The 143,285-nt window shown below is 48.0% G+C and overlaps 5 protein-coding genes across 8 annotated transcripts in view; 2 read left to right on the forward strand and 3 right to left on the reverse strand.

The window, feature by feature from the left end:
* Positions 1-309: 309 nt before the first annotated feature.
* JPH2 (junctophilin 2) lies at positions 310-57,728 on the reverse strand (the record flags this gene model as incomplete). The annotated part of the gene is made up of 5 exons (XM_082857648.1): positions 310-390; positions 1,042-1,748; positions 2,791-2,909; positions 33,118-33,907; positions 57,350-57,728. The coding sequence occupies 5 exons, from the start codon at positions 57,726-57,728 to the stop codon at positions 310-312; spliced, it is 2,076 nt and encodes a 691-aa protein (XP_082713774.1).
* Positions 57,729-64,942: 7,214 nt separating this feature from the next.
* OSER1 (oxidative stress responsive serine rich 1) lies at positions 64,943-75,367 on the reverse strand. The gene is made up of 4 exons (XM_082856896.1): positions 75,297-75,367; positions 71,544-71,659; positions 68,483-68,596; positions 64,943-66,201 (listed from the first exon to the last, which is right to left on the reverse strand). Exons 2-4 carry the CDS (start codon positions 71,618-71,620, stop codon positions 65,514-65,516), a joined length of 879 nt encoding a protein of 292 aa, XP_082713022.1. The 5' UTR covers positions 71,621-71,659; positions 75,297-75,367; the 3' UTR covers positions 64,943-65,513.
* Positions 75,368-91,236: 15,869 nt separating this feature from the next.
* GDAP1L1 (ganglioside induced differentiation associated protein 1 like 1) lies at positions 91,237-111,817 on the forward strand (the record flags this gene model as incomplete). Of its 4 annotated transcripts, none has more annotated exons than XM_082856597.1 (6): positions 91,237-91,416; positions 96,863-97,055; positions 98,049-98,264; positions 101,081-101,178; positions 101,957-102,071; positions 111,474-111,817. In XM_082856597.1, the coding sequence occupies 6 exons, from the start codon at positions 91,237-91,239 to the stop codon at positions 111,815-111,817; spliced, it is 1,146 nt and encodes a 381-aa protein (XP_082712723.1). The 4 variants fall into 4 exon arrangements, with proteins under 4 accessions (XP_082712723.1, XP_082712724.1, XP_082712725.1 ...); XM_082856598.1 differs by having other exon boundaries at positions 98,091-98,264; XM_082856599.1 differs by lacking the exon at positions 98,049-98,264.
* Positions 111,818-119,210: 7,393 nt separating this feature from the next.
* On the reverse strand, positions 119,211-124,736 carry FITM2 (fat storage inducing transmembrane protein 2). The gene is made up of 2 exons (XM_082858244.1): positions 124,527-124,736; positions 119,211-122,520 (listed from the first exon to the last, which is right to left on the reverse strand). Exons 1-2 carry the CDS (start codon positions 124,697-124,699, stop codon positions 121,905-121,907), a joined length of 789 nt encoding a protein of 262 aa, XP_082714370.1. The 5' UTR covers positions 124,700-124,736; the 3' UTR covers positions 119,211-121,904.
* Positions 124,737-141,932: 17,196 nt separating this feature from the next.
* Positions 141,933-143,285, forward strand: part of R3HDML (R3H domain containing like) — a gene marked incomplete at its 5' end in the record, with an annotated part of 8,949 nt that continues 7,596 nt past the window's right edge. The window contains one exon of the mRNA XM_082857080.1: positions 141,933-142,190. Within this exon, the coding sequence (XP_082713206.1) occupies positions 141,933-142,190 (258 nt within the window). The remainder of the gene's footprint in view (positions 142,191-143,285) is intronic.

Here is a 143,285-nt window from a genome sequence, read left to right on the forward strand (position 1 = left end):
AATTAATGATGTGTTGGTGAATGACTGAATGAATGAAGGCCCCAGTGCTCACCTGACAGAGATCCGGTGCTCTGCGAATGTTGAGCTAATGAGGGGGTGTATGTGTGTGTGTGTCTGTGTGAGGGTGTGTGTGTGTGTATTGTGTACTGGGAAGAGATGATCTCTCAAATCCACACTCTAGGTCCCTGCCTCTGCTGGGGGACGGGCCTCAGTTAACCACAGGATGGTCCGCTCGGCAGGCAGCTGGCCCTTACTCTCCTCCCCCAGGGGCTCCCATCCCCTCCTCCCAGCCGCACCTGGTGGATGAGGTCAGGTCAGGAGGTGAACGAAGAGGATGGCCAGGCCAATGTTAAGCAGAATCACCATGCAGATGAGGACGGTGTTGGGGACCTGGGAACAGTGGAGAGAGGCTGCCTGAGTCCCCGGGAGAGCACACCCCCACCCTCTTGCTCACTGCTGTGCCCAGCACCGGGACACACCATCAGCGCTGGAAGGATTCTTGGAAATAACCTAACTGCTCAGGGTCCTGAGAGGGGCAAGAACGTATCCCAGATCACACAGTGGGCAGAGCTGGGCCTGGAACCCAAGAACACGGCCTTCCCCACTGCTAATTCCTCTGGGGCCACAGCTGTCAGTCCCCCAGAGCCCAGCTTCAGTCTTTGGCGCTGCAGTTCCTAGCTCCCAGCCTCCTATAGCAAGCCCAGAGGTCCAGGACCCAGGACCCCCACTGGGCCCCTTGCTGCTACACCTTGCAGCTGAGGCTGGGAGCCTGATGGACAGGGGCATCCCACCCCAGCCGCTTAGGACTCCCAGCCACCTCCTTCTCCAAAGAACTGCCCAGACAGCAGGCACAAAGGCCAGCCCCCTGCCCCAAGGTGGGGGGCTGTGTTGCATAACCGTGGATCAGGCTGCACTTAACTAAGGCCACATCCCGCCTGCCCTGTCCTGCGCCATCACCCTCGCCACCCGGCCATCTGCCCCCGAATCCCACCCCCAGCTCCCCCACGCCTGGGGAACCCGACTTCCCACCGACAGCCTCACCTCCTCCACCTCCACCTCCGCCGCCGTCGCCGCCTCCTTCCGAGCCTTCTTCTTGGCCCCGGCCTTGGTCAGCCGGGCCTCCGTCTTGCGGGCCTTGGCCTTGGGCTCGGCCTTGGGGACGATGGGCTTGGGTTCCAGCTTGGCGGGGCTCTCGGGCGCGGAGCCTCGGGGCGGGGCCGCCGTGCCGGGGGCGGCCGGAGACGGGGGCGCCGAGTCGGCCGCGGGGACCTCGGGCTCGGGCTCGTCCTCGAAGGGCGGCGGCGCGGGCGGCGCGGTGCGCACGGCGTAGCTGTGGTAGCCCTGGTAGAGCGCCACCTCGGGCTCCTGCGACCGCACGGACGGCGCCTGCAGCGCCTCGATGGCTATGCGCTCGCTGGCGGGACGCGCGGGGCTGCGACGGCCAGCGGCCTCGGACGGCGTGACCGGCCGGCTGCCCTCGCCGCCGGGCTCGCCGTTCCAGGCGCCCGAGCTCAGCAGGCCGTCCTTGGACGCCGCGGCCGGCCGGGGCCGCTTGGGCTGAGGGGGCGTCCCGGCCGGCGACGGGGGGCCACCCTCGGGCGCAGGGGTCTCGCGCTCGTGCAGCTCCGGGCTCTCGCGGGGCCGCTCCGAGAGGCCTGCGGCGCCAGGGCCCCGGTGGGGGGAATCCAGCAGGCTCTCCGAGTTCTCCAGGATCTCCTGGAGCAGCCGGCGCTTCTGATACTCCGGACCTGCCGGGACCACACGGGGAGGCTGCATTCGAACCCCGGTCCCAGCACTGGATGACCCAGGGCAAGCCGCTCTGAGTCTCATTTATGTACTCAGCCAGCCTTAACCTACGGCCACCAAGTGCCAAGTACTGTTTTAAGCAATTCCCCAATACTAACTCATTTAATCATTTTAATAACCCTATGCGGTGTATGCTATTAGCCTCCATTGTTCAGATGAAGAAAAGGAGGCTCAAGAGAGGTAAAAATCACTTGCCCAGAGTCACTCCGCTGACCAAGGGCAGAGCCAGGACTGGCACTCAGGCTAGTCTGGCTCCAGAGTTTATGCTCTGTATGGTCACACTGGTCTCTTTCCATTCTCTTATCTGAAAAACGGGCCCAATCATACCTATTTCATAAATACTAACGGAAGGATTAATCGGGTGAAAAAAAAAATGCCTGTAATATGCTGAGCTCAGTGCCTGGCACGTGGTGACAGCTGTTGCTATGACCACCCAAGGGCGGAGGCAGCCAGCCAGGGTCGCTCTTCCTTGGACCAGCAGGGGGCGCACTGTGATGGGAAGCGGCTTAGCCTCCCAGGCACAGATCTGCGCTCCGCGGTCTTCCATCTAGTCTCCCTTTGGTCTTCCGGCCGCAGCCAGAATGTTTAGAAAATACAAATCTAATCGTGCCACTCACCTTACAACCCTCAGTGCAGGCAGCACCAGTCTCCCACCCTGATGGGCTCCCACCGCTCTACCCAAATGCAAAGTCTGTATCAGAGCCAGGGGGTCCTCCTTACTCTGCAGCCCCATTTCCCAGAGAGAAGAGACGGGCTGGAGTGGGGGGAGCCTCTGATACCCCGCCACAATCTCAGCATGAGTCCCCTTGTGCCATGCTTGCACCCATCCCATGCTTGCACCACGCTCCACAGATTCTGGAACTCAAAGGCATGCGTGGACCCACTTGAGCATCTCAGCTTTCCAACAAGCAAAGAAAAGGTGTCCACCCCCCCCAGGACCTCCCCCTACCCCGTCCTGCCCCTCCCCTCCCTGGTTGGCCCTACCTGGCTGGTAGAAGTCTGGAGCCAGTTCCCTGGCCAAAGTGCGGGCAATGTTGGACTCTTGGTTGGCAGCCAGGGCAGCCTGTTCTGCTGCCTCAGCTTTGGCCTTGGCGTGACTTGTCCTAAGGAGACAACATGGTGGAGACTCAGGATCCCTCCAGAGAACTAGTCCTCTGCCCTTCCTCCCCAACCCACAAAGAGACACTCTGGACAGAATTTTCATTCACTCCAGTTGTCAATGAATATTTATTGAGCCCTGTGGTCCAGACTGCTGTGCATTCCCCAGACCACTTCCTCTTCATTCTGGACACACAGATGGACTACATTTCCCAGCCTCCCCTGCAGTTAGGTGTGGTCAGGTGACTGGCCAAAGCATTGTGGGAAGACAGGATTATGCCATTTCCAGACCTGGCCCACAGAAACCCCCCCTGTAATCCTCTTCATCCTCTCTTTTCCCCCTGTTGCTGGTAAAATGCAGAGGCCAAGGCCCAGAACAGGGAATTTAACCTCATTTGTGTCACAGATCTTCCTGTCATCTGGTGACACCGCTGGACCCCTTCTTGGAATGTTTTTAAATGCACAAATTACACAGGATTACAAAGGGATGCAATTATATTGACACACTGTTACCAAAATATTTAAAGGGACAAATTTGTAATATAATAATGTATATTCTTCTTTATTAACACTTTAAACAAAATATCTAGCAGGTCTATTAACTACCATAATTTAAAAGTATAGATTAACATAAAGAATATTTCAAGGATACGTGCAACAACAGTAATGTGACATGAAAATATATGTGATTTCCATTAGTGACAAAGTCAGAGATACTGCTAATACTACTGTTGATTTATTGCCAACTTCCATAATTGAAGAAAATACTAAATTTCAGTTAGAGGTTAGTAAAAATAAAGATGTATGGGATCAGGCTGAAGCTGGACTCCAGGTAAGACCACATCCCTGCTTGGCTACTTCCCTGTCTGATTCTGTGTCTCTCACTCCCCCTGGAGCTGCTGTGAAAACTACTGAGAGGCAACACATAAAAGTGTTTAGCCCGGGATGGGGCTTAGTGATGATGATGATGGTGACGATGGTGGTGATGGGGGTGGTGGAGAAGGAGAAGGAGGAAGATGACATTTGTGACGTCAAAATCCAGTGTGGAGCCAACAAGGAACCTACTGTAGAGCACAGGGAACTATACTCAGTATTTTGTAATAACCTATAAGGGAAAAGAATCTGGAAAAGAATCTATATATATATAATATGTATATACATACCTAGATATATGAATATATATACACATACATATATATACGTATAACTGAATCGCTGTGCTGTACACCTGAAACTTACATGATATTGTAAATCAACTATACTTTAAAAAATTTTAAAACCGAGTGTGGTACATGCATATCCCCAGACTCTTATTTGCCTGTACATGGGTATGTGTGATTCAAAGATCTAAATTTTCAGAGACACTTCCCTGGAAACCTGAAACCCCAGGTTGGGGGAGGAGGGAAAGGGCTGGGCAAACCCTCAAACTGCAAAAATGTCCTTTTTTGGTAACGTGAGCTGGATGAGGCTTGTTTCCCGGTGCCCTGGGAAGCTGTGTTGCAGGACTCCTCAGGCCAGAATGGCAGCCTCCACACTGAGCCCTGGAAGACTCTGGGGGATCAACGGTGGACCCTCCAGGGCAGCCAGAACAGGGGTCAGAGGGGAGTGGCCACACAGCCCAAGGCAATAAGGGCTGCTGGGTTTAAAGGAAGCACGCTCCTCTGTCCACATCCATCAATCTGACCAGCTGAATACCTTATTAGCTCCCCACGCAAAATGCTTCTGATTTCAGGAATAGCTCCCCAGCTCCCCAGCCTTCAAGCCAGGAATCCCAGCGTCTCCCACACCCCCCTTCCTCATCTTTCAATATTCACAGACAACAACCACCAACTCCTGTCTCTCCTGCTCCCCCTATAGCTCTTGAATCTGCCCATTCTCCTTCCTTCTATCACTCCTCCTGCAAGGTCCCCCACTCCCATCTGTAGCCTCCCTGCCTCCAGGCTCGCTTCCTACAACCAATTACATGCAGCTTGCTTAACCCATACATCTCCTGGCCTCACCTCTTGCTGAAAATCTTTGCAAGCCTTCCTATTGTGCTGAAAATAAAGTCCAAACTACTTAGGGTGGCCTTCAAGGCTCTCCAAATTCTCGGCCCGAGGAAGCCTTGATGGGGTATATCTGGCAGCTTACCAGGGCAGGCTGAACTGCTGTGGTCCAAAGGCTATCTTCTGGTCCAGTGGCACTCACAGTGTGGTCCATTCACCAACCCCCCAGCCCCTCATCATCCAGGCACTTGTTGAAAATGCAGCTTTGGGGGCTCCACCCCAGATCTATTGAATTAGAATTTCTTAGGAGGAGCCCAGGAATCTGTATTTTATAAACCTCCAGCTGCTTCCACTGCTCATTAAAATTTGAGAAGCATGCACTAGTCAGACAGAGAGAAAATCCAGTCTTCTCTTGGGCAGTTCCCGGCCTGCTCAACCCCCCAGGAGCCTTGAGTGGCTCTCTTCAAGCACCAGGATCCCTCCCTGAGTCCAGGTCCTGCTAGGGAAGCGCAGGAACCATTTCTTTTCCTATGACCACTTTGATGTTTCTTGGGGAGGGTCTCGTAGGATGGCTCTGCCCCTAATGGGGAGAAGGGAAGGAGAGTAACTGGGGCACAGGGTGGGGCAGGGATCAGTCACCCTTCTTGATTTCAACAGATTTTCTTTCGTCAGCAGGGTTAAAAATAGGGCTGGTGGTGGTTCAGGGATGGGGCAGGGCAATAACCCAGTGGAAGCACGTCTGAGAGTATCCAGCCCCACCCCTGACTCCTTTGCCCACCCCAGACCCCTAACCGCCCCATTAGATCTGGCCTTGTTGCCCAGGTGTCTCCATCAGGCCACCGATGGCTTCATTGGGCCAAAGGGAGACACCCACAGGATGTACCCCTGACTCCTTTGCTCCGGTTGTTCTCCCCTCTGGAATGTTCCTTCTCAGTCCTTCCACCTCCCAGCCTTAAAGGGCCAGCTCAAGACCCACTTCAACAACCAGATTCATTCATTTCATACAACTTAATGGCGTGCCTACAATGTGCTGGGCACTATTCTGGGCACTGTGACTACAACAGCAAACCCAGTATCCGAAAATCCCTTGTAGAGCTCACATTCTACTGCAGGGGTCAGCAAGTCAGGGCAACAGGCCAGATTTAGCCCGCTGCCTCTGTCCCACCTGTGAGCTAATGACGCTCTTTATATTTTTACAGGTGTGGGAAAAAACCCAAAAGAGTAATTTTAGGACATGAAAATTATATGGCATTGAGATTTGCGTCCATATCAAGTTTTATTGGAACAGAGCCACACCCATTTGTTTACTATTATCTAGGGTTAAGTAGTTGCCACCGAAGGCCGTGACCTGCAAGGCCAAAAGTATTTACCGTCTGGTGCTTTACAGGAAAAGTTTGCCCACCTCTGTTCTAATGCATCCACTCAACAACGGTCTCTTCTACTACTCTGATTAATAATATTCATCTGTTATTGGTTGAGCACTTTGTGCCCAGCTCTGTGCTATGGCCACAATTACACATGTGACTTCAGTGAGGTGAAGACACTTTCTCAAGGTCACACAGCTAGAAAGTACACCTGTCCAAGCTCTTCCCCATTACACTGAGCCGCGGCCTTCCTGGCACTAACTAACTGGGCCAGGTGTTCCACGTGCTGGGACCAGGGATGGGGCAAAATCAGACCCAGCAGCCGCCTGAGGAGCTCACAGCTTAATGCAGCCCTGCCAGGTCAACTACGCCACATCTCTGAAAATCAGTGGATGGACAGGGGCGCAGAGCAAAGCCTTCAACTGCATGGGGGTGTGGCTAAGAGGGGGCAGCTCTGGCTAGGTTGTCTGGGGTCAGGTCTTGGCTCTGCTCCTTATACCCTTGGGCAAGTCTGAGCCCCCTGAGCCTCAGTCTCCTCATCTGTAAAATGGGGATAATAACAGCACTTGCCTCAGAGAAACAGTATAAGGAGTAAATGAATAAACAGTCATATGGCCCTTAGAACAGTAGCCAGGACACAGAAAGTGCTATCTAGGTGCTTGTTAATAAAATATATAAGAAGCACAGTTGTTTTTAGACGACTGAAACAAAAAACCTGAATGTACTTAATGTCACTGATTTGTTCACTTAAAAATTTTTCAGAAATCCATCAGAACAAGGAGCCCATGGTAGGTTTGGAGGACAGAGGCAGATAATCAGAGCCTCCAACTCAGGCCGCTGCCAGCCTCTCTGAAGCTGCAGAGGTGGTTGATAAGGGCAGTGCAGCCAAGTCTTCCTGAGGGGATGCTTCAGATGCCACCGCCCTGTCTTCTCCCAAAACAGCCCCTCGCCCCTAGCTCTGGCTGGCTGTAGCCGTTTCCCCCCAGAACAATCATGGTCAGAGTAAACTCGAGGAGGAACCACAGGTGGGATGTCCAGCCACCTGCCCAGATAGCTCCCTGGGAGAAAGTTCCCCTGCCCTCCAACAAGGATGTAGACAAGGGTCCAGTCTTGCCTGGACTGCATTCATTTGGCAAACATGTGCTAAGCCCTGCTGGGAAACTCTTCACCAGAGGGATTAAGGGTACAAGTTCACGTCCATCATATTCTGGGTACCTGACCTTTGCTCTCTGGCCTCAGTTTCCTCAACTGCGAAATGGGGTTAATAACATTTAACTCACAAAATTACTGGGAGCCTGAAATAAGATTGCACAAAAGTGCTTAGCATAAACTGAGCACTTAACAAATATTAGCTATCATTCTTGTTACCGTTTTTGTGATTATTATAATGATGTTTACCAGCAATTCCCTTCCAAAATGCTAAGGACTGCCAAAAAATTGGGATTTAAATATGCATTTGCAGAAGGATATGTCATGAAAACATTGCTTCAAGGTTCACCCACGTTGTAGCATAAATAATACTTCATTCCTTTCTATTGCCAAATAATGGTCCACTGGGTGGATAAACCATATTTAGTTTATCTGTTCAACAGCTGATGGACATTTGGGTTGTTTCCACCTTTTGGTTACTATGAATAATGCTTCTATGGATATTCATGTAGAAGTTTTTGGGTGGATGTATGTTTGCATTTCTCTTGGGTATATGCCTAGGAGTGGAATTGCTGGGTCATGTGATAAGTCTTTTTAACCTTTTGAGGAACTGCCAGACTGGTTCTGAATTGAGTGCAACATTTTACCTTCTTCCAATAACATATGAGGATTCCAATTTCTCCACTCCTTGTCAACACTTACTATTATCCATTTTTAAATTTTAGTCACACTAGTGGTTTGTGAGGTGCATTTCATCGTGGTTTTGATTTGCATTTCCCTGATGGCTAATGATGTTGAGTGTGTTTTTATGTGCTTAATGACCATTTATGAATCTTCTTAGGAGAAATGTTTATTTAGATTCTTTGCCTGTTTTCAATTTTTTTGTCTTATTATTGAATTGTAAAAGTTCTTTATATATTCTAGATACAAGTCCCTTATCAAATATATGATTTGAAAATATTTTTCCCATTCTGTTGTCTTTTCACTTTCTTGATGGTGTCCTTTGAAGCACAGAAGTCTTTAAGTTTAATGATGTCCAATTTATCTATTTTTCTTTTGTTGCCTGTGCTTTTGGTGTCATATCTAAGAAAGCTTTGCCTAGCTCAACGTCCGAAGATTTACTACTATATTTTATCCCCAGGGTTTTATAGTTTATTTCTTACATTTAGATCTAGAAACATTACTTCTAATAAGAAAAAATGGGAAATAAACTAAGGGTTCGTACCTCCCTAGGAGATAGGCACCACAACCATTTTACAGATGAAGAAACTGAGGCACAGAGAGGTTAAGTCACTTGCCCATTATTATTATAATGAACATTAAGCCAGACATGGCCCCTGCTCTGGAAGGATGTAGAGTCTGGTCAGAGATAAGACAAGGTGAAAAGTTTTGAGAACAAACAGAAGGCTACAGGGCAGGAGAAAGCCCATGTGGTGGGTTACATGTTCATAATTTGTATTTTGTTATTTTTATATTATATATTATAAATATATAAAATATGTAGTAAAAATAATATGGTTTCATCATCAAAAAAATTGGAAAATAAGCAGATGTTTTTGAAAAAAGAAAAATTGCTGTTAATATTTTGGTATTTTGAGGTGGTTAAGAACACTGTTTTTGACTGTGGGTGGCTTACATAGTTCTCTGTACTTTGATTTTTTTCCATCTGTAAAATGGGGCTATGAATAGCCCCTGCCTCATAGAGTTGTTGGGATTTTAGAGTGAATATACATAAGGCATTTAGAACAGGACGTGGCACATAGAAAGCGCTATGCAAGTGTTTGAAAATTTTAGAAAGTGAATTTGTTTTAGCTGAAGTGGAGGGGCATGGGTTTTGAGTCTAGGGGGCTGTGCCCCCCTTCAGGCCCTAGGTAGGACCTCCTGACCTTGGTAGCCCAGCCTGAAATCCCCAGGCCATGGCGGTGACCTGTTCCAGATCATGTTTTACAGAAACCTTCCTCCCCTTCTTGAAAAAGAGCCGCCAGCCCAGCTGGGGAGGGGGCTCACACTCACCACGTGTGGGTGGGTGACACCCCTTCCCCGCCTCAGCCTCTAAGGGGGAGGCAAAGTAATGAGCTGCTGTTTACTAACTATGTGCCAGACACCTGATCTTTGTGGTCGGCTGAATAATGGCCCCAGAGATATCCAGGTTCTAATCCCTGGAACCAATGAATGTTACCTTATATGGCAAAAGGGGCTTTGCAGATGTGATTAAATTGAGGATCTTGAGGTGCAGGAATTATCCTGGATTATACAAGCAGGTTCTAAATGTAACCACAAGTGTCCTTATAGGAGGGAGGCAGGGGCAGATGGGACCACAGGAGAGGAGATGATGTGATGTTGGAGCAGAGACTGGAGTGATGCCCTTTGAAGATGCAGATAGGGCCCCAAACCAAGGAGTGGGGGCAGCCACCAGGAAGTTGAAAAGTCAAGGAACTGGATTCTCCTGTCAGCCTCCAGAAGGAACCAGCCCTGTCAACACCCCGACTTTATTAGCCCACGGAGACTGATTTCAGACTTCGGACCTCCAGAACTGTAAGAGAATAAATCTGTGTTGTAAGCCCCCAAGTTTGTGGTAATTTGTTACAGCAGCAACAGGAAATTACAACAACCTCTGTGATCTCATGTCATCCTCAAGACAACCCACTGTACAGGAGAAGAAAGGCAGGCTCAGGAAATTATTTGCCCACGGCTCATAGCTAGTGAGATCCAGAGCCGGCTGGAACATGATTCCAGATCTGTCTGGCATCAGAGCCTTTGCTGACCCACGCATCTGCTGCACACTTCAGTTAAGCCAGAAGAGCCCAGCAGCTGGGACTGGCCACAACCACGCCTCTTCTCCCCGGGGCGTGGGCATCCCTAGCGTTCATCCTGCCTATCATAGAGCCCAGGGCTAGTAGTTACCAGCAGTGATACCCTCAACTTCTCCAAAGAAAGGTTAGTCAGTTGGAACCTGGGAATTGCCTGGCTGTGTGACTAAAGTCTGGCTGTATTTCGGCAGCCAGTGAAGTGACAGGGAGGGGACCTTAGGCCTTGCTCCCGCCGCCGCCCACATAGGACTGGGCCCTGCAGTCCAATCTGGAACCCAGGTCTCAACAGTGAGGCCTTTTCTGGATGAGTTGGCTGCACAGGGAAACTTCCTTTTTAAAAAGTCTACACCAGGGACTTCCCTGGTGGGCCAGTGGTTAAAAATCCTCCTTTCAATGAAGGGGACGCGGTTCGACCCCTGGTCGGGGAGCTAAGATCCCACATGCTGCGGGACAACTAAGCCCATGCAACGCAACTACTGAGCCTGTGCGCACTAGAGAGAAGCCCGTGCGCCACAACTAGAGAGAAGCCCGCGCACTGCAACAAAAGACCCTGCATGCAGCAACGAAGATCCCATGTGCCACAACTAAGACCCGATGCAGCCAAATAAATAAATAAATATTTAAAAGTCTGCGCCAGATTTTAAAATCACATTTTATGAATTATGAAAAGAGTAACAGTAAAGCAACAGCACTGGGAACCCACTGTGCTAAAACGACAGCTATGTTAGCTTTTGAGCCTTCTTTTCTAGCCTTTCCACGTGTACATCTATTTTTTAACAGAGCTGTGAACACAATAAAGAGTCAATTTTGAGGGCCAGTTTTTAAGAGCATGGAATCTGAAGTTATGCTACCCAGGTCTGAAAACCCTGACTCAGACATTAGCTGTGTGACCTGGGAAAATCACTTAACCTCTCTGTGCATCCATTTCTTCTTCTGAAAAGTGAGTGTGGCAGGAAGATTTTTCAGATGCCTCCTGGTATTCATACCCTTATGGGATCCCCTCCCCTTGAGTATGGGCTGAACTCAGTGACAGGCTTCTAACAAAAAGACTATGGCAGCGGTGATAGGATATCCCTTCCATGACTAGTTTACAAAAGATGGTGACTTTGCTCTTGCTAGCAGACTCCTGCTGGCTTTGACGAAGCAAGCTCCCATGTTGGGGAGGCTCACGTGGCAAGGAACTGAAGGCAGCCTCCCGCCAACGTCAGCAAGGAGCTCAGGGCCTCAGTCCAATGGCCCACGAGAAACTGGATCCTGCCAACAGCCATGTGCGTGAGTGTGGAGTGCATCCTTCCCCAGGGGAGCCTTCAGATGGGACCGAAGCCCCGGCCGACACCTTGACTGCAGCCTCATGGGAGACCCTGAGCCAGAGGACACAGCTCAGCCACGTCCTGACACCTGACCCACAGCAACTGCGAGATAAGAAAAATGTGTTGTTTCGTGCTGCTATGTTTGGGGATAATTTTTTAGGCGGTGATAGACAACTATTACAAATTTGGATAATAATAATGCCTACCTCATAGGGTTGTTATGAAATTTAAAGGAATTAATATACAGAAAGGGCTTAGAACAGTGCCTTTTGCACTGAGTGTGCACTAGAGAAGTTTAGCTTTCACTATTATACATTTTTCACTCACATAATTTTTCACGTTTCCATAGTGATGTTTATCACTTCAGATTGCTCAACCATTTTTTCTTTAGAAATTTAACATCTACATATTTTTGTGCTATAGTGCTTCCCCTCCTGGAAATCTGGCCAACTGACATACTCAAATTGTGCAAAATGACACACGTACAAGGGTATTTACTGCAATCCTGTTTGTAATAGCAAAAGATTGGAAATGAAGCCAAGGCAAGAAGTGGGGAAGTAGTTAAGTTATGGTGTAGTCATTTGAAGAACAATTCTTGTTGAGTGCCTACTGTGTGCCAGCACTGTGCTCAGATATTGGCATGTATTATTTCATTGAATCCTCACAGTATTCTCTAAGGTAGACATCACTACCAATTCCCATTTTACAGGTGAGAAAACTAAGGATGAGAAGGTTAGATAAGCCACCCAGCTCACACAGTCAATAAACGGGGAAAGCCAGGAATTCCAGTGTGGTGAACACCAAAATAAGATTAATATTAAATAATTTTTAATATGAATGTTGGAGTTTTCATTAATATTGGTGTCAGACGACCTGGCTTCAAACCTCAGCTCCTCCATGTCCAAGTTGTGTGACCTTTGCCAAGTCATGGAACCTCTCCAAGTCTCAGTTTCACCATCTGTAACTTGGGTTAATAATAGCACTTAGCTGCCCCTAGAATTATTGTGAGGATGAAGTGAACTGTGGCACGTGAAGGGTACACTCATTTGATCGTGACAAGTATTTACCAAGCACCTACCGTGTGCCGGGTCCTGGGCTAGATCTAGGGGTACAGCAGTGAACAGAAGAAACTCACCTCCTAGAACTTACAGACTAGCCTAGCATGCCTCCCTGTGCATAGCGGGAACCCCATCAATGGTAGCTGCTACTTTTGTTACTATTACTTAGAGAGTGATTCTTCGCCCCAAGGGTTGGACTTCCCACCTGGGTCTACTGGGATCGCCCGCAGAGAGCCCACTGACCTGGCTCTGGGTGTGCTCTGCTCCCCGCCTCAGCCCACCCCGCCCACCCGGTGAGCCAGCCGGCCGTGGTATCCCACAAGGCCCAAGTCAGCAGACATCTCCTGTCTAAATAAGGACAAGGCGCACAGGAGAGCTTTCTGTGAGCTGGAGGAATGCTGACAGCTGAGCCCTCCCGGCCCAGCACCCTCCCCAGCCTCCGGCCCCTCCCCAGGTGGTACTCCGCTGGCTGCGGCATTCCAGTTTTTCCCAGAGCAGCCCCCAAGGTCCCTGACACCCCCCTTCACCCCCCAGGCTGCTCTGAAAACCGATAAGGAGCCTTAGGAAGGAATTCCAGGCAGCTCCATCTGCTCCTGGGGGCTGGCACCCCTGCTGCCACACGGGGAGGAAGAAACCGCGGGGAGGGGCCAAGCCCGGCCCCAGCCCTGGAAAATCACATCCCTTGCTTCGAAAAGCATTTCCAGAGATTTTATTTGGCCTCAGGCACTGTGTCAGGTGTGAGGGCCCCAGAGGAGATTCCGACCACGTTGCTGTCTTCCTCTATCCCCAAACCATGTCACAGCAGTCACGACTGAGACAAGTCCATGGCTCCTGGTGGGGTGGGAAGGGGGAGACACATCTAGCCCAGAGCACGGGCTCAGGGGAGACCTCTTAGAGAAGTTCTTGCTGAGGCAGTGGCTGAACGGGGCAGCTCTGGCACCAGATGACTGGGGTTCCCATCCTAGCCCTGCTTCTTCCTAGCTGTGTGACCTTGAGCAAGTTACTTTACAGTTCTGTGCCTCCGTTTCCCCATCTGTGAAATGGGAGAATAACAGCACCAACCTCACAGAGTTGGGAGAACTAAATGCGTGGGCATTTGCAAAGTGCTTAGAGCAGTAAGGGCAGGGGGTGGGGGGTCACGTCCTCAGGATTTGTTTAGGGTGACCGGAGAGCTTATCATTCAAACCAGGGCACCTGAGGGTGAAAGGGGGTCTGTTTATAATTATACCCAGCATGATCCAGGGCGATCTCAGGCACACGAGGCAACGTGGTCATCCCAGCTTTGACCACAACTAAGGTGCCAGCTGTCACCGACAGCGACTGTCTGTCACCTTTGTGAGCCAGCCCTGCAAGAGATGAACACCATACTCAACACACAGCAGGTGCACACGAGAGCTGCTGAGGTTCTGTTTCCAACAGATCTGACTTTCAGATTTCCCAGGAAGAAAAAATTACCCTTACGATGAAGACATGTAAAAACGAGACATGAGCTAGAGTCCAAGGAAAAAATTAAGGATTTCAATGCATTAGTTAAGAGATACTTATTGAGCTCTTTATGTGGGTCCATGCCTAGGCCCCAGGGTGGTGGGGTGAAGGGGGAGGGGAAAGAGGTGTCATAAGGAAGCAAAATAAAGAAGTAAAGGATTCCATGCCTGGTGACCAACCATGGTCGGTCGGGTAACAAGGAAGCATTTGGAGACAAGATTCAAGATAGAACAGACACCATCAGGGAGGGGTCAGGTCTTGGGTGGGCCTGAGGGATGTGACAAAGGGAACCGACCAAACGCAGAGCAAAGGCAGAGAGGTGGGCAGGAAGGGGGCCTGGGGCTTGGGAAGGGCCTGTCCTGATGGCTAAGAACCAGGTCTTGGACCAGAATCAAGGGTCCAAGTCCCATCTCCACCCCTCATGCACTGGCTTACCCGTGGCAACTCACACGATCTACTTCGCCTCACTTTCTGCAGCAATAAAATAGAGCAAAGGATACCTTCGCGCTTCAGGGCTGCCCGGAGACCAAATGAGATGCCTGTGAAATTCCGTTCAGTTAATGGCACATTGCAAATGTAGAACGCTACATTTAGAACGCTACATGTAGGACGTACTACAAACGTAGTACGCTCCACAAGGAACAGATTCTTGTCTGTTTTGTTCATTGATGAATTCCCAGCACCAAGAACAGGGCCTGGCCCACAGCAAGTGCTTATTAAAAATTTGCTGAATGAATAAGTGGCAGCCATTATGACTATTATTATCATAATTATTATTCTGAGATAGGCCTGGCTGAGCTGGAGCAGAGGAAAATAAAGGAGCTTTTTACAGATGTGGAAGCAGGCCGAGACAGGTGAAGGGATTTGCCTGAGGTCACACTGCCAACAAGTCACAGAGTGGGATCTGCCTCCGTGGCCTGGCTCTTCAACTCTCCCTCCTCCCATCTTCCCTGCCTGCCTGCCTTCTATAGGCATTCCCTGGGTGCCTACTAAGTGCAGGCATCTGACAACATAACAGGGATATGAAGAAACTTAAAATCAGAGTTCTGGCCATAAGGCGCTTATAGACCAGTAGAGAAAACCTATAGGAAAATAATCTAGTTGGGAAAGTTCAGGCTTTTTAAAATGGGAAACCCAGAAGAAGAACAGACATGGTAAACTTGCCTGCAGAGGAGACCTCTGAGCTACAGCCTGCAGCAAAGCAGGGATGGAGAAATCAAGGCTGATACTAAACATGACTGGAGATGGCCCAGGCGAGCTCTTGACAGGACACGGGTAGCTTGAGATCGGCCACTGTGGCAGTGTCTACACCATGGAAACTGGCAAACTCAAGGAAGCAGGGTTCTTCATCTCCACCCGCCACCCACCAGACCCTCCAAGAGCTGTTGAATCAGCACATCACTTCACAGAACAGACATGAGCTAGAAAAAAGCTAATTGTCTCAGCAGATTCAGATCCTTATGTTTTATCTCCTACCTGGGCAATTTCTCTCCCCTCCCCCTTTGAAACACAGATTACTAGCTTTTTTGACAAAAAGCACTTGAAGTCTGCCATCTCTGATCTCAGGATCTCCCCTCCCTATTTACCACAGGACAATTCTCGGAGTGGGTCTCAGGCGGCATCTGTGGAAACCTGCGCTTTGCTCTGTGAAGGAGTTAGGGGAGCTGAAGGGGACCCCCTCCACGCTGTGCACAGGCATCCTCTCTTCTTCCTGCATGTAGTCCTGGGAAAATGCCAAGTCTTATTTTAAATTCTGAGGCTGTGGGCTTATTTCCATGTCTGTGTGAGCTAGTCAGATGGAGAAGAGAAGAAAGAAGTGAGGAAAGGGTGGTCTGAATAGAGGGAACTGCAGGAACCAAGGCACAAAAAGGTGTTAAAACACACACAGACACACAGACAGATACACACCAAGTGTTTACGAAGCTGAGAAAAGTTTAGCCTGACAATGTCGTGAGTGAATGAAGAATTAGGACGGAGGCAAATGATAAAGAGCCTCGAAGGCCACGCTCACTAAACATTGCTGAGACTAGATAGCAGTTCACCAAACCCCTTTCCTCTGCTTCCTGGGCACACACCCGGACTGTTTCCCAGCCTCCTTTGCAGGAAGGTGTGGCCACGTGACTAGATTCTGGCCAATGGAATGTGAGAAGACATGATGTGCCCTACTTCCTGGCCAATAAGAACCTTCCACTGCCTCTTTGCGGGTGTTTTTCCTTTTCGTTGGCTTGATGCAGAGAGCACTATGATCTTGGAAGCCGTATGTTGAAGATGGCAGAGCCACAAGGTGGAAGGAGCCTGGGTCTCTGAATCATAGCTTGGAGGAGAGCTGCCCGCTGAGAAGGGTACCCATTTTGGATTTTACGTGCGTGAGAAATAAACCTGTGCCTGATCTGTTCTGTGTCTGTGTGTTTAAATGAAGGGATGGACGAGGATGAGGAGAGTAGCAACGGTACTCCTGTGCTCTTCCTCTCCAGTATGGGGGACTCCTGTTCCAATGTTCCACCAGCAAGCTTCAGGCCTGAGGTAAACCGTCTGCCACAGGAGGGGAGAGTGAGAGCAGGACATCTGCTTTCCTTGGACAAGATTCAGGAAGGCACTGTTAGTCTCAATGTCCATCCCGCTTTCGTAAGAGCCCCTCAGGCCCACTAATGAATCAGTCACTGCCGAGCATTTAGTGAGTGCCTACTGTGTATAAGGTCTAAGCTTGGGCTCCTCCCATGCAGAACTCCAAAGTCTAGTTGCCCTTCTAAAGACTGGCTTTCCCTCCCTTTCAGGCTCTGGAAAGAGGGAGAGGAGAAATCTGTCCTTCAGGCCAATGACTCAAAAGCTTACTACTGACAGGACGGAAAATGAAAGGTGGTACCAGGACATTCATCAGATAACATTGTTCCTTTAAGATTCAAAGTCAACCATCCTGATTTCTTCAATGAGAAAGTCTCATTTAATGTTTATATACCTTTAGTGAGTCTTATATTCCATTTTTTTCTAACAGAGAGAGAGCAGAGCAGCAATCAGCCTTGATCTGAGCTTTTAGTAGGCAGCCGCACTGGGGATGGTTTAACGATGTTTTGCTTCACTGTATTTTTCTCTTTTTCTTGTGCGTATGTTTTTCTGGTTTTCGTTTGGTATTGTCTGGTTGTGTTTTTGTTTTTTCCACTAACTTCTCTTTACGTAACACTGCATTTCTATCTATGGTAATGACCTAAAGACGCTTTATAAAAATAAATTTAGGGAATTCCCTGGTGGTCCAGTGGTTAAGACTCGGCGCTTTCACTGCTGTGGGCCCAGGTTCGATCCCTGGTCGGGGAACTAAGATTTTGCAAGCCGCGAGGTGCAGCCAATAAATAAATAAATTTAGGCTTAAGAAAGTTAAGGTTTTTTAAAATAGTAAGGAAATAATAATCCAGAGGGTACATGGCTGTGGCACAGCTCGGGAAGGTACATCAGTGACTGGCATTTGGGAAACGCTGCCTTACCCCACGTGGTCACGCATCTGTGCCTTTGCCCATGCTGGTCCCTCTGCCTGCTCTTCTGTGCTGACCGCACTAGGCTGCCCTGGCCTTGGTCCGGGCTGAAATCATCTCCCAAAGAAGCCGTGGTAACAATGTGCATGTGGCTGGGGTGTGGGAAAGGCCAAGCAAAAAGCCAATTCTGGGTCTCTGTTTTTCCCCAAAACAAGGCAAGGACGGTTCAGTGTCCCAGGACACGGAGACCAACAGAGGGCAGGGACTTGCACAGGATCATTCAGCACGTCGGGGCAGCCTTCTCACCCTCCTACAATGTGGATGGGAAGATAAGAAGGGACAACCACTACAGAGAGACTTTGACCACTAATTGCACTTGGGGGAATTTATTCTACAGATATACTGATCCATGGGTGAAATAATGAATGTACAGCTTTATCTCACATGGCAAAGTTCTGGAAACTACCTAAACAATCATGTGCAACAACAGGGGCCTGATTAAATAAATGATGATTCAGCTATACAATGGAATACTATGTGGGAGTTAAAACGGATAAAGTTCTTTGGGCTTCCCTGGTGGCGCAGTGGTTGAGAGTCCGCCTGCCAATGCAGGGGCCGCGGGTTCGTGCCCCGGTCCGGGAAGATCCCACATGCCACGGAGCAGCTGGGCCCATGAGCCATGGCCGCTGAGCCTGCGCGTCTGGAGCCTGTGCTCCGCAACGGGAGAGGCCACAACAGTGAGAGGCCTGCGTACTGCCAAAAAAAAAAAAAACGGATAAAGTTCTTTATTTGGAAAGATCTGGAAAACTCTCTGATATATACACACAGCAAAGAGAAAAAAGCAAGGTTCAGGTGAATATGTATAATATGCTACCTTTGGTGGCAGATAGAGGAAAACAGGAATCTCTGCATTTGCTTACATTAGGTGGAACCACGCGAAATTGCTGTTTTGTAGGTCAAATATTAAGTTTCACCTTAATATAAGCATAAAGTAACTCTGGAAGGAAAAGAAAAAACTGCAGGTAACAGTTGACCAGGGGTGGAGGTGGCAACCAGAGGGCAACAGGGAAAGAAGATAAACTTCACATTTTTGTCTAACTGTGAGGACCTTTTAAAAATGTAAAGGAAGAACTAATGAGGGCTGCTGGTCCCTATTTCCACCCCAGCTGGGGTGCCCAGGGAAAAACTATCTATGCCTGGGCCCTACAGGCGTGGGGGGCTGCCCGGGTGAACCTCTGACCAATTCTCACCGAAAGGACCCACCTGTGGCATTTCTGACCCTACCTGGTGGGTCAGAGCTCAGAGGACCCTGTCCTTGGCCAGGCTTCTGGCAAGCTACCTCAAGTCCTGTGGGGTTACGGGGCTGGCAGTGGGCTGCCGTGACCTTGGGGTAATACCCCCTTCCCAGATAGGGTGGCGCGGAGCCGGGGCTGATGGGGCGAGCGCATGGGCGGTAATGTGATAGCCCTCACGAGGGATGTGCTTGGCCAAAGGTGGCTTTAGAGACGGATCCTCACTGCAGCCCCTCCCTCCTCTCTGTGGTCCCACTCTACACCCCTCTGGAGACGAGAGGAGACAGGCTCTCCCTGGGGTGACTGCTGGGACAATGGAAACACCTAGGGGACCCGGCAGAGAGCTCCCACCGTCTGCGGTCTCTGGTTCCTCATTCATCAACACTGGAAGGAATCACTGAAGCAAGAGGAAGCATAGTTATAATAATAAAAATGACAACTGCCACTACTGAGTGATGGCTGTGTGCCAGGCACTGTGGCTAGTACTTGACGGGACTATCTCATCTTACCCTCACAACACCCTCACCAGTAAGTACTCTATTAATTTCCACCATATTCCACAGTTGGGGAAACTGAGGCTCAGGGAAGTGACCTGTTGAAAGAAACAGTGTTATATGACCCTAAAACCCATGCTCTCGATCACTAAATGATGTCTGTGCCTCTGTTTCTCCACCTGGAAAATGGAGAAAGTGATGAGATTTGAAAACAGGGGCTGAGGAAAGGGGCTGGAGACGTTTAGGCCAGTGAAGACTCTCAGAGGCACTAAGATCACAATCTTTACATCTCCGCAGGGACGTCCAGGGCAGGCATTGCTAACCGCTCACGAAATATCCATTCTCTCCTTCTTTCCTCCTAACAGAAGCCTACTCTTGTTCAGGGAAGGCCATGTGACCCACTGTGGAGAAGGAGATGTCGCATTCCGACCTCTGCCCTGGATGTGGAGGTGAAGCTAGGGGCGCTGTGACCACCTTTGAGGACAAGGACAGAAACTACATTCTAAGCAGAGCAGGAGGGAAAGACAGAGGGGGGCGTCCTCCGGGGCATCTCAGAGCTGCCACGTCAGCCTGGCACTGCCTCTCTGATCTTCTGTGAGAAGATATAAGCCTAGTGCTTAAGACAGGTTCTGTGACCTGCAGCTGAACACGTTTCTAACCCACAGAGTCCCCGAGGGCAGAACTGGGACCAACGAATCAAGAGACAGAGCAGCAGAGCATTCTCCTAGTTTGAGCAAATCTAAAAGCCAAAGCTGTCCAAAGTGGGCCTGGACTGGCTCAAGAGGTGGTGAGTTTCTTACACCTGGAGACACAGAAGCAGTGACCGAAGGGCCGTTCGGCAAGGATGATGGGGAAGGCATTCTGACCTTGGCCGGCGCTGAACCAGATGGCCTTGCGTACTTTTATCATACCCACTTTGAGAGGTGAGGAAAGGACCCCAGGATGTGTGCCCAGTTATGTATGGCAAGGTTGATGCCCTACAGTGACCCGCAAGGCCCCAGCGAGGCAGGGTTTACAACACTTTCAACAAGGAGGGAAACGGTCTACCTCTGTGCCGTCCGACACGGTAGCCATGGGGCCCTTGCCATGTGGCTACTGTGACTGAAGAAGAGCACTTTTAATTTATTTAATTTCAATTCATTTCCATTTAAATTGCCACATGTGTCGGGACTTCCCTGGTGGCGCAGTGGGTAAGACTCCGTGCTCCCAATGCAGGGGGCCTGGGTTCGATCCCTGGTCAGGGAACTAGATCCCACATGCATGCTGCAACTAAGAGTTCGTGTGCCACAACTAAGAAGCTGGTGAGCCGCAACTAAGTTACCTGCCTGCTGCAACTAAGACCCAGCGCAACCAAATAAATAAATATTAAAAAAATAATAATAATAAAAAAATAAATTGCCACATGTAGCTAGTGGCTCCCACATTGGCAGCGACCTGTCCCCTTCCCACCTCTGCACTCTCTCCGGCCTCTTATACTACCGTCTTATCTCAGTCCACGTCAGCCACGCTGGTCTCCTTGCTGCTTCTAGAACATTCCAGGCACATGCCAACCTTGGAGATTTTTCCTGACTCTGCCCTCTACTGGGCTGCTCTTCCCCGAGGTACCCAGTTGGCTAACTGATTCAACTCCTTCATGTCACATATTTAGAAAGGCAATCTGCCCCCTCCCATGTGCTCTAAAATTTATTTATTATGTCTGCTGTGCTGTCTCCCCAGATAGAATGTAAACTCCATGCAGGCCAGGATCTTGAAGTTTTCCTCCCTAAGTGCCTAGAACACTCCCTGGCACACAGTAGGTGCTCAGTACATATTTGTTGAATGTGATTGAAAGCTTAACTGAGTCAAATGGAGGGTGCCTCCCCTTACGAGATGTTGGAGACCTAACATCAGTCATTCAGCAATGCTTCCTGAGCCCCACATACGTGCTGGGTGCCGTGCTGGGTGCTGCCACCTGGCAGTGAACGCAGCCGACAGGGTTGCCATCCTCTGGGAGTATACAAAGTAGTCGGGAAGACAGAATGAGTAGGGACAATTGTCGGGGTGGCAGGTGAGGCCAGGGCACACAGGAAACATATAACCGGGAGCCCAGACTAGGAAAGAGCTCAGAGCTTCCCTGAGGAAGAAACATTTGAGCGGGGTGAGGCCTGATAAACGAGGTGCTAGCAAGATCAAGAGTAAGGGAAAAGCATTTTAGGCACATGGAATAGCACGTGCAAAGGACCATGGGCAGGAAAGAGAACGGCCCTTTGGAGGAACTGAGGCTGGAGGTGAGTGATAGGGAGACTGGCGTGAGATGGGGCTGTTGTGGTAAGCTTGAGCCAGACAGGAAGGGTCTTGGGGGCCAAGGCAGGGGAATCTGAAATTTCTCCTAAGGGCAGACACCCCTGCTGCCCACATCACAGCCCCTCAGTCTACCCCCACTTTCACCCATTGCTTTGCAGGACAGTTCCACGTACAGGAAGATGCCCTGGTACTGCCAGGGTCCCACCCAAGCTTCCCGAGTTCTACCCAGAGCCTGCTCTCAATGCTGCAAGAGGCCCCTTCACCCCGACCCCAAGTGCAAGCACACCCGGAAGTGCAGTGGATTTATGCCCCTGGGGGAAATCTTCAGTGAACAGGGGACTGGAGCCAGTGGATAATGCTTTGCCCACCTACCACCCCCGCCCCTGCCCCATCCTCCAGGTTCACAATCTCGGGTGTGTTCTGTACTGAGGTCCCAGCCCAGCCCAGTCCCTGTGGCTGCCGCGATGCCTCGATAACACACATTTATATTGGCTTTTCCTTCTTCCCTGTCTCACTCTACCCATCCACTTCCTCTCACCTCCTCCTTCCTGGAGTCACTTCCCAAATCAACTTCCTGCACCCAAATCCTTGTCTCAGGCTCTGCTTTCAGGGGAAACCAAACTGAAGACGCCATGAAGGTTTTGCTTACTAGAGTGGCGTGGTCACGCTTAACATTTTAAAATCTCACTCCAGCTGTTGCATGGAGAGTTTAGGGCAGAAAGAGCTGATAAGGGGCGCTTACAGCGGGGCAGTGAGAGGCACTGGTGGCCAGCTCTGGGCTGGAGAGAAGAGGCTGGAGATTCTAAGGGATCCTTGGTTGCCCCTCAAGCCCAGACGCTCGGCAGCAAGGCGGGGTGATGTAGAGGCTTGGCCCCCGCCAACCTGTCAGCAAGAACCAGCCTCGCCAATTTCCATCCCGCAATCCCCACCTGGCTCCAGAGACCAGTTACAAAGGCGCTATTTTTAGAGAGCTGGGTGTTTACTTGAAGGATTTAAAGACTGGGCTTTATTTTTAACTCCTCTCCCAATGGCAGGGACTCACTGGTGTGGATTTAGGAAGTCAAGTGGAAGTTGGACTGGGCTGTGGAAACCCAGGGGAGGGAAACAGCCTGCAGTTGGGGAAGGACGAAGCTTGGAGGAAATGCCTGCTCTTCTCTCCGAGTTCCACCCACCTGACTCTCCGGGTAAGAAGAATGATGATAAAACTGGCCTCTCCTTACCGAGCACCGAGACCACATAAAATCCTCTGCACACATCATCTCATTTAGTCCTCATCACGACAGTGAGCCAGGCTGTTACTGTCCCCATTCTACAGACGAGGAAAGTGAGGCTCAGGAAAGACCAAGGACACGAGGCTGGCAAGAAACAGCGGGATTCGAACTTCAATTTCTCCACCTCCCCATGCTTTCAAAAGCATGGCCAGGCACCAAGGTCAAGGCACAGAATATCAGACTGGCAGGATAGTAACCTAAAATGTTGGAGCTCAAAGACTTTCTCTTCCAGCAGTGGTTAAGGGGGTAGAGTCCAGATCAGAGAATTTGAAGCCCTGCTGTGTCAGTTACTTGGGGACTTTGGGCTAGTTTCCTCATCTGTGAAATGGGTTAATATAATAGGTAGCACCTCCCTCATGAGGACTAAATGAGATGATGCATATAAAGGGAATCAGCACAGAGCCCGGTACCCAGCAGTGAGAACAGGGCCCTGACCTGTGCCCGGCCCCCCAAGTGCTTGATCCTCTCATATGCCCAAGACTGGACCTCTCATGATCCCCATCTTAGAGATGAAGAAATGGAGGGACAGGAAGTTTGCGGGGAAGTCACTTGCCTGCAAGGCTAGCAAGTGTCCAGGACCAGAACGCAGGCAGCCTGACCCTGAGTCTGAGGCCTCAAGCGCTTACCCTATGGTCCCCACCATTATTCTCTCTGTTACCGTTATCCCAACACCCTGTGTCCAGGCCCTTCTGGTGATGACCCCCGAGTCCCTGGCACTGCTGGGGCTCAGCTCAGGTGCCACGGTCAGGGCCAAGCACTGGCTTCACATGGTCAGACCTTCCATTGGGACATGGGGAAACCCTGGCATTGGAGGAAAGGGGAATTTTTCTCGCAAAGGTGCAGGCTGTTTGCCTGTCTGTTCTCTGACTGCTGTTTAGGCTGAAATATCAAGCTGGAAAGGTTCCAGAGTCAGACTGAAAGCACAGTTTACAGGGCTGGGGCTGGTGGAGATAAAATGCTCCTTTCTACCTCCCAGAGGCCTGTCCTCTTCCTGGATGACCTATTAAATGTGACCCCGAAACCAACTGAGGTTTCAGAAGAGCCTCCCACACTCTGCCCCCCGGCCACGCTCCTCTCTCTGGGTCGCTTTCCCTTTCTAGGCCTCAGTTTCTCCATCTATAAAATGAGCACATTGGGCCATGTCCTTTGACTGGCTTTTTCTGAGGACTGATGGGAGTGATGCTGTCTTTTCTCTGCTTCTCCCCTCTCCAAGCTTGGAAGGCCTGCCTCCCCCAAAAACACTGCCTCACAGTTTGAATATCTCCCGCTTTCAGGGACCCAGGCAAGATCTTCTCTCTCCATAGACCACTCGGCTCAGAGTCACAGCCTTAGAGTCACAGCTGCCTCATGTATATCATGAGAATCCAGCTCTGACAACTCAGGAAATTCCATTCATCCCAGTCTTCGGTCTCTGGGAGCAAAGGGATTTTGTCCATCTGGCAGGTCTTGAAGGACAGATGTGATGGGCGGCAGGAATCCGGGGCTGGGGGCCTTCCCAACGTTTTGAGGCCACCCCCTGAGAGTTTAATCCACCCGGTGGAACCGCATATTCAAGCACCTCTGGAGGTGAGCCAGAAACAGAACAAGGGAAAACTTTTGCCTCTGTGGGCCTGGGCAGTGGACGGTGATCACTGGGTTCACGGAACACCTGACTGTCCTCAAACAATTTGGCAAAGATGCAAAAGAATGATAATCATGGTGTCGGTGATGGTGTGAGGAAAACCGCCCTCGCACAACTGTACATGGTTGATGGGGGTTATGAATCTGGTACAGCCCTTTTGGAGATTAACTGGGGTTCTGCTAATAATTAAAATGCACATTCTTTTTGACTCAGCAATTCCACTTCTAGGAATTTAATCCCTAAAAGTACCTCTGTGCAAGCAGGGACAGGCAGAGACATGGGGACACCGCAGCAGGCTAATGACTTGACACGCCTTGCAACGATTATTCTTAAATATCTATTTAAAAAACTATGGAGGGGCGGTGGGACCTCTGACAGGGGTGATTTGGAGTTTTGCTTGTTTGTGTTAATCCACTCAAGGGTACCATAGACCTCGTCAGGGGAGAACACAGAATTTACATTTTGACCGTGAACGTCAAGAGTCAGTCCCTTGCCAAGACCTGGGCTAACGGCATTATATTTCCAATGCATTCTGCTGCTGCTCAAATATCCCTGATAGGATAAGGTACCTGGCTGAGCCATCCCTTTAACCAGCTTCACGAGCAAGAATATGGGCCAAGGATGTTCACTGCAGCCTCGTTTGTAATTGTAAACACATGAGATGGTTTCAGTCTCCATCAAGAGAGATCTGGCTAAATAAATCATGGTACATCCGAACTGGGGAATATAATGCAGTCGTTAAAAAGATTAAGGCAGTACGTGCATAAGATGAAAAGATCTCAAAACATATTAAGTTTAAAAGCAAGCTGAAAGGCTTCCCTGGTGGCACAGTGGTTGAGAGTCCGCCTGCCGATGCAGGGGACACGGGTTCGTGCCCCGGTTCGGGAAGATCCCACATGCCGCGGAGCAGCTGGGCCCGCGAGCCATGGCCGCTAAGTCTGCACGTCCGGAGCCTGTGCTCCGCAACGGGAGAGGCCACAACAGTGAGAGGCCCGCGTACCGCAAAAAAAAAAAAAAAAAAAAGAAAAACACAAACCAGAATAGGTAAATGGAAGGATGCTATAAGTGAACTGTTAACAATGGTTACTTCAGAGGTGCAACAGAGGTAGAAGTAGAAAAGGGGTTTTATTGCTTTTTATCTTCTATTATTCTGAATTTCCTTAAATTTTAGCAAGTATGTTTTTCTGAACAATGTAAAAAAAGAAAAAAAAGAGGAAAGAGAGAAGTTCACTGTATCTCAAGTGGCAGAAACTATCCTGGATAAGATCAGACTCTGGGGCCAGAATTATAGTTCTATCACTTACTAGCTATGTGACTTGGAGCATGTTTTAACAATCTCTGTGTGCCACAGTTAGAATTAGATGAGTGAATTTAGCTAAGCATTTAGAACAATGCCTGCTGCATAGTAAGTTCGAAACTCCTTAACCTGGCATTCAAAGCCATCCTCACCTGGTGCTAGGCTGCCTTCCCGGGCTCATCTCTAATCTCTTTCCCCACCCACACCAGCCCTGCCAATGACTCATGGCTCCCAAAACAAACCACACACATTCCTACCTCTGTGGCTTCACCTGGAATGACCTTTCTCTCCCTCGTCTCCATCTGCAAACTCCTAAGCAGAGTCACCCATCACCTGCAGGGAATCTCCCAGACCACCTCTGGGGCAGTTAGTAACTCTTTGCTCACTTGTCCCTCTAACCCACCACTGACTGTGTCAAATCCCATTCTGTCTTGGCCACTAGGCTGTGAGTCCCCAGAGGATGCTGGCCATGCGGATCCACTGGGTGACCAATGCCCCAGCACAAGCCTGGCCCAGGGTAAGTGCTAATCAATGTTTGTGAAAGAAATCCAGCCAAAGGTCAGATCACGGTTAAGACCATTCTAGAACCAGGTCTCCTGGCTCTGGGGTCTCAACTTCCAGTTCTGCCATTACTCAAAGGAATGACCTTGTTTGAGATACTTAACCTGTCTGTGCCTCAGTTTCCTCATCTGTAAAATGGGAATAATAGTACCTTCCTCATAGGGTTGTTTTGAGGATTAAGTGAGTTAATATATGTAAGGTACTTAGAATCCTTCTGGCTCCTAGAAATAAGGACTACCTGGATTGTTGTTAAATAAAAATTAAACAGGCTCGAACATGGGCAGTTACCTAGACCTACCTTGACCTAGCCTAGGGCCAGACCCTCTTCCCCAGGATGGTCTGCACACCCTGTAGGTGCTGGAAATGGGCAGATGTGAAGTCGCAGCTTGAAATAGCATCAGACCATTCTTCTTGTTGGTCAAGGACAAACCTCAGTCAGGTGCCTACAGGTTTCTCAGACCCGTCCATCTCTTGTCAATGTCTCTTTTTAGCAAAAAGAAAGCAGTCTTCAGGATTAGGATCTTTGGAATTAATAGTTTGACCTTAGACTTGAATAACATCATTCTGCTTTCAGAACTTCCCATGCTATGGGTCTCTCACTTTCAACAGGGAGTCGAAAGTCTTCCTTTTCAATAATTGTACATATTTTGAAGTAAATTGATTTAAAGATAGAGATTAAATTGGAAAGCAGAGGTGATACATGGATATAGCAAAAATTGGGACTCTGGCATGCACAAGATGCAAGTTTGGGAAACAGTTGTAGGCACTGTGAGAGAAGACAGAGGCTTCCCTTGGGGTGATATCATTCTCAGGGAGACTCAGATCAGTACAAAATGATTCATCGTAACCGGATTCATTGTAACAGCGTATATCTCCTTGCATGCCTTCAAAGCAAAATCCATTTACATGGGCTATCTCTTTTACTCTCTGCAACAGTACTTTGAAAGAGAATTAACATAATTCCCATTTGACTGAAAGGGAAAGTGAGACACAGGAAGGTGAGGTAACTTGCTTAAGGTCACACAGCTTGTAAGTAGCTGAACCCAGATTCAAACCTGGGTCAGTTCAATGCCATAACCCAAGCTCTTAGCTACTTACCCAAGAAATTCACCTCCCAGCAACTCACAAAGCCAACTCTAACCCCTGCATTCAACTTGGGAATTTCCAGGGTCAATCTGGGTGTGTGTCTGTGGGTGGGGGGGTAGTTTGAAATGGGGGTGGGGAGGTGTTGGAGCAGAGGACAGACCAATGCAGGGGGTCCTGTTTTCAGGGCCACACTGATGCCACCCTGGTCAAAAACCTGAGATGTTCCAAGCCTCACACCCTGGGGCAGCTGAGATCTCCTGCAGGCCAGCCCCTGCCTCTGCTGCAGGGGCACAATGACAACAATAACAACAAGAATCCTAGACAATGACAAGAGAAGCTAACATTCATTGAGTCCTGCCTCCAGCCCTGTGCTGAGTGCTGCATATGCAGTCTCTGATTTAACCCTTGTGAAAACGTTTTGAGGTAGATACCATTATTCTCCTTTTAGACATGAAAGAATTAAAGTCTGGAGAGAAGATGAAATTGAGCCAGCAAGAGGCAGAGCCAAAGCCCCACTCTGAACCACTCCCTGTGCTCCTTCCAGAAGGGAGCCATTTATCAGGGTGTTGTCATGACAACCAGAAAAGTTTAGCCACCTCCCCAAATATCCCAGCTTCCCTCCACAGCCCAGTATCCACGACCTTAAAGGCATTACAAAAACAGTCCGTAGTCACAAAATCAGGAACCATGAAGCTAGCTCCCCCCTTGATCACTCAGTGACTATGGGTATCTCTTTGTCCTTTTCTGTACCTCAGTTTCCCCATCTGGTCAGTGAAGGAGTTGGACTATCTCCTTAGGGCCCTGAATGGGTCTAGAGCAACACTGTCCGAGAAAAATATAACGTGAGACACACATGTAATTTCTTTTACTTTTCTAGTAGCCACATACAAAAAATTTAAAAGAAATAAGTGAAATTAATTACAATGATACATTTTCTCTAACCCACTATATCTATTTATTATTATTATTATTTTTTTTTGCGGTACGCGGGACTCTCACTGTTGCGGCCTCTCCCGTTGCGGAGCACAGGCTCCGATGCACAGGCTCAGCGGCCATGGCTCACGGGCCCAGCCGCTCTGCAGCATGTGGGATCTTCCCGGACTGGGGCACGAACCTGTGTCCCCTGCATCGGCAGGCGGACTCTCAACCACTGCGCCACCAGGGAAGCCCATAAGCCACTATATCTAAAATATAATCATTTCAACCTGTAATCAATATAAAAAATTATTACTAGGTTACTTTACATTCTTTTCTTACTAAGCCTTTTTTTTTTTTGGCTGTGTTGGGTCTTTGTTGCTGCGCACGGGCTTTCTCTAGTTGCGGCAAGCGGGGACTGCTCTTCATTCTGGTGTGCAGGCTTCTCTTGTTGCAGAGCATGGGCTCTAGGCATGCTGGCTTCAGTAGTTGTGGCGCACGGGCTTAGCTGCTCTGCGGCATGTGGGATCTTCCTGGACCAGGGCTCGAACCCTTGTCCCCTGTATTGGCAGGCAGATTCTTAACCACCGCACCGCCAGGGAAGCCCCTCTTACTAAGTCTTTGAAAGCCAGTGTGTGTTTCACATTTGCAGCACATTTCAATTCACATGAGCCACATTTCAAGAGCTCGACACACACATACGGCTAGTGGCTACCATATTGGACAGCACAGATCTAGAATCATTTTCAATCCATCGCCCACTTCAGGGGATGAGACTTCTCAGCTTTCCCCTCCTCCCTGGGAAAGCTGTCCTGATCCTAGACTTTGAGCTGATAGCTTCCATGTAAGCCCAGGACAAGGAGCCTGAGGCCACAATAGACAGAAACCCTAGGCCTGCCTGGGCCTGAAGGCTGCTGGGAAGGCTTTCTGTTCTCTGCAGCCCGAATACTCACCAAAGCCCCCAGGAGAAAGACAGCCCTGCTTTTCCTCCTAACCCAAAGATGACCTGAATTGGAAATTCAATCTGAGTTTAAAACCGAGTCAGGCAGCTGCCCCCCACATGCCACCAGCCCCGTGGGCATCCAGGATGAGGAATCCAAATCTCCCCTACACTCCCCTCCCAGTGGCACCGCGCGGAGGAAGCTGGTACCACCTTCTCACTCCAGAGACTCAGTGCCCAGCTGTGGGCCTGGCAGCCTTCTCGGAGGCAGCTCAACACCTTCATGTTCAAGGGCATAGCCTTGGCAGGAAGGACCGGGAAAGCAAAGGGGCAGAGAGAGTCAAGAGTTTGCCCCCAGCAGGGGAGAGCTTGGGGGAATCCCTCCTTCTCTCCAAGCTTCCACTTCCTCACTTTTAAAAGCGAACATGTTAAATGATGGCAATGACTGCTTTTATTGCTGGCTGCTCTGTGCCAGGCATTAGCTCATCTACTCCCCCAAAAAACCCTAGGAAGAAAGAAGATCCAGGGTTCAGAGTGGTGAGGCAACTTGGGCAAGGTCACATAGCAATTCAGTAGAAGAGCCAGAATGCTACCTCTTGGTCTTCCAAATCAAGAGCTTCAGCTCTTACGTAATCTAAGCTCTGCTGTGTCCCAGGGTGGCCCCAGACAGTCCTGGCTTACACCTGTCGTAACTACATACACTTGGCATAATAATTTTAAATGTTCCATTTGGAAGAAGAGACAAATCTTCCGTACAGAAGGATTCCAAATAATGTACGTGGATACTTCCCCCTCCAAAAGGTAGAGCTTAATTCCAGACCCTTCTCCGCCCTGAATGTGGGCTGAACTTGATGTCTGTGTTCCAAAGATTAAATTAGGGAAAGGGGAAAATGGTGACTTTATAGTAGAAGCACCTGGCAGACACCACCTTAAAGTCTGGAGTTTAGGTAACAGTGAGGTATGAATGTTGGCTTTGATGAATGTATTACTGTAATGAAAGAAGTTAACATTAGAGGAATCTGGGCGGAGAGTATATGGGAGCTCTCTGTACTATCTTTGCAACTTTTCTGTAAATCTAAAATCAGTACAACATAAAAGTGTTATTTTTAAAAAGTGCCCCCTTTTACTCATAAAAGTGTCCAAGTTTGGACAATAAATTATATGATCGCCTGGTCACAAGCCTGGCTCTGCCCCTAACCAAGAAGTCTTAAGAAAATTACCCACACCTTCTTTCTGCCTTAATACTAACTACGCATACGTTCATGACAATTTAAAGTTTACAACGTTTAGAGTGGGAAAATGTGCTGGTTAAAGCTTTGGAATCAGAAAGCCAGGGGCTGAAGCCCTGCTTCTCTCACTCGCTTGTCAGGTGGGCTAAAACATATCGTCTTCCTTTTCTGAGCCTCAGTTTCCACATCTGTAGAATGAATTCATCGAAGGATGACAATGACTAGTAATATCGATGAAGTCCTTGCTAGGTGGCCAGCACTGTAGTAGACAATGGGATCTGCTACCCAGTCTCCCCTTCAGAACCAAGGATTTATTTCTCCCCTCCCCCTGCCCCCAACCCAGCTGCTCAGACTGCTGCCCGCTGTCAATCCTGTCCAGGGATTGCCCGTGGCTGAAGAGAGCCATCCAGCCCCAGGTCACGCCCCTTTCTGGACGTTAGCCTGCATCCAGTGCAGAGGGTGTAAAGGTCCAGCTCCCTCACTTCAACTTGGGATAACTTTGAAGGTCATCTGCACTGCAGGCTGCCCCTTGCGGCCGGCTGATGCGTTGTGGAGGCTGCACAGCAGCCCGGCATCTCCCTCCGCCCAATCCTGCCACCTTCCCTTCGCCACAGGTGTTGATCCTGAGAGGGATCCTGTAAACTTCCTGCACACTAATCTCCATCTCAAAGTTGGCTTCCAAGGGACCTCATGCCATGACAGGGCTGTGAACCACTGGACTTGCACTATGTTTCTTAACTCTCAGACCAACCCCATTTTTATAAATGAGACAACTGAGGTTGACTTAGCCAAGAACGTACAACTAAGCAATGGCGGCACCACAGACGGGGAAACGGAAGTTCAGACGGGCAAACTGATTTGCCCAGGTCTGAGCTAAAAGATGGTAGGGCCAAGATTTGGCCCTCGGTCTGCTTAATCCTGAAGACCACAGTGCGAAAGCCTCCAGCCCGCTTCATTCTGAGCCGCCAGCAGGATGGCTACAGTCACTGGGACAGGCTAGTACCTGTCACCACTGTCCTGCCTCACCCTCTGCTGTCCCCGCAGCTCAGCCACATTTGCAAAATGGGAATATTAATAGTACCTACCCCCTCACGATCTTGTAAAGATTAAATGAGTTAATGAATGTAAAGACCTCAGAGTGGTGACTGGCTCATAGGAAGCTCGTTATAAGTATCAGGTTAAAAGAAAATCACATAAACAGCATAAAGTTGCAACTGTGAGATGTTCTAAGAAGACATCCACGCAGCTGAGTGAGAGGTGGCCTGTGATGGGGGGTTGGGCCTCATCAGCTCTCTATGGGGGTCAAGCTTGACCTGAGCTCTGAAGGAGGAATAGACACTAAGGGGGCAGCAAGAGAAAGGAAGAGCAGTCCAGGCAAAGGAACCAGGAGGAAAAAAAGCCTTCTGACAGGAAGAACCAGAGAAGGATAATAAAAGGCCAGTGTAAAAAAAAAAAAAAAAAAAAAAAGGCCAGTGTGACTGGTACAGAGAAAAAAATCCAGGTCCAAGGAAAGGGTGGTAGAAAATGAGGCTGGATAGGAGGGGAGGAACCACCTACGACCTGGCCGCTAGCTACCTGGGTGATTTGGGACAAGTCACCTTATCTCTCAATGCTTCATTTAGCTCATCTGTAAAATGGAAATAAAAATAGTACCAATATTATAAAACTGTTAAGGAGACTGAATGAGTCAATACCTGTAACCACTTAAAATAGTGCCGTGCACACAGTAGGTGTTATAAAGCTTTGAAGGCAACATTGGAACTTTTTCTGAAGTACAATAAAAAGACATAGAGGGGCTTGAATATGGATGAAAGGGTAGGTACTGAATGGATGGAGGGCGGATGGATGCAGGGCTGGCGGATGGGTGGGTGGAGGTGGTTTAGTGAATGGAAGGTGGATGGATTGTGGGATCTAAGCATGGTTGGGTGATGAAGGCGGTTGGATGCATGCATAATGGATGGAGAGTTGGACGGCTGGCTAGGTGGGTGGGAGTGGATGTTGTTTCGGTGAATGGAAACATGACTGGGTAATGCAGTGATTGGATAAATGGAGGTAACTGGGTGAATGAAGGTGGCTGGGTGAATGGATGTATGGTTGAATAGGATGGCTGGTGGTTCAGTGGATGGGAGAAGTTGAGTGAAAGTGGGTGCTGGGGATGAGGGGATGGATGGGTGGTTGAATGGGTGCCTGGGTGGTTGGATGAATGGCTGGTGGCTGGATGGGTGACTGGGTGGTTGAATGAGTAAGCAGGAAGTTAAGGGGCTGGGTGGATAGGTGGGTAGAGAGATGGTTGTTCGCATTGATATTATAACGGTTGGGTGAATGTAAGGTTTAAAAGTGAAGGTAGGGGTTGGGTGAATGGGTGGATGGGAGTCACTGAGTGTATGGATGGGTGGATGGATGACGGATGGATGTCTGGACAATAGATGAGATCCCGAAGCACCTCCAATGAACCCTCTATATAGAGTCCTCTATACAGAGTCATGGAGGAGCCCCTGATGGAGAAAGAAGCCGAAACAGGGCCTCCCAGGTTGCCCTGGCTCAGGATTTCTTCCCCAAGCGGGGCACAACCCATCTGCGCCCGCCCCCGGGGTCCTACCTGGAGGCGGCGATCTCGGCCTTCTGGCGCGCGATGGCGGCGGCGCGCTGGGCGCCCTCCACGCTGTGCTCCACCTTCTGGCGGACCTTGCTGCTCTTGAGCGGCAGCACGCGGCGCTTGGTGCCCTTGACCAGCACGTTGTGGCGGTACTTGCCCTCCTCGCGATGGCCGTCAGGCAGCGTGGTGCAGCCGTAGCCGTGGCGCAGGTTGTCCAGCCACTCGCCCTCGTAGCGGAGGCCGCTGGAGCGCTCGCTCACGCCGAAGCCCGAGCGCTTGTCGTTCTTCCACTCGCCCATGTAGGTCTCTGTGGTGGTGGCGTCGATGTCGGCCTCGAAGGGCGCGGCCTCGTCGGCGCCCTCGGCGCCCTCGCCCAGGCTGGCGGTGGACGCGGCGTCGCTGGCGCCCGAGCTGAGGTCGCTCTTGAGGAAACTGACGCGGCTGCGCTGGCTGCCCAGGGACGCGCGCGACTCGGCGCGGCGCATCTTCCCCAGCAGCGCGCCCCGCTGGAACAGGCCGCCGCCCTTGGCCGCCCGCGCCGCCGCCTCGGCGTTGGCCAGGAGGCTGAGCGCGAAGCCACCGCGCGGGATGGCGGGCGCGGGCAGCGTGGGGCCGTCGGTGGCCGGCGAGGCGGGCGAGTCCGGGGCCACCGTGCCGTTGCTGTGCTCGCTGCGCAGGGACGAGAGCGACGTGCGCAGCGGCGAGCGCACCACCACGGCCATCCCGTAGGGCACGCTCTGGCGCACGCCGTAGCCATGGCGCATGCCGTTGGTGAACTGGCCTTGGTACGTCCCTGCGGGCGAGGAGAGGGCGGTCAGTGGGGCGGCCGGACGGGGCCCCCGGGGGCGCCGGGCCAGGCCCTTGCGGGGCAGGGAGGGTGTAGTGACCAAAGCCTGTGAGGCTCCGAGCGTGTGAGGTTGCGTGAACGAGTGTGGGAGAACAAACGCGTGCAAGCCAGAAGTCTGCGTAGTGGTGTGAATATTTCCGTCGGTGGGAACGTGGCAAGGCCACGAGCGTGCAAGATGGAGTGAGGTGGTGTGATGCCGAGTGTTGGTGTGTGAAGTTGTGCGGGAAGGCGGGGCCCCGGGAGTGCATGCCAGGACACGAGCAGACAGGCCGGAAGGAGTTTGCATGGCCGGTGTGAGTATTTCTGTTGGTGGGAATGCGCCAGGATCTTTACTGTGCGAAATCGGGTGAGGTTGAGTGAGTCCGTCTTAAGTGTGAGGTTGTGTGAGCAGATGAGGCTCTGTGAGTGTGCACAGATTTGGAATCACACAGAGCAAATGAATGTGCCAGAGCACGAGTGGTACAACAGTGAGTTTGTGCGGTAGCGTGAATATTGCATTTGTGTGAGTGTAGAAGCTTGAGTGTGCAAGGCAGTGTGTGCACAGAGGGTGACCGAGATCACGTGAGCATGGAACGTATATAAGGTTATGAGAGCATTTGAGGTCTTAAGTATGCAGGAAAGGCAAAGTTGAGTGAGGGTGCAAGACTACTAGAGGATCAAAGAGTGCAAACTTGTGAGCAGGCAAGGCTCTGTCAGTATGTGAGGTTGAATGCGTGTGCATGGTTATCCTAGTGTGCAAGATGACGTGAAAGTCCAAGGTCATGAATGGATAAGACGGTGAGTTTGCATAGCGGTGTGAATGTTGCAGGGCACAGGCGAGTGTGTATTTGTGCAAGGCCATGGGTAGAGGAGACTGTTAGGAACGTGCCTATTGGTGTCCTTTGCCTCTGTGAGCTCATGAGTGTATGATGCAGTGTGTACACACTGGAGTGAGTGCCCAGTGGAGGTGACATTATGGGTATGTGTGAGGTCTGAGTACACAAGGCCATCTGAGTGTTAAAGCACAAAGTAATCTGAGACACTCGAGGCTGAGTGAGTGTGTGAAGTTGTGCGCATTAATGAAACTGAGACCGTGTAAGATGACGTGTACGCAAGATGGTGTGTACAGGAAGCTGGTAACAAGAAGGCCTTGCATGTCCATGAGTATGAATACCTGATCTCCTGGGAAATAGAATCTGTGCATGTGGCCACGACGTGAATAGAGAGGCAGCACAGAGCAATGGTTAGGAGCACAGACTGCGGAGCCAGGCTGCTGGGTCCGAACCCTGCCTCTGCCCTTGCTAGCTGTGTAACCCTGGGCAAGTGACTTAACCTCTCTGAGGCTCAGCTTTCTCACCCGTCAAACAGGTAACCATTGCCTCTTACCTCGTAGGGTTGTTGGAGGTTTAAATGAGTTAATATTGCTGAAGAACTAAGAAAGAAGAGATATGTGTGATGTGATTTTACAAAGTTATGCTAGCGTGTGAGGTCACCTGAGTTGTATGAACAAGCTGATACAAAGGTGACAAAATATCGTCGTATTCCACCCCCATCCTAACAGGCTGTGCTCCCCGGGGCTCCGTCCAAAACCTCCTCCCCACCGTCCCTGGGTGACTGCATCATCTGGTGTTTTTATAACTGCCATCTGTGTCCTGCAGATTCTCCTGAATATATCCCCAACTTCTTCCCCTCTGCAGCTCCACATGTTGCCTTGGAGATGGATGCCCCCAGATGTTACACAGCATCTCCAACTCAACACCTCCCTCACCCCCACACACAGCTGTTCTACCTCCTTGGTCTCTCCGCAGCAGCACCACTGAAAGCCATCTCTCTGCCTTCGTCTTTGTGCCTTTTGTATGTAGAACAGGGCCTGACACATCATGTTCACTGAAGGGAGGGGGGAAATTCAGAGCCGCTGTTTTAAACACAAGCTGATGTGCTGCCCTGGTTAACCAAAAGAACCAAATGGCTTAACAACAAATACCCAGGATGGCTGGTAAGGGACTCTTAAGGTCAACCTGACAGGCATGTTCCCATTCGGACCTTTGCACTGGCTGTTCCCTCTGCCAGGAACTCTTTTCCTACCTATATCCTTCAAGTGTTTGCTCACTGAGGACTACCTGACCACCCTATTTAAAACTACAGTCTGCCTGTGTCCCCACAAGCACCAAGATATCCGTGATCTACTTTTTCTTTTTTTTCTATAGCATTTATCACCTTCTGACATACCATATGACTTATTTATTTATATTTATTGCTTTATTGCTTTTCCTCCCCTGCTAGAATGGAAGCCTTGTGGGTGCAGGGATCTCTCCTGTTTTCTGTTCTGATGTATCCCCAGCATCTGGGACAGTGCCTGGCACATAGAGGTGCTCCAGAAATATTTGCTGATTGATTGGCTTGAACCTGTCCAGAGACGCCATCTCACTGTGTGACCTTGGGTGACTCTCTTCCTTTCTTACAGGCTCAGTTGCCCCATCAGTCAATGACATGTTGGTGAGGAGGCTCTAAGGTTTGGCCTCACTTTGAGATGCTGGGCTTCTAGGAATCGGGGCACTGTGACTCTGGAGGCAAAGACAGTGAGTCCCCATGACTCCACGCGGCCCGGCCCCTCCCAGCACAGACTGCTCCAGCTCAGGGTCCCGCGCCTACCCAGCCCCAGCCCTTTGTGTGTGAACAGACCTCATCAAGGATCACGTACAGTGCGGGGGGTTCACTTACACCTCCCAGCAACCCTGTGAGGTGGGTCTCATGCAGATGCTAATTTACAGGAGAGGAAGTTGGTGATCTGAGAAGTTACTAGACTTGACCAAGGAAGCAGGATCAAAACCCAAGTCTATCTGATGCCCAAAACTCATGCTCTGAGCCCACAGCTCTCAATCCTGGCTGCATGTGAGAAGCTAAAGATAAAATACAGATCCCTGGGCCTTGCCACCTGAAATTCTGCTTTAATTTGTTGGGGAGGGTGTCTGGTGCTTCTGGCCCCTCAGTACGGCAGGCAGGAACAGCCAGGGGTGAGAGGACAGCAGGGCTCACCTCCCTTCAATGACCAGCCACGAAAAACCAACGATCAGAGAATATCAACTGTAACAGGGCCAAAGAGAAATGGAGAGAGACAGAGAGAGATGAGAGCGTTGGGCATGACCTCGCAAAGGAAGATGCAAATATGGTCTCCATTTCTTAGGTGGATTGATGTTCAGAGAGGTTATGTGACTTGCCCAAAGTCACACAGTGAGGAAGAAGCAGAACTGGGATTTGAACTGAGGTCTGACTCAAGTGGGGAAGTGGGATTATGTGGCAAGTGTAGAGAATAAAGAAATGAGAGTGTGGTACAAAGGATGAAAATGTGAGGAGACAGAAAACTATTACGCTCCATTTTCCAAGTTCATCCACATGGGGCCACATTGTGTGGGAAGCAGGGGGACAGAAAGAAACACAGAGAGAGACAAACTGGTTTCCAACACCATCTAAGCTGGGGAACCTTGACCAAGTTACTTCTTCTGATTCTCAATTTCCTTACCTGGAAAGTAGAAAAATAATACCTGTTTTCCGGCTTCTTTGGGAGACAACAAAAGATGGAAACAACCCAAATGTCCATTAACTGGACATTAACTGTCCATTAACTGGACATTAACTGGAAAATGGATAAACAAACTGCGCTCAACCACACGATGGAATACTAGTCCGCAATAAAAAGTAGCATGTTACTGAAACACACACCAACATGGGTGGATCTCAAAAACATGCCAAGGGAATGAAGCCGGAGACAAATCATATGATTCCAATGACATGAAAGCCTGGAAGAAACTAAACTATGGTGATAGAAAGCAGATCCGCTGCACAGATCCACTGTGCAGGGGCACAAGGGAACTTGCTGAGTTGATGCAAACGTTCTGTATCTTGACTATGCTGGTGGTTACACAGGTGTAGACGTTTGTCAAGACTGTGCACCTCGGGGGGGGGTGGGGGGTGATGAATTGGGCGATTGGGATTGACATGTATACACTGATGTGTATAAAATTGATGACTAATAAGAACCTGCTGTATAAAAAAATAAATAAAATAAAATTCAAAAAAAAAAAGACTGTGCACTTAAAATGTGTTTTATTGCATGGAAATTATCCCTCAATAAAGTTGATTTGATAAATGAATAATTTGTAAATAAATTTTTAAGGAAAAAAAAACCCTACCCAGTACAGTGTCCTGCAAATATCCATCAGGAAATCCTGTCCACTCTACTTTCCAAGTGAATCTAGAATCTCGCCACGTCTCACCACCCCCATTGCTGCTAGATGGTAGCCCGAGCCACCATTATCTCCCTAACGCACCTATCAGAGGGGATTCTGTTCAAATATAATAAGCCAGATCACGACACTGCTCTGTTCCTTCTTACTCAGAAAAAAAGTTGAAGTCCTTAGTGACCCACAAGGCCCTACCTGATCTCATCCCCATCACTCCTCCATCCTTACCGCCTCCCGTTCTCCCCTTTCCCTCACTTCACTCTAGCCACAGAGGCCTCCTTGCTGTTCTTCCCACACACTAGCCATGGTCCTGCCTCAGGGCCTTTGCATTTGCTGTTTGCTCTGCCTAGAATGTTCTTCCTCCAGATATCTGCATGGCTCACTCGTCACCATCTTCAAGCCTTTACTCAAATGTCATCTCCCTGAAGACTCCCTCACCACCCTATTTAAAATTATAACCCCCACCCAAGGTTTTTTTCTTTTTATCTCCCTTCTTTGCTTTCTTTTTTCCTTCATAGCGTATCTAATATTACATATATTTTGCTTTTTCTTTTGTTTATTAACCATCTCTCCTACTGCAATGTAAGTTCCACAAAGGCAGGGATTCCATTCTTTTTTGCTCACTGTTGTATCCTTAGTACCTAGAACAGTATCAAATAGGTACTCAATAAATATTTGCTGAATGAGTGAGTGAATAGCATGCACTTTCCAACTATTTTCTTTTCTTTCTGCTCTATCCATCTGAAAACAGGTCTGCAAAATGACCAGAGAGATATTTAATAGTTCCTATAAGGCTCACCGAAGATGACACAGCTAATAAACGCACAGAGTCAAAACTCACACCCATGTCTGGCTGTGCTCCTTCCAGAAGTCTCAGAAGAAAGAAGAAAAAAAATATATAAATCAAAGGGGGAAGTGAGTGAGAAAAGAGCAGAGAAGATGGTAAACCAGACGAAAGAAAGAAGACATCTAATCTCGAGATTGGACAAGTTTGTGAAATTAAACCAACCAGTCTACCTTTGGCTTAAATTTGGCATGAGATGGGCTGACGTGGCCACTTTAAGCCCAGGAAAAACTGAGATTGCAACAGGAGAAGGGCTCTTGGCCTCCAGTTGGGGAGGAAATGGCCAGGCTATATTAGGAAACTTACGAGCTAGTGGCAAGAGGCACAAACACCCAGGGGAGGCTGGGAGTGATGGGGCCCTGGGAAGGGGAAGAGCCAAGTGCTGGAGTCATCCCCTGCCTGACTCTCTAAGGCAGGACAGTTCTCTCTGGGGACAGGAAGAATGCATCCAAAGAGGGAGAGGAGGACCCACCCACAGCCATCTGGCTGAGAGGAGCCTCTATGTAAGGAAGCGCTTCCTAATACCCTTGGGGATGATCCCCTCACTGGGACTTGCAGACATTACAGGGCTTCCCACTGCCCGCAGGGTAAGGACCAAGGTTCTCAGCAGCCTACAAAGCCCGGAGTGGGCTGCCCCTGCCCACCTTTCCTGACTCTTTTTGAACGGCTCTCCAGTCACACTCGCCTTCCTACCTCAGGGCCTTTGCACATGCTTCCCTTCTTTTTCTTGGTGTGCTCTTCTCTCTCCTCCCCTGGCCAGCTTCTAGTGATATTTCAAGATTCAGCTTAAACCTGACTACATCCAGGATGATTTCCTGAACCCTTCCCCCTGAGTACTACCACATGATGTCAGTACTTCTTCTGGGCATTGTGTGTAGTAGCAGCTAACTGATTATTATGATCATTTATTCACCTTAAGCCTTCCCTACCAAGCTGTGGCTTCCAAGAGGGAAGGCATCATATCTAGCTTATTTGCTGTGATCTCAGCAACTAGCACATCTCCCAGGCCTGAGGAAGCCTTGAGTTAACATCTGATGAATCTGGGAGGATTTTCTCCTGAATGACACCCTGCTGTTCTTTCAAGGGCAGGAACTGCATTTTTCTTTCCCCTCATGACTCAGCGCATGATAAGTGCTCAGTAGGGACTGGCAGTGGCTACCGAGAATACTCACATCTAACTCTGGGAGTTACTGGGATATTTGTACAAGGCTGGTGACGTCTGTAACCATGGTAAATGTAGTCCTAATATACAGACCAGGCTCCTAAGTTTAATAAAACCTGAATATCGCCTTCTCCCTGCAATTCCCCTTCAGGTTTAGTATAGAATAACCTGGGTTTTAACCTTAACTCTGACACTGGATAGTTCTAAAATACGCATAAGTTATTGAAACCCGGTAAGCCTCAGCTGTCCTATAACATGGAGGTAATGATACCTACTTTATATGGTTTTTCATTCATTCCTTTGAATCAGCGAGTATTTGCAGTGTACCCTGCATTCACTGGGCTAGGCGCTGGGGATGCAGTGTGAATAAATAGACGTGATCCCTGCCCTCAAGGGGCTTGGAGTCTAGTGCCAGCAATAGACTGGATTTCATCAATCATCAGAAATAAACGTTAAGCAGCCTCAGCAGTGTGGTCCAGAGAGACGACGATCCAGATCTTGGTTGGCAGTGGAGTGGGGAGGGTTGGTTGACCAAAGATTAAGTGAACTCTATGTGAGGCAGCTAGCACACAGCAAGTGCTCAATAAAGGCTAGCTTTTTGGCAGGTCAGAGTCTTTGCTCAGAAAAGCTGGCAAAGGATTAACTGGGATTAACTGGGAAGATGAAGAGGAGCCAGGGAGGACAGAGAGAACTCAGAGGGAGAGAATGAGACCAGCTCTGGTTTTCTGCCTAGGTGTGTGTGCTGGTAAGAGAGCGGGCTGGTGGCCTGGAATGCCCGGCTTTCGCTGGTTTGGGAACACCCCTGAGTCGGGCCTCAGAACTTCTGTCCTTGAGAAGAACATTTGGGGGTCTGCTCATCAGTGAGACCTGCCTCCACACCCTCTAAACACACAGGATGGAGGGGTTTCTGGAAGCCACATCTATAGTTTAAGATCCACTCCCCAGGGCCAGAGATTATGACTTAGTTGATGTGGATACTGGAAAGCATCTCAGATGATTCTAATATGAATTCTGTAAAAGTTTTCCACTGACCTACAGTTAGCCACCATGCTCTGTTCCTCTGTTGTAAAACCTGCTAGCTGATGCCCTTAGCACCCTGATGTGCCTGGCCAGCAGCCTATGCCCTAGCAAATCCACGCCTCTGGTCCCACATGTGGAACTGTGTGTTTATTTAAGACTGTTCCTAAACCTGTTTACCTCCATTGTACTCATTATTGAAATTTTGTTATTTATTAATATTTGTTCCCTAAACCAATGGACTATGAGTGTACAGAAGAAGAGTCTTACTTCTCCAAACACAAGCTGAATGTTTTTGGATGTTCACAGGGAGACAGTTCCTTAAAAATCACTCCCAAATTTGGCATGAATGGGATAACTATAAAAGGTTGGAACAAAATGATAGAAATCTAGATGTTTTCTACACTCGGACTACGTTGCAGTGTCTTTAATTTCTTGCTCCATTTTAAAGAAACCAACAGAAACTGGAAATTATAGATGATACGTTACAGGAATGGAAGACAGACAATGGGAAACTCCACTGCCATCATAAAAAAGGCTTTGCCGGGAATTCCCTGGCAGTCCAGTGGTCAGGAGTCTGTGCTTTCACTGCCTAGGGCCCGCGTTCGATCCCTGGTCGGGGAACTAAGATCCCGCAAGCTGGGAAGCACAGTCTCTCTCTCCCCCCCAAAAAAAGCTTTGCCATCAAAAGATTAGTGAATGAGAAAGACTGAATATCTATACACTATACGTAAATGTGATATAAATGAAAATAAATGTCATAAGATATATAAATCATTTTAAAAATCTTTCTCTGATCTTACTAACATTCAGTTAACCAGCTTGCATTTGGTATTGATGACATCAGATAAGAGGGCTTCTGCGGTTTTAAACGTCAGTGTGAATACATTTGCTTTGACAAAGAGAAAGCAAGGGAAGGAAGACACCGAAAGGGTAATCAAAACTAAGTCTAGGAAAATAAGCAAGTAACCACACGCCAGCACCCTGACGTGCGACTTTCCCATAGGGTCTGAATCCAAGTTTTGGATGAGTTTAGTTAGGGCAAAACTGCACTTTTCATTCCTTCTCAGGAAAAGGATGCCTGTGGCCTGAGTCACTGGGGCCTCTATCCACTACCTGGTCTGCAGGAATCTTCCCAACGTGGTAGGTACTGCTCATCCAGTTCTGACCATAAGAGGCCAAACTGGAGGTGTATAGCCTGTGGAACATTTTCCTGGCTGTATAACTTAATAATCCATTAAGGCAGGATCTCCAAAAAATGTGTTTCGCAAAACTGGTGTTAATGTATTTTATCATGGAAAAAAAGAAAAACAATTCTGAAGTCAAGACAGTTTGAGGAGGTTAAATGAAATGAGAGTGTTCCTGCCTGTGGGAGTTTGTCAGAACTCCTAAAGTGCTCCTGGGGACCATGAGTCTCTGTGAGGAGATGCTCGCTAATCAGAAGACCCTTCTTGCAGAACACCTGTCAGGGTTAGTATTCCTTGGAACCCACTTTGGGAAATGACCATAAGGCTCACATCAGTTTAACCTGGTGGGGTCAGGGGAGCAGGTATCATTGTACAGCTACTGTTGGTTGTTGCTTACCCAACACAATTGTCCTCTTTGCTAATAGAGCCTTAATTTTTGTCCCAGGGTCCAGTATTCCTCCCATGGGACTCAGAGTAAGGTCTCCAATCCAGGGGCAAATCCTGATTGCTCTAAGCCAGGCATTTGGGAATTCCCTGGTGGTCCAGTGGTTAGGAGTCGGTGCTTTCACTGCCAGGGCCCGGGTTCAGTCCCTGGTAGGGGAACTAAGATCCTGCAAGCTGCAAGGCACAGCCAAAAAAAAAAAGGCCAGGCATTCAAGTCTATCCACCTTGCCAGTGATTGGATTAGACATGAGCATATGAACATGTGATGAACTCTGGCATTGAGACCTGAGGTAAGTCAGGAAAAGGTGTGGGGCAAGGGAGACAAGAAAGAGTTCTTAGTTCTTCTGAAGAGATACTTGTGGACAAATATACCCTCTTTTTCTGCTGGATGTTGTCGCATGTGGACATGACTCCTGGAGCTGTGGCAGCCATATTGGGACCATGAGGGGAACTAGCTGAGAACAAAACTGACACTCTGTGGATGGCAGAGCAAAAAGGTAGCAGGAACCTGGGTTCTTACTGATGCTGTTGTGCCTCCAAATTAACCAGTCCTGAGGCTTGCCTACCTCTGGATTCTTGTTTATGTGTGATTAGAAATATCCTTATTAAGCAAGGTCTGTGCTGTCCAATATGGTAGCCATTAGATGCGTGTGGTTATTGAGCACTGAATTTAAAAGTTTTAGTACAGGGACTTCCCTGGTAGCGCAGTGGTTAAGAATCTGCCTCCCAATGCAGGCAACACAGGTTTGAGCCCTAGTCTGGGAAGATCCCACAAGCCTCAGAGCAACTAAGCCCACGTGCCACAACTACTGAGCCTGCGCTCTAGAGCCCACGCATCTCAACAAAGAGTAGCCCCTGCTCGCCGCAACTAGGAAAGCCAGCGCACAGCAACGAAGACCCAGTGCAGCCAATGAATAAATAAATAAATGAATAAAAATAAAAAGATTTAGTACAACAAAGAATGTAAAATATCTCACTAATAATTACATATTGATTACATGTGGAAATTATAATATTTGGGGTAATGGGTTAAATAAAAGATGTGATTAAAATTCATTTCACCTTTTTAAATGTGGCTACTGGAAAATTTTAAATTATGTTTGGAGCCCATGTCATATTTTTGTTGGAAAGGGCTAGTTTAGGTCATCTGGAGTTAGGGTTTTCTGTTACTTGCAGACAGAAAAAAATATCCAAACAGATACAAGTATTAGCATTCTGATTTTACAGTGGGAAAAACTGGCACTAAAAATGTAAATAGGGCTTCCCTGGTGGCGCAGTGGTTGAGAGTCTGCCTGCCGATGCAGGGGACGCGGGTTCGTGCCCCGGTCCAGGAAGATCCCACATGCCACGGAGCGGCTGGGCCCGTGAGCCATGGCCGCTGGGCCTGCACGTCCGGAGCCTGTGCTCCGCAACGGGAGAGGCCACAACAGTGAGAGGCCCGCATACCGCAAAAAAAAAAAAAATGTAAATAACTTGCTCATGATCACACCAGTGTAGCAGTTGTTGGAGATCACAGCCAAGCATCCTGGCCAGTGCTTTCTCCTCTGTACCTCTAAGAACCTCAGAATACCCCTTACAAGTGAAAGCTTCAGAAACCCTCACCCAAACCTCAGCTCGGAAGAAAGCATGACCGTTTCAGAAACCCAAGGGGAGACAGAGAAGAGACCTGTGGGTCAGACCATGGATTCTGCCTCCAAATACAGAATGAATACTGAGAACACCATCCCCTCTGGCCTGTGACACCTGCCTATTTCTAGGAAACTGAGGTCCAACTGTCAGTGTCCCTAGGGGACTGAACAGAGATGGAGAGAAAGTAATCAGGAGTAGCTCCTCTCCAGGGGTCCCCACTGCCCATGGAAGTCCTTACCTGACAGTTCAGTGTCTTCATGACCTGGTCCCAGCTCACCTTCTCAGTTTTCCTCCCCAAATCCCCCAAAGCCTACTTTCAAAACCACCTCCTTCAGAAACCTACCCAGGCCACCTTCCTTCCTCCAAACTCTCATCACTTCTTCCCACCTATGGCCGCTATCTTGTCTATATATTGTCTATTTTGTCCAACAGCCGTCTCTGATCCTTCTCCAAGTCCTCTCACGTAGTCTTAGAAGTTAGTTCAAGATCTTTGGGCAGGACCATGGAAGCGTCAACAATAGATTTCAGACAGGGTTTAACATAGAGCATGGCAGGTAGGGAAGTGAGCGCCAGAAGAGTCCAAAGGTCACGGCTCTTGTCCAGGCACCCTAAATCAGATGAGGTAAACCAGGAATGCACATTGTGGTGAACACACGTGCCCATGCCATGGACAGCCACATAGATGCTCTTGACTATAGGGGACCCATCCCACCTTGATGAAGACCACGGATCCTGTGTCCCAGAGAGAGCAAGTCAAACCTGAGACATCTTTGGGAGCAGCAAAGAATAATGGAAATTGCTTGGGTTTTGGAAACAGACCTGACTCTGAATATCTCTTTAATCTCTCCCCACTTCCCTTTATCTCCACTCCATCCATCTAGAGCAGGGCTGTGCCAATATTCCCTGGTTAACTACAGTAGCGTCTGCCCTGGTCTTTGCCTCCCCAGATACCCACTTCAATCCATGCTTCGCTGCCGCCAGAGTCAGCTCCTTTGTAAGATGCAGATGTGATCAGGTTATCCCCACGTAAAACTTTGTGACAGCTTCCCAGTACCTTGAGGGAGGATTGTCCCCTAGGAAACATATTCTGAGACTGAGATTGCATGTGGGTGATTCTGGGGGGAGGGCTCTCAGGGCAAACAGCCGTAAGGAAGGAAGCAGGCTTCAATAAGTGGAAGAAGTCGAACAGCTGCAGCTAAAGCCTCACTGGATCCCATGGGGATCTCTGGAGCTGGTATGGCCCTTCAGAGCTGTCCAAAATCAAAGCAAGGAGGCTGGGTCTTTGTACTCCTGTATCCACTAGTCCTTAACTGTGGGTTACCCCCAGAGGGAGGTACCTCCTTTTGACAGAGGGCAGTGGCCAGCTATGAGCCGTCAGTAGCCCAAACTTCCGGCAGCTGGGGAAAAGAGGACCCTGCTCCTGCGGCGTGTCTGAGGGTGTCCCACAGCATCTGCTGTAAGGATGAAATTCAAACTCTTCGTTGTGACCCACGAAGCCGTCTTGGCTTGGGCCCTGCCAACCCTCCAGCCTCATGTATCCCACTCTCTCTCCCAGTCTCTGTGCTCCCACCTTTTCTTATTTATTTATTTATTTATTTTTTCAGTACGCGGGCCTCTCACTGTTGTGGCCTCTCCCGTTGCGGAGCACAGGCTCGGGACGCGCAGGCTCAGCGGCCATGGCTCATGGGCCCAGCTGCTCCGTGGCATGTGGGATCTTCCCGGACTGGGGCACGAACCCGCGTCCCCTGCATCGGCAGGCGGACTCTCAACCACTGCACCACCAGGGAAGCCTCCACAGTTTCTTGAACACAGCATGCTCCGTTCCCACCTCCAAGCCTTTGCACTCAATATTCCTTTTGTCCGGCACCATGTGGCCCTCCCATCACCATCCTTAAGATCTCAGCCTCAAGGCTAAGATCACTTCCTCAAGGAAGCCTTCTCTGATTACCCGACCAGACTAGGCTCACCCATTATCAGCTCATAAACCCTTCTACTTGCCCTTCAAATTATTTATCCCATGTTGTAATTAAATAACTGTCCAATGCTGGTCTCTGCTGTTAGAATGCACGCTCTTGAGGGCAGGGACCCAATGCCTTGCTCACCACAGCATCTCCAGCCCTCAATGTGATGCCCAGAGAAGACATCCAGCAGATACTGTCAAATGAGTACATGAGTACCTGGCCCTGGACAAGTTCTTTTTGAGTCTATCTCTGCTCAGCAAAGGAAGCAAAGCAATTTTCCTTGCAGGGTTGCTGTGAGTGTCCTGTGAGTTATCTAGCAGAGACCTCAGACTCTCGATAAATGTTGGCTCCCTTCACTTCTTGGGAAAGGATTGCAGGGTGACCAGTCATCCCCGTTTGCCTGAGATTGAGGGGTTTCCCGAGAAACTTTAATACTTTCAGTACTAAAACCAGGACAGTTCCCAGGCAAACCGAGAGGGTTGGAAACTGGGAGGGTTGGTTGCCCTAAATTTGGGTGGGAAGGAGAGAAGTGCATTTCATATTAGCACATCGTTCCTGGTATGCTGGTAAAACAGCTCTTTGGAAAAACAAACAACCCTGATTCATCGCGTCGGCCAATTTCCATCATCTAAATATTCCCACCCTGGCCAGTGAAGCTACCAGCGGTCGAACAGCCAGCTTGCAAAATTCCTGAAAACTTAACAATGGGCCGTCATGCACCAGTAGGAGCTGATGCCAGCGCCCCGTAGCTAATACAGACTGTCTCGTTCCTGATATCCACACATGCACAACAGGGTCATAGACAACCTCAACTCGGGGGTAAGTGAGAATATTTCAATCCCAAGAAAGGCACAGCTGGAATGGACCTTGAAGACCATCTAGTCCAAGGCAACAAGTCATCTGTCACATGGGCTACCACTTCCCCATCCTGTGTCCACAACAGACATTGTTAATCGATCATGATGCTGAATCCTAATAAGGCGGAGCAGTCTCCCCTCACCACCTCTCCGGGCAGCCACAGTCAAGTAGCTGATGTTGCATGTGCGAGAAATCGACTTACCTCCAGGAGTAAGTGTGCTTCAGCCCCTCATTATACAGGGTAGGAAGCTTAGGCACAGAGTGGTACAGGGACCTACCCAAAGCCACACAGCCAGGCAGTAGCTCAGCTGGGACTAAAGAACAGATCACCTGCCTTCCTTGCCCTTTCAATCCTGCTTTGCCTTGAAGAGCTGAATACCCCAGAGTGGGGCAGAATGAAGGGAACTCATTTGGGATCTGAGCCTAGATTCTGGGGGACTCTCCTTAGAGCCCCCAAACTCTCTCTGTACCCTGAAGGCTTCTTAGCATGTCAGCATATAAACGTTTATGTGTTGCGGGGAGAGCACTTCTGAAAAACTTACAAAGTTGCACATGCCCATTGCATAAAATTCAAACAACAGAGGAGTATTTAAAATAAAAAACTCTGGTATTGTCTCCCCAGAGGTAATCACTGTTAACAATTTCAGTCCTTCCAGGACTTTTTCTACTTATTTACAAGCCTGTATATATCACAAGGGAACTAAAAGATTAGCTGCTCCCCACCCTAACACCTTCCCCCCGCAATAAATATTTGTCCAGTGGCTCTTGTTTGCTTAAAATGCCTTAGATTCCTTTCCATATGAGTATAGGTGGGTCTGTCTCTGTCCTTCCCTCCTTCCCCCGGCTGCGCCGTGCAGCACACTGGAATCTTAGTTCCCCGACCAGGGCTCGAACCCACGCCCCCTGCAGTGGAAGCTCAGAGTCTTAGCCACTGGACCACCAGGGAAGTCCCTGTCTCTGTCTCGTTTTTGTTTTCTCTCTCTCTCTCTTTTTAAACTTTTTTTTTTATTGAGGTGTAGTTCTGCCTCGGTCTTTTTCATGGTTTTCGTGCTTCCTGGCATGGTCTTATGAATTAATTGAACAGTCCCTTTGGGTGAGCATACAGATGCTCTTCCGTTTTTCCTGTAACAATCCCAAGGCCTTGCTCTCTGGCTCGCCTGCGAGGTGGTCCCGAAGTCCCTTCCTGTGGCCCCCAAATGCTACCTCCCATCAAAGCTCCACTGTCTCTGGTTTCGCAGGATCACCAACGGGGGATTAATCAGGTGACACTGAGCGGATGCTGACAGTCCTGGGGCCTCGGGGGAAGCATCTTTGCCAGGCCCTGGGTCAGCTCAACAGCGCTGAGGGCCTTGGAAGCCAGAAATAATTGAGTGTGGGGGAGGAAAGGGATCAAGGGGAGACGGCCTGGGCTCAGACCCCCCACTGGTTGCTCAGGGCTCCCTGTCTGTGTGCACGCCCGCCCACAACCCTCACGCCCACGTGCCGTGTTTAACGGGCTTTGCTGACTCTCAGTACACAGCACCGAGCTCCTGACCTTCTTCAAACCCTCACCCTATCTTAGCTCAGGGCAACGCCATCCTTTGTGGCTCAGGCCAAAGCCTTGGAAGCTTCCTTGACTCTTCTTTCTCTCACTCCCCCTATGCAATCTATCAGCCCAATCTTTCGGCTCCAGGTTCAAAACAGACCCAGAGTTCGACCACTTCTCCCCACCTCTGCTGATCCAGGTTGAAGGTCCAAACCATCGTCATGTCTCATTGCAATAGACACACTAATTGATCTCCCTGCTTCTACCCTTTCTGCACCACATCCTTGCCCCCAAACCGTCTCTGAACACAGTAGCCAAAGGAAGCCCTCTAAGCAAAGTCAGAGCATGTCACTTTTATAGCCCGCATTTTTCTCAGGGTAAAAGCCAGATTCTTACAATGGCCTACCAGGCCCTGCGTGAACTACCCTGTACCACACCTTCCCGGCAGGAGTATTATATAGGGGATGCTGTGTCCTTCTCTGTACATGCCAACAAAGGCCCCTATTGTCTGGTTGTCCTGTCATCAATGATGTGAAATTTGATCACTTTGTTAAGATGGTATTCACAAAGGATTCAAATTTAATTAAAAATAAAAGTAAGAAAAACATTGTGCGTGCCACACAGAGCATTTCCTGCAGGTTGCGGCCCACCCTCAGGCCTCAGGGTGTGGCCCCCATTCTACACGGTTCAAACAATGGTCAGCTGCACATGCTTGAATACCTCCAGGCACAAGGTGCTCACTACTCGCCTAGGGGGAGAGGCTTCTGGAGTTCCCACTGCCCCTGGATCGCCCTCTCGATTCTGCCAGGCGGGTCCGGGTCAGTCGACTCCCAGTTATGCAGGAGTAAGTAGGGGCCTTGGTCTTGACCAGACCCAAAGCCCACCTACTCTGTGGCTCTGGCTTGGGAAAGGAAAGGAGAGAACAGGGGCGGCCCTCTGGTCTATGGCAGGAAGCAAGCCTGTCTCCCTCACCCCACACCCCGCCCTCAACCAGGGCCCTTAGAAAATGAGACTGGACATTCCTCACAAAGGTGTGGCAGCCAGGGCTGGTCCAAGCAACAGCTGCTGGGGACATGAAATTAGCAGGCCCTGGAAGCAAGCCAGCTCGATGAATGCCAAGGGCCTGGCCTTGGACAGGGGTACGTCTGGGGAGATTTGGCCAACTGGACACATGCATCCCAGAAAACAAGGCTGCAGAGAGGACTAGTGACATCCACTTCCCTGTCTCACTGAGGGTCCACTCTGCTCCCCTGGAGTCCCGGATAAATGCCAAGAAGCTGCTGTGACAGCAGCCCAGATGACTATCATGCTGACCCCCTGGCTGTGAACTGGGACATGAGATTTTCAAGATGAGGTTAAATTATGCTGATCCTACATTCGAAATGGAATCATGCCTGACTTGGGCTCCATCTACACTGGCAGGACCCAAGGCAGAACTAAGCAAAGTCTTGGCTTATTTAAGCGCTCCAAAATCAAAAGCTAGGTTTTGTACTGAAATATTCTTCCCCAAACGGAGGCAGGTGTGGTTCAGGCCATCCTGAATTAGTTCGCCCTTTGGACTGCGAAAGAAACACAGAAAAGAGAATATATGTTTCAGCATTTCCTCTGTGCCAGGCATCCTGCTAAGTCCTTTCTATGTATTATCTCGTTTCATTGTTTCAATCACATTTTGAGGGAGATTTTGACATCCCTAATGGAAAAAAGGAAATGGAAGGTGAAAGAGATCACATGATACGCTTATGTTTGTAGACTTAAGAAGTGGCCCCACTGGGACTTGGACCCAGATCTGGCTACTCTAAGCCCCAAGTGTTTAAGTAACACAGGCTTCCTTCAGTCCCATCAGATTCTCTTAGGACTTCTACACTTGAGTTTTAATAGCAATCAAGAAATTCTAAATTAAAAGACATTGTTTTTAAATCTGAAAAACAACCCCCCCAAAAAAAATCCCACCAAAACTAAGAAATTAATTTAGCAAGGTGAAAGGATTGAAAAAGCAGTGAACAATTGGAACAATGAAATTTAAAATGCCATTTATAATATCATAAAAAAGTAAAATACTTGTTAATTTTATCAAAAAAAAAGTGCAAGACATTGAAAACTCTAAAACTTTGCCGAACAAAATTAAAGAAGACCTAAATAAATAGGAATATATACCATGTCCATGATTGGAAGGCTCACTGCTGTTCAGATGTCCATTCTCTCCAAATTGATGTGTCGATCAAATGCATTTTTTCTGTAATTATTTTACTCATAATCACACAATAAATGAATGTAACGAATGCATCAGTATGAACAATGCAGCACATTTTTAGAAAACTAACTAGGATCCAAGAAAATGGAAGAAAAGAATTTAAAAAGTAACAAGACAGTTTCCATAGATGGGTCTCTTAAATTCTCTAGTGAAGAGATAATACAGTCACTCCTTTACAAATTGCCTTTGGTTCTTATGCTTATCTTAATTGTGAAGTTGTGCTGAATCTACTTCAGCAAAATCCATCAACTGCATTTTTAATCAAATTTCCATCAGGCATTTTTAGTAGAAATTGACAACCTGATTTTATCATCCATACAGAAACGGAAATGATCTAGAATAACCGAAATGGTCTTGAACAAGGAGAGCAAAGTTGGAGGATTTACTCTGATTTAAAAACTTGTTTTAAAGCTCCACTAACCAAGGCAGTGTGATATTGGCACAAAGATAGACACATAGATCAATAGAAACGATATTCCTTTGCAGAGCAAATATGTAAAGAAATATGGAGGTTAAGTTGCTTCGTGGAACCCATATCACAGGCCCAGATGATGTGACATCAGGTATTATTCAGGCCTCTAGCCTGGCAAATTCATTTAGCTCCCATGTTCAGAGTCAATTGGGCTAAAATGAGCTTAAGTCATCAGCTTTGGGAAGGATAAAGAAATCTGTATCCAGAGCATAGAAGGTTGTGTTTTTGACCCAGGTCTCATACTTAAACATAAAACTATCAGTGTTTCAGTATGTAATAATAAGAGCACTAACCACATGCCTAAAACTGTTCTAAGTATTTTAAGTATTTCAGTGCATCATTTAATTCTCTCAACAAGAGAGAACAATAATTCTATCAATAATATCTCATAAAAGAGAAAAGAGCAAGTACAGCATATAGGAAGAGAAATATTGTTTCATGAGGATTTGCTTCAGTTTTATGTTTTTGTGTGTGTGTGCATAGAATTACAATGAGAAATACATATCTTAAGGTGGGCTGTAGTCATAAAAATTTGAAAGCCGCTAGTATAGTAGATGACAGAGTTGTTAAGAAGCCTCAATAATAAATTGGGAGACTGGGATTGACATATACACACTACTATATATAAAAGAGATAACTAATAAGAACCTGCTGTAAAGCACAGGGAGCTCTACTCTGTATTACAGATTATGTATAGTCTGTAATGGACTATATGGGAAAGGAATCTCTAAAAAAAGGGTGGATATATGTATATGTATAACTGATTCACTTTGCTGTACACCTAAAACTAACACAACATTATAAATCAACTATACTCCAATAAATATTTTTTTAAAAGACCCACTACTGGGCATATACCCAGAGAAAACCATAATTCAAAAAGACACATGCACCCCCCCCAATGTTCATTGCAGCACTGTTTACAATAGCCAGGTCGTGGAAGCAAACTAAATGCCCATCGACAGACGAATGGATAAAGAAGATGTGGTACATATATACCATGGAATATTACTCAGCCATAAAAATGAACGAAATTGGGTCATTTGTAGAGACGTGGATGGACCTAGAGTCTGTCATACAGAGTGAAGTAAGTCAGAAAGAGAAAACCAAACATCATATATTAATGCATATATGTAGAATCTAGAAAAATGGTACAGATGAACCGGTTGGCAGGGCCGAAATAGAGACACAGATGTAGAGAACAAACACGTGGACACCAAGGGGGGAAAGCCGGGGTGGCAGGGTGGGGTGGTGGTGGGATGAACTGGGAGATTGGAATTGACATGTATACACTAATATGTATAAAATAGATAGCTAGTAAAAATATATATATATAAAATTATGTTAAGGAAAAATAAAAAATAAACCTCACTAATATAATGAACGTATGATTCTTAGCACAGAGCCTGAGAGATAAAGACTAGTAAAGACTCCATAAATGGTAGAGACAGTTATTACTATTGTCACAGAGCCTGATAAAAACTAGTAAACACTCAAGAAATGGTCAAGACCATTGTTACTACTGTCACGGCCAGCTTCATGGGCATTTAACCGGTGTAGTCACACAGGACCCTGCTCAGAAGGGTCCTGAACATGGCTTAATGCTCTCTTGCCACCATCTTGAAATTCTTACTGATTTTGAAGAAGGGGCCCACATTTTCATTTTGCACTGTGTCCCTCAAATTATGTAGCCAGTCCTGATTATTTTGTATAGTTGTCTGTCATTTATTAAAATACTGATTCATAATATGTATAAAATATTTAATTATCACTTACAACGATCAAATTCCATCTCTGCCTCTTATCAGCTAGAGGACCATGAGAGAATACTTACTATCTGTCTCAGTTTCCTCTTCTATAAAAGAGGGGTAACAAGAGTACTTCTCCGTAAGGTTACTGTGAAAGTTTAAATAACACAACACATGCCACGTACCAAGATCAGCACCTGGGACATCCTTCCTACTCCGAAAATGTTAGCTATTATTATTATTAACTTCATGAAAAAAAGGCAACCTTGGGCTTGGTTTTTCCTACTGCACATTTTGGGGAGGGGATTATTGAACTAGACCCATGGTTCTGGAATTTATCTGAGCACCAGATTACTTGGAGAATCTGATGGCTCTTTGAGGAAATACCTCCCAGAAAAACACAGATAGTCCACGCACATATGCACGCATCTTGCCTGCAGTTTCAGGCCATTTATGGGCCTCTGAGGCCAAGGCTCAGGCCCAGGTCAAGATCCGAGGAAAGCAAAGATCACTAGTTGCCCTTCTAGTCCTGGAGTCTGTGGGTCTCTGGGGAGGAAACCGCCAGGCAGCACGTTACTACTTAAGGACCTGGTGTATGCAGGCTTTGGGCTTTTAAGTCAGCAGCTATTTTTAGCTTTGCTATATATGGCCAGGGGAGGAATGTGGGGCTATAGGCAGGGGAGGGGGTGCCAGGAGGCTTAGGGCAGAGTTTGGGAGGCCGGAGCTCCTTTGCCTTGACCACCTTACCCTTCCCACCAAAGAATTGGAGCTTAACTTCCAGCCAAAGCAACAAGCATGGGGAAGAGAGAAGGTCTGTGGATTTAGGAGTGGCAGGGGCTTCCATGAAGATGCCAGGTCAAGTCGCTTTAGAACAGTGATATTCATACATTTTTGACCGTGACCTGCAGTAAAAAATATATATGTTTGAATCATGACACATTTTTTTGCCCATGATGAATAATTTATTAATCTACCATGAAATCATGAAAATAATAATGTGCGAATTTTCTATATTGTTGAATTTAATTTAAAGGGTCATCTTTTATTCCTGATTAAGTACTTTGTGTGGAGATATTAGTAGACGGTAGTCATCAATGTAGAAACACAGACATATTAATACACACACAATATATATACATATATCCATATATGTATATATATACATATATCTCCAACTGAACAAACATTTCAGGAAACAATACTTTATCTCATTCTCTATGAAACACTTTGATATTTTCTATTCTGTTCTGTTCTATTCTATTCTTTCATTTTTTAAAATGCAGGTCATGACCCAATAAATTGATTTTGCCAATGAGTCAACATCTCCAGTTTGGGTTTGGAGCAGGCAGACACCTGTAACATTGGACTGCAAGGTAAGGTAGGGAGTGGAGGAAAGGGGACATATTATCGCTTAGCTCAGTACTTCTCAAAACTGGGGATAAGATGAAGGTTTCAGCTTGATATCCACTGGATGGCAAGCTTTGGACCTCAGAGCCTTTGTACACTGTTCTCTCCACCTGGAGCACGCGTCCTCCACCCTTGTCACCTGGTTCACTCTGGTACTTCAGAGCTCCACTTGCCACTTATTCCAGGAAGCCTCCCTGATTGCCTCAGTCTGGTTAGCTGCCTGCTTCTTGCTCCCTTAGTCCCTGGCACATCCCTGCTTGGCACCCAACACAATTTTTTCTTAGATTCTGTGGAAGGCAGGAACCTTTCATTTCTACACCCTCCTCACCACCCGCCCACCACCCACCCAGTGTAGCGTAGCACTGGCTTCCTAATAATCACTCAGTAAATATTTATTGAATGAACTGATGATAGTTAATAGTAATAATGGCAACTACACATTTATCGCATGAGAAATCTTAGGAGAGATCAGTATAAATCCATTTTAGGGATGAGGAAACTAAAGCTCCAAGAGATCAAATAATATGATGGGGGAGGGGAATAATCCAGCGTTGCCTGACTCCCAATGGTACCTAATCACAGGATCTTATTTGTCCACATTCCCCTCAACACTGTCCAGGATGGGGCAAAGGGCAGGTCCTTAACAACCCCTGGGAGACCTGATGACAGGTTGATTAAAGAGATTTTCCGAAGCAGTGGCCACATCTAATTTTGGAGGGTTGCACTCGTAGGAGAGGATCTATGAGGTTTCCAGGCCCCCTGGATGTGGGGCTGTCTCATTCGGGAGGAGAGTCTGGGCTTCTGACAAACCAGGGAGGCAGGCCTTCCGATGACACACCTTTCTAGGCTCCTGGACACACTTAGGCTAAAACCCAAGGCCCTGCAAGTGTGTGTGACCTGGCCCATGCCTGCCACTCCAGCGGCAGCCCCATCAGCCCGGCCTGTTCCGCTCAGTCACGCGGATCCCGCCGCTCCGGTGTTCTTGCTGTCCTCACCCATGCCGAGCCCAGTCCTGCCTCAGAGCCTTTGCAGTCACCATTCCCTCTGCCTGGGATCTTCTCTAGTCCTCTCTAGTCCTCTCCACCCTACTTCTCAGGAACTCCCCATCCAAAAACATCACCCTCTTCCTTCTCTGCTATTTTTTTCATAACACTAGTAACTTCTGGAAATTGCATATGTTTGCTTTCCGGTTTATTTCTGTCTTCTTCACCAGACAGGGAAGTCCCTGAGGACTATGCTTGCTCACTGCCTTGGCCCCTAGGACTCACTGTGGGAGGGTGCCTGACACAGAGTTGGTGATCCATGAATGAATGAATGGGTTTCCCCCGTTTTAGACATCTTGGGACATCGGCCTCCAGTTTCCCAGAAATGTGTGTCCCTGCGACTCACATCCAGGCCCCCAACACACACAAACCGTGGTTTGGGGAGGGGAAAGAAGGAACTTTCAGCACGTGCGTACTTGCACCATTTTGCATGGATAACTGATGTCCAGCAAGCATGCAAGGCTTATCTCCATCTGGTAATTGGAGAATCTGAAGCTCGCTCTCTGCTTGTCCCCAGTGTGTAGTGTAGTGTCCGGCATAAACATCTGGTGAACTTAATTGCACTGAATTGCAGAGGTTCCGCAAACTGCTCAAGGTCACCAAATTAGGAAACGTGGAGCCAGATTTTGTTCAATTCCAGCCAGGGTTGCGTGGCCGCCATAGTGCCATAGAAACTCCAGGGACACAACCTGTTAACATCCAGATGCATTCGAGGGTGGGCCCTCAGACATTCACCAGTTGGTAGCCCAGTCAGGAGCCCATCCTGCACCTGAGGCCAATCTCTATCTGCTTCTCAAACATAATTTTCCCATCAAGGTTCGGTTCAGATGTCACCTCCTCGAAAGCATCCCCTGATCTCCTCAAATCTAACTTCTCTTTTCTGCCACAGCACTCTGTGAATACTTGTGTATAATTGTTTGTCCACAAGCCTATCTTTGAACCCATGGGATGTATCTTGTTCCTCTTTATATCGAACCCTTTTTACAGTGCCTGGTGAATAGGTGGTACTACAGGAATATGCACTGAATGAAAGGATGCTTGGATGGATGGGTGGATGGATGGATGGATGGATGGATGGATGGACAAATGGGTGGATGGATGAATGACTGGAAGAACAGATAAATGGGTGGATGGATGGATGAATGGATGAGTGGGTGGATAGATGGATGAATGGGTATGTGGGTGGATGGGTGAGTGGGTGGGGGGATGGATGAATGAATGAATGAATGAATGAATACTTCATGACTATTGATTGAAAATAATTTTCATGGCAAAGTTGACATTAGACACCAATTCTTCTGGAGCATATTCCACATCTGATGGTACACCCAGCATGCAACAGTAGCAGTAGTGTCTTACTGAACGTGTATTTCTATGGCAGGCCTTGCATTAGAAGCACTTCTGCCAATCCTCTCAATAGCTCCGTTATTGACCCCACTTTACTAACAAGGAAATAGATGCAGACAGAGGCGGAGCCGCTTGCCCGAAGCCACACAGCAGATAACGTCCTGTCACCTCTGATCTGGTGCTGTACTGCCCCTGGATCTTCCCACCCACCACCCGTCTTCCTCACCCTGCCTGGCCCCTCCACCAAGTCCGCAGGCCCCAGACTGGGCTCACCTCCGTCTGCATAGGTCTCCGTGCCGTAGCCGTCCTGCAGGCCATTGTTCCAAGTGCCCTCATACTTGGCACCGCTGCTGCTGCTCTGCCGGGTTCCGTAGCGTCCCTTGAAGCCGTGCGTCCACTCGCCCTTGTACAGCCAGCGTCCCTTGGTCTCTATGCCCAGCCCATGCCGTTTGCCCTGGCTCCAGTATCCCTCGAAGGTGTTTCCGCTGGGCCAGGTATACACACCTGCCACTTCAAAGCCAAAGTTCCAGGAGCCCGAGTATTCGCCCTGGCCCTTGGGGCCCGTGCACAGTCCGTGCCCGTGGGCCTTTCCCCCCTCCCAGCCCCCGCAGTACGCCCCGCCATCATCAAAGTCAAAGCGGCCCCCGCTCATCTCATCGTAGCCCCTGACCACCTCACCGTCCTCCAGCTTCGGGGGAGAGGGCAATGGGGGGGGGGTGCCAACGACTCTCTCCAAGCAGCTCAGGGCCGCCCCCCCTCCGGACTCACTGCGCCCCTGGAGGGGGTAAGCAAGATGCCACCCGAGGCTGAAGGAACCCAGGAGCCAAGTCAGCACTGGGTCGGCTGGTCAGTGCCATGCCTGGGAGGCCCCCACTCACTCAGCCAGAGGAAGGCTGCCAGCTGGGAAGGAAGTGGGAAGGAGAGGTTCAAAGTGTCCACGGAGTGTCCCAAACCTGGCTTCCATGGAGTCAAAGGAAAAACGGTGTGATCCCTTTAAGAAGTGCAGTGAAAGGGGTGGGGTGGAGGGGTCCCCAGTCCGTTTTCAAAGAGGAGAAATTCCCCCTCGGTGACAACCCCCAGCCCGAGGCTGAATTCCTGCAGCCGGCTGGCCCCCTTCTCCTCCACCCCCGGTGGGTGTGCAGGGCTGTGATTCTCCCACCCCCGCCCCGCCCCTCTCCAATCCTGCCCTCCTCCTGGGATGGAAAGGTCAGTGTTGCCCTAACAAGGCCATTGGAGCTCAGAAGCTGCTCCCAAAATAACCCCCTGGCCGGCCCAGCCTCCTTCAAAGTGGGAGGGGTATTTCAAACTGGGCTAGCGCTCCAGACTCAGGGAGTGGTTGGAGGGATGAGGACGGGAAGCTGAGAACTAAGCGTGGGCAGCTGGGGAGCTTTGGTGGCTTTTCCTCTCTTGGGTAAGGGCTCCCTTCCACCTTCCTGGTCCCCTGAGTCTGCAGGCAGGGAGAGGAGAGGAAGACCAGCAGAACACCCGGTCCCGGAGCACTTAGAATCCCCCAGAGCATAGAAATTAGCATATCTCAGCCCCACCACCACTCACATGCCCCCGCAGGACCTGGGGCTGTTATAGCACCACTGCCAACCCCATAAAGGAATCTGGTGACCTAAAGAGAAAGGAGCGGGGCATGGGTTCACATATGCTTTTGAGAGTGGAGGAGAGAACTCAGGAAGAGAGGTGAGGTTCTGGAGACAAGAGTCGGGAAGATAAAGCGAGTCTGAGTCTAGTACAACCCCAAATTCCCTCCCACCCCCCCAACCCTGGGAAAACCCTGGAAAGAACACAGTGCAAGAATCATGGGTCACGGATCACTCCCTTTCTCTCTTCTGACGGGCAGGGAGACTGCCCTCCTCTCTCTAGTTCTGAGACACAGTGTTTCTGGTTGTATTGGAATGAGGTCGTCTCAGAAATACTCAAGGATTGTGATTCTTTTTTTTTTAAATTCCCTTTCCAAGCTCTCTTTTGCTGTGTTGTCCTAAGAGCCTGGAAGGCCAGACTTCAGAAAGCTCTTGGGGCAGGGTCAAGAGCAAAGGGACTGACCAGCACTCAGGTTCCCACCAAAATCCAGTGAAAGGGACAAATAAATCTCCAAGACGAGAGGCAGTGGCCAAGGCTAGAGACTGGAAATTCCAACTGAGCCCAGGGTTACCAGGAACAGGGAGTAATTCTGGGAAAGGTAGGAGCCACCAAGCACAGGAAGCTGTATGTGTGTGTGTGTGTGTGTGTGTGTGTGAGATGGGGGAGGAGGAGGATAGAAATCACCAAAAAAGCAAGCACAGAAGTGACCTGAGAACATTCAACTATTATTATCTGACTTCAGACTAATCCATCATACTCCAAATCCCATGATGACTTAGGCCACTTAAAGTCACTGCAGAAGATGTGTTCTTGTCTAAGGAATGGATAGAAAAGCCTCTCTCCCTTCACCTCAGCTGATCCTGGTTCTTACCACTTGGTTCCTTCCTCGTTCACAACCCTCTGTCTTAAAGAGCCCTTCTCTGCCCACATTTCACCCCCAGGTAGAAACACCCAGCCTCAGAGCTCTCTACTGCTGGTTCTTTGCCAAGCTAACATGCAGCAAAAAGCAGTAGATAAAGACTGTATCATCTGGGTTTTGACTCACTCCTCCCGCGGGTTGACCGACAGCCTGCTTGCACAGTTCACAGCTGAGAGCACCTCAGTGCTGCCCCCAGAGAGTTCTGCTGTTGCCACTTCTGCTGGGTCTTTGGAAAATCACACGTTTCTTTCCAGCTCTGCTCTCCAGGGGAGAGGAAAGAGCATCTCAAACTGGAAGCCAGAGGGAGTTCAATACCCTTTGTAGTTAAATGCCAGCCAAATCACCATAATCCTGTTCTAAGGCTGGTGGCTACTGTGTTCTAGGGAGCTGTTCAGCCTGCATAAGTGTAGCCACCGTACAGCTCCCTACGGTGGTTCCCTACCAAGGGTGGGTACATGTAAGAATCACCTGTAGAACTTAAAAACATGAACAGAGTCCCACCCCATCTCCAGCCTACTGAGTTAGATTGTCCTAGGAGAGGGCTTGGGCACTTGCATTCTTTTTAAAAGCTCCTCAGATGAATCTGACTCTCATCCCTGGTTAAGAACACTGTGGGGGGAATGGGGGGTGAGGATGAATTGGGAGATTGGGATTGACATATATACACTAATATGCAAAAAATAGATAACTAAAAAGAACCTGCTTATAAAAATAAATAAATAAAATTAAAAAAAAAACCCACACACAAATGGGGAGGGGTTTAAAAGTCATCTTGTCCAATCCCTATCTATATATCCAGGAGATTTTTCACAGAACTAGAGCAAATAATCCTAACATTTATGTGGAACTGCAAAGGAGCCCGAATTGCCATAGCAATCCTGAGGAAAAAGAACAAAGCTGGAAATATAACCCTCCCAGACTTCAGACTATACTACAAAGCTACAATGATCAAAACAGTGTGGTACTGGCACAAAAACAGACACATAGATCAATGCAACAGAATGGAGAGCCCGGAAATAAACCTACGTACCTATGATTGATTAATCTATGACCAAAGAGGCAAGAATACACAATGGAGAAAAGACAGTCTATTCAACAAGTAATGCTGGGAAAACTGGACAGACACACATTAAAAAAAAAAAAAAGAACCACTGTATGTTTTCAAATTAAAAAACAGTTTCTTAATGATGTACAAATTCATGCATCCACTTACTTACCATCGGCTGTGTCAGGTAGATAGTTGTGGAGTTAGATTTGTGTTCAGATCCCAGTTCTGCCCCTCACAAGCTGTGTGACCTTGGACAAACTGTTAATGTCTCTAAGCCACAAATTCTTCATCTGTAAAAGTACCTATCTCAAAGGATTCTTGGTATTAAGGATAATAGTATCTACCTTATATGGCTGGGTATTATGTGAGTTAATGCTGTAAAAAGGCTTATAACAGACTAAACACCTAATAAATGTTAGCTAATATCAATATTATCCTCACATGACAAGTTGCTTTTCAAACTATCATGATTAATAAAATAGTCACCAAAGAGGGAAGAATCACCCCCTAAATATTAAGTATATTGACACTGAAGCACTCCTTACTCTTCCCAGTACATGTTTACTCAACGTTACCCTGTGGTTTTTCCTTTTTTAAACTGATAAACTGTGTTATTGGTAAAGGGACACTTTGATTTCTTAAAAGTTTAAATTCTTTGCCAAATTTGGTACTGGCCTTACGTGACCAGCCATCCCTTTTTTGCATCTCCCTTTAAACCAGTGAGTTTCAAGGAAAGGGAGACCCCTTGTGGCCACATGTGCATTACAACAGATTTTTCTTAAGAAAACCAAGTTCTTTCAAACCAAAGAGAATGGTCTTGGGATGAATTTTAAACTGTTTTTATAGGTAGCTATCCCATTCTCTCTTTTTCACAGGGTTTTTCTCACTCCATGGTTCTGTTCTTTGGTCGGAGGGGGCAGTCACTTGCTTCCTCTATTTCTTTCTCAACTTCTCAAGCATGGCTTCTTCCTAGGGAAGGTGGAGAGGAGAGAACTGAAAATGCAGAACAGAGAAGAAATGCACACAGGTATCCGCTTGAGTTTCTTCTCAGCCATCAAAGACTTAGCTGAAGAAGGCTCACCTCCCAGACAAGTTACCTGGCTGGGTTATGTGCCTTCCCACATACTGGCTCCTCCCTCAAACTATGAGCTGTTTGAAGCAAAGATTACCTTGATTCCAAAAAAAAAAGTGCATGAACACCTCCTAAGTGCCTGCCTGGCACTCTGGCTCCTCTTTGCGTGCGTGCCACCTGCACATACTGGGTGTCCTCATCTTCCCTTCCACGCATTATTTGGCAACTGGCCACTCCCTTCTCGAGATGCTTTTCATTTGACTTCTAGGGCTCGTCTCTTGGTTCTGCTCCTGCCTTACTGGCTGCTACCACTCAAGTCTTCTGCTGGTTCCTCCTCATTCCCCTGATCTCTATACCTTGGAAATGGCCCAGAGTTTGGTCCTCTGACTGATTATCATTTACTTCCTAGGTGATCTCCTTCAGTTGCAGAGCTTTCATTAACAGCCACATCCTGATGGCTCCTAACTTTGTATCTCCACCCTGTACCTCTCTCGATCTTCAGTCACATAACCAACCTCCAACTCAGCATCTCTACATGATATCTCATGAGCATCTCAGACTTGAAAAGATCAAAATCAAACTCCCAAGGTCTCCTCCCAGATCTGCCCCTCCAGCCAACTCCCAGTGTATTAAAACCTTTGGAGTCATCCTTAATACCAATGCTTCTCTCACACCCTATATCCATCAGCTCTACCTTCAAAATAATCCCGGGATACGTCTCTCCCGCACTGCCAAGCGTCCGAGCCACTAGAAAGCACTGCCTACTGCAGGAGCCTCCTGACGGCCTCCTTCCCTTCCTTCTCCTGGTTTCCCTCTTATTCTACAGAGCAGCCAGTGCTCTTTCTAAAAGACAAGTCTGATATGCCTCTCCTCTCCTCCAAACCCCCTCAAAAGCTCCCTATCTCTTCAGGAGTCAAAGCCTTTAAAACGGCCTCTGAGGGCCTCCACAATCTGCCCCTAACTCACACTTCTGGACCTCGCCTGCTTCAGGCCACAGATATCCTTGCTGTCCTCTGCCGGGAATGCCCTTCCCCCAAACATCCACATGGCTCACTCCCTCACTTTCTTCTGGTCTCTGCTCAAATGTCACCTCACAGAAGCTTCTCTGATCACCCCAATTAAAATGGCAACACCCCCTCCCCCCCGCCCCAGCCCTTACTCTCTCCTAATCCTTCTCTCTCCGTTAACATTTTCTGCACTGAGGACATGATGCTGTTCTAGTCCCAGCACCTAGTATAGTGTGCCTGGTGTGTTGTCAGCACTCGATAAATATTTGTTGAATGAATTTTCATGAACAGTTATTAAGTAAAGGGACATGTCAGGATGCCACCTTCCAAAACATCAGAGTAAAAATTCCTCAAGCCACGATCTGAATCCATTTTCCAGGATGCATTTGACAAACACTGGTCCCATAAGTTGCACTCACAAAAGGTCAAATGTTCTCATCAGGGACACATTAAAGCTGGCCCATCTGGGTGTGAGCAGAGTAATTGAGGGCTTCAAGATTCATGTTTTGAGGAAGATTTTGACTGAGATGTAAATGCTTACATCTCCTTCCTGCAAATCTGGAATGCCTAAGCTTTCATCCAAGTTTGGATTTCTTCAACAGGTTACTCGGCCATTGGAACTTGGTCCTTTTCAATCCTGACACCCCTCCTAACAACCTTGTATAAAAGGAATGTGCATGATTCATCATTCTCTGGTGACTGTTCTGTTAATATACAGAATTAAGTAAATAACCAGATCACTGGTTTGATAAGTAAACTAAAAAGGACTTAAGAGACTTAGGAACAATTTTCATTCAAGTAACATGTTCAGCCCAATTTGCTCCACTTCCCTCTAGTAAAAAAGGTGAAGCAAAACACTAGTTGTGGAGGTCAGGGTTGGGGAGGTAGGTAGTTTTACAACCAGAAGCTCTAATAGCCTAGGATCAGTGGTTCTCAAAGAGTGGTCCGGGAATCCACTCCACCAGGCTATCTGTGCAGTCAAAACTATTTTCATAATATTAACACAGCATTTGTCTTTTTCATGCTCATTCGCTCACAAGTGTAGAGTTTTCCAGAAGTCATACGACATGGGATGTCACAAGAGATTGCAGAAGCAAATATGAGAATATAGCTGTTTTCCATTAAGCCCAACATTAAAGAGATTTGCAAAAACACAAAACACTGCCACTCTTCTTACTAAATATTTGTTTTGGAAAAGTTGTTTTCCGATTAAAAATATTATTTATATTAACTTAGATGGATTTGTGGATTCTTCATTATTTTTAAATGAAGTAATAGTCTTAAAATTTCTTAGTTTTAATTTCTAATATGGTAAACACAGGTAAATATAACCCACATAAACAAGAGCTCTTTGAGATCCTCAAATTTGTAAAAGAGTCCTGAGATCAAACAGTTTCAGAACTTCTGCCTCAGTTATTTGAAATAGTGCACCTTCTGTTCGCATTAAGAAAACTGTTAAGTTTCTAGCACTGTGATGACAAGGCTCTCTTGCTCCAACCAGAGTCTTCAGATATTACTAAATTCATACTAAACTAGTAACTAGCTGGGGTCTCTCACTACTTAAGTTCAGGGCTTTTCCAGTAAATACCCTTCCCACCTCTCCCAAGTACAAATCACCTATTTATGAAGCCCAAACCCCACTGTCATGAATCAACTCCACATTAGTGGGATGTTTTAGTGAAGAGTAAAACCTATTTTGTAATCAAAATAAAAGTGAAACAAACTTTCTGTTAACACGTTAAAATGGCTGGACAAATTTTCACTAAATTTGATAGGTATGCTTAGGATGGTCCGAATTGTTATACAGCATACATAAAATTCACTTTGGAGCCACCTGGAAAAGGAAGGGATTAATCCTCCAGCTGACACTGAGGACAGATTTTTTTTACCAAACTTTGGAGGGAACTGTGGGGCTGGCTGGCCATTAAATACTGGATATGGCATGTATAAAATTCTCTTTGGGGGTTGCCAGGATAGGAGGGCAGTACAAAGAGATAATATCCATCCAGAACATTTGAAACTGAGGTATGAGATCTACACTGCAAGTGACTGAAACGTGCCATATGTACTAAAATGCCGGAGATGGAGAAGACGCACAGCAGTTTCAAATATCACACCCCCTCCCCCAACTGAAGCAGCCCCACTCCAAGTCACTTCTCACATAAGAAACTTCATGTGGCATGTCTCAGGGTGAAGAGCACCAGCAGGGGTTTATTTAGTGATGGTTAATGATTCTCTCAAACAATATAGGGCAGGCCAGCTAGTTTATTCGTATTGAATCTAAACCTTAGATCTCTGGCTTAACAATAACATAGGAAACCTTTAAAGACACAATAAATCTTGCGTTAAATCAGAGCTGGTTTAAACCAGTCATAAAACTTCTAATACTCTGGGCTGGCAACTACAGCATGACAAATGTTCAGTCCAGGTACAAAACCACATTTCATTCTCCTTGGCACCCAAATCTGAAACAGATCTGAAAAATGCTGAAAAATTGTTTTTCAAAGGCTTTCACCACAGACCCACTGCTACCAGTCAAGCAGTCATTTCTTCATCCCCCAGGAACAGTTCTAAATGAGAGGGACTGTTCTTCTGATCGGCTTGCCTTGGTGGGTACGTAAGAACTCAGAGAGTTAAATTTCAAGAACGAAGATTAACTGAGATGCCAAGAAAAGTTTTTACTGCAAGCACAGCGAGCAGAAGGAGATATCTCCTCAACCAAGGCGGCCGCAACGTCTGCCGTTAACTAAGCTCTCCGACAAGCCTTCACTGGTTAAAGCACAGTAATGAGCTTCTTGCTCTCAGGTGTACATCATTTCTGCCATGTGGGACATTTTCTTGGGGATATACAAGTAATATTCCATGTAGCCTGACAGGTCCTCAATGGTCACGTCATCCACGAAGACTCGAGCTTGCTCAGAACAGGAGCGGGGGGAGCCAGACAGAGTTCTCGTGTGAAGCGACTGAGAGTAGTCCTCCAGCGTGGATCTTCGCTCTGGGGCTAAGGGAGGGACGTTCTGCAGGCCTGAAAAGGAATATACCTCCATATCATGCCACCTCTTACACTGGCACTCCGTGCCTACGCATGCACATGGCTTGCCCTGGTTTAGCCTGGAAACGGATTGAAAGTCAGAGAGATCATTGGCCTTGAGACTTGCTTGGGAGACCTGGGGAGCATCAGAGGAGTCTTCCTCCTTACTCTCTGATGGGAGCCTTGGAACCGAAGTTCTCAAAGGCTCAATAACTGCCCCTGTGTGATGAGTATCGAGAGAAGCGGAGCATTCTCCTGCACTGAACTCTTTCGGGGTTGCAATTCCCAGCCCACTGCCGCCATCAGGGGAGTCCGCCTGGCTTCTGTGCTTGAGCTGGCTGCTCGAGGAAGCAGCTATTGTACTGCAATGTATAAACTTTGGAGGATGAAGGACAGGAGACTTAGAACGCCGACGACGCTGGGTCCTCACTGCTCCTCGTGAAGACTTCCTTGTAGACCTAAGAGGAAAAAAATGCACAAGAAGATGTTGGAATACAGAGGTCTCCTAAAGAGATTCTTTAAGATATTTGGAAATTTGCCACCTCTCTGGTTTATGAGTCTAAATAAGTTTCCCCCAAAGAGATGTGCCTATCTATTTTCAAGCTGCCTAAGTCTCTGTGTCTCAAAAATGTCAACATCTCCTTATTACCAAGGTATGGAAACAGGAGAGGTAAAGGGGAGTTTTAAATCGCACTTCTTGGACGAAACATTTGGCGCAGAATACCTGTCTGCCCTGCCCAACCCTTGGCTTGGGAACCTCTGACCAGTGGGTCTGGAGAAGCACCCTGCACAGACAACTCAGACTGATGCTGTTAAAACCTCAGTGTTGTGCTCCACGCCCTGAATGCAGCACAGCAGCTTCAGTACCCTGCGGGGCTAATGCTACAAACAGCCACTCTGCCGTGATTACTCAACAGAAGAGCAGATTTAGACTTCATTTCTATCACAGCTGAAAAACAGATTTAGACTCTCTGAAGTTTTCAGATATTGGGAATTATCAGACATACTGTAACGTTTTATAAAATTTTAAATAAATAAGAATTGAGGGAGTTCCCTGGTGGTGCAGTGGTTAAGAATCCACCTACCAATGCAGGGGACTCAGGTTCGATCCCTGGTCCAGGAAGATCCCACATGCCACGGGGCAACTAAGCCCGTGCACCACAGCTACTGAGCCTGCGCTCTAGAGCCCGCAGGCCACAACTACTGAAGCCTGCGTGTCTAGAGCCCGTGCTCCACAACAAGCGAAGCCACCACAATGAGAAGCCCACGCACCACAACGAAGAGTAGGCCCTGCTGGCTGCAACTAGAGAAAGCCCGTGTGCAGCAAGGAAGTCCCAACGCAGCCAAAAATAAATAAATAGTAAAAAAAAAAAAAAAAAAAGAATTGAGCAAAGAGAAAAAAGACTCAAAATTGCCAAGCAAATTTGAAAACAGAACCAAGTAGAACTTTAAAAACTTTGTAACTGAAATTAAACTAAATAGATGGGCTAAACAGCAGAACACATACAGCTAAGAAAAGAAAATACTGGAGGATAAATCTCAATTATTTACAACAGAGGTCAGCAAACTGCAGTCTCTGAATCAAATCCGGCCCCCTACCTGTTTCTGTACAGCCCATGGACACTGCTCCCATAGGCTAGAACTGTGAGCCAGGCAGACATGCCTGAGGACCCCGCTTTGCCCCTGTTCTTCCCTCCACTCCCTGTGCCCGTCTTCCTGGCCAGCAGACATGTGCGTTACACCATGGCCTGGGGCCCTCACTGGCTACCATCTACATGTTGGGGCTCTGCTGTCAACAATCGCTAGGTACTGAGAGGTAGAATCTCAGTTTGTACCAGGCTCTCTGGAGGAGAGAGGGTGTGCTGGAATCTGGGTGCCACTGAGGCAGAGAGTAAAACTGACCCTGGCAACGCTCCCTCCCCACCCATCCCACCAGGCTCATTTCAGCCTCAGACTGTCTCAGCAACTGAACACAAAGTATGTCCACCAGCCAGGATGGTGAACATCAAGCAAACAGGGCAGGGCAGGAGTTTTCTCCCTTTTTAAGTACCTACAAAATATCCCTGGATCTCACCTCTTGGCCTCCAAAGCCTAAAATATTTATTTTCTGACCCTTTACCAAAAAAGTTTGCCAACTCTTGACCTAGAAGACAGCACAGAAGCTTAAGAGATTTGGAAAAATGTAAAAGTTAAGAGGTATGTAAGACAGAATAAAAAGTCTGGAGTCTCTGAAAGAAAGAATACAGTGAATGGGAACACAGGTAATTTTTTAAGAGATGATGGCTGAGAAATTTTCTGAATTGATGCAAGAAGAGAATCTACAGATACAAGAAGCACACACTAAAGCAGGACAACTAACTGGAGAATACCAAAAACAATAGGAATACCTTAACAGCAGCTAGAGAACTAGGCAGATTATTTCCAAAAAAAAAAATTATTTGAAAAAAGATCCTATAAGTAACACATTTTTAAACTTAATTTAATGGACATATATAAAACCTAAGAATGATTAAAGGAGAGCCATTTTTCTCAAACACACATAGAACATTTATAAGAATTGACTACAATCCAGGCTATACAGCAAGTCTCAGCAAATTCACAATGAGAAGAAAGGGTCTTCTTTAACTGGTGCATCTTGGGTTCTATATCATAACACTCTTTTCTGGATACTTAGGAAAGAAAATTCAATAGTATGTTAAGGTGTTGGGATAAAAATCATCTGCAATGAGAAGCTCTTACCCATGCCAACTGTCTTTAGATGCACATGTGGTTTTAGGTTTGGTATCATCCACTGCTGTTCTGACTGATGCTCTGACACTTGTGCCTTCTCCAACAGACAGAGATGCTACGGACCTGAAGACAAGAACAAAGTTTACTGCTTAGAAAACCATGAAAGGAGGAGAACATATTGCTCTCATCAACCCAAATGCAACTTGTATTAATACCTTTATTATCTTTCTAGTTTGGGTTTCTCAAAAATTGCTCAGCTTTTAGTGTAAATTTTCCTCCGAAACCAAAGTTGGAGTATCCCTAAGAGCTCGCAGTTGCAAAATCATAAGCAAAAGAATGATTCTTAAGTATAACCAGCAGTGGGATATAAATAGACTTTTAGGCTGTTTATCTGGGGCAGATCAGGCCTTATGTCCAGGGAGAATGCTAACGACAATGACCACTTACTTTATATGGGCAAACCAGAGCCATGGAAACTAAGCTTAGGAGCAAAAACTTTAGGAGACTCAATCTAACTTTAGGAGACTCAATCTAAATAAATACTTTTTCAAACAGTATACAACTTATACAAAAATATTCTAATTTTTACAACCAATAAACTTGAAGTATTACTCAGAGCTAAATCTCTGCAGTTTAAAATTACACAAGTAACATGGGTTCCCAGTAAAGATGAAAAAATTTAAAAGAGAGAAAAGAATCATCTATAATCTCACAACCCAGAGATCACCAACATTAACATTTAACATCAACTTCTTTTGGACCTTTTCAATACACACATACATACACACATATACAGGGCTCCTACTATACATGCTGTAGTCTTGATAAATATCCTTTAGAAAGAGACAATCTACTAAGTAAAAAGATGTTCACTAAAATATAGTTTAAAATAAACTTAAATGTCTAATAATAGAAAATACTGTACTATATAAATTATGGCCAATCTGTACAATGGAATATTAGGAATTTATTAAAAATTAACTGTGCAAAGAACTCTTAATGACATGGGAGAATGTTTATAACATAATATTATGTTATGCTTGTAACGTAAGAGAAAACAGCATGGATAAACACCTGTACGTATATTATGACCTCAACTGTGTAAAAAAAGTGAACGCTGTTATTACAGATGATCTAGATATTAACTGTGGTATTGGTAAATTGTGATTTTTTACTTCCTTTTTTATCCTTTTTTTTTTGTTTTTCTAATTTACCCATAATAAGCATGTATTATGTTATAGTCTAATGAAAACGACTATGTTGTTTTACAATAAATATATAAAGATTTGTCCTGATAAGACAAATACCATTAGAAACCAAAACCTGTTGAACAGGATCATGCTAAATTCCTGGCAAGGCTTGGTTACTTTATGAGTCAGTACCTCACATGTTCCATTCGTAAATCAGCAACAATACAAAACAACTAGAAACGTATGATACACTATACAAGTCTTATTCTGCTTAGTCACAGTAATGACTCACCCCTTGTACTCTTATTTGGTTTTCTCAAATGTTCTGCACTGCTCCTTCTCTTTCTATAACTTAACTCAAAGTAGAGCGCATGCTACAAATATATAATATTTGACCATATATTGTACAGACATTTTGAAAAGTTTTTTTTATGTTCCAAGTAAATTTTAGGGGCATGGAACTAGCTTAATTTTATGCTCCAACTTCTTACAACACCAGGAAAGAAGTCTGTATATCAAAGAGTTATATAAATTTATACACTAAGGGATACATGTACGTGTGCATTTATACATTCCTAGCATTTTCCTGACTAAAAAATATTTATTTCTATACCAGAAATCACAAAGGAATACACTATGACTGCAATCTGGAACTATTTGTTTTTCTGCTTTATTTCTGTTTCCCAAAATAGCTTATAAAGCACTAATCAATTCTAATGGCAAGATGACCATATTGGAAAATCACTAGGAGAAGATACTTATTTGAAGTATCATGGAAGCAAATGTAAGCACCTGTAACAGCTACTGTGCAAATCTATTAGCATAAATTCTCTCATTTGGTAGGCCAAAAATAGTACTAGCAATAAGCAGACAGCTATAACGACAACTAACAACTATTTAATTTTACATGCACCAGGTACCGAATGCATTTCTTCATGTTGTCTTCAAGGTACCATATAAAGGAATGGTTAAGAGCAGAGGTTCTGGAGATAAACTGTCTGGGTTCAAATCCTGGCTCTACCACTTCTTACCAATGTGACCTTTTGCAAGTGACTTAATTCATCTGTAGCTCCTCTGTAAACTATATAGTATATTCTGTAGTATCTATCTTCTAAGTTGGTAGTAAGGATTAGATGATGTGTACAGAGTACTTAAGCCAGTGTCTAGGGCATAGTAAATGAATAATAAATTTGAGCAATCATTATTTACTCCTTGCTGTGGAGTGTTCAGTTTCCATTCATGAAATGAAATATTCTTATATCCATTAAAACTTTGAGATTTCTTCTGGCCTGGGGCAAAGAAGGGGGATGAAAAGAGTCCTGCATAGAACATTTTGCAAAGGGTGAAATATTAACATTCAGACAGCAACTGGTCTGCAGGTGCTCTAATTAGTTTGGCCAAAGGGTCCAAGATTATTGATCTCAGTGACAGAACCCTAATGAACAGGTTTCCATAGTGATAGGGTCAGCAATCAGAGCCCATGAAATCGCAATGTCTGCAGAGATTCCTATTGAGCCAATTCACTTTTAGTGAAAAATACTGTGATTCCCTAGAGATGTATGAGGAACTCTCTGATGGGACACTGCCTAATGTTTGATTAAAAAGAGGTGGGGGGAGGGGGAAGGGAAACCCTCCTCAAAGTTAAGAAGAAGAACCCCCAGCCTTGGAGTACAAATGAGCACCTACTTTTCAAAATTTAACAGAAGAGTTTCTTTTATAAGTAAAACAATGCTGTACAGAATTTGGTAAAATGTCACACTATTAACATTGACACCTTCTACAAATAAAAATAAATTTTAGAAGAGAAAGAGCTCCCCTGAGGAAATGTCTATTTAAATCTAGTAAACAATTCCCCAATAATATATTCCATATTTAATTACCCTGATGCATCCACTCTTAATTTCTTGAAAGCAGTTTGTAGACTCTCCTCCTCTCCATCCTTGGCTTCAGATTTCATTGTGAAAGTTTTACACTACTATGGATGTTCCCGTTAATACTAAAAAGAAAATAAAATGAACAAAGTGAAAACAGGTGAGTTCAAACATATACTTTTGTTAAAATCTATATTCCTGATACTACCATTGCTTGTTAGGGGGAGAAAAAGCAAATTTCTACTTCTAAAAGGAAGTTTCAATGACTAGGAAACTGTAGGTTTTATTTCTTAAGAGAAGACACATGAAATAATACAGAAAAAGTATATTTATTATGATGGAATTTAAACTGTCCAAATACTTGATGCCAATATCCTATTACACAGTTTTGGAAACTACGTCACCTAAAATCTGTGTTTAAGTATACTTTTTAACAGGAGGTGAAATCTCTCCAGTTGTAGAAGTCTAGAAACCTACAGACAAAATGACCTCTACATCAGAAATATAAGGGAAAAGCTCAACATATAGGATTCTGAGCTTTAAAACACTACTGAGGGGACTTCCCTGGTGGTGCAGTGGTTAAGAATCCGCCTGCCAATGCAGGGGACATGGGTTCAAGCCCTGCCCCCGGAAGATCCCACATGCCGCGGAGCAACTGAGCCCATGTGCCACAACTACTGAGCCTGCATGACACAACTACTGAAGCCCACATGCCTAGAGCCTGTGCTCCACAACAAGAGAAGCCACTGCAGTGAGAAGCCCAACGAAGAGTAGCCCCTGCTCACTGCAACTAGAGAAAGCCTGCGCGCAGCAACGAAGACCCAACGCAGCCAAAAATAAATAAATAAATTTACTAAAAAAAAAAAAAGAAAAAAAAAACCACTACTGAGTGTTTGTCTCATCCAGCTCTAAACATTTCAGGTAAGAATAACTTTGTGACACATGATAGCATTTCTCTAAAGCAATCCTGACCCAGATATCAATGTTTATACTCATATTAATATTCATACCCACGTATCAAGATGTTACCATTACTAAGGCAGGATTGCAAACAAGTTTCAATGATACTGCTTACTCCACACTCAACCTTTGTTTTCTTTAGCTTCAAATATTTTCTTACAAGAATAGATGAACTATACTTGCAACTCAAAAACAAACTTAAAACAAAATTAGCTAAAAAGAGAGGTAGAAAGTAAAGGAAAAAACTGAAATTATTCTATAGATGTGCCTTTAAATGATCTCCACTTAATCAACTAGCTTGATTAACCAAAGTTCTCCATTTCTTCTACCCTGATTTTTATATTTAAATGAAAAAAAAAAAAAAATATGGGAGAGAGACCAACCAAAGCAACAAGAGATACAATAGAGAAGTTAATAAATTCTTTGACTCTAGTCTCCCATTTTTTTTTACTCGGGGTAAAAAATTTCTTAATACCACATCCTGAACAAAGCATAAATCAGTCTCTATAAACATATCACAGGGAATCAGAAAGAAAAAAAGTAAAACAAAAAATATAAATGGGGAATTTCTGAAGCGAAGAATTCACTTTACCTTCTCTATTTCTAGAGTGCCCTTAGGCACTCTCAGAGGGAGCAGTGCCTCTCTGTGGATCCTTGGATCCTCTCTGATTCTATATCTGCTCATTTCTCAGGGGTGGGTTTGATGTTATTGTGAGACCTCTAATATTCTACAGGTCACGGTGTCATAACATGTTTGATATAATGTAACCATGTAGTACCAGTGGCAAAATTAAGAAGCAAGTGATCAAGACTATTTGTTTCATTTATTAATGTGTAGAAGGTATTTTAGGCAGATCTCTCTGGGGAGCACTGAAAACAGTGTCCAAAGAATTCAGCTAGCTTTCACCTCAACTTCTTAAGACAAAAAATTTAAATACACTCCCCATATGTATTTTGCTGGTTTACTTAACCAGCACATCAATTTGAGGAAACATTATCAGTTCCACATTTCACTGGTTCCTAATTCTTCAGGATTCAGAGGAGGACCCTCTCCCAGATACACAATAATGTCCTATATAATTGGGGAGAGGGGTGAGCAAAGATCACATATCCTATTATTTTTGAAGCTCCACAGCATCTAAAAGGGTGCTTCTGTAGTCTATAAACAAATTCTTCCTGCTGAAGAATACGGGGATACAAGGGAGATACAAGGGAGAACCTGACACCAGGACTGTGAACCCTATTCCTGTAAGGACTGGAATCTCATTCCTGCCCTAACACTGTGCTAAGATGCTCTGCACACAAACATGGAACTTTTAATTACACAGTATTAACTTAACATTACTGCAGGTGACCTCTAGATGTTAATACAAACTTAGCTAACGTTCTTGTTGACACACTAAAAGATCCATCAGTTAAAAACCAAAACAGACCAAAATAAAACTGGCTACAGAGTAAAACTTTAGGAATGAAGTTCCAACTAAACTAGTCTCAGACTTCAAGCATTTTGATTACTCACCTTTTCCCTCAGTTATATTAACCCAGGGCAAAGGTGAATCTTAGGCATGACCGTAAGAGCTAAATCAGAGCATGTCTGTAATTACAAAAAGGCTTATTATGCTCCTCCCTCTTCCCAGCTTCCCATTCACTCAACTCAAGAGCTGTACAACTAACTCCGGGAAACATGTACATGATTTGCCCTTCTTCATTAATATTAAATTTGTGGGAGACATTCTTGCAGTTTTTACTGCTCTAACTTCTTGAAATTGAACAATCCCCCCAAAGATCAAACTTCTACTTTGTTTTAAGTCAAATCACAAGGGGCCTCGGATTTTCCCTAACCTTTCAGAAAACACAAAATTCTTTTAAGTTCCTCCAACAAAAGGGCAAATTCCGGATTTTCTCTGACTTTCAACGAAGAGTATGTCTCACAATCTTATTTACATCTTGCAGTTTTAACCAATACCTCTTTGAACCTCAAGCCTAGGTCCAAATTTCCAGGACCCTGAAAAGAGCTGAGAACGATCAATAAAGGATCTGCGCGCAAGAGTGTCATCACAATGTTAAAGATTTAGAAAATTTCCCTGCCCACCAGGAAGCGTGGAATCCGGGGAAGAAAATCGCGTCCAGCAACTCTGGAAGACGCAAACAAGACTAAGTTGCAACAATCTGCCCCCGAGACAAAACACGTTCACGCTTCTCTCTACTCACTCAACCCCTACACTCTAGGTGCAAGAGCACTATGTTAATTCTTTTTACCCAGAAACTGAAAAGGTCGGGACCTGGGGGGTTCGGAGAAAGGGGAGCTGTCCAGGGCCCTAGCTGTGCCCGCCCGGGGTCTCCCGCTGGAAAGCTGCTCCTTGAGGATACTCCCCGGGCCAGAATGAGAGACTTGGGTCAGGCCAATAGGCAAGGGATGCAGGAGGAGGCGGGGGCAGAGCCGAAGAGGCACACAACGAGACTGAGGCTCAGGAACTAGCGGGAAAGGGCGGGAAAGGGCAAAGGGCGGCCGAGAAAGGCGAAAAGGGGAAGCTACGGACGAGAGGGAGAGGGCGGAGGCGAGGGACGGGGCGGGAGCAGCGGAGGCGGGAAGGGGCGAGAGAGCGGAGCTCGGGCAGGGCCAGGCCGCAGCAGCGGAGGGGGCGCGGAGAAGCGCAGGCCCTGCCCGGCCCAGGCAGCCAGCGCCGGGGGAACAACGCGACGCGAGGCTGGACGGCCCAGAGGAAGCCGCCCGTGGCCAGACCGGGCCTGGAGGCCGAGACGCGGTGCCGCAGCGTCTCCCCGTCACGTCTGGGCACGCACCTCCTGGCGCCAGGGGCGCTCCGGTGAGCCAGTCTGGTCACTTCAGATCGTCTCTCCCCGATCGCGGCGCCTGACTGACCCGGATCTAAATCCGCGGAGGGGGCGACCCGCGCCTCCGGAGTCGCACTGCGCCTGCGTCACTCAGACACGCTCCCCGCCCCCTGTTCGTGCTCCTCCCACCCCAGTGACTAGGCAACGCGGCAGGCGGTGGCTGCGCAGGCGCGGGGCGATGGCCGCGCCTCTCAAACGCCTGACGCCCGCCCCTCGCGAAGCACGTGCTCCTGACGTCATTTCCTGTTTTTCTCTTCATTAGTCCCGCCCTCCACAAAGGATTCGCTTTGGAACGGGTTTTGGGGTGTGCCTGCTTCCTCCTCTCGGTCAGGTGAGTGAGTGGGCGTTGTTCTTCGTTGTCGAGCTGCTTCCACTTCCCCGCGTCTCCCTGTGCTTGGTGCTCCACCTGGAGTCAGCGAGGCTGCGGAATTCTGCGGGGTGAGGCCGGAGTGGGGGGATTTTCACAGCGACGGAGCCCGTCTGAGCGCTTGGCCCAAGCCTCCTCGATGCTCGAATCTGGACGGCCTGCGACATCTCCAGGGCTCCGACACCAGCCCTGGACTCCCGGGGATCTTCCAGGGCTGCAGAGAAGCAAGGAAGTATTGGACACGGTCAGGACCGTGAACGTGACGCCGGAGTTGGAACTGAACTGCCTTCGCTTTAATACGCCTGTTGTTTGACTTGAGGCAACTGCGTTTCCCTCTCTGGGCCTCATTTTCTCCCTTCCGTTAAGTGAGGACTTTGGACTGTTTCAGTGAATCTCGTTTTTTTTCAGGCATGGACTCCTTTGAGAATCTGGTGAGAACTGTAGAACACCTCGACAGAGAAACGCACATGCATACTAAATTTTGCAAAAAGTTTTGGACAGTCCACCTAAGTAGGTTATTTTTAGGGATCTTTTCCATTTGTATGACTCTGACGGTTGCTCAGATGGCAGGCAGAGAAGGGGTGGGCTGAGCAACAAGCTGCCACTCCCTCCAACACCGAGACTGGTTCTGCTGCGCTAGCTGTGCCCCTCCTCACTCACCACGCCCCAGCTCCACGTCTGCACTTCTCAGAGCTTTATAGGAAAAGATGGCTTTCCTCAGTAGAATGGGCTAGAGTTGGTTATGGCCCAACCTTCGTGTGAGGTTGTCACCTGAACCAAAACTTGACCCTCCCACTCCCCAATACCTTAGCTGTAATCACCTAACTAGATAGGCTGCTGAGAATAGCTTAGTATATTCAACTTAACTACAGCCAGATCTTGGAATGCCTGGCCCATGCCTGGGAATGGAATCTACAGGTCATTGGATAAGGTTGTTAAAGCATGTCGCGGGTAAAACATTTTAAATCCTTCTTGTTCATAGGAGAGGCTCAGTAACTGACAAGGGATGAAAAAAACCTATTGGGACTTACCCGGTGGCGCAGTGGTTAAGAATCCTCCTGCCAATGCAGGGGACAGGGGTTGAAGCCCTGGTCCGGGAAGCTCCCACATGCCGCGGAGCAACTAAGCCCATGCACCACAACTACTGAGCCTGTGCTCTAGAGCCCGCGAGCCACAACCACTGAAGCCCGCGGTGCCTAGCGCCTGTGCTCCGCAGCAAGAGAAGCCACTGCAACGTAGAGTAGCCCCTGCTTGCCGCTAGAGAAAGCCTGCGTGCAGCAATGAAGACGCAACACAGCCAAAAGTAAATAAAATAAATAAATTTATTTTTTTAAAAAAAGAAAGAAAAAGTCCTGTTAATTGTGAAGTTCCAACATCAAACCTCATGATGCTAATAATGACTACCCTGTACTATGCAGCAGCCATGCACATGTTCACACATTTAATATTCCTGTGGTTTTTCACATTTTACAGATGAGGATGACTGGGACTCAGATATTAGATATCTTGTTCTAGCTCCCGTTCTATGTCACACAGTGCTAGGAAGTGACTGAGTCAGGATTTAAACAGTCTCAAAAGCCTGGTCACCCACTGCTGCCCATCTCTCAACATCTCTTATAAAAGAATAAGCAACAGGAAAGTATTGGGATTTCCCTGGTGGTCTGGTGGTTAGGATTTGGTACCTTCACTGCCGTGGCTGGGGTTCAATCCTAGGTCAGGGAACTGAGATCCCACAAGCTGTGTGGTGTGCCAAAAAAAAGGGAAAATGTGCATTTTTTCCATCAGAAGATGTCAAGGGAATTTCATCAAGACCAAATACATGTTTTTAAGCTGTCATTTGAAAGTAAAACCACACATCCTTGAGGGCAAGGACTGTATCTAGATCAGTTGAATTCCCAAAGCCTAACACAGTTCCTGGTTAGTTAGTTCCTAGGTACGTACAGTTTTGGCGAATTCTTCATTTTACCTTATTTCCACCCATACAGCGTTAAAATCCTAAAAACTGAAACGTCTTAAAATGCTTTGTTTTAGGTAAGCATGTCTCCATCATAAAGTTGGGTGCTTTCTGAGGATGTGGCTCATTGATCGGGGAGTATTTGGAAGGCGAGAACCTCTCGGGAATAAAGTCTGTTAACTCACACTACCTGAGGTGGCCAGAAATTTCAAGTCATTAAATATAGGCCTGATTCACTGTGTGGTACCTCATGACAGAATGAGAGAGAGAAGCCACAAAACGTGACCTGAGGGAACAAAAAGCCCGATCTGCGCTCCTACATCAGTGACACAGGATCTTTCCAGCCAAAGAAAAAGCCCTGAACTTATGTGGAGACTATATTCAGGAACTTAATGCACATAGTAATGCCATCTAACCAGAAAGCTATGGTAGCTGTAAAATTCCTTTAACAGTATACTTCCTTCTTGGTACATGAACCTTATAAGTAATTGAACAGAGGAAACCTAGTTCCATCAAATTATACTCAAAAGCAATCAATTTATATAGGAAGGTAACTTTTTTTTTTTTTTTTGAGGTACGCAGGCCTCTCACTGTTGTGGCCTCTCCCATTGCGGAGCACAGGCTCTGGACGCGCAGGCTCAGCGGCCATGGCTCACGGGCCCAGCCGCTCCGCGGCATGTGGGATCTTCCCGGACCGGGGCACGAACCCGTGTCCCCTGCATCAGCAGGCGGACTCTCAACCACTGCGCCACCAGGGAAGCTCCCCACTGGCTTTTGAGACCTGTAACTGGGGGCTTTTGGCTCCTTTGACAGTTGATTTTAGCAGCACGGCCCTTCACAGCAGTCTCTTGTTTGGGGAGGAATAGGCAAGAGGTGGGGAAGTGGAGATTAACTGTGTTTTCCTGTCATTCTATTCATAGCCCCCAAAGCTATTATGATCTGTTAGTTGATAGTTGCCTTCCTCAAATATTGGCTCACAGAAAGGGGAGGGAATGGGAATTTCGGGATGCCTTGATAAGTGACCTCACTCTATCCCTCTAGGCACTGGTTCTGGTTAAATCTGCAGCCGCTTGAGTCCCAGGACTCAATCCTCAGAGCCTGGAGTGGGGATGGGAGGCTTTTCCTGGTAACTATTAATCACCAGCAGGGGGAGCGCGAGGATCGCAGATTCTCTTAAGTGTGATTTAAAACCCTTTACAGAGTAGAGTGGGTTTTCAAAACTGTTGAAGACTGATAGTTATGAATCACTTGCCTTCTAGCTCAAATTTTCATTCAACTTTGCAATTTAAACTGTATGATGACATCAGGAAGGTATTAAGGCCAAGCATTAGAATCAACCAGTAAAGCTACAGAAGAAAAGAATCTGTAAATGGTGAGGACAGGAAGGGATTATTGAGAAGAGCTACTGGGGTGCTGGTAATACTGTTTCTTGATCTGATGTTGGTTATAGGAATGTGTTCAGTTTGTGAAAATTCATCAAGCTATAACACATAGTATAGGTACATTTTTCTGTATATGTATTAATTTCAATAAAATGTTTTAAAAACTAAAAACAAAACCTCTATGTATAACACAAGATATGTATTGGATTAGGGTGACTGTTCTTTTTACCCCATAAATCTTAACCTTATCGGAGTCACAAGACCCTCTGAAAAAGACCCAAGGTTAAGAACTTTTGCAGCAGCAAAATGGAGAAAAGGAGCTAAGCACATGAACAGATAGTTCACCAAAAAAAGAAATACAAACATATGAAAAGATGCTTACTTTCAGTCTTCAAAAAAATGAATGCTTGTTAAAAGTGCACAGAGATACCAATTGTAACCTATCTGGTTGGCAACAATTCCAAAGTTTGAGAGCACATTCGGTGGGGTTGGAGGTAGGGGGTGGGCCGTAGGCAACAGGCTCGCTCAGATATTACTGGAGGGATTGTGAAATGACAAGTCTAGGCATCCACCCTGTAGATGACATTTGTAGATCCATGCAATGACTTATGTAAAAGGTTAGCCATTGCAGCATTGGTTGTAAGAGAAAACGATTGGAAACAACCCAGATGTCCATCTGTACAGGACCGGGCACAGAAACCGTGGTGCGGCTCCATGCAGAAGCGCTAGGTAGCTGGAAACAGAGGAAGCTCTTTGTGGACTGAGGAAAGCTCTCCAAGATACAGTAAGTAAACAACAAACAAACAAAAAACCAAGATGTGAGCTAAGAATATATATTTGTATTACTTGTGTGTGAATAAAGAAACACTGAAAAGGTATACAGGACAGCAAGAGAAGCAGGTCAGAGCATGGGGCGGGGGGGGGGAGCCAGACTTTGTACCGTGGACCTTGGGTTCTGATTTTTGAATCCTGAAGTATCTTACCTACGCCAAACAACAGCCGCGGCAGATTTAAAGAGCCCTGTTCTGAAGCTGTTGAGCTAAGCTTCTAGACTCTCATACTTGTTATTTCTGCCAACTGCGCAATGGCTGGGTTTGGTTTTTTAACTTTGAATGAAGCTGTGTCTTGATGAGAGTCTTCAACTTATTCTGCATTTGAGCTGCTGTGTCACGGTTTCCTGGCTCAGACTCAACTCCCAAGAATTCTTTCCTTGCCCTGCCTGTGCTCTAAACCAGTCTGCCGCCCTCTCAAGGGTTGACATCTACCTATAATTCATGAGCATCTTATTCTGCCTGAGGGAAGAGGAAAAGGTTTCACCAAAAGAGTGCTCCTGTGCCCTCAGATGCCATCTGAGACCTTGGTCTTCGTCCGTTCACCTTTGCCTGTCTCTACCGCCATTCTTTTCCGTTCCCACCTCCTTAAAGTGTCTTCCCTCCAAGACCAGCCCCCACTGTAACGTCACTTTGGTTCCTGTCTCTTGCACCTTCTCTGGAAACTCACACCATTTTTTCTGTACGTGCAAACATACATCATGTCTTCTCCTGTATTTAAAAAAACAAAAACAAAACAAACAAAAAAACCCCACAAAACCCGAACCCTCAAAGCCCCTTTCTACCTGGATTCCCCCTAAGTTCCCGTCCTTTTTCTCCCCATTAGACCATAGTCAGTGTCTCTCCTTTGATTCTCATTGTTCAGTCTGCTGCAACCAGACTTCCATCCTCACTGAAACGCTTCTGGCCAAGGGCAGGAGTGGCTTCCTTGCTACTGAATCCAGCAGCCCCTTTCTCAGCTCTCACGTTGCTTGAGTTCTGAGCACTGTCTGACGCTGGTCGTGGCCTCCTCCTCAACTCACTCCCCTTCCAGCTTCTGTGGTCCCTGCGCCCAGGGCCGTCGTCGCTGCCTGTCCTGCTCCGTCTCCTCCCCAGGCTCCTCTTCTGCTCATCTGCGGTCCTCAGGCCTCGCCGCACCATGCTTCTCAGCTCATTCACTCCCTGGGTGAGCCTGTGTCAGAGAATAGAGAAATCCACTCTGACTAGCTTGAGTGGAAAAGGAATTTACTGGAAGGATGTCAGAAAGCTCACTCAACAAAAGGGAATGCTGAACAGCCAGGCCTCATCAGACTGGGGACACAGCCTTTGCCAGGGGCCAGGAATTCGCAGGCAGCCCCTCGCCATCAGATGCCACGCGTTTGTGATCCCTCCACGCCGCTCTGCACAGGATTCAGGTTCTGAGGGGAGAAGCCCTGGGTGGCCCTGCAGCAGCCGTCAGCCTTTGTCCCCCACTACCAGTACCCGGGGACGACCATTGTCAGCATTTTGTCGCAGTGCTGTGATGTGCCTAGGAGCCAGGCTGGATCTGTTAGAAGTCCGGCTTCACCACACCCACCCCTCTGTGTGGCCTTGGACATGCTGCCCAAGCCCCTGTGCCTCCATTTACTGCTCTGAAAAATGGGGGTAATGATAAGACCCACCTCAGAGGGCTTGGAGAGGATCGAGTGAGTGATTTGATAGGATGCTGCCAGGTTCCTGGTGAGTGTCCAACAAATGTTAGCTGCTATTATTATTATTATTTTAAATGTATCTATTTTTTTAATTTCATTATTTTTTTTTGGCTGCATTGCACAGCATGTGGGATCTTAGTTCCCCGACCAGGGATCGAACCCGCACCCCCTGCAATGGAAGTGTGAAGTCTTAACCACTGGACTGCCAGGGAATTCCCTAAATGTATGTATTTTTATTGCTGATAAACTATGTATACAGTTTTATATTCTGCTTTTTTTTTTCATTAACTATTGTAAGCATCTTCCATGGCACAAAATATTCCTCAAAAACATTTTTTTTTTTTTTGGCCATGCTGTGCACCATGCGGGATCTTAGTTCCCTAACTAGGGATCAAACCCATGCCCCCTGTAGTGGAATTGTGGAGTCTTTTTTTTCCTTTAAATTTATTTATTTATAATAAATAAATTATTTATTATAAATATTATTATTTATAATAAATAAATTGTTTTTGGCTGCGTTGGGTCTTTGTTGCTGCGTGTGGGCTTTCTCTGGTTGCAGCGGTGCGTGGGCTTCTCATTGCGTTGGCTTCTCTTCTTGCGGAGCACGGGCTCTAGGCACGCGGGCTCAGTAGTTGTGGCTCGCAGGCTCTAGAGCGCAGGCTCAGTAGTTGTGGTGCATGGGCTTAGTTGCTCCGCAGCATGTGCGATCTTCCAGACCAGGGATCGAACCCGTGTCCCCTGCATTGGCAGGCGGGTTCCTAACCACTGCACCACCAGGGAAGTCCAGGAAGCACAGAGTCTTAACCACTGGACTGCCAGGGAAGTCCCCAAAACATAATTTTAGTGACTGAATTCTAGTCCATTACTTATATTCATAATTTCTTCTGGAGTTAACCATTACTTTATTTTTGGACAGTTGTGTCTGTGTGTGTTGTATATGTGTGTGTTTGCTATAATAAAGAACTCTGAAAAACAGCACATACTGTGTGATTCCATTTATATAAAGTGCAAAAATAGAAGTAATCGATGCTGTTAAAAGTCAGGACTGAGGTTATATGGTGGGGTGGGGGGCAGAAGTCACTGGAAGAGTGCAGGAGAGGGGCAGCCTGTGATGCTGATAACATACAGTTTCTTTATCTGGGCGCTGGGTCCATGGGCCCGTTCTAGGTGTGAAAATTAATCAAGCTGTATTCTTAGGACATGTGCATTTTTCTGTATGTATATCATACTTCAATAAAAACAAGAATAAAAATGAAAAGAACTCTGAGCTGAAAAATCCTTGTTTGTGTGTATATATACACATAAAAACGTGTGTGTATATATATCTAAGAATGATTATTTACTCAGAGTAGAATTTTACACCTGGAACACCTGAGTGAGAAGGAATGAGCTGTTTAAAGTCGCCAGTAACGCACTGATAAATTGCCTAAAAGAAAGGTTATCAGCCATTCACACATTCAGGGTCCACCTCCCTACACCCTCTCCAGCAGTGAGATGATCTTGTTTAAGTCTGCCTGTTGTAGCTGTCATTCCTTTATAAGGTCACTTTTATTTACCACATTTCACTGAGATGGTAGGAGATGGTTCCCTGCCCAAGGTGCTTCTGCATACGTTACCTTTTATAATGTTAATAAATTAACTGAGGAGTCCCATAAACCCTGGATAGGCATATTAACTTGCTTCCTGCCAGGACCATTTTCCCGTGTGTGGAAATATAACCCGTGGCGCTGGTAGTACATTGGGTTTTCTTGTTTCCCTTTTCCCCTTGCCCTAAGATGTTTAGCACATGGCATCTCTTCCTGGGGACAGCACAGTTCCCCAATCCCAGTAATAGGCTCTAAAGGAACCTGGCTCAGGTAAGTTACAAGCTTAGATGGACAGACCCATTAATCTGAACTCTGCATGTGGCCTTCTCTTCTCAATATACCTGGCCAATCTTTGTCCATATTTCAAATTCAGATTTCCATTCAATGTACTGCTCTCACTTGCAGTTACCCTAGCAGTGTTATTCTAACCTCACAGAAAGAGAGCTTTGTTAAAATGAACTACTGTTTCTAAGTCCTTTATATTTTGCAAAATGCATTCACACACGACAGCTTGAATCCCCAAAACAATTCTGGGAGGTAGGTATGTTTATCTCCATTTTACAGTTGAGGCCCAGAGAGGTGAAGCCACTTGTCCAGCTGGAGATTGTCAAGGTCAGATCTTAAATCCCTGCTCTTCCTAAAGCATGGTGCCTTCAGCAAAGGAGAGCCAGAAGGCTGTGAATTACTTCGGGGATAGGAGAACCTGCTTTGGTTGAAGGAATAATTGCTGAAGAGGAGTTGAGGATTAGAGGCCACAGAAGGAGTGCAAGCATGTTAGGCCTGTGGTTATGAGAGCCTGTGGCTGGACCTGCTCTCGTTATTATGGGGCCCGGGGGTGGGGGTAGGTCTCTGGGACTCCAGAGACCAGGGCTCCCTCTTGCTCTCTCCAGGGCCCCCATTTCTACCGCTTCCTGCTGCTCAGCCCTTGGGCAAGTCACTGTACTCTGAGTCTCAGTTTCTCCACCTGCAAAATGGATATAACTACCTCTCTCTGCCAATTTAGAAGAATTACTTTGAGGATCTGGTGAGATGGGGCATATGATGCTGCCCTGGGAATTTTATTTTATTATTTATTTATTTTTGGCTGCTTTGGGTCTTCTTTGCTGTGCGCAGGCTTTCTCTAGTTGCGGCGAGCAGGGGCTGCTCTGTTGCGGTGGCTTCTCTCACTGCGGAGCACAGCCTCTAGGCACGCGAGCTTCAGTAGTTGTGGCACACTGGCTCAGTAGTTGTGGCTCGCGGGCTCTAGAGCACAGGCTCAGTAGTTGTGGTGCACAGGCTTAGCTGCTCCGCGGCGTGTGGGATCTTCCCGGACCAGGGCTCAAGCCCGTGTCCCCTGCATTGGCAGGCAGATTCTCAACCACTGCGCCACCAGGGAAGTCCCGTTGCCTTGGGAATTTTAAAGTGTGGGGCACAAGGAATCCCTTAAGCCGTGTCAATTGTGCTGAGGTTGAAAAACCCTGACCTACACCTTTGCCAGTGCTGGATATTGCCATTCTTTTTAATCTTGCCAATCTGGTAGTTCTAAAAATGATACCTTATTTTACTTTGTACCTCTTCAGGAGAATGGAGTTATTTTTACTTTCTCCTTAATATATTATTTGATTTGTTTGTTTGTTTTTTGGCTGAGGCTCACGGCTTGCAGGATTTTAGTTCCCCAACCAGGGATTGAACCCAGGCCCCAGCAGTGAAAGCGCCGAGTCCTAACCACTGGACTGCCAGGGAATTCCTTGCATTTGTTATAATGAACATGTAATATTTTTGTATTTTTTTGAAAAGCCATTAAAGGCTTTTTAAAAAGCTATACCTCTTTGCTGGTTCGTATGCAGTCTATTCTTAAGGTTTGATCGTGTAAGTGCCTGCTTGTTTTTCCCTGATAAGGCGTAGCAAGAAATCCTCAATGTGGGCCTTGAGAAGCTGTCAATATTTCAGGTTCAAGTCCCCTATCCTCTGGCTTCAGAATTTCTCCATTTCTCTTCCAAAGTACCTTCTTCCAGCAGACACCCAGGCCCAGGAGCCACCTCCGAGGATCATTTTAGTCCAGAGACACTCCTCACCACAGACCAGGGCTCCAAGACAAAAGCTTTCCCAGGCTGACCTTAGGGCACCCGAACACCTGCCATGGACTCAGCTGCCCAGACGCCAGGAAAAATAAAATCCTCAGGCTCCTTTCTTAGCTGTGAAACCTGAGATCCATTCACCCTGTGCACCTCCCAGGCATTGCAGCCAGCCAAGGCCGTGGGGCTTCTGCAGAACCTGGGGCTGCTGGTATCAGCTCTGGTGTGTGGAGGATGTGCCCACATTTCCCTCCTCTGGGTCCTGTCCAAATGGAAAAGGGCTAGAGCCCTGCCCCAAGCCCAGCCCAGCATGGCAAGGACCCCTAGAGAAGGGTCCCACTCCTTTTACTTGGCCCAGAGCAAGCCATAGCCAGCCTGAAGGAAGTGTCCATGGAGGACTTGTTGGTATTACCTGGATCCTCCTGAGAAAATGTCCCACGTGGCAGAAATGGCGTAGGCTTGCCTGAAGCCTTTGCAGATGGCCCAGTAGCAGACTTTCAAAGTGGGCAGGCAGCTCCTCCTGGCCCAGGGCCAGGCAGGCAGGACTTCTGCCCGTGGTTCTATGCATTTGATGTGCAGCTCACTGTGGCTTTACAGGAAGTAAGGGCAGATGTGAGGCTGCCTCGTCTAATGGCTCTGTCCACTCTCTGGAATCCACACAGATCCATTCACACAGTGGGATGGAACGTCCACCCTGTGAGGCCATGGATGCCTGAGACGCCCCTGCATTGTTGACTTAGAAAGAGAGAGAGAGAGAAAGAGAGACTTAGAAAGAGAGAGAGAAAGAGAGAGAGAGAGAGAGAGCACGCGCTGTTAAGAGGCTCCTGGAGGGAAGGGGAGGGAGTGATGTGAGGGAAAGAACACCCACCCACAAGTCAGGGCCTGAGTTCTGCTCCTGCGTGGCTCTTTCTCTGGGACACATAAACCACTTTACTTCTTTGGGCCTCAGCTTTCTTGCTAATCGGTTATGGATAGCACTAACTCTTTTCCAATTTGCAATTTTCTTAAATAAAAACATTGTCAATTAGATAAAGCTGGCTAAAATAAGTGAGAGATTTTAAATGAAGTTTAGAACCAGTCCAGTTCCTGTTGGTTAGTTTTTCTTATTCAGAAGTAATAGGTGCTCAGAACAGGAAAAAAAAAAAAAAAAAGAAGATACAGCCAAGCGAAAAGTAGTTCATAGAGAATTCATAGAGAACACCCAGAATTCCACCGATCCAGAGACCGTGCTTGTTGGTGTCTTGTTGGGATCCTTCCAGAAAAGAGGTTCTTAACGTGTATTGGTGGATGGGCTTTGGGGGAAGAGAGCCCCTGAATGATTTAACAAATCCCCTCTCATGAGCCATTTAGGATGTTCCCATTATTTTACCATTACAAAGAATGCCGTGCAGAGAGAAGCCAGATGAAAAAGAATTAGAACTTAATGAGAAAACAAGAAGAAAAACAATCTGAACACCTGACAAAAATGCTTTAAAGGGCACAAAAGGAGTGCACAAAAATTACCATTCAGAGACAAAGGATTAGTGCTCATTTTCAGCCATTTACATTTAGGTCAACAAATATTTACCGGGCAGATGCTGTTACATGCCAGACCCTGTGCCAGGTGCTTCCCTCCTGAAGAAGAGATCTTCAGGTGAAGCAACCAATCCCACGGTCTGCTCCTCAAGTCAATGCCCAGCATCTGTGATGTCCTGCCCTGGCAGGAAGGGCCTGCCAGCTCCCTGTTGAGTCATTGACCTGTGAGCATGCCCAGACCTTCCAACAAAGTATCCGTGAACAGATGGCCACGGCATGGGGGCAGCAAGGCCCAGACCTTTGAGGACAGACTATGCTGGTGACACTAGAAAAGGTTCTGCAGCCTCAAGAGGGGATGAGTGGGGATGGAGAGAAGCTGAGTCAGCCCTGACTGGAGGATATAAACTGCTGTCCACCCTGCAAAAAGCCCGTGTGCCTGAGAGCAGTGCTTTTCCCACTCGTGTGTGTTGATCTCCTGGGGGTCTTGTTAATTGTGGATTTCGATTTAGCAGGTCTAGGGTTGGGCCTGAGATTCTGCATGTCTTACTAGTTCCCAGTGATGTGCTGATACTTCAGACCAGACTTTGAGTAGCAAAGCCCTAGGGCAGTGGAATCACAGTCTCCCGGAAGAACTTTAAAAATATGGAAAGTTTGGGGCTTCCCTGGTGGTGCAGTGGTTGAGAGTCCGCCTGCCGATGCAGGGGACACGGGTTCGTGCCCTGGTCTGGGAAGATCCCACGTGCCGCGGAGCGGCTGGGCCCGTGAGCCATGGCCGCTGAGCCTGTGCATCCGGAGCCTGTGCTCCGCAACGGGAGAGGCCACAACAGTGAGAGGCCCGCGTACCGCAAAAAAAAAAAAAAAAAAAAAGGAAAGTTTGGCTTCCCCCAAACCTACTGATTCAGAATCTTCTGGTCCATTTATTCAGTAGTTCTCAACCTGGACTTCATGTTAGAAGCATTTGAATGGTTTTTTAAAAAGCCGATTCCCAGGGTCAAGAATCACGTGATAGACTCCCTTCTTCCTTCCCTCCCTCCCTCCCTCTCTCTCTTGCGGCTTTAGTTTGAAAGTCTCCCGCAGGTGACTCTGATGACCAGCCCAGTTTGCTTGGGGACCAGAGGCAGTGTTTCTGAGTCCTGGCCGCACATCAGAGTCACCCAAGAGCTTTACAACTTGTCAATATCAGGGCCCCTCCCCGCAGACCAATTGATTGAGAATTTCTAGGGGCTGAAGCCAAGTGATTAGCGTTTCACAAAGTTCCCCAGGGTGCAGGCCCTAGGGTAGAGACTGATATAAAAATCATCTTGAGATTCTTAGTGGAAGTACAAGTTACCACACTCTCTGCCGAACATTCAGTTCAAGGTCTGGGGTGAGGGCCAGGAACCTGTATGTTTAACAAGAGATGCTCATGAGATGGCAAGTTTGGGAAACGTTAAGGTAGAAAAAAGATCCTTGGGTTGGAGTCAGAAAGACAGTGCTCCTGGCTGTGTGACTTCTCACAGGTCACTTAGCCTCTCTGAGATTTGTATCTCCATTGATAAACCAGAGATGATAATAACTGCCTGAGGCAGGGATGGATAAGATCTGTTTACCCATCCATAGGACAGTTGTTGGAAAGTGGCTGCTACAGGCCAGGGACTCACATACCCAGCTCTGCTTTGCATTTAAGTGGGGCAGCCACAGGGTTCTGTCCAGTGGAATGTGAGCAGAATGAGGAGTGCTCACCTGGTGTTCTGCTCTCTCTTTACTATCTGCCCATAAAGATCGATGCCCATTGGATATCAATGCCTGGGTGATCTTGGAAGCCACAAAGGCAGGTTGACAGAACCCCCTGCCCCTCCCCACACCGGCTGCTAATTGGACTTAATGTGACTGAAAAAAAAACTTCAACTGGGTAAAGAAAGTCACTGGGATTTGGCAGTTTAGCTGTTACAGTAGCTAGTGCTATGTTAACTAACACACTGCCTCGAGGATTGTGGCAAAAACTAAGTTATCAAAAGTAGAGGCTGCAAACAAACTACACGAGGGCTTAGCTCTGGCTCACAAGTATGTTTGTTACAAGACCAACTTGGGGTCTATGAGTGGCCACAATCCCCACCACACCCTGTGGGATCATACCTGGCCGGCCTCATATTTACGGCATTTATGGCATTTCTCTGACCTCTGTGGCTTCCTGAGTCAGCGGGCCCTGATGTAATAGATGTAGAAGTTAGATGTATTCGCTGTTAGGATTTTTCACAGTGAATTCCTTTAGGTGACTTTTAATTCCCAGGAGAATCATTCATCCTGCCCAGAATTTGGAAGCAAAATCTCCTGAGTGATCCTTACTGGCTGAAGGATGTCGTCCAGCCCCACCCCACCCTGTGACCATTTCAGCATCTGTTCTATGGAGGTAGCAGGAGGAGGAGAAAAGAACTCAGGTGCTGGGACTTCCCTGGCGGCCCAGGGGTTAGAACTTCACCTTCCAATGCAGGGGGTGCAGGTTCGATCCCTGGTCAGGGAGGTAGGATCCCACATGCCTCGGCCAAAAAACCAAAACATAAAACAGAAGCAATATGGTCACAAATTCAATAAAGACTTTAAAATTGGTCCAAATCCAAAAAAAAAAAAATCTTTAAGAAAAAACAGCAACAAAACCTCATGTGTATCTGGGGATCAGGTAGATGCGGATCCCAGCTCCAGCTCTGCTGGTTCCTAGGTGGTGATACGAGGTGAGACATTTTCTGTTTGCCGAGCCTGTTTTCCCCTCTGTCAAGTGTGGACATTAATACTCTTCTTGTGGGATTTCTGTAAAGGACCTGGCTAAAGGACACTGAGATGACCATGTTAATTCCTCCCTCTTTTCCTGTAGTGTAGGGACCAAGACCGGCTTTGCCCCCAGTAGTAAGGGGAAATCCAGTAGTATCTCTTTTTTTATCAACTTTGAATTCTTCTTTTTTTTTTTTTTAATTTATTTTTGGCTGCGTTGGGTCTTTGTTGCTGTGTGCGGGCTTTCTCTAGTTGTGGCGAGCGGGGGCTGCTCTGTTGCAGTGCGCAGGCTTCTCGTTGCAGTGGCTTCTCTTGTCACAGAGCATGGGCTCTAGGCCCACGGCCTTCAGTAGTTGTAGCACGCGGGCTTCAGTAGTTGTGGCATGCGGGCTTCAGTAGTTGTGGCAAGCGGGCTCTAGAGTGCTGGCTCAGTAGTTGTGGTGCACGGGCTTAGTCACTCCGCGGCATGTGGGATCTTCCCAGACCAGGGCTCGAACCCGTGTCCCCTGCATTGGGAGGTGGATTCTTAACCACTGCGCCACTAGGGAAGCCCCAACTTGAATTCTTTTGAAAAGATACAAATAATGCGCTTCTATTGTAGGTATATTAATCTGCTCTGGCTGCCATAACAAAATACCAGAAATTGGGTGGCTTAAACAACAGAAATGTATTTTCTGGAAGCCGAAAGTCCAAGATCAAAGTTGCCAATGGAGGGCAAACTGAGAAGCTTATTTTCCTGGTGCATCTAGTTGCTCAATGATAAATAAAACATTATAGCAAGGTAAGCAAGGATATATTAAGGAATTTTATGTAAAGTTCCCATGAATGTTTAGGATAAACTATGTGTCAGCAAAGGCATTATGGGGCTCCTCTAGTCATGCCTCAGTCTCCTGGGGTGAAAGTGTGACCTTGGACCAATGAATGACTTGACATCGCTGAGCCTCACCTCCCTCATCTGGAAAAAATGATTACTGTGCAGGTGAAGTAAGGTGATGCATGTAGAGTTCTTGGGCTGATAAATGCTTGCTGTGCTGTTGTTTACATTATTGTCATGTTATGACCTTATGGCTAAGAACAGAGACTCTGGAGCTGGTCAGCCTGGATTCGAATCTCAGCTCCACCACTTTCTAGCTAGATGACCTTGGGCAAGGTCACTTAGCCTCTCCGTGCCTCAGTTTCCTCCTCTGTCAAGTGAGGCTAATAGGATTATTGTGAGGGTTAAATGAATTGATGGTGCCTGGACACACAGGAGTGCTATGTAAGTGTTTGTTCAATAAATCATAATGTGTTCCCTTCTGCCCTTAGAGGTCCTTCTGGAGAAAAGTTAGAAAATAACAGCTTCAAAGAGAGACGAGCTATTTCCAGACACTGATTTATAAAGGAATGTATTTCTATAACACCAGTTGTCCTATTTGCCTTTTAGAAGATTTGAGAGGCAGAATGCGTTTATAATGGTGGAATCTTCGGCAGGTGGCTGGCCAGATTCGAGCTATCTGGGGGCATGGCCCACTTCCCTATGGCTCCTGGTGCCCTTCCACCGAGCCTGACCTTGGACTGGTGGCTTTTCTGGCACGGGCCAGGGGTGGGCCAAGGGGAGGAGGAGGAAAGGAGCTCCCGGGATCCCCCTCGCCCCTCCCCCACTCGCCCAGTGAGTAATGACATTCACGGGGATGGGAGGGAGGGAGCGAAGGAGAGGGGCAGGCTCGGCGAGGCCATGTGATGCTGGGCGAGAGAGAGCCGCCACCGCCGGAGCCTCCTTCTTTCTTCCCTCTGATTTCGGGCTGTCATGGCGACCCCCAATAACCTGACCCCCACCAACTGCAGCTGGTGGCCCATCTCGGCGCTGGAGAGCGATGCGGTCAAGCCGGTGGAGGCCCCCGAAGCACCCGAAGCGGCCAGCCACGCCCATTGGCCCAAGGAGAGCCTGGTTCTGTACCACTGGACCCAGTCCTTCAGCTCGCAGAAGGTAGAGCCCGGAGGGAGCAGGGGAACCCGACCGATGCACCAGGAGGCTTGGGGGAGGGGATCCGGGAGGGCTTAAGGGGTCTGAAGACCTGGTGAGAGGCTGGAGGGTAGAATCGGGGGGCTTCGGGGCCCGGTGGATGGGGGAAGCTGGGCTGCCCTCCCGGGAGGTGACTGGCCCTGTCTTGGGCCCCAGGAGCACCGTCCCTAATTCTAGGAACACCCGTTCTGCCTCTTTCCCTCCCAGAAAGACCCGGTCTGTTGAAGAGCTGAGAAGAGAGACAAAGGCAAGGGGAAGGGAATGGGCACTGCTGGGAAGGCGGCCTGTCGGAGGGGGCTGCTGCTGCGGGGAGGGGGGAGGGGCGCTTCCTGGGGTCCAGCCTCCGGCCCCAGTAGTCCCATCTCAGGCCCTCCCCCCCTGCCCCCCACCCCCGCGCTGCTGTCCCCATGCCACAGGCCTGCGGGTCAAAGCTCCTCTGCCCTTCTGCCCGGCTGGGGGCCTTCTGATTGGGGCTTGAAGGGTCTGACCCTAGCCCTCCCCCCACCCCACCCCCAATCCTGAGCTGAGAAGGAAGGAGTTAACCCATCTCCTCAAACCGGCTCAGCTGGCCCATAAGGTCTGTGCTTTTTGCTCTTAAAGGCACAGACGGCCACACGGTCCCATCTCAGACTCAGGGGAGCTAGAAGGCGGTTGGGAATGCAGCCTGGTGTTGAGTTATCGGGGTTCCCGCTTCCTGGGGGTGAGGTCCAAGCACTGAGCCTGCAAGACCGGGGGCCTCTAGGAGCGCAGTCTCTCACCCTGGGCTGTCCTCTCTGTGGGGTACGAATTCAGCACCATGGCCAGGTCCCAGCAGCCGGTCCTGCTGGAGCCTAAGGGTCACCCATTGCCCGACCCTTCGACTTCTCTTCTCCCTGGAAGATCCTTTTGTTGCATTCACTCATTTTCCAGATGGAGAAACAGATTCCTTAAAGAGAAATGGCCTTGGAACCAGGCTCTTTGGTTTGATTCTTGGTCTAGGCTCAGTTCCATCATCTGGAAAATGGGATAATAATAACAATAATAGCAACTTCTTCTAATTGCAACCCCCTCAGGATTGCTGAGGGTTGTTGAACAGGCGGTACTGCTTAGTGTTCTACACTGGCACTGGTCAAACTTGAGCATACATTACTAGTTCAAGCACAGAATACTGGGTCCCACCCCAGAGATTTTGATTCAGCAGATCTGGAGTAGGGCCCAAGATGCTGCATTCTAACAGGCTACCAGGTGAGGCTAATGAAGCTGGTCCACTGATCCCCCTTTGAGTAGTTCCTAGTTTAAAGTACAGACTATGAGGCCAGAAAGTCCCCAGCAGGAGAGCCATCTTCTCCAATAATTCACCATGGAGTTTTCGGCAGGTCACTTTGCTTCCCTAAAGTCTCAGTTTTATAATCTGTAAAATGGAGCTAGTGGCAGTACCTTCTTCAGAAGGCTATTGTGATGGTGAAATGAGATGATGCACAAAAAGTGCTGATCGCAGTGCCTGGCATGGTGTCAAGGCTCTGTTCATAACGGGTGTTATGATATCACTAAAGTGCTAGGTAAAGGAGGGGTTGGAGTTAACCAAGGTCATGCTGGGACTCTTCTGTACATGCATGCTGAACACCTACTGCATGCCAGGCTCTATACAAGTTGCTGGGGGGTTTGGGAATGAATCAGACTGACCTCCAGATGCCAGGATGTCGTCCTCCCCAGAACCTCAGGATCCAGGCCCCAGTGACCAGGAGGTAGGAAGGTGGCCCTTTCCATCACCATTTCCTGAGGGCGCCTCCTGAATATTCCTTATTCAGCATGAGCTCAGGGCTAAGGTGGCCCCTTAGTCAGGGATGGGACCACCCACTGCAATCCCATTTGTGACCAAACCTCTGACCAAGGCAGCCTAGCATTCTCCTGCCTCTCCTGCCAGGGCCTTCCCCTTGCCCAGGGGCCTGTGGTGGGTTCTAGAGGCAGTGTAGCCTGATGGAAAACACATGGGCTCTGCAGTCAGATGGTCCTGGTTCCAGTCTCATCTTGAGTGCTTACTGGCTGTGTGACCTTGGACAAGTCACTTCACCTCCTCTGTGCCTCAACATCCTCATCTGGAAAAGGAGACGTTTACATCCAACCCTGTAGGATTCCTGGGGGACTGAAAGGACAGGGACATGTGTTAAGTGTCTGGCACACAGTACGGGCTTAGCAGGCACATTTCCTTCTTTCGCATCAGTCCTAAAGGGCCTTTCCTGCATGCAGAGGGCCCTCCCAGACATGGCAGAAGGGAAGTAAGTGATCTCTACCTGCCACCCTGGCCTTACTTTTCAAGCTCTTGGGCACTGGCGCCCCAGCCCTGTCCATGCTGCCCTTGACCATTTACCACCCCCTCTCCCACTCCCAGGAGGTCCACAGGCAAGAACTGCACATCTCACTACTCCTCTGCTCAGAAGCCTACAGTGGCTCACAAGTCCTTCCAGGAAAAAGCCGGAGTCCTCATAATGGCCTCAGGCCCTACTGCAGGATCTAACCTTGCCTGGGTCATGGACCCACTCATCATTCGGGGGAAGCCTATGGACTTTTCTCAGAATAGTACTGTTAATTGAATAACATCAAATACATAGGAGTATTAGATTAGAAGGAAAACCAATCATACTGAAGTAAAGCTATTGACATATTTTCAAAACAAATTTGTTACATAATAATATGTGTTTCTGCATTAACCCATAGTATCACATGACCTAGTGGCAGGACTAATAACTACTGTAATGTTGAAGTCGTGACGGATGTAATTGCAGCAACTGTGAAGTGATGAAAATATCTGATTCCTAGTGGTGACAATATTACAGGCACTGCTAACACCACCATGCTTTGTTGCCTACACTCATAATTGAAGAGAATGCTAAGTGTCAGCTTGACATGACTGAAAATAAACCTGTAATTTTCCCATCCTAGTTTGAGGACTCCCTGAATTTATTCATAGACCCCTGGGTCTAGGAGTCTCAATTAAATGTCCCTGTGCATGACCCTTTCTGACCTCCTCTTCTTTCGTCACCTCCATCCATCCTGCTCCAGCAGGATGGCCACCTCACCATTTTTCAAACATGTCAGACACGCTCCCACCTCAGGGCCTTTGCACTGGCTGTCCCCTCTGCCTGGATCCCTGTGTGGACTACTCTCTCTTTGTTCTTTGCTCAAATATCACCTTCTCAGAGAGGCCTGCCCTGATGGGTCGCCCTACTTAAAATTGCCACTTGCCTCCCTGATTCCCTGGCACCCCCAATTTCCCTTACCTTGCTCTATATTTTCTTTTTTCCGATGAGCTCACTATCTTTTGACACACCATCTCATTTTAACTGCTTCTCATCTGTCTGCCTCCACCAGAATGTCAGCTCCCTGAGGGCAGGGATCTTTGTTTTGCTCACTGCTGAGTCTTGAGCACTTAGAACAAGACCTGGCACAGAGCAGGCGCTCAATAAATAAGTGTTGAAAAGTGGCGCATTTGTAAGCCATAAGGTGTTACATAAAAAAGGCATTTGATTCTGTAGGCCTAAAACTGGTGTAAGAAATAAAGCTTATTAATTTTTTTAAAGTATTTGTGATAAACAAACTAAGACTCCGAGACTCTAAGTGTCTTTTACAAAGTCACACTGCAACTAAGTGGCTGGGCAGAGACGCCAACCCAGCCCATCACAGTTTTCTCATAAACAAGGGCCCGGGTGAGGGGGGACAGTACCTAGCCATGACAATGAAGCCCCAGTGGGTGACTTTCAGGCACCCACAGGGGGGATAGTTTGCCCAGAGTTCGCTGATGTCTGGTCACACTGAGTGGTGACCACCTAAGTCTGGCGCAGTTCCAGGAGGCAAAGAAGGCAGATGGCCTTGGTGGCTGCACGCCCTCCCCCTGGGCCTGGCTTCCTCCCCCGCCCCCTCCCCTGCAGGATGGCACATGGCTCTGGCCTGCAGCTCAGCTAAAGGAGAAAGTCTCCTTGGCTGCTTGCTGGTGTGATCCTGAGGCAGCTCCAAGCAGGACTGTTGTTCCTCTAAAGACAGTCCCCTCCCCAGGCAGGAGCCCCACCGGGCACCCTCACTGGAGTTCAAGGGCAGTGCCCAGGGAGTGGTCCCTGGGAGCAGAGGCCCTGCCAGGATGGAAGGCCAAACGTCTGGACCCGCCAACGGCAAAGGCCTGATTTAGTTTCTGTTTCCGTCCGTTCAGAGATCCCAGCTTGACCCAGACGCTGGGTGGCTGGGCAGAACCTGCCAGGAGGATGCCAGGGCAGACAGGAAGGGAATGGGAACTGCCACCTAGGTATGTACAGGGGTCATCGATGCTTAACAGGAATAGACCTTTGCCTCTCTCAGGGGTGCCCTCTCTTTCTCCTGGGCTGGAGCTAGAAGTAGGGAGGAGCATGTGGGAGTGGAGCTTGCCATCCTTTTGCTGGGGACCTTAGACAAGTCTAGCCTACTTTCTGAGCCTCAGTCCACAGGCAGGGGATAGTTGGGCTAGGTGATCATTAACCACCTGCCAGCTCAGAACTGTTGGGCTGGGTCAGGAGGCTCTCCGTTCGCATCTACCAGGTCATATGTTTGTCTGGGACCCCCTGGAAATTAGGGAAAGACTCAGGAGGGGCCAGGCCCAGGACTCCCTGGAAGGAGCCCCCAGGGCAGAGAACACTGGTCTGAGAGTCAGGAACCTTTGCTTCTAGTTTTAGATCTACTGCTAAATTGGCTGTGTGGCTCTGGGTCAGTTAGTTGCCCTCTCTGGACTTTCGTTTTCTCATCAGCAAAAAACGGGAGATAGTCTCTGCTCTGCCCTCCTCTGGAAGGCTATTGTGAGCATCCAACCACCAGATGGGAAGGTGTCTGGGGACAATAAAGGGCTAGGCTGATGTTGGCAAATATTTTTCACCTCACTTTGTTTCTCAAATAATTTGAGAAATTTTGCTACTGATCATGGTGATGATAAGAATTTCTGCAAATTTCATGGCCAGATTCACGTTTGGAGGCCAGGCTGAGAGTCCAATCCCGATAATGAGAATTACGAATAAGCACTATCTATGTACCAGACACTGTGTTGGTGCTACTATTAATACTTCAATTCTGCAAATAAAAAACGATGAAGCCCAGAAAGTGTAACGAATCCGCCCAAACTCACACAGAAGAGCCAGAAATCCTATCCCAGGTACGTCCAGCAGTGACACCCAGCCCCGTAACCACCAGGCAGCTCTGCCCCTTGTCCCCAGGGCAGAGCTGTGTTCCTCCCACCACCAGACCCCGGGGACGTATCCCCCATCCTGTACCCCAGGGGCCCAGGAGCGGGCTGGAAGCAACACGGTCCCCTCCAGTGTGGGACCTCTGACCTCCCTCCCCGCACGCCCCGCCCCCCCTGGGCAGAGTGTCCCTGTGTGTCCGCCCGCCTTCCCCGCTCTGACCCTGGCGCCTGCAGGTGCGGCTGGTGATCGCCGAGAAGGGCCTGGCGTGTGAGGAGCGGGACGTGAGCCTGCCGCAGAGCGAGCACAAGGAGCCCTGGTTCATGCGGCTCAACCTGGGCGAGGAGGTGCCCGTCATCATCCACCGCGACAACATCATCAGCGACTACGACCAGATCATCGACTACGTGGAGCGCACGTTCACGGGAGGTACGGCGGCCGCGCGGGCCCTGACAGCGCCCCAGCACCTTGGGAAGCCTGGGCAAACCCCGCGGGCCCGGGCTCCCCCACAAGGAACCACGGGCTACAGGCAGGGCTCAGATGCCGCCCAGGAACCGCAGAGCATGGCCACAGGTCCCTGGGGACCCCACAGATCTGACCCCCCCCCTCCCCGGTACTGAGGGAAAGGGCATGGCCCAGACACCCCCCTTGGAGCGGCTAGGGCTATAGCCTCCTTGCCAGGGGACTCTGGAGTCACAGGCTCGGCCACAGACACTCTGGAGCCCATCAGGCATGAACGGGACCCAGACCCCCTTCTAAGTCCCCACAGACAGGATCCAGATCTCCCGGGGATGCCAGGGCTCGGCCAGGACCCAGCCCCTTGAAACCCTGTATGCATAGTCAGGGCCACAGGCTCTTCCGGAACCCCCACAGACATGGGCCCGGATACCTGAGAACTTTGCAGACATGAGCAGGGCCTGGCACCCCAGAACCCCACAGAACCCTATGTCCTCCGTCCCTACTTCCCTCCCTCTGGCCTCGCTCAAGTCCAGAAGCTCAGTGCCCATGGCAGAGGCTGCAGATGCAGCTGAGAGATCAGGGCCCGGACATGCACTGTTTTAAAAGAATATGAATTAGTTGCCAACATTTAAAAACCAAGGAGAGTTCAATTTCAAACATCCAGGTTTCCAGCTTCTCTCCAAGTCTGGCAACACTAGGCCTAGAGACCCACCTGGCAACAAGCCCGGGCAGGTGAGGAGTTGCCCCTCAGGGGACGGCTCGGCAGGGCTCCAGTGAGGAGAGGTAGGCGGGCAGGATCACTAGGGTCCCCTGTCAGCCTGGTGGGGACTTTCTCTCAAGAGTCAAGGAAAGGGGATGGGCCCCAAACTTCTGGACATGTCGTGGTTCCGGGATGCTGAGGTTGGGGGATGGGATGACAGAGGCTGGCCTTTCTGAATCAGGGGGGCGGGAGGCCCGACACAGGGCCCTGCGTGCCGCCACCCAGCCCCCGGCCATGCCCCGCAGAGCACGTGGTGGCGCTGATGCCCGAGGCGGGCAGCACCCAGCATGCGCGGGTGCTGCAGTACCGCGAGCTGCTGGACGCGCTGCCCATGGACGCCTACACGCACGGCTGCATCCTGCACCCCGAACTCACCGCCGACTCCATGATCCCCAAGTACGCCACGGCCGAGATCCGCAGTGAGTCCCGGGGTCGGGGTCGGAGCGCAGAACCCTCAGGGTAACCCGGTCTTCGCCCACCTCCTCCCTCTTCCTCCCATTCCTGTATCTCTTACTCACTTTCTTCCCTTTCTCTCTCCTCTTCCGCCTTCTCTCCTCTTCCCAATGGATATCCCTCTGCCTCTGCCTCTCTCTCCATCCCTGTGTCTGTCTCTGTCTCTCACTCTGTCTCTCACTCTGGCTCTCTCTCTCTCTCTCTCTCTCTGGCTCTCTGTCTCACTCACCCTGTTTCGAGCTGAATATGTCTTTCTCCCTCTCTGGCAGTCTCTCTCTCTCATTCCCTTCTCCTGCCCCCTCCTCTTGTCCTGCCATCCCATACAGAGGCCATAGGGCTATCTGTCCCCCTAGAGGCTTGCCTGTCCATGGGAGCTGGGACACCTCTCCACAAGCATCTCAGCCCCAGACACCTGGGGTTGGCAGCCCAGGGTACTGAGTGACATCAGGGCTGGCATCACCAAGGAAGATTGCCCAGATAGTGCCAGGCCCCGGGTCTCTGAGTTCTGATTCAAGCATCCCCATATACTGTCCTAACTGCCAGCCTGATTGTGCCCACAGCCTACTTTATCCTTTCATTTATTTCAGTACTCAGTAAATAAGTGTTGGATTAAATCAGGTCATCCATCAACACCTGTTTACAGACTTTGGTCCAGGCTCTATGCAGACACCATGGGGTCCAATATACAGATGAAGCATGATGATTCCAAGTAGATAATAGGTGCTCGGTAAATGGCCACTTCCTCTCTCTCAAAGGAATGAGGCTCACGTCCAAGGGTGGGCCAGGTTGTGGCACTCGATTTTGTCTCTTTAAAGTGCCCTTGAACAGGACTCAGGACATATTTATATTGTCCTGTCCCCATTGAGTCAACAACATTTAACAACATTTATGAAGTCTCCTATGACCCAGGCCCTGGGCAGGGGGCTGGGGACAGAAGGGGACTGTCACAGCTTCTACCCTCCCAGGGTCACAGTTTCATGGAAGCAGAAAGACAAATGACCAGATAATTACAATGCAGGACTAAGTAAATTTGAACAACCTCTCAGGAGGGCAGTCTGGCCCTCTATATCGAATATTAAAAGGCCCACACTTTGGAGACTGTCCTGCAATGACACTTGGATGTGTGCACCGAAGAAGTACGTACAAGGATATGCATTGCAGCATAAGGGGTAATAGCAAGAGGCTGGAAATAACCCAGTTGACCATGATTTGGGGACTGGGTAGATAAATTCTAGTACATACAAACAATGAAATACTGTGCAGCTGTTAAAAAAAATAACAGGCATGTGGAATGCTCTCTAAGATATATTAGTAAGTAGGGAGAAAGTGAAGGGCAAAAAAATGCATCTAGTGTACTATCATTAATATATGTAAAGGGGGATCGAATGGATACACAGGTGCTTGCAAACACAAGGAGTATTTCTGGAAGGACGCATGGGAAGATTGGGAGAGCAGAACTAAGGGACTGCAGATTGAGAGGAGAGAGATTTACTTTTCACTGTACGTTCCTTAATATTGTTTGAATTTTTAAACAAGCATGCACGTATAATCTATTCAAAACTAACTGATTTGGGGACTTCCCTGGCGGTCCAGTCGTTAAGACACCGTGCTTCCATTGCAGGGGGCATGGGTTTGATCCCTGGTCAGAGAACTTAGATTCCGCATGCCACGCAGTATGGCAAAAAAACAAACAACCCACACTGATTAAAATTTTTCTAACCTAGTACCAATCAGTGTTATGATAAGGGGAACATAGAGGCAGTGGGGCCAGAGAAGATGCCCATCCCAGTCCAAGAGATGTCCAAGTGGGGCTGGGACCCAGGGGAGAGGGCAGGCCAGGTTTGGGCCCCACCACACACCTGGCCCACCATGTCCCATACTTACTGGCTAAGAGTTCCAGAGAAATCCTGCCCCAGTCATGGAACAGACCTCAGGATCTTATCCCACTTCATGCTTCCACCTCCTCTTGTAAAACCCACAGCTTACAGCTAGACTTTTAATGTCCGATTATAGGACACTTTTAAGTATTAAAAGTATAATTCTAATTATAATTAAGTATAATTCTCAAGGTGCTGCCTTGAGTTCCATCATTGACCCACATTCCATCACCCAGGCCTTTTCAGCATCTTTAAAAGGCCAATTTCCCAGGAGAGGTGATCAATATGTCCCTGAATCTTCAGGGAAGTTGCCTCACCAGAAGTGGAAGTTTCAAGACACCAAGCTCTCTTATAGTTTTTTTAAAACAAGTTTTTCCCTGTGGATTACAGTGAGTGAGCTCTAGACTGAGAATCGGACAGATCCTGATTCAAAATCTGCTTGTCGTTTACTAGTGTGGAATTTACTAGCCTCTCTGAATCCGTTTCTTCACTACAGAAAGGGGTGAGGGAGATGTTCACTGAAGCATGAGCTTGTCCACATTTAGGGTGATATTCATTTCCGGCAAACTCCTACTCATCCCCTAGAGTCTCCTCCTCAGTGAGGTTTCTTGACACCTTGTGCCCCAGGCAGGTGGCCCTCTGGGTCCCACAGCATTCTGTTCACTCTTCATTAGAGATTGATCATGCTATGTTGTAGGTATCTCTTTTATGGTCTAGGGCAGGATGGCATCTCATCCATCCCTATGTCCCAGCCTGTAATGACATAGTGTCTCCTAGTTATGCCTGTTGATATTGTTACTTCCTGGACTACTGTTTGAATGGGACCTATTCCAAGTTGTTGGGGGGAAGGGAAAGGAAGAGCACCAGGTATCAGAAGAACGGGACCTTTCCTATTCTCTCCCCAGGACATTTAGCCAACGCCACCATGGACTTCATGAAATTGGACCATGAAGAGGAGCCCCAGCTCTCTGATCCTTACCTTTCTAAACAGAAGAAGCTCATGGTGAGTGACCCCAGGCCTGCTCATTCCCCTTTCCCACCATCTTTTCCATGGAAAAGAAGAACTGGAAGAAGCTGGTTCTAAGTAGAGAGTCAGCTGATGACATGAAACGGGAAAACCACTGGTTTGCTTTTCCAATCCTGTCTCCTCTGTCATTACTGGCCCTTTGACCTTGAGCAAGTCACTGTCGCCCTGGAGCCTCACTTTCCTAATGTCTTAGGTTGTGTCCCTAAGAGCAGAGCATTGGACAGAGGTTCTGGGGTAAGCGAGGTATTGAGGGAGCGCTCTAAGGAGAACCCAGTAAGGATGAGATAGGATGAAGAAGGGGCTAAGTTCACCTGATCCCACAGGGAGCTCTGGAGGATAAATGGTGCCACAAAGTCGATCCACCTTGAGACAAAGGGACAGACTTTTATACCCTTATATCAGCCAATCATTGACCTATTTATTTCCCAAGTATTTCCAGGAAACTCCTCATTGGCTGAGAACAATTCTCTGGAGAAGGGGAAGCTGTGAGCCACTGTCAACCAACTCTCATGGCAGCTGGTGTATGAGAGTACCAGCCCCATGAAAGGGATCTGGCCAGGACAGTCAAGCTCACAGGACTATTGTGAACACCAGATGAGGATGCCTTGTAACAGTGGGGGTATCCTATACACTTAAGGGGATATGAGACTGGGTTTGCAGAAGGGGATTTGGGCCAAGAGTCTTCCATCCCTGGTCATCCTTGCTCTATTGAGGCCAACTCAGCTCCTCTAGCACCTGTCTGTCCTGCCCCCAGGCCAAGATCCTGGAGCACGATGATGTGAGCTACCTGAAGAAGATCCTGGGGGAGCTGGCCATGGTGCTGGACCAGATCGAGGCTGAGCTGGAGAAGAGGAAGCTTGAGAACGAGGGTGGGTGCCAGTTCTGGGGTAGGTGAGTGCTGGAGCCCATCCAGCCCACTCTGTCCATGACAGTCCCAGCATCTTTCCCCCCAAAGATCTTAGAGGACCATCCAGGTGGTTAGGATCATGGGCCATGGAGTCAGAAAGACCTAAGTTTAAGTCCTAGCTTGGCCACTTGCTAGTTGAATAACCCTGGGCCAGGTGCTTCACCTCCCTAGACCTCAGTTCCCCATCCATAAAATGGAGATAATAATAAGACCGACCTCAGAGAGATGTTGAGACACTGCATGAAATAATATATGTAGAATACTTAGATCAGCGCTTAGCACACAGTATTTAATAAAGGCTATTGAAGAAGATGATGGTAATGGTGGTGGCGATCACTATCCACTACACCATCTCCCCCTTCCCCGACTGAAGGATGTATTATGGCTCCTTCATGCTGTAGGAGCCAGACATCTAGGCTCACCTGGACTCTCTGACCTTGACTCTTTCTGTTCTCAAGTGCCTCTCTTCTCTGGACGCTGAGCATGCCAACTACATTTCCACCACCACACCTTAGCTCCTGCAGCTCTTCCAGCCTGGAGTACCCTCTCCTTACCACTCCGCTCCTTTTTGCATCTATACACCATCCTTGCCAGCACCCTTCTTCAAATTTCATTCGAGACCTTCCCATTTGGCTCTATTTTAGGTACCCTGTTAGTCTGGTCTCCTCAACAATGCAAATTTGTGGAACCCATTCAACATGCACTGCTACACTCAGAGCTTCACACACACGCAGAGATGTCTGTGTATGTGGGAAGGCTGTGGAGCACAGTGTTCTAAAAGATGGGTTTAGAGTGAGACAGATATGAGTTAGGGTCCTAGCTTTGCTGCCTATACCGTGTGACTTGGGCGAGTTCCTTTCCTTATTGGAGCCTCAGTTTCAACATCTGTGAAAACAGGATGGTAATAGTAGAATTTAAAACCTAAACTCCATCTTGTTGAACTCTTTAAACAATGAAAAACACTCAGCACAGTGCCTGGAACATACTAGTTAATTACATATGACAGGTAAAGGCACGTGCATTCTCCAGGAGAGAAAACTAAGGCTCAGAGAGATAAAGTGACTCGCTCAAGGTCACACAGCTCTTAAATGGCACAGTTAGGGCAAGAACAGGTTCCCTCTCAATGGGTCCAATGTTCTTCCAGCATTTCACAGCTGAGGCCTCAAGCAAATGGCACACACAGATACCTAAGGTCCTAAACAGGAACAGTGTCATGCATGCTGAAGCCAGCTGCCATAAATCCTTTCTAGAAAAAGGCAGAGTACGGCTAAATGAGTAAAAACAATGCATACCTCAAGAAGGAACTTTCTCATTTCTATCAGAGAGGGTGCTGGAGAGGGGCCATTACAGAAGAGTGTTCAGGGGCCAATGGAAGTAGCTGGACCACATGTTGCCCATCACCCAGCAGGTTAAGCCAGGCTCTTCATATGATGGTGGTCACAGGGATACTGAGAGCAGCAAGAGAGCAAAGCCCCAAGGTGCAAATATGTTTTAAGCCTCTACTTGTGTCACATTTACAAAAGCCCCATTGGCTAAAGCAAGTGACATGGCAGAGCCAGGATTAAAAGGGTAGAGGGTTGGACTCTGCCTCTTGATGGCAGAAGCAGCACAGCCTTTGCAAAGGGGCAAGCGTGCAGGAATGGGAGGAATTTGCAGCCATTTTTGCAATCTACTCAGGGGTGAGGTGTCTGATTTTACAAAAGTACTCTGGTTGCTGTGAAAATGGATTTCAAGGGAGACAGAAGCCCAGATGAGATGGTGGTGGCTTGGACTGAGGTGGTGGCAGTGGAGATGGGGAGGCATGAAAGGCTTGAGAGGTATTTTGGAGATAAAATGGGCAGGAACTTGCTGAAAGGTCGAGGGTATTGGAGGGAGTGGAGTAGGAGGGGATAAAGGAATCAGAGATGACTCATGAGGTTTTGGTCTGAGCTACTGAGTGGTACCATTTCCTGATATGGGCAAGGGGGACCCAAGAGTTCAGGTTTTTTTAGATTCCGCATGTAAGTGTCACCCCCAAAAGGGGACGTCACATAAGCTATTAGTATTCTAGTCTGCCTTTCAAAGGAGAGGTCAGAATTTGGAGGTGGAGATTTGCAAGGCTTCAGCATATACACGGTGATTAAAGCCGTAGAATTGGATGATGTCACCTAGAGGGCAGTGGAGAGAGACAGAAAGAGGAATCAAGACCTGCTTATTCGTTATTTATTGCTTATAACAAACTGCTCCCAAACTCAGCGGCTTAACCAAACAAACAAAAAGCATTTGTCGGGCTTCCCTGGTGGCGCAGTGGTTAAGAATCCACCTGCCAATGCAGGGGACACGGGTTCGAGCCCTGCTCCGGGAAGATCCCACATGCCGCAGAGCAACTAAGCCCGTGCGCCACGACTACTGAGCCTGCGCTCTAGAGCCTGCGAGCCACAACTACTGAAGCCCGTGAGCCTGGAGCCCGTGCTCCACAAAAAGAGAAGCCACCGCAATGAGAAGCCTGTGCACTGCAACGAAGAGTAGCCCCCGCTCGCCGCAACTAGAGAAAGCCCGTGTGCAGCAACAAAGACCCAACACAGCCAAAAATAAATAAATAAATAAATAAATAAATAATAAATAAAAACAGGCAGCAGGCTAGATTTGAGCTGAGGGCCATAGTTTTAAAAAAAAGGAAAAAAAAGCATTTGTCATGTCACACATTTTCTGTGAATCAGAAATTCTGGAGCAGCTTGGCTGAGTGTTTCTAATTCAGGGTTGCATGATGCATCTATCCCTCCCCCCAACTCTTCCCCCGTCTCTAAGTCAAGCCGCTGGCTGGGGCTGCAACACCCTGAGCTGAAGGGTCCACGATGGCTCATTCACGTGGGTCTTCACTAGAGGTGTCAGTTCCCCACAGCTGTTGGCCGGAGACCTCAGCTTCTCACTACATGGGCATCTTATTAGGGCTGCTTGAGTTTCTTCACAACACGGCAGCCGGCTTTCCCCTGAGCAAGTGATCCCAGAGAGACAGAAGCAGCGGAAGCCACATGATCTTTTATGACCTACCCTTGGAAGTCATTCTGTCACTTCTGCCACATTCTATTCATCTGAAGCAAGGCATTAAATACAGCCCATATTCAAGGGGAGAAAAATTGGGCTCCACCAAAGAGATAAGTATCAAGTAATCTGTGAGCGTATTTTTTTCTTTTTTTTAATTGGAGTATAGTTGATTTACAACTTTATATTTATTTATTTATGGCTGTGCTGCACGGCTTGCGGGATCTTATTTCCCCTACCAGAGGTTGAACCGGGCCCTGGGCAGTGAAAGTGTGGAGTCCTAACCACTGGACTGCCAGGCAATTCCCTACAACATTATATTAGTTTCGAGTGTACAGCGTAGTAATTCAGTATTGTTACAGATTGTACTCCATCAAAAGTCATTACAAGATAATGGCCATAATTCCCTGTGCTATACAGTGTATCCTTGTTGCTTATCTGTGTTACACATAGTAGTTTGTATCTCTTAATCCCATACCCCTAATTTGCCCCTCCCCCCTCCTTCTCCCCTTTGGTAACCACTAGTTTACTTTCTCTCCCTCTCTCTCTCTCTCTCTCTCTTTTTTTTATGGAAAGGCATTTTATTTTAAATATAGCAGTGTATACATATCAATCCCAAACACCTAATCTATCCCTCCCTGCAACGCTTCCCCCGTCTCTAAGTCTGTGAGTCTCTTTCTGTTTTGTAAATAAGTTCATTTGTATCATTTTTTTTTAGATTCCGCATATAAGCGATATCATATGATATTTGTCTTTCTCTCTCTGACTCACTTCACTTAGTATGATAATCTCCAGGTCCAACCATGTTGCTGCAAATAGCATTATTTCATTCTTTTTAGTGGCTGAGTAATATTCCCTAGTTTATTTTCTATATCTGTGACTCTGTTTCTGTTTTGCATATACATGTGTTTATATTATTTTTTAGATTCCACAGAGAAAGACAAGCACTGTTTCGTATTTTAAAACTACCACATCTGCCCTGAGGCTCCCCCTCATTGAGAGAAGGGTAAAGACAGACGAGCTGGCAAAGCTGATGAGACACAGTGGCCAGTGAGGCGTGAGGACTCTTGTGTCATAGAACCCAGAAAGGATGGTGTTCTAAGGAGGGAGAACAGTGTCAAATGCAGCTGAGAGGCTGAATAAACCAAGGTTAGGAAAGCGTCCCTTGGGTTTTGTCCCATGGCTGTTGGTGGCGACCTTGCCAAGAGCAGTTTCACTGGAATGTCAGGGCAATGGCTGAAGAGTGAATGGGAGGTGAGGCGCGAAGATGGCTAGTGTAGACAACCCTTTTGAGAAGTTTCGCTGTAGAGGGAATAGAGAAATGGGTGGTGCCTGAAGAAGGCTGTGGGGCAAAGGGAGGAATGTTTTCAAGATAGGAGATACAACTGCGTGTTTTCAGGCCGATAGACATGCCTCAGTGGAAAGGAGAAATCAGTGATGCAGGACCAATGAGGATTGAGAGGGTGTGCTTCAGGCAGGGTCCCCAGGGGACACACAGGGCACCCTCAAATTGGGTAAATCAAAGAGGCCTTCATAAGGGGACTGTTTACAGATGTGTGGGCGGGACACAGGGAAACCACAAGGAAAAGTGCAGTACCTGGACCTCGGTTTGTGAGCGATGGGGGCAGTTTCAGGAACCAGAACAAAGAGGGCCACCTGACAGGAGCTGTGACTTTCTGGGTTCGATCCCTGGTCGGGGAACTAAGATCCTGCCTGCTGCCTGGTGTGGCCAAAAACAAACAAATAAGCAAACCAACACGGCCAGCCTGTGGCAGCCTGCAGAGAAAAAACTGAGGGAAGTAAGACTCTGACCTCACCCTTGCCCGCCATCCTATCTCCCACCTCTGCTCCCCACTGGCCAAACACCCCTGGAGCCAGAGGGCACGGAGTCCCATCAGTGTATCCGTCAAGTTGTCCTCCTGGGGGGCGCAGAGCAGTGTGGGGAGGGGAGGAGAGTGGCTCTAGAAAGGGAAAGGGAGCATGTGCAGCGTTGGGTGGGTGCAGAGGACCACGGAGGGCCTGACCTTGAGCGTAGGTGGCTCACACCCTCCCTTGTGTCAGCAGGTGGTAAATGCAGGGGCCTGGCATTGTGGGTTTCATGGTGGGGGGTAAGGGCTTTCATGTCTGAAGGTTCCTGTTTTCTGAATGAAGCATGAGGTGATGTCATCAACAGAGAAAACCACCGGGTGTGAGGAGAGAAGATGAAAGATGTGCGTCTCTCTGCAGGGGGCGGTGAAGCGAGCATCCCCCAGAGCTGCTACGGGACTGCTACAGGACCTGGGCAGGGCTGTCGGCCCTCCCGGGCTTTGTGGTCAGGATTTAAAGTGTAACTGGTAAGGGTAACTGTCTCCAGCACACTCAGCTGGCAGACTTGGAGAAGGCACAAGACAGGGTTCATCCAGGGCTGCGACTTGGCAAAGGGAACCCACAGCTGCAGGAGCGGGGGAAACCAAAGACCTTCTGTTGACATGCCAGATAGATAGCTACCCGCGCCCGTGGACATACTGCAGTCATGGCTAGCAGTATTTGCCTACAAACAGAAACACAGGAATGGACATACTTAAATAGCAATGCACGCTTACACGCTCATGAACATCTGTCTGCAGGCAACCACCAAGTGCACGTGGGCATACCCTTCACTTATGCATGTGGTAATCCCCCCACTGCATGGACACAGATGCCCATGTGTGCAGCTGTCTACATGCTAATACACAACCAGCTTCATGGATTTGAGCAGGCATTCACATGGGTAAACATACACACCATGCAGGATGCAGACACATAGGTCCACACACAGACCCAAATAAAAATGTACCCATTGAAAGAGGCCTACGTGTCAGTGGAGGTACATACATATGTATGATGAAGTACTCTCTCAGGTAGATGTCTTACATTTGACAGCAGCTTAGATTTGTTGAGAGACGGTGCCCTGGACTCCCTCTTGTTACCAAGGATAAACTGTTCTTGAACTAGCTAAGCCTAGTCCCTTCCCTTGTGTACTTGATGCCACCCACGCTCATCCCTTCAAGGACACCACATCAGTGATTCTCTCCACTCTCTCCTGTAGCATCACCTCCTCTCGGCTCGATCATTCCCATCAACGTGCTGTTTTTTTCTTCCCAACTTACAAAGGCACTCTTTTTAAAAAATAATTAATTTATTTATCTTTTCATTTTTGGCTGTGTTGGGTCTTCGTTGCTACGCACGGGCTTCCTCTAGTTGCGGCGAGCGGGGGCTACTCTTCGTTGCGGTGCGCGGGCTTCTCATTGCGGTGGCTTCTCTTGTTGCAGAGCATGGGCTCTAGGCGCACGGGCTCAGTAGTTGTGGCGTGTGGGCTCAGTAGTTGTGGCTCCTGGGCTCTAGAGTGCAGGCTCAGTAGTTGTGGTGCACGGGCTTAGCTGCTCCACAGCATGTGGGATCTTCCTGGACCAGGGCTTGAACTCGTGTCCCCTGCATTGGCAGGCAGATTCTTAACCACTGCACCACCAGGGAAGTCCCCCCAAACACTCTTGACCCATCTCACATTATCGGCATATCCTTCCCATGACAGCAAAACTCCTTGAAAGGGTGACCTTTGCTCACCGTCTCTGATTCCTCTCCTCCCTTTCTTTCTTGGACTCCCTCCCAACCAGGCTTTCAGCGTCAGCATCTACTCCCACTGTTCTTGTCAAGGTCACCAGTCGCCAAATGCAATCGCCAATTCTCAGCTCCTTTTCTGTGACTTCCCGGCAGCGTCTGAAGCCAGCTGAGCGCTCTGTCTTTGGAACACTTTCTTATCTTGGCTTCTGGGACACCACACTCACCTGGGTCGTCTCCCACCTCACCGGCTACTCCTTCGCACACTCCTTCGCTGGTTGCTTCTTGTTGCCCAATATCTAAATCTTGAGGCCCCGAAGCTCAGTCCTTGGTTCTGTTCTCAGCTCTGTCTCCACTCACGCCCTTGATGATGCTGTGCACCTGTACCTCTAACTGCAGACACATCATCTCCCCTCAGAAGTCTAACAGGCATCTGGAAGATTCCATATTCAAGAACAAACTTCTGATCAGAGCCTTCATTACACTTTAGCTCCTCCTCCCCTGAGACCGTGAGCCTCTGGAGGGAAGACATTTGTGTCTTGTCATGTCTTCATGCCCAGCACATACTACCAGATAAGCATTTGTTGGATGAATGAATGAACATGAGGACACAGTGAAAGGGGGAGGCTCAGGCTGTGAGGGTGAAGGGTATTAGACTCATGGAATTTCTGAGCTGAAAGGAACACCTCTACAAAAGGGCAGAAGCAAGCTTCCCAAGAAAGCAGACCTCACCGGAAGTGGAGAGGAAGGGGAGAGCATTCCAGGCATGGGGTGCAGCAGGGGCAATGGCCCAGAGGCCAAAATGGGCATGGCTTGCTTGAGGGGAACAGTGGGCAAGTGGGCAATTTGTGAGAAGTGAAGATCAGAGAAGTACTGGGTTGGCCAAAAAGTTCGTTTGGGTTTTTCGTAAGATGTTCTAGAAAAAAGCAAACGAACTTTTTGGCCAACCCAATACATTGGAGCTCATCCAACTACTGAAAGGGCTTAAAAGCCATGCAGAGGAATGTGGACATTAATGTGTAGTCACTGGGGAGAATTTCAGGTTGTTGAGCAAAGCAGTGATGAAGGAGACCAAAGCGGCTCCAGAATTTCAAGTCTAGTGTTTCCTAAGTACACAGGCTAATTTTAGATGTCACGTGACCATGGCGATAACTAATATAAAACCACATGATGAGAATTATTCTCTTTTTAATTCTTTTGATTGTATTAAAGAAAGAGTGTTAGTATGATGGTAGTATTTAATTCCCATAAAGGGGTTATGTATTAATACCTGCCCTTTTCTTCAAACAAATAAATAAGTCTTGGGCTCAGGGATTTTGGGCAGGCAGTAGTATCCAGCTGGAATTTAATAGCGTTTGTTTTGTTTTTTGTTAAATGTACTTTCATCATTGCACATAGGGTATGGCAAATGATACTCTTAGTGATAGTTTCTTTTCTCATTCATCACTCATTAAGTAAAGATTTAGTGAGCCAGGCACTGTTCTAGGTGCAGGGGATACAGCTGTGAACAAGACAGACCCAAATTCCTGCCCTCATGGAGCTTCCATTCTGGTAGAGGGTGGCAGCCAATAAACAAAAGGAGCATGTACAGTATATGGTGGAACACTGGGGAAAAGTTGTATGGAAGAAAACAGAGCAGGGGAGGAGGACAGTGACTGCTGGGATTGGGGTTTCAATTTTAACTGGGTGGTCAGTGAAGCCCCCCGAGAAGATGGCACTGAGCCAAGACCTGAAAGAGGTGGAGGAGTAAGGCCTGTAGCTCTGTGGGGGAAGAGTGTTCCAGGCAGAGCAAACAGCAAGTGCAAAGGCCCTGGGGTGGGAACGTGCCTGGAATGAGGAACTGCAAGGAGGCCAGTGTGGTTGAAGAAGGGTGAGTCAAGGGGGGGGGACTTCCCTGGCAGTCCAGTGGTTAGGACTCAGCGCTTTCACTGCTGTGGCCCTGGGTTCAATCCCTGGTTGGGGAACTAAGATCCCGCAAGACATGAAGCACAGCCGAAAAAAAAAAAAGAGTGAGTCAAGGGGGAAAAAGTAGACTCCTAGGTCTGAAAGGTACCTGGGGGCCAGATCACGTAGGACCTTTAGACCATTAGAAGGGCTTCAGCTTTGACTACGACAGGGGGTCATTAAAGGGCTTTGATCAGAGAGAAGGACATGATCTGACTTAAGATTTAACAGGATTCCTCTCTCTGCTGTGCTGAGAATAGACTCTAGGGAGTCAAAGGCAAACGATAATGGTCGTTAGGACCAGGATGGTCACATCGGAGGTAACATCTAACTTCGGATGTATTTTGAAAATAAAGCTGATGGGAACTGCTGACAAAGTGTATGTGGGGTGTGAAAGAAAGAAAAGAAAGAATTCAACATGGCCTGCGTGGCTTTTGGCCTGAGTGGCTGGAAGGATGGAGGTGCTGTTACTGACATGGGGATGAATGTGGTGAGTTTGGGGGTGACGCAGTTTTGGACATGTCGCGTTTAAGATGCACAGTGGACTCGCAAGGAGAGCTGGAAAATGGGCAGTGGGATATATGAGTCCAGAGTTTAAATACATATATTTGCATTTAATAAGTCAGTTGATTTAAAGAAAACAAATAATAGAGGTAGTATATGCATCTGGCAAAAATCATGAAAGAAGTGCAGGAGTGGGTGACCTTGGGGGAACACTATAGCGGGCAGACAGAAGCCAGAGGCGTCACCGAGAGAGGAGGGCGTGTATGGCGGAAGAAGAGCTGACCCTCCCCTCCCCCATCTCCTGTCACTTCCATTCTAGGGCAGAAATGTGAGCTGTGGCTCTGCGGCTGTGCTTTCACCCTTGCTGATGTCCTCCTGGGAGCCACCCTGCACCGCCTCAAATTCCTGGGACTGTCCAAGAAATACTGGGAAGATGGCAGCCGGCCCAACCTGCAGTCCTTCTTTGAGAGGGTCCAGAAACGCTTTGCCTTCCGGAAAGTTCTGGGCGACATCCACACCACTCTGCTGTCAGCAGTCATCCCCAACGCGTTCCGGCTGGTCAAGCGGAAACCCCCATCTTTCTTTGGGGCATCCTTCCTCATGGGCTCCCTGGGTGGGATGGGCTACTTTGCCTACTGGTACCTCAAGAAAAAATACATCTAAAGCCAGGCCCCGGGCTTGGTGTCTGACTGTTGGTGTCTCTGTCCTGTGTGATTCCCAGTGAGCTCTCAGTAACGCACCGTCTCATGCACACTTGGACAGCCCCTCCCACCCCTTGTTTGGAGCAATTCTATCGTCAGTCTGAAAACATTCCATAGTTTAGGAGTAGATGTTGCCAGTGCCGTGAGTTGAGGCCACGGTTCTACTGCAGGAGAGAAAGAGCGAGTGGGAGAGAGAGAGAAAGAGAGAGAAACAAACAAAAACACGAATGCCTTTTTTTTTTTCGATTCAAGGTCTCAAGATGGAACTGTGGGGACTGGTTAGGATCCAAGGTGAGTCCCAGGTCATTTCATTCACCAGGGCCCAGATTCTGGGAGGTGCTGGGGGCTCGGAGGGCCTGACCCCTCGCCTCCCCTTCCCTCTTGCCCAGGGAACTCTTCCACAGGACAAAGCCAACATCAAGACTTGACTCTTCTAAGCGCTACCTCCAGGTGGGGCTGGAGACCTGGAGACCCCACGGGAGGCCCCTGAAGACTGGAAGGGGCTTCATTCTCCTCCTGGAAGTGAACTGAGACAGCACTGGCCGGGCCAAGGCAGTGACTTCCAGCCACAGGCCATGTCTGGGGCCGACGCCATGAGCACACCCTCCCATTCCCCTCTTGAGTTGGCCAGTGTGCTCGGGCGGGCACTTTACTGGAAGTCCCTGAAGGCAGTGTCCATCCTCCTCTTCCCACCCGGAGCTGAGTTTTCCCACCACGTGAGGTGGACTTTCAGGAAAAGCCACATTGATCTTCTCTCGGAAGTTCAGCCCTGGCCGGAGCGCAGGGGTGGGTCTGGAGGTGGATGTCCCTCCTCCAGCCTCTGCCAAAGCCATCTCTGTTAACGTCTGCCTTCCCCTTCACTCTCGGGGCTCCCCCCACGCCCTACCATGCCATGCAGGGGGGTTTCTGCGTCCACGCTGCCCGTCCTTGCGGCGTCTCACTTCCCTGTGCCTTTTGCATGTTGGGAGAGGGTCTGGGTGTCACTGCCGCTCATGCTTAGAAAACACTGAAAGCCCCCAATAAAAAGCATCAAGGAGGAGCAGCTGCTTTTCATTTCTAAACCTGTGCTGTCCATCTAGTTCTCGTTTCCAGAGTTTGGGGCCAGAGGGGTGGAGGTACGACGTTGAGACTCAGTGAGTCTGACTCTCGTGACTCTCACCAATGTTTTGACCATTTCACTTCTGGAGAGAAGGAAGAGATGACTGATGGCTGCTTGGGGGGCCCAAGGCTGGATCTGGGGAGGCCAGGTCTTTTGTTTGTTTTTTGGCTGCACCGCATGGCTTGAGGAATCTTAGTTCCCCAACCAGGGATCAAACCCGGGCCCAAGGCAATGAAGCTCTGAGTCCTAACCACTGGACTGCCAGGGAATTCCCATGGCCAGGTTTTATCCAATAGGAAAGGATAGACAGGATGTTAGAGCTCATGTCCAGTACTTTAAGGCCCAGCTGTTGAAGAGGGTCATGTGACTTCCACACACGGTCCATGGGTGAGAATTTAATTACCAGGCTTCACCCAGCTGCAGAGGAGGCTGGGAAATGTAGTCTGTGATTGGGCAGCCTATTGCTAAGGAAGGAGAGAACAGATCCTGGTGGACAGCCAGCAGCCTCTGACATAAGGAAGCACTGAATGGGAAGAGGCCCAGGTAGACTGCTGGAGAACCATAGACTCAAAGACTCCACAGGCCCCACCTGCCAGTTCCACATGTGCAGAAACTGAGGCCTGGGATGGGCATGTGTCTGGTTTGGTCAGGATCGCACAACAAGTGAGCTAGAGCTAAGTGTCCTTTCCCTGGTCCCTTTCTGTCTCGGAATGTCATGGAGAGCAGCTCGGGTGTGGAAAAGAGTCAACATGCGTACGTTTACTCAGAATCCATCAGCTGCTGAGCCTTCTACCAGGTGCCATGGAGGGTTGCAGAGATGGACAGGGTGTGGGGCTGAGTTTAGTCTAGTTGGGAAGACAGACACCACCACCGCCAGGACTGCGGTAATGGGCGCCCCCCAGTGTTTACAATGCTAAGAAGGTCTATGCAACATTCACAGAAGGATGCCTGTTGGGGAGGACGGTAAGGGCTGCTGAAGGTCATATCTCCTTCAGCTCATTGGCTGCTCACTGCCGAAGTCACAGAATCATCTGCCCGGGCCATTCCAACGTTATCTCCAAAGACCCGTTTGGTCCTTCCCTAGCAACCCGGGTCCACACTGCCTAATACCCTTAGTTTTCTCATCTCTAAATGGAGCTAATAATAATAATAGCTGCCATCCTTTGAGTACTAACCAGGTGCTAGGAAATTCACATAAATTATGTCTAAGTCTGCAAAGCATAGCTTTTTATGTCTCACTGATGAGGAAACAGAGGCTCAGAGAGTTAGCACCCAAGGTACAAGTGGTAGATTGGATTTTTGGATTTCCTAATAGGGTTATACATCCACAACCCTTGCCATGTGACTTTGTAGCACCTCCCACCGTGGGTGGAGTTTATTCCCTACCCCATCAGGGTACTGTCCATGTGACCAGCTTGGGCCAGTGGACTGTTAGTGGAAGGATGTGATGGAAGTAGAGGCTTTAAACGTACCATGTGGGTGCCTCAGTGTTCATCACGAGAAGAGCAGGCCCCAGGTAGTTGCTGCCCTTTTCATCTGGACCTTAGAATGAAAGCAGAACAGACTTGAGCCCAGCTTGTGGCCTCGAACCAAGGCCAGCTGGCCCACTGCCTGAAGCAGAGCTCACCAGCTGAGGCCAGCCCATATCTGCAGAGCTGCAGCTACCTGTGAGCATTTTCTGTCATAAACCATCAGGTTTGGGGGTTATTACTGCAATAGCTGACTAATACAGTAGCAGAGCTGGGATGAAGCCAAAGCCCTTCCTGTTTTCTCTATGGCCTAGGCTGTTGGGAACTACAGCTGAGATAATTCAGTAAAAATGTCAGGCAGCGGGATTCCCTGGTGGCGCAGTGGTTGAGAGTCCGCCTGCCGATGCAGGGGACACGGGTTCGTGCCCCAGTCCGGGAAGATCCCACATGCCGTGGAGCAGCTGGGCCCATGAGCCATGGCTGCTGAGCCTGCGCGTCCGGAGCCTGTGCTCCGCGACGGGAGAGGCCACAGCAGTGAGAGGCCCGCATACCGCAAAAAAAAAAAAAAAATGTCAGGCAGCAGATTTAAAAATTCAGAACAAATGCTGCTAGTTGTTATTGATTTTAGTCAATGCTATATTTAAAAAATTATATTAAAGACACCGAGCCGTTTCACGTTATTGGGGACATGTAGAAGTTACAGTGCCCAGGCTTCTGAGAGAGACATTCACCAAGCAAAGTAAATCTCTTCAGTAAAAAGCAGTCCTCATAGGCACCCAATATTTTAAAGTTTAGAACTTATTTTCCTACCCATCATTTCATTAAACCAGTCAAAGACCAATGACGTAGAAAGAATCATCCCCATTTCATAGATGAGTAACAAGCCCAGAGAGGTTAAGTGACTTGCCTAAGATCACACAGCTGAGAGAATGATAGGCAGGATTTGAATACAGTCTGCTTGCTCCAGTCCAAGGCTTCTAATAACTCTAGATAACTCAGCTTCCACCCCCACCTGTTCAGCCCTGCATCACTCCCCAGCAGCATGGGGCCCATGGCAGATGAAACATGATCAGGAGATGCAAATGGAAGGCAAGAAGGCATGAAAGGAGTGGAGCTGGGAAAGGGTGACAGCAGCTTGCTCAGGCAGGGCCTGAATACCTTTGCTCCAGAAATTAAGATGTCAATCAGGGGTGGCTCCCAGGCTCCCCCACCTACTCGCCTCCTAGGCACTCGGACACACCTTCGGGGAGCCATGCCCTGGCAGAGAAGACAGGAGAAGTGATAAGTCTCCCAACCCAGTCCCTCAAATACACAGCCTGGAAACCAGGGTCAGGCAGCCCTTAGCTTACCTGCAAGTGGACAGCACCTCAAACACCTACTTTACCTTGGCGCAAAGGACCCCACAGGTACACAGATGTCCTTTCCCCTCAGCTCTCCTGGAAAACACTTCTCTCACTCTCCCCCACCTCCTAGTTAGCCCTGAAACCAGACTATAGTCTCGGAGACTCCATTCACTCTAGAGGTCCTGGGACATGGCCTTCCACATTCGACTGTATGTTTTAACTATCTCTGAGTCAATCAAAATTAAAACACTGACACGTATGGGGTTTCTTTTTCCTGAATTTTTTTTTTTTTTTTTTTTTTTTTTTTTTGCCACACCATGTGGCATGCGGGATCTTAGTTCCCCAACCAGGGATTGAACCTGCAGTGGAAGCGCGGAGTCTTAGCCACTGGACTGCCAGGGAAGTCCCTCTTTTTCCTGCTTTTAAAGTAGTTATAGTATTGATGGCACATTAGGGACTTATTGTGCACTTGAATGACTTTTATATAGTGCCTCCCATAGACTAGGTCCTGTCCTAAGTAAGCCCTCTACAAGTATCAATTCATTTAATCCTCACAACAACTCTACAAGGTAGGTACTTCTATTATCCCCATTTTACAGATGAAGAAACTGAGGAACTTGTTCAAGGTCAGCCAGTGTGGAGGCAGAGGCAGAATAATCTCCTCCGTCCTTTGCTTTTCTGAGTGTGTTATGTAAATCATCTCTGCCTGAGCTGGGACAATGTTGGGGTAGCGTAGGGGAACACTCTGCTTTTGACGCTTAGCACCCTGTGTGGATGTGCTCATTTCATTGCCTGTGCCTGGCTAGACTGAGGGCAGAACCGTGTCTCTGAATTAACACCGTGTCCAGCATAGTGCCCCTCACCTAGCAGGGCAATGGATGTTGAATGAGGTGAGGCATTATCCCCACCTTACCCTTCACAAAGAGGCTCAGAGATTCTGACCTGACCGAGGGCACACAGCTGTAAGTTCTAGTCAGCACGAACGCAGAGTCTTTCTGCCACCAGATTCCGTGCTAAATATAACACCATTTATTCTTTGTAGTGACTGCATTATATTCCTGATATGGTTACCATAATTTATTTAACCAATTGGCAACAGTTAGATAAATCTTGACAACTTTGCACTATCACAAACAGCTGCAATAAAATCTTTGTGTTTATCTTTGCCCACCTCTGTGAACATTCCCATAGCCTAAGTCCCTAGACTGAGATTGTTAGGTCTGCACATTTTTTTGGTTTGTTTTTGTTTTGGGCTGGGCCACACGGCTTGTGGGATCTCAGTTCCCTGACCAGGGACTAAACCCGGGCCATGGAAGTGAAAGCCTGTAATCCTAACCACAGGCCACCAGGGAACTCCCGGCTCTGCACATTTTAAGTTTGGATACGACAAGGTTACCATCTAATCACGTGGGCCCAATTTACCATCTTCCCTCTCCCTAAGGTATGGGAGGACCTGTTTTCTACGCTGTGTGTGTTCAATTCTAAAACACCCCAGAGACTGTATTAGCGATTTCTGGGACAATTTCTTTCTTTTTTTTTTTTTTTTTCCTTTTTGAATTAACTTATTTATTAGAAAAATGAAACATTTACATGATTCCAAAACTGGGACAATTTCTGAAGGTGACTATACTGCACGGAGTTTCCCTTAACAGAATCTAGCCTCTCCTTGATATCGAAATTGGTTTGATTTTGGAGACCTTCTTAAAAAGCCTTCTGCGGTTCATCCCTCTGGGAGCTAGGTCCAGCTCCCCATGTCCAGGAAGTCCCTATGAAGCCAAGCAATCAGGTCTACACTGCATTAGGCTGTCGATGCAGAGAAAAGCAGGGGTATGATAAAGTGCGCCCAGAGATCAGCTCCCCGGTCACTCAGCGGGAAGCCAGCTGCCACCTCAGCTGAGTGCGAGCTTCTTTTCACGTTGTTTCCTTAAATAAAAGTCATAACCAGCTTGGGAAGAACTTTTCATCAAGCGGAGCAAAGAAATAGAATAGAGCAGAAGAGTTGATGAGGTTAACCAGTCTGTGCCCGTCATTTATCAGCTAAGGAAGTTGAGACCCAGAGATGCTGAGTGACTCGGCCAAGGTCACACAGAAGAGCAGAAAAAGCAGTGGTGGAAGCCAGCTCAAAGCCGGGCATTCACACTTCTAGCTGAGTGCTCCTTATAACATAGCAGGGCGCATCCAGGACCTCCACTGACAGTCCTTTCAGTCTGCCTTTCTTCAATCTCTGTTGCTCTTGAACATGAGGGGAAAGTTAGGTTTCTTGAGAAGGGATCTCTGGATGAAAATCATGGCAGCTCATCTCCGTGCCTTTGTGCATGCTGTTCTCGCGTCCTTGGAGTCTGTTCTCTGCCTAACTGCTTGAACTCCTTCTCATCCTTCAAGACCCAAAAGAACTATGTTCTGTGAAAATATCCCGTGATTCCCCAGGGCACCTGGTTGTCCCCTGCTCTGTGTTCCCAGGCCCTGACCTTGGCCAGCACTCGGAACACTCTATGGTGGTTGTTGACTCCTTATGCATCTTCTCCAGGAGTGAAAATTCCTCAAACACACAGAGGAGGGCTTCCCTGGCGGCGCAGTGGTTGAGAGTCTGCCTGCCAATGCAGGGTACACGGGTTCGTGCCCCGGTCCGGGAAGATTCCACATGCCGCGGAGCGGCTGGGCCCGTGAGCCATGGCCACTGGGCCTGCGCGTCCGGAGCCTGTGCTCCGCAACGGGAGAGGCCACAACAGTGAGAGGCCCACGTACCGCAAAAAAAAAAAAAAAAAAAAATGCACAGAGGTATAGCAAAACCAAACTTTGCAACCCCACTCACACCTTAAGCTCTGAAGGGGTAGATTTTGGACCACAAGCTCCAGGAGGGAGGGAGTTCATTATCCTGTCCTAGCTCCTGGCTCACAGGATAAACTCAAGAAGGGTTTGGTGCTGCCAACGGAATCTGAACAGGGAAGTTCTGCCAAAGGAGGAGCTTCAAATCCTGGAGCCATTGGGCTTTTGACAGATACTACGTGGAGGGGCCGAGCAGGTCAGGCTGACCTGACGGGAGAGGGCGCTAAAAGGTACAAAAAGTCCTCACAGGCGTATAGGCCTGCAGGGCATTTTCACAATGACCTCATTTGAGTGAACTTTGTAACTGCTCTTGTGTAACCTTCCTCTTACTGCCAAGAAAACTGCTCCCAAATCCGGCTGATCCAGGCCTCAGGACTCTGAGACACAGATGTGGCACAAAGGGAAGGAGTAAATCAGGCTGAGAAATACATGACAACATATCCTTAGGTCACAGGATTGAGGAGAAAAAAAATAAGAGTGACTACAGCCTTGAAATTCCCCTATACACAGCGAGTAGCTCCAGTAAGAATTACTCTCCTTTCATAAAATGGGCTGAGCTGTCCTGGTTCTGGAATTGAGGGTTTTGGAAAAGAACACACGAAATGCAGGAATGTGGGATTTCATTATCTCTAGTTTAATTTGCCTGTTTACACACACGATCTGTATGTGTACATAACAGTGGTGAGAGCCATTCTCTAAATACAATCTGGTACTCAGACGACGACAGATCCATGTGGAAAATGAGGCGCCAGTGAATGAACCTCAACACGGAGAGACAACCAAGCACGGTGGTATTCTGCGATCACAGAGGCCCTCAAAACCCTCCTGTTCAGCACCTGGGGAATAGACGCTTTTCAAAAGACAATACAAGCCTACTTCAGCAGGACACCCAGACCCCAAACGGCGCTCCAAAGAACGTATTAGTTTCCCTGCCTTCTCCAGAGGAGCCATAAAGTTCTAAAGGCTTAATCAAGAAAGAGGAGGCAGGGGGATTATCACCTGCTATGCACATGTGCTGGGCATTTCACATACATATTCCCTTCATCCTGACAGTACCACCTCCATTTTACAGATGGGGAAATTGAGGCTTGACCAGGGTCAGACACGATTTGGACCCACATCTCACATTTGCCTAAACTTTCAGCCTTGCCACGCTGTGTCACACAGGGATTGAGAGCATGTTCCCTAGAGACAGGCAAAGGTGCTAAGACTGAACAGGAAGTGGCAGAAGACTCCTCAATATACAAGATTCGGTAATGGACGCTTTCCGCAGAGTCAGAGTAAGGCTGAGCCTGAGTCAGACCTGCAGGAGAGAAACGTCTGGACATTTAAGTGAGACAAGTGAACTTCTGGCATCACCTTGTGCCTGTTGCCTTTTGGTGCTGAACGTGAAACGTAGGAGAGATGTCAATCCCTTCAGCAAGCCCCTGCCACCTACCCCGGCCCCACTTCCACCAACCCCGTTTTCAGATGTAAGCTCCAGGGGGCAAAACAATTCTCCCGGGGCCCATCATAGCTTGCCAACGCTCCCAAAGCACCAAGGTGACACCTTCGAAATCTCACTGTCAGGTGTCTCTGCCACCTTTGGGTACAATGTATCACACCCCACATTTTGATCGATATAGGTTAACCTGTGGCCAGATGAGATACGAACTACATATTTTAAGTACATATTTATACGCAATACATTTTACACTGAAGATTTTCCAGACCTCAGACTCCTACCAACCTAAGCTTGAGTTAAGCCAGGCGAGTGCAGTGCTTATCAGTTAATGCTATTACCAGGCTTGACTGGGGCGGGAGGGGCGTCAAAGAAGCTTCCAGGATGATTATCCAAAAGGCAAGGGGCTTGGTTCGAAAGGCTTAAGAGACACCCTGAGAGAGGGAAGGGGTATCTCATCACAGAGCGGTAACTGTGCCTTGGTAGGGCAGAGGGGACAGGGCATCTCACCACTCCCAGCACTCCCAAGGTGAGGGCCACACAAGGACAAGGCTGGAAATTGAGAAGTGCTGCCAAGGGGAAATAAAAGGTTGAGTTCAAGGGCAGATGGACAGGCCCGTTTGGTCTGGTTTGGGTGGTGGTCCAAGTAAGAGGAGGGTGGGCCAAAGTCAAGCCGCCATTTATCAGGGACATTTTTGCAGACAGGTTGGCTTCTTGCCATCAGAAGCAAGGGAAGATATTTTCGTCCACTTCTGACTTAGCATAACCTTGTCCAAAAGGGTAAAAGTGCCTTGGGCCTCAGCGATGAACAGAAGGCTTATTACCACACAACTCTGAAGCACCACTCAGTCTACACCACTGACGGGTGGTCAGGGGAGGTTCAGTGCCAATATGCATTTTGCAAAATTACCCTGACTCAGCTTAAAATTCAACAGGTTATGAAAACGTCTGCTCTCCGGTTTTATTCTTAACAGAGAAAAGAGTCCCGTGTGCTTGAATTCAATACCGTAGGCCAAGAGTGTTCTAAAAAACCCTCAAAGCAATCTACACTTGTGCCAAAGTGCAGAGTCGTGAGTCATTTTCGGGAGTTCTGTCAACAAAGAACAAACGCCATGATTGTTATCAAAAACTATAAAGCATTCACTCACAATGGGGGGGGGGGGAAGTAACCTTATTGCTCCGAAAACCAATATATAATAGACAACATGGACAGAAAAGTATCAATGTTCGTTACCTAAAAATCATCCAATACTCTGTCGCAGAGGCACTCCAGGTTAACTGTTTTGGTAGCTAATCACGAGCCACTTGCAATATTTGACATTCTGCGGACGAAATAAATACTACAACCAGAATGTGTCTTTCAGGCAGTTGGTTGTTTCATAAAGAACCCTGCTGGAAATAAATGCTTCTGCAAAACTGACCAGAGGGAACTACTGTTAAATAACACCATTAATAGCCATTGACACAGAAGACAAGGAAGAATCAGGGAGCATCTGATGGCAGCAGAAGAGAGTCCTGAGGCCCCGGCCCCACTTCAGCCACACAACAGAGGCTTTCCCGATCCCGCCCTCTCGCTGAGCCAGAGCTTGGCCCTCTTCGGCCAAAAGGGATGTTCCAGATTAAGGTCAAGTCTTGCCAGGAGCGCAAAGTGCCTGATTGGGAGTGGCGGTGCTTGTGACACAGGGCGATGCCACCAGGGACAGTCTGGGGCCTGACCTTGCTCGCCCCCCAGACTCCACCCCACCCCCACCCCACACACTGCCTGGTAAGCTTCCTCCAGGAAGCGGGATCAACAATTTAGTCGATAACTGAGAAAGATAAGTGGAAAATCTATTAGCCACTGTCCTGCTGTCAGCCCTTTTGCTTCTCTTTTATTTCTTGTAACCGTCTTGCTTCAGATTCAAACTAGAGCTCTGGGGAGGAAGTCCTGGAGAGAAGGATTTCAGATACCAACACCCGTACGTCCCGTACCAGCCCAGCAGACCGAACAGGGTGCCAAACACTTTCTGGGACAAGTTGTGAAAGTAAACGGCCGTGCACAGAAACATCCACACCCAGATGAAGGTCAGGAGGCCCAGGGCGACCCCCAGGGTGGTGATGGCCGCGTGAAGCCAGTGGCTTCGGTCCGTCCTCAGCTCGTGCAGCACAGCCATCTCCTCCACAATCATAAGGACACAGAAGGTGAGCAGGAAGGAGTGGCCTGAGATGTCAAAGCCATGCCAAAAGCCTCCTTCCCCGTGGCACTGCTGCTTACTCTGGTGCTCCTTTCTCACCCCCTCCAGGGCTGGCGACTGGTAGCAGCTGCCTGTGTAGTGCTCAATGTTGGCGAAGACGGCTGTGCCCACGTACCAGATGGCCGTGCCCACAAGCAGTGTGCTCAGCCGCCGCAGGACCAGGCCGGCCTTGCCCATCAGGTGGTAGTTGGTGAGGGTGATGAAAGGCAGGAGGAGACAGACGGTCCAGGCCCAGGCCACTTTGACAAAATACCTGGCAGAGGAAGAAAGTGGAAGTGAAGACGGGGACATGGCGGAGAGGGAACAATGTCATCACTCAGGACTCTGGACTCTCGAGGGAGGGAAAAGGAGAAACAGCTGATAAAAGCTATAGGCCCCAACTTTACTCGCGAAGTACTTTAAGTGTATTAACTATTGAATCCTTACACAACTCTAGGAGGCAGGTACTGCTATCATTCCTACTTTACAGAGAAGAAAACAGAGGCACAGAGAAGCATCGTGCCCAAAGCAGAGGTCATCAGTGGTGGAGCCGGGATTTAAACCCAGGTTCTGTGATCTTAGGCACTACGCTATTTGCTGAGGAAAGTAATCACAGAGCTTTCACATACACCCACTTTCCCATAGAATACTCACAGTTACCTCGGGGGGAAGGAGTCACTAGCCCCATATTATAGGTAAAGAAGAGTTCAGTAACTTGCCAGGATCACACTCACATGACCAGCAAGCCCAGGTTAAACCAAGGTTTGGCCAGCCCCAAAGCCCAGGCTTTTTCTACACCAAGGTTTTTTCCTACATGGTAGAAATGATCAGACAGAGCATGACTTCACGCTAGAAGACCCAGGTTCAAATCCTGACTCCGACTTATTACCACACCTCTAGCCCTCCGTTTCCTCAACTGTTAAATAGAACTGAGGGGACCCAACGATTTTTAAATCCAGAGCCAATGATTCACTAGTTCCCTTTCAATAATTAACTGGCATAGAGGTGTGGAGCAAAACACCAGAATCCACGGCAACTCGCAAAAGACAGGGACCTGTCTGCCAGGCTCTTCGGCTCCCAGCTCACCCAGGCCAGATCAAGCAGCAGCTGTCTTGCCTGCCTCCCCTGCCCTCATCAAAGGTGGCTGAGCTGGGGACCAGGTGCGGTAAACACATATGCAAGAGGCTTGGGGCCATGACCACTCTCATAACCTATTCTCAGCCCAGCCTCCATGGGTGGGTGAGGAAGGAAGGTGCACAAAGGACAGGACTCTTCCTGGGTTCCAAAGGTTCTTCAGACACTACCCAAGGGCCTGTCGCTAAAATCTTCCCTGGGACTGATATGCAAGGATCTGGCCACAGCCAAGACCTGTCAGGTATTTGATGAAACTGCTGGAGAGAGAAACCAGGGTTTTAAGTAGATAACCAAAGTTGGACTGACTTTTGGGAGATGCTGCAGACACTGCACCTCCCAAGGAGAGTCGAAGCTCACGTCAGGGGAGGAGTTTTATCTTTCAGAGTTTCCCTTTACTATTGCAACGGTGTTTGCGTCGATAAACTTAAAATCCAAGAGATTTTAAAAAAAAAAAAAAAAAGGAGGGGGTGGGTGGACTTAAGGAGAAGTCTCAAAGGGCCCGGCTGGGATGGTGTTCCTAGGCCACTGCCATGAACTTTGAGTGACTGAGAAAATCCAAGCAGATCCAGGGGTAAGGTCACGGACTGGAGGGTTCCACTCCGGGGCGACTGTCTTGGAACGGGGGTTGGCATGGGCTAGGACAGGCTCTCAAAGGTGGGGGGCGGGGGGTGCTGGCGAAAGAAGGCAGGTCTGCTTGCCACACCCAGGTGTGATGGGATTCTGTCACCAGCTGGGGGGTATCAGATTTAGGGCGGAGGCGCAGGGTCTGACATTGGCAGGCAGGAGGGAGGTGGCATCTCCCCCAGGGCAGGGGCCAACTCTTAACCCCACAAAGGGAGGCAGGGGGAGCAGCGACACAGGCCGGTTCACCCCCCTTCCCACCCCCCACCCCTACACACACACAGACACACACACCACCCTGCCCAGTCAAGCTCAGACTGTCTGGTTTGGGTGTGCAAACGCGACTTGCTAGTGACACTAGCTATCCGGGGTCCCTCCATCGCGACACGCATGCAGACGCTGCTATCACGAAGGGGAGAAGGATCTCCCCTTCCAATGACTCGTCCATCAGGGCAGCGAACCCCCGGCTCTCTGGGCAAGGCGACAGCTACGGCAGGGACAGGAGAGGACGCGGGGCGCACTCACACGTTGAAGACGTTGCGCTTGTTGCTGAGATAGCTCTCGGGCAGAGGGGAAAGCTCCTTGAGGAGGGAGCCCGCCAGCATGGAGGCCACCAGGGCCCAGGGCAGGTAGCGCCGTACGGCCGCCCGCACCAGCGTCCCCCTGAGGGCCCACGCGCAGCGCTCCAGGTGCTCCATGCCCGACCTGTCGGCCTCCGTCAGCCTCCCCGTGCCCTCTCGGCCACCGTCTGGCCCTTCGTCTTGGCCGGCGCCACCGCCTCCCTTTGAGCGCACGCGCGCCGCTCGCAGGCCCCGCCCCCGAGGAGCGTGAGCGCTCCGGAGTCCGCGCGCTCCCCCTCCTGGCCACCGGCGGCCCCTGCAGCGCTCCTGTTTCCAAAATCCTCGCTTGCCTCCTTGCCTTCTCGAAATCCCGCCGCCAGGGTAACATGCTCCCGGTAAGGAAAGGCACACATCCTCTGTGCCTTGCTCTGATCGGAGGAAAAAGCGCTTGTGGAAATATTTGCTGGAGGTGGGGAAGAATAAACGTAGAGTTGTAGGAATTGGAGCAGTGGTCCCAGCATCATTTAGTCTCTCTTGGAGATGCTTCCTCCATCTGAGCCTTAGTTTTCTCATCTGTAACATGGGGAGCCAAGAGGAGATCAACCTTTCCCAAGTTAGTTTATGAACTCGAGGTTCATTATGGTGGTCCAGACATACGGACATGAGAAAATAAATGCATAAAATAACCATTAGATTTACATTTTAAATGTTAGCTTTATTTTCACTTTTAAAACAACTGTGATTGGTATTGAGAGAAAATGCTGGACGCTGGGGGTTAACGGCCATCAGAAGAGGGCGTTGATGACTCAGTCACTCGTTTATCACAGAGTTAAACCCACTCATCCCCTGTCATGGCTGGGTGTCTAATTGTTTCCCAACCTTGCGGCATTTCTTTGCCACTCTATTAGTTTCCGAGTGCTGCCATAACAAATTACCACAACTATGTTGGCTTAAACGAACAGAAATTTATTCTCTGACAGTTCTGGAGGCCAGAGTCTGAAATGAAGCTGCTGACAGGATTGGTTCCTTCTGGAGGCTCTGAGGGAGGACCCTTTCCGTAGCTCCCTCCTAGCTTCTGTGACTGCTGGCAGTCTTGGCATTCCTTGGCTCGTGGCTTTGTCTCCGTCTTCACGTGGGCTTCTCCCTTCTGTGTCTCTGTGTGTCCTCTCTCCTTCTGTCCCTTATAAGGACACTAGTTATTGGATTAGGGTCCACTCTAAATCCAGGATAATCTCATCTTGAGATCCTTAATTATATGTGCAACGACCCTATTTCCAAATAAGGTCACATTCCTAAGTACCAGGGATCAAGACTTTGACATATCTTTTTTGGGGGGGGGTGTCACCATTCAACACATTACGTCCACCTTAACCGTTTTTGCTATGTCCGTATACCACCAATACTATTATTTGCTTAACATTTTTCTTTAAACAACACACATTTAAAACTGAGATACTTATTCAATAGCCTCCCAAGCAGAAACATCCATGGAATAATAGATTCTGTGTGCCAGTTATGTTTTTTCTATTACAAAAAAAAATTTCTATTGAAATATGCATCATCTCTAGCTGCCTAAAATAATCTCGTGTCCCTAAACCAAGGATAGCTACTGCACTTTGGGAAACACTGGCCTGATTTACACGTATAATACAATGATGTTTAAAATCTCTCATGCAGGGAATCAATAAACTAATAGGAGTAAAAGTATTAATGCCTTAAAACTGTCTCAAGGTGATCAGTAAATTGCATTTATCTGATCATAGTTTTTACGTAGCAAGACGTCTCTGGGTCTTCAAAAAGCTAGGTTGAAAAAAGCAAATGTACTGGTGATTATACTAATTTGCCTTTTCATGATTGGAGATAAGAACCACACAGCTGGCAAGATGTTAATTGTGAAGGCCGCTTGTAAATAGTATCTGAAACTGTCTGTATCTCCTGAAGATTGTCAGGTGCTGAATTATTGTTACTTTCCATAGCAAGCTGCATAATGGTTAAGAACAGGGAGGTAGGACTTCCCAGGTTGTGCAGTTGTTAAGAATCCGCCTGCCAATGCAGGGGACACGGGTTCGATCCCTGGTCCGGGAAGATGCCATATGCTGCGGAGCAACTAAGTCCATGCACCACAACTACTGAGCCTGCGCTCTAGAGCCCACGAGCCACAACTACTAAGCCCACATGCCACAACTACTGAAGCCCACGCGCCTAGAGCCCGTGCTCCACAACAAGAGAAGCCACCGCAATGAGAAGACTGCACACCTCAATGAAAAGTAGCCCCCGCTCGCCGCAACTGGAGAAAGCCTGCACACAGCAACAAAGACACAATGCAGCCTAAATAAATAAATTTATAAATTTATAAATAAATGAAATAAAGAACAGGGAGATACACTGGACATTATTAGCTAAGTGGTCCCCCTTGACGAAAATCCAGATGCTAATCCCCCACCCCCAAGAAAAGGGGAAAGGGCGCTAGGTGACAGAAACTCTAGACATCACCCAGAGGAACCAGCTAAAACATACCTCCTGTATGTTTCAGGATTTGTATTTCTCTAGAAAGGAAACGGGTTTGTTCTATTTGAAACTCTACAGCTTAATCCCTGGAGATTTTTGAAGACTGCGCTACACCCAGACCTGAAATTTTGTAGGTCTCTGAAGTTTTCTTTTCTTTTTTAAAAACTTCAACCCATGTGAAGAAATACATATTCATGTTGTGGGTCCAGCTGTGTGCTGGAGCGAACTCATATGGATGGCGAGAACAGATTGTTAAATTTTCCGGACTTCTGCCAGCTGATTGTTAAAGCCAGTATTAAAAATCACATTATATAAATGAACAATTAAATGCACAATAAATATTCAAAACCCATCATTTCCAAATTATTTTACTCTGTTTCACTATTACCTATGCCCCTGAGGTTGCTTACATCTATTGTATAGTATGTTACCGTGCAACTTTTCCCAACTGTGTGTTCATTGGTGTCACATTTGTAGCTTGAAACCAGCCCTGGTAGGAGTATTTACACTAAGGGAAATGGCAGGTGCTATAAATCAGGGCTTTATTTGGTTTGTCGACTGTCTAGACTGGTATGCAGCTCCATTTGTCAAACATGGTTGAACTGAAACTATAGGTTGGCGATGGATACAAGAGTCCAGCAAACATCAATGAAAGCATTCTGGGAGAATCAGTTCGCTATATGGAATTTACAGTAAAGAGAATTTGTATATTTTATTATTTTAAAATTATGGCTACACATTCTTTATATTAAGAGAAAGTTGGGGAATCCCTGATGGTCCAGTGGTTAGGACTCCACACTTCCACTGCAGGGGGCACAGGTTCGATCCCTGCTCGGGGAAATAAGATCTGCAGTGTGGTCAAATAAATAGTAAATAAATAAAATTTGGGGACGTCTCTGGCAATCCAGTGGTTAAGACTCTGCTCTCCCAATGCAGGGGGCATGGGTTCGATCCCTGGTGGGGGAACTAGGATCCTGCATGCCGCACGATGCAGCCAAAAAAAAAAAAGAAAGAAAAGAAAAAAAAAGAGAAATTTTTAATACACTTATGTACATACATACTGATACATTTTCCCCTAGAGAGATAGTTGTTAAACATTTATCAACAAATCACTGGTTGTGATCCAGTACACATATAAATATATATATGTATATAAATATATATATTCATTCATAAGTGAATATATATGCTAATAAATATATACGTATAGCTATAAATATAGCTTTATGACAGTTCATGACAGAGTTTGCCTCTACTATGTGTGAGGCACTCTAATATTTTCTATTCAATTATAAATTCAATTTTTTAGACATGCTGGTCATGACCCATTGAATTGATTTTACAACTCACTAATGGGTGGGGATCTGTAGTTTGAAAAACACTTCACTAGATTTGAAGGCATTGGAGAACCATGACCTGCCCTTCCCCACCAGGGGGTGATAGAAGACTACGAATATCAGGGCTCTGCCCTGCCTGAGACTTCAGCGGTATCGCCTAATTTGTTGGGTTTCATTCCTTCATTTATTTATTCAACAAATACTTGTTCGAATTATATGGCCTCTCACTTCCAGCAACTTAAAATCTAGTGAAGGTGATCATCATTAATTTATTTAGCCAACCAACACTTATTAACAATTTGCTATGCACCAAGCATTGGGCTAGATGTTAAGACCTCCAGTGTTTTGGATAGATGAGTTCCCTTAATACCCATAGATTTATTGCTGTTTATAAACACCATTTTGGGGATTTCCCTGGTGGCCTAGTGGTTAGGATTCTGGGCTTTAATTCCCATGGCCTGGCTTCAACCCCTGGTTGGGGAACTGACATCCCACAAGCCGTGCAGCCAAAAAGAAAAGAAAAACACACACACACACACACACACACACACCATTTTTCAGGCTTGAGGCAAGATGAGGCCGGGCCATCTTGTCAAACCGGAAAGCAAGGAAACCATAAGCTATCAAACACTGCTAAGGTCATTTCAGGAGGACACAGAAGCCAATCAGAAAGGCTCACAGGCCAAAGGTGGGACAGTTTGTGCCTCAATAAGAGTATTAACTGCAATGGATGGAAATACACACATATGTTTAAATCCAGACATTCATAATGTACTTAAACTAATGGCTACCTTTGGAGAAATCAACTCATCATTTTGACAACTAGTAAATAAAGGGAAAGAATCAAGCATTTTTCCTGCCACTCCTATGGGAACTGAACCACTGAATAACCAAGGAGCAGATGAATTTCTTGTTAAAGAAAATATCTCCAGGAGTAAATGAAGAGGGAACAACAGAATTAGACATGGAAGTTTAAAATGTTAGTTTGAAATATGGGTGAATCAGATTCATCCAAAAGAAGTCAGTTTGCAGCTATTCATAAAAAGAGAAGTGTGATACTGTGAAGCACTGTCAACTAAATCTCTACAGATCCATCTCATAAGGTTTAAAAATTTTAAATCAGATTATCATAATTGTGACTTTTGCTCAGAATTTTATATTTTAGGTTTCTTAGGGTCAGGTTTTATAAGCACGTGGCTTCATGTTTATTACAGAAATGGAGAACTAGAAGCAAAAATATGTCTGCTACAAAAAAGTAGCATTTTCTTGTTGAATGCTAAGTGTAATTTCATAAGCAAATTCCACATGTATGTTACTTTTGTTGCAACAGTTTGGAGATTATAGAATTTATCTTGAAGTCTGAGTCTCTCTTGGACAAATAAACACTCTGCTTTTTGAATTTTTTGAAAATCATTTGTCTTTTTATTTTGATGGTGGTTTTAGTTCTTTGAAAAATGTAAACTCACTAAAGTTGTGAATGGTTGCCTGGAAATCATCTGAGGCTACAGTTGGCCTTTGGCCAGGTTGAACATGAATATATGAATATATGTAAACTAAAGATTAAATAAAAGGAAATGTAAGCTTTGACTGCCTTCTTGTAAAGAATTTTTCTTCTTTATAACCATATTACATTATAATACCACTGATCCATAAGATTAAATTCCGCTGGGGTACAATCCCACTACTGGCCATATACCCTGAGAAAACCATAATTCAAAAAGAGTCATGTACCACAATGTTCATTGCAGCTCTATTTACAATAGCCAGGACATGGAAGCAACCTAAGTGTCCATCGACAGACGAAAGGATGAAGAAGATGTGGCACATATATACAATGGAATATTACTCACCCATAAAAGAAACGAAATTGAATTATTTGTAGTGAGGTGGATGGACCTAGAGACTGTCATACAGAGTGAAGTAAGTCAGAAAGAGAAAAACAAATACTGTATGTTAACACATAGAATCTAAAAAAAAAAAAAAAAGAAAAACAATGGTTCTGAAGAACATAGGGGCAGGACAGGAATAAAGACGCAGATATAGAGAATGGACTGGAGGACACAGGGAGGGGGAAGGGTAAGCTGGGACAAAGTGAGAGAGTGGCATGGACATATATACACTACCAAATGTAAATAGATAGCTAGTGGGAAGCAGCCACATGGCATAGGGAGATCAGCTCGGTGCTTTGTGTCCACCTAGAGGGGTGGGATAGGGAGGGTGAGAGGGAGACACAAGAGGGAGGAGATATGGGGATGTTTGTATATGTATAGCTGATTCACTTTGTTATACAGCAGAACTTAACACACCATTGTAAAGCAATTATACTCCAATAAAGATGTTTAAAAAAAAAAATTCTGCTAGGGTAGAATACCAAAAAAAATGTGAGTGTTTCCCCTGGAAAAGAGATCTTTATTTTGACAGTGATCTTGGTCTGTTTTAAGGGTCAATTGGCCTGTATCACTTGATTAAATGCAAAAAGCAGGTCTTTATGGATTAGGAGTATCATCAAAAATTCTTTTAAAAACATAATGTACTAAAAAAAAAAACATAATGTACTTATTTGTTTATTTTCTGTCTCCCTTACTTGAATATCAGCTCTAGAGGGTAGGGAACATTGCCTGTTTTGTTCACTAAGGCATCCCAAGCGTTAGAACCATATCTGGCGCCTACTAGGCACTCAAAAAATATTTATTTTGTTAAATAAATTAAAGAATAGGGCTTCCCTGGTGGCGCAGTGGTTGAGAGTCCCCCTGCTGATGCAGGGGACACGGGTTCGTGCCCCGGTCCGGGAAGATCCTACATGCCGCGGAGTGGCTGGGCCCGTGAGCCATGGCCGCTGAGCCTGCGCGTCTGGAACCTGTGCTCCGCAACGGGAGAGGCCACAACAGTGAGAGGCCCCGCGTACCGCAAAAAAAAAAAAAAAAAAAAAGAATAATTATTAATATGCTGATGAAAGAAAACGATTTTAAAATTTAAATTGCTTCCTTATAAACAGAAAAGAAACAGCAGAAAATAATAATTATGGAATTAAAAAAATTTTTTTTTACTAGTAAGGGGTTCCCAAGATTTTAAATCGCTGTGAAAGGGGTTTCTGTTCCATAAGGCCTTGCAAGATGCCGCGGTAGAATGATAACGGGTTAAGGAGAGGATGTATGGGGCCATGAGAAGAGGACCCCGTAGGATCAGGGAAGGGTCAGAGAAGAGTTCGTGGAAGAGATGATTTCTGTCTAAGCTGAGATTGGAAGGACTGGCTAGAGGGTGGCCAGAGGAACTGTGGGAAGCAGTCATTCCAGGAAAGGCAACCAGCAGGTGCTTTTTTGTTGGCTGGTGTGCATGAAATAATTCATTCCCGCTTTGGCGGGAAGGGCCATCGCAGCCCAATAATCCTCCCAGCAGGCAGCCCTCTTTGGCCATATTTCCTAGCCAGAGAGCAGAAGTATTCATCCCCAGCACAAATTCCTTCTCTTTGAGCTCCCCTCTGCAGTGCCTCCCCCATTCTGAACCTCTGGCCACCTCTCTTGCCGGCAGGAGGGGATGGCTAGCCACTCCCTAGGGTGAGGCAGCTGAGCAAAGCCAGCAGCTGCCAGAGGCCAGGCTGCCTGACTGCCAAACTGGGAGGGGGTTATATCCACTGGCTGTGCCCCCAACACACACAAGCCCAGGCTGCGCATCCTCTGGGCCCATTTGGGTACAGGGTCAGAAGGGCTGGTGCAGCAGGGCAGGGATTTGGCTTTGCTCATCTTCAGGCCCCAGGGCGAGTGGCAGGAGGGGCCAGGGACCCTGAGTACCTTCCTGCTTTCTCCTCTGGCCACTGAGTGCTACAAACCCCAGACCCTCCTCTCTGAAGCAGTCACAGGGCTGAGGCTTGGAAGGAGGCGGCTGGCTTTTTTTTTTTTTTTTCCCGAACGAGCATTGGTAAAGTTAGAAGAAGAAAAAAGCAAGGAAATGAATACCCCAGTGTCAGTACAGCAGTTACCTGTAGGACAGAGGGTAACTCTGACCCTAACAGTTGATAGGGCTTAGAGGGCATGGGATCAGAGGGTTTTGCAGGTGTGGGCAGTGTTCTTTACCTGGGGATAGTCACAGAGATGTTTGCTTCAAAAATATTCATTAGGGGCTTCCCTGGTGGCGCAGTGGTTGAGAGTCCGCCTGCTGATGCAGGGGACACGGGTTCGTGCTCCGGTTCCTGGAGGAGCTCACATGCCGTGGAGCGGCTGGGCCCGTGAGCCATGGCCGCTGAGCCTGCGCGTCCGGAGCCTGTGCTCCGCAACGGGAGAGGCCACAGCAGTGAGAGGCCCGCGTACCGCAAAAAAAAAAAAAAAAAAAAAAAATTCATTAAACTATAATTTGTATTTGATAAATCTTGTACATTTGTTATATTTCACAATTTAAGAAACGGTATTTTTTTAAAAAAGGAACACCAAACTGTGAATAAAATGCCTAGGTTCTGGGAAGAACAAGTTGTTTTTGTTTTTGCAGTCTTTCTCACCAAAGCATAGCACAGAATCCAGATGCACCTACATAGTAATTTAATGCCCCTATTCTTAAACCAGAGTTAAACATGAATTTTCTATTTTTCTAGTTTAAACATTTAGCTAGTTGTTTTGTTTGTTTTTTTATGGAAGTAACATTGATTTATAACATACTGAGCCTTCACCAGGTGCCAGGCACTGTGCTAAGTGCTTTACTGTACTTGACTCTCTTGCTTCTCACAACAACCACACAGGTAGGTACTGTGATCAACTCCAGTCTACAGATGGAAACGCTGAGGCACAGAGAGGCTAAGAAACTTAGCCAAGGTCACACAGCTAGCAATCCAGCAGAGCTGGGATTCAGACTAGGGTCAGTGTACCCCAGGGGCAAAAACCTTAACCACTGGCCCACACTGCCTCCCAGGTCCGACCTCACCTGCCTGCTGAAATAACGGCCACCTAGTCACAACGCTCTGCAAAGTTTACGGTTGACAGGGTGTAGAGGCCACGTAGTATGTTGGGGAAGAATACGGTGAGACAGATATGGGTTCAAATCTAAACCCAGAGTTTATTACCTGAATAACTAGTCATTTCTCTCTCCCCTGAAAAACGAGAATGGTACCCGGCCAGCTTTGTTGCCCAGACAAGTAAGGGAAACATTATTTGCTGGGTATCAGGCACACAGTAGGCACACAATAGATGATCACCTCTAGAATAAAGATGCTAATCTTTGGCGGCTCATAGCTTATGAAATAGACAAGGCCTATAGTGTCACCATCCCCACTGAACAGATGGGACGTCTGGCTCAGTTCTCATGCCTCCGAGCAGTGAGGAGTCCCAGAGGGTCCACGGGTCCCTAGCCGCCCCCGCCCTGTCGAATTCTTCGGGTAGGGCTTCTGGATGTGGCCGCCGGCCCCCACTTGGCGCCCGGCGCAGGAATGCGGGGCCTGAATGGTGGCGAAGATGGGGCGCTGACGCTGAGGCTTTTCCGCTCCAGCTGCGCAGACCGGCGACACAGCAAATTCCGTGGCCACACCTGGCCTTGCAGCTGTCCGGGCTGGACGGAGAGGTGGATTTCCCAGTCCTCCGGCCGCCGGCCCCGGAGGGTACGGCCTTGACCCCTGGCGGCCTTGGGCCGGGATGGCTGGGCCAGGGCACAGGAGCACCGGGCGCCCCCTCGGGGTTGAGCGCACCGGATCAGCCCCACCCTCCAGGTACTCCCCTTCACCTGGCCTTTTTGGAAGGGGGCTAGTCCTCTCTGACACCCAGGAGGATGAGGGGCTCCCTGGGTCAGAATGCTTACTGGGGGGCAGAGGACAGAGAGGGACCCCTCAGGAACATCCCTCTGGTTTTGGGGTTCTGGGGGTCCATGGGAAATCAGCTCCTAGGAGGTCACCCTGGGGTGAGGCGCTTTCATCTCCCTGAAGGGCTAAGCCATGGTCTACTCTCCCTGCTCCCTCCCATCTGCCATCCCCTACCCCCAGTAGGGCAACAGGACTGGGCACAGGGCAAAGCAAAGGAGAATCTGAGGTCCTCACCAGCTCTGCAACTGGTGTGGCGTTCAAGGCCTCCAGGCTGCAAAAACGGTCTCTGCTCACCTCTGCTCCCATCTCTGGACCACCTCTTACACTTCTGTCCCTTCTAGTCTTCCCTAACCTGTCTTTTCTCAGTTCTGCAAATGAACCAAATGCCCTCCAGCCTCAGAGCCTTTGCCCATGCTGTCCCCTCTCCGTGTACTGCCGTCCCTCTTGGCTCTCCCCTATGTCCCAACTTCACCCTCCCCCCATTGTTCTGTTTTCTGCTTAATCATCACATATTACTAATACTATGACTAACGGAGTATCTTGAAAATTCTTGGGCCATGGCTCTCCCACATGAAGGTTAGAATCAGCTTGCCAATTTCCTCTAAAAACTTGGCTGGAATTTTCATTGGGATTGTATCAAATCTAAGATTAATCTGGTGAGAATTGACAACACATGCAAGTTTACTAATAATGACATGATGTGAGTCATCGAGGATACAGAGACCAGTCACACAGCTCCTTCCCTCAATAAGCTTGTCTGCTCATGGTCTTCTTTTTTATTTTATTTCATTTCGTGTAAGAAGATCTTATTGGGCTCATTTCACAGATCAGGAAACTGAGGCTCAGAGAAAGTACATGACGTGCCCTAGGTCCTATGGTGAGGAAATGGTGGGCCAAGACTCACGAATCTGCCCAAGTCAATTCGGTTTATGGGTTTGGTTTGTGTGTGCCTCTGTGTGTTTGCATGTAAGGTGTGTTTCCACGCACCCAGAGTGGAAGAGCATCTATATTTACAGATGGAGGTGCTGTGGGTTGAGTGGGAGTGCAGGCATGTCTGCTCTATTGGGCTGTGACTTCTGTTTGTGTTGACGCTGGGGTCTTTGGCAATGTGTGTACAGTGTTGGGGGTTTTAGTGGGTGTATTGGGGATAATATTTATGTGTATTGGGTAGAAAGTGTGTGTCAGGGAGACAAAAAAATGGGATATTTCTGTTGGTGTGTGTGTTTTTTCTTATGTAAGACTTTAATTTGATACGTGTTGAAAGAACTCTTTTAAATTAAACCAAGACTTTTAAAACCATCTATAACTCTAAATTTTTATTAAGGTATAACTTAAAGTGCCCAAATCTTAAGTGTACAGCTAGATGAATTTTTATACACATGCACCCATGTAATCACCACTTGGATCAAAATATAAAAGACAGAGCACCCTCAGTTAGAACTTCCTCATGCCCCTCCCTCAGTCAGCACCCCTCAAAGCAGCCACTGCTCTGACTTTCACCATGTAAATTAGTTTTGCCTGTTCCTGAGTATCTTGTCAATGGAGTCACACAGTGTTTGCTTGGGGAGGTTAGTAGCTAACACTAAACAAACTTGCTTTGTGTGCTGACACTTCCCGTATCTCACTGAATTTATCATAATAGCCACATAATGTAGTGCCTGTTTATTGTTCCCACTATACAGATGAGGAAACTGAGGCTCAGGGAGGGCTCACGACTTGCCTTGGGTCACCCAGAGCAGGGTCACCAGTCCAATGACACAGCTCTGGTCCTTGCCCACTACTAGACCATCCTGCCTCCCTCTGGGTAACCTGCCAAAGAGGTGACATGGCTTATTGGATGCAGAGAGAGCAGGAGTCAGACCTGGGAGCTCAAAAGTGCTTCTGGGTGTGCTTTATTTATTTTCCGAGGAGTCGGTGTCTCTGAATCTGTTGTGAGATCTCTCCAACTCCCCATTGCTGGATCAGGAACCACTCACCACCCGCAGCCCAGACACTGTAGTGTTGCAGAGACACACCAATCACAGGGCTGACTCCGAGAGTTATTTGCTGGGTGACTGTGAGGAAGTTGCCTCCTTTTTTGAACCTCACATCCTTAACTGTTGAAAGAAGGTTAAAATCCTCATGCAGGATTATGGTGGTAACAGATAGAAGGTACGACGGTATAAATTACCACAGCTGTTATTTTTTTAAAAGCCTTCTTATTGCAAAATAAAACATAAATACAGAAAGTCACATAAAACAAACGTGGGACCCAATAAGGCAAACCACTTGTAACCACCAGTTAGATCAAGAAATAGAAGCCCCTTAAATATTCTACCCCAATCACAGCTTGACTTTTATAGTATTTCTGTGTCTCTTTTTAGTTTTATCACCCAAGTGTGCATCTCTAAACAGTCAAGTCCATAAAAAAATTTGCCCATATATAAAAAATGTATATCTTTTGAGTCTCTACTGATTTCCTCCTCCATTATGTTTTGGAAGGGTCTGGAGCATTTGACTGAAGAGTTTTTTTTTGTTGTTTTTTGGGTTTTTTTTAATACGTTTATTTATTTTGGGCTGCACTGGGTCTTCGTTGCTGCTCGCGGACCTTCTCTAGTTGTGGCGAGTAGGGGCTACTCTTTGTTGCGGTGTGCGGGCTTCTCATTGCGGTGGCTTCTCTTGTTGTGGAACACGGGCTCTAGGCACGCAGGCTTCAGTAGTTGTGGCATGCGGGCTCAGTAGTTGTGGCTCGTGGGCTCTAGAACACAGGCTCAGTAGTTGTGGAGCATGGGCTTAGTTGCGCCGCGGCATGTGGGGTCTTCGTGGACCGGGGCTCGAACCCGTGTCCCCTGCATTGGCAGGCGGATTCTTAACCACTGCCCCACCAGAGAAGTCCTGAAGAGCTTTGAAGAGTCTGGATCACCACTATTATTTTTCACATGTGTACCCCTCCCTCCAGCTCCTTCACTCCCTTGTTTGTATTTGGAGTGACATAGACCTGGGTTGCAGTTCTGAGTCTGCCAGTTGCTGTGTGACCTTGGACAAGTCACTCGCCCACTCTGAACCTCTTTCTCAACTGGCAAATGAAGGGGTGACTCTGAAGATCTCTAAGGGCCTTCCAACTTTCTCAGCCTCCTTGCTCAAGCACCAGGCTCCTGCCCCACAGTTTCTTCTTTTTTTTCTATCTCTCTCTTTTTAAATTATATCTGATGTACAATATTATATAAGTTACAGGTGTACAATAAAGTGATTCACAATTTGTAAAGGTTATACTCCATTTATAGTTATTATAAAATATTGGCTATATTCCCTGTGCTGTTCTGATAAGAACAGCACAGGTTGTTCTTAAAAGCAACTTTACTGGGTGAAAAGAATACTGGGATAAGAATCAGAGACCTGGCATTGGAATCCAGTTTCCACTGGAACTAGCTGTGGGAACTTGGGTGAGGTACTTAACCTCTCTGAGTTTCCACTTCCTCGTCTGTTGAATGGAGATCCTGATACCTAATCCATAAAACTGGAGCAAAACTTATATAAGATCATACCCTTACAGTATTTAGTGCCTGGCACCTAGTATGTGCTAAATAAATGTTAACTGCTATTGTTGTTGTCATTATTTTTAGCTATTATTATAACTAACATTTACTGACTGCTTACTCAGGCTTTGTGTTAAGTGTATTAATTCACTGAATCCTCAAAAGAATGCCACGAGGCAGCCCTATTTAATAGATGAGAAACCAAGGCACAGAATGGTTAAGTAACTTGCTCACGGTCACACAGCTAGTAAGCCATGAACCTAGGCTGTCTGGATCCAAAGCCAGCAGTGTTAGTCACTGAGATATACTGCCTCAAATACTACTGCTATCTAGAAGAATCTCCCCTTCGCTTGCCCAAGACCAGAGAGGATTCCAGTAGAGGTAAGGATGAAGCAATAGCTGAATCCAGTGTGAGATTCTCCAGGGGTGAGGAAAGTTCTTACCCCGAAATGAGATCCCAGCCCAGGGCATTAATCTGGGCCATCCCAGATTATTTCCCGCCTCCACCCCTAACATTTTTATCCACAGGCAGCCTGCCGAAGTGAACCTGGGAACAGGCTTAGTCAACGAGGACAGCAGGGAAGGTCCTACCTGGTGGAGCGACCAGGGATGTCGCTGTGTGTTTGCCACCAGTGCGATTTTCTGGGTTTCCCTGGATGTGTGAACACATGGGGTAGGAGATGGTGATTTTGTATATGTGGTTGGACTGTGAGGCTGTGCCTTCCTCAGATGTCTGTCTGTCTGTCTGTCTGTCTCTGTGGAGAGGCAATGGGACCAGCTTGGCCCACCCCACTTCTGCCACCCACTGTGGCCAGCAACTCACCTCTGTGTGCCTGTTTCCTCACGTATAGAAAAATGGTTATGATGACAATGATAGCACCGACCTGATAGTGTTGTTCTGAAGATTGAATGGCCTCATTCCAGGTAAAGTGCCTGAAACGATTCAGAGCACCGAGATAAGAACAAATGCAGCTTATATATGTTAATATGATTAAATGTGTAAAGGGTGGGTTTCTGTATATTTATGCAAGTGCACCTGAGGGCATCTATCAGAAAGGATCTGAGGGGCTAGGGGAGCCAGCTGTCTCTCTGATTCGTGGGAGGAGGGTATGCGTGTGTGAGTGCGTGCATGTGTGTGTGGTGTGTGCACGGTGGATGCGTGTGCATGCTGTAAGTGGGCGAGAATGTTCACTGCCAGAACCCTATTTACCAGACAAACTCCAGGCCCTAGGACAAATCACTGAGGCTCTGTGTCCCCACCTGTCCACGGGCGGGGTTGCGGCCTCACAGGCAGCTGTGAGGACCAAGTGAGTCATGGATGTAACGCTCTGGACCATTGCAAGTGCCGGGGACATGGGAGAGGTCCATACGAAGTGCTCTGAGAAAGCGGGGCATCATCGGGATGCTCCTGGGTCGTTAGTGCCAAAGCCGTTTGTTTCTGCCTCCTCCGGGCTGCAGAGGTCCCTCTGGTAGATCGTGGATCCCAGCCCACCACAGGCAGAAAAGCCCTCAGTCCAGTTGCTTCAATGGCCCAGAGAAGGATAGGGACTTGCCCCAGGACACCCAGCATACTGGGGGCAGAGAAGGGCTAGATTGGAGCCGTGCCTCTTTGTCCTTCTGGCGTGATGAGAAAGCCGTGTAGAGGTCAGGGTCAGCACTTCCCAGCCCCCCTGCCTCTGTCTGCCCCACTTTCCCAGCATCCAGCAGTCAGCCTGGGCCGGGGGAAGCTGCCCCAGCGTGAAGGTGTGTGCTTTGGCAGCAGGCACTGTCTGGGCCGCCAAGGCTGAGGTCGGGCGGCTGCCTGAGGCAGGAATTCCATGTGTCTGGGGAGGACCCCACTCCAGTAGCCCGGTCCCAGCCCCCAGCCCTGCATCGCCACCTGGGCCAGGGCTCTGCTTGGCACCCGGAGACTGGGTTCTGCCTGGGAATTCTCCAAGGTCTCTGGAAGAGGAGGCTGAAGGATTACAAGTGCTTCAACTTTGGTTTTTTTTTATGTAACATCTTTCTTGTAAATGTGTCCATTCCCATCGCAAAAGCGTCACTTGTTATTTGTGGAGAATACAAGTAATCAAAGAAGAGAAAATGAGACTCTCCACACCGAAGTACAGCAATTCAGAGACCAAAGGGGCTCTGTCAACACACACACACACACACACACACACACACACACACACACACACCTGCATGTTCATGCATGTATCTATGCACACATGCATGTGACATAGAAACCATCATAAGCATGTGCTTGCACACGTATAACATACAAGCACATGCATACTCGTGTGAGTACACACAGGTACAGGCATCTGCATGGTCATGTATGTATCTGTACACCTACACGTGACACACGAGCCCTCATGTTTATGTGTATGTCCACGTGTGCTTGCACACCTATAACAAACACACACTCTCACAAGTACACATGTACACACAAGCACATGCGTGTGCACACACACTTAAAGAGCAACACTCAGTGCTCCACCAATGTGAGTTCATCTAATCCCGGCACCAGTGCTATAAGGTAGGTACCATTACTTCTCCCAGTTTACAGATAGGGTACAAATGGTTAAGTAATCTGCCCAAGGACACCCAGTTAGTGAGCATAAAAAGAAATTTTAAAAAGCATTTTTTAAAAAAGAACAACAAAAAAAACCCCAAAAACAAAATAATGGGGATTTGAACCTAGATCCATGGGCTTAATTAATTAGGCTGCACGGTGCTGTTTGAGTGGCATCGCGGGGAGTATCCCCATAGGGTTTTTTTCCCTATGCATCTAAATTTGGTTTGGTTACAGAAATGACATCCTTTTCACATACTAGCAGGACCCTGGGGTCAGACTTGGATTTGAATCCTGGCTCCACTGCAGACAGGCTGGCTTGACTTTGGGCTGCTCTTTCACCTCTTTGGGGATCAGTTCTTCATCTGTAAAATGGAGAGCAATCGTATCTGCTTCTGAGGGTTGGCCGAGCACGTGTGTCAAGCTCAGCCAGGCTCATTAGATGAGGCCATACGAAAACTGCCAGCTCTGGGGCTGGAGGGCTTTGTGGGGAAAACAGTCAGAAAATACTCTCTGGGTGCAAGATGGCCATAATATGTTAGGGTCTGGAAGGCAGAGAGCAACCTCTGGATCTGGGGTCTCTGGAGGGGAGGTGGTATTTTGTCCTGGAATCCCTGCCATGACTGCATCCCGGTCCTGACCAGCGGCTCAGCCCCAGCTCTGCACATTCCAGGTGGAACAGCAGAAGAGAGAGGGCGGGAGAGAAAAGCCCACAGACCGGCAGGCGGAGCCTCCTGGCCAAGTCTGGCCCAGCTGGAAGGGGAGGGGGCTGTGGAGCTGGGACGTCAGATGCCATCACCTCCTGGGGGACCTTTAAAGTCGCTGTGCTGCCAGGAGGGCCAGGGTGTCTGCAGCGGTTCTCTGCCTCCTCAGCCGCCTCCTGCCACCCGCCTGGGCTGCCCATCCTGGGTACGCGCCCCTGGAGAGCCTGGTGCCTCGTCTCCGGATGCCTCTCTCTGGCTCTCTTCTCTTTTCTCTCCATTTTTTCTGTTCTGTTTTTCCCCCTTCTCTCGTTTTACCTCTCTTTCTGTCTCTCCCATGTTTTTTCTCTTTTTGCCCCCGTCATTGTCTCTCATTCTCTCTTGTATCTACCTTATTATTTCTTTCATTCCTTTTCTCTGTATCTCTTTTTGTCAATCACCTTTTCTTCTCCCTCATTTTCTTTTCTGTTTCTCATTTTACTTTCTTTCTGCTTCTTTCTGTCTTGCTCTCAATCCCGAAATTGCAGCAACCCAGGGACAAGAGTGCCCTGCACTGTACCTTGGGAAAGGTGGGCGCTGCCCCTCTGAGGGCACCAACGGAGCCCACTTCCAGTAAGATTGGTGAAGAGGGTGTCCAGGTTGGGGAGGACTAGGGTCTGCCTCCTGGGCTGGTGGAACAAAACCCTGGCTTTGAAGTGGCAGCGTCATCTCACCCCAGGGCCTGGTCCAGATTTAGCCACTATCTGGGCATTTCTTCCCATTGCCCCATCCACTTAGTCCACTGGGGTGGGAAGAATGGGGTGTTGCGCCCCTGGACGAGAGCCAAGTCAGGAGGTCTTTGCCAAGTTCCCAGTAGATAGCATCCTCTGGGGTGGTAATGCTGGAGAGCACTCAGGGTTTGGTGCCCTCATGACCACCCCCTCCAGGCAGCCGGCTCTGACTGCACAAGGCCAGACGTGTGACCCTTCCAGCCAGCTATGCCCCTGCTGCCTGGCACCGTGGGCCTGGCAGGCCTGCTCTTCTGGGCAGGCCAGACAATGAACGCCTTGATGCCCAATGCCACCCTGGCACTGGCCCAGACCGAGGGCACAGCTGTGAGACCCCTGACTGGCCTGGGGGTTCCCCGGTACCGGCGGAAGCGCCACATCTCTGCCCGGGACATGAGTGCCTTATTGGATTATCACAACCACATCCGGGCCAGTGTGCACCCACCTGCCGCCAACATGGAGTATATGGTGAGTTCCCATGCCCTCCCAGTGCCTCCCCCAGCAAACGTCAGTCCGCTCAGTGTCCTGGAAAGACTGGACCATTCACGAGCCTGGCCTCACTAGCTAGTATCTGGGCATCTGGGCCCTGTGGAATGGGCAGGAATTCGTCTGCCCATTTTACAGATGAGAAAACTAAGGTGGTTATATAAGTCCTTTCTGCAGGCAGGAGCAGAGGACTGTGACTTATGGAGCATCTCCTGTGCGCCAGGCACTTACGTGTAACCCTCTTGCTTCAAGGTGGGAATTATCTCCATTTTCCAAATAAAGAAATCAAGATGCAGAGAATTAGTTTGCTGAAGGTCACCCAGGTGGGATTGCATCCCAGGTCTGCCAGCTGCTAAAGCTGTCTTAACTAACACAATACCTTTTCCAAGAATTCTGGCTTCCAGCCAGGGAGCCGCAGGGGGCGGGTGCCTGGAGCTTTCCCTGCCATTGTCTCTTTGCCCCAGGGGTTTGATGGACACACCCAAACTGTCCTCAGCAAGCCTGTGGAGGTAGAATTTGGAGAGATGGGGTCTGGTACCTGGGGTGGGAGTGGGGGGGTCTCAGGCTGAGGAGAAACAGCAGCTGACCAGCAGAGGCAGCTGGGATGTCTTCCTTCAAAGAGGCTGGGTGGGGGGCTCTCACCCCAGCCCCCCACAAGCCAGACTCCGGAGGGGAGGAGGGAACCTTTCTCTTTATCGCAGCCCCTCCCCCAGGACCATTGTCCCAAACCAGCCTGGAGAGATAGGCTTCCAATCCAGCCACAGATTACTTTAGGCAAAGGGATTGTTGGCCTGCCCCCTCTAAGACAAATACCTACTCCCTCAACAGCCTGCAAATGCTTATACTTTTACAGTGTGTCCATTCACTTACGTACCAGCTCCTGCTTGGAGCCAGGCACCACGCTAAGCTTCGTGGACGCTGCCGAGAACAGGATGGACAAGGTCTCGTCCCTCACAGAGCTTCCATTTTAGTGGGGATGATAGAAAACAAAGATCAACCACAAAATTTACGTGTAAGACGACATCAGGTCGCAATGAGGTGTTGGGAGGGGCGGGGATAGGAGCCCAAATGGCAGGC

The sequence above is a fragment of the Leucopleurus acutus genome, assembly GCF_964270905.1.
Source record: "Leucopleurus acutus genome assembly, chromosome: 16".
NCBI classification, from domain to species: domain Eukaryota; kingdom Metazoa; phylum Chordata; class Mammalia; order Artiodactyla; family Delphinidae; genus Leucopleurus; species Leucopleurus acutus.

What these genes read in the sequence shown, in the direction of transcription:
- OSER1 (XM_082856896.1), bottom strand. Translation starts at nt 71,620, where the DNA reads ATGAAATCTGAAGCCAAGGATGGAGAGGAGGAGAGTCTACAAACTGCT. An exon ending in TTAAGAGTGGATGCATCAGG is followed by an intron (nt 68,597 to 71,543) that starts GTAATTAAATAT and finishes TCTTGTCTTCAG; the next exon opens with GTCCGTAGCATCTCTGTCTG. An exon ending in TCTAAAGACAGTTGGCATGG is followed by an intron (nt 66,202 to 68,482) that starts GTAAGAGCTTCT and finishes TTTTCCTCTTAG; the next exon opens with GTCTACAAGGAAGTCTTCAC.
- FITM2 (XM_082858244.1), bottom strand. Translation starts at nt 124,699, where the DNA reads ATGGAGCACCTGGAGCGCTGCGCGTGGGCCCTCAGGGGGACGCTGGTG. An exon ending in AAGCGCAACGTCTTCAACGT is followed by an intron (nt 122,521 to 124,526) that starts GTGAGTGCGCCC and finishes TTCCTCTGCCAG; the next exon opens with GTATTTTGTCAAAGTGGCCT.